Below are 126,240 nucleotides of genomic sequence, written 5' to 3' on the forward strand. Positions count from 1 at the left end.
TATCCAGCCACCCTGTAACATGAGTCTAGATGGACAACGACATCAGCAGATTTTCCTTAAGGAGTTCATTTAAAAAAAAAATAATGTCCTCCTATGTCTCCTAGCCAATGACGGCACTGCAGGAGAAGTGGAGGACCAGTTGGATTTCAGCGATCCATTCCACTGTCGTCAGGTTGCCGTCTGCAGAAACAAGCAGAACGCAAGCGCTTGCAGAACTCCAACTCTTCCTATAAAGAGGAGACCAGAGGAAGGAAATAAGACAGGATGCAGCCCAGTAACAATATATACCTGGCAAAACACTGTGGGGAATCAATACATTATTCCATGTTATTAGCCATGCACCTTGAGAGGGGAAAGACCGGTGGGAAGAGTAAGAGGGACAGAACGAAAAGGTGCTTTTAGAGAGATGGAGAGGAGACACATGGGGAGTGACAGAGGGACAGTATTAGAGATGAGAGGAGACACACGGGGGGGGAGTGACAGAGGGGCGGTATTAGAGATGGAGAGGAGACACATGGGGAGTGACAGAGGGACAAGGACAGTATTAGAGATGGAGAGGAAACACATGGGGAGTGACAGAGGGGCGGTATTAGAGATGGAGAGGAGACACATGGAGAGTGACAGAGGGACAAGGACAGTATTAGAGATGGAGAGGAGACACATGGGGAGTGACAGAGGGGTGGTATTAGAGATGGAGAGGAGACAGTATTAGAGATGGAGAGAAGACACATGGGGAGTGACAGAGGGACAAGGACAGTATTAGAGGTGGAGAGAAGACACATGGGGAGTGACAGAGGGACAAGGACAGTATTAGAGATGGAGAGGAGACACATGGGGAGTGACAGAGGGACAGTATTAGAGATGGAGAGGAGACACATGGGGAGTGACAGAGGGACAAGGACAGTATTAGAGATGGAGAGGAGACACATGGGGAGTGACAGAGGGACAGTATTAGAGATGGAGAGGAGACGCATGGGGAGTGACAGAGGGGCGGTATTAGAGATGGAGAGGAGACACATGGGGAGTGACAGAGGGACGGTATTAGAGATGGAAAGGAGACACATGGGGAGTGACAGAGGGGCGGTATTAGAGATGGAGAGGAGACACATGGGGAGTGACAGAGGGGCGGTATTAGAGATGGAGAGGAGACACATGGGGAGTGACAGTATTAGAGATGGAGAGAAGACACATGGGGAGTGACAGAGGGACAAGGACAGTATTAGAGATGGAGAGGAGACACATGGGGAGTGACAGAGGGACAGTATTAGAGATGGAGAGGAGACACATGGGGAGTGACAGAGGGACAAGGACAGTATTAGAGGTGGAGAGGAGACACATGGGGAGTGACAGAGGGGTGGTATTAAGGCTTCGGATGGCGTCTAGCCAAACCACAGTGCTGCCTCCTCCCTTCAAAGACGGTTGCTTGAAAAACGAGAAAGAAAAGCACCAACAGTCCCGTTTGTCCATCTTGAGATGCTGTAGTCAGTTTACACTTCCTCAAAATAGTCTGAATTCATCTACGATAACTTAAGAAATGTTATTACTTTTGACGTTTAGTCGCGCAATTTTACATCTAGCTAAGGTGTTTGGTGCAGTATTTAAAAAAGAAAAAAAATGTGCATGTGAACGAGACTGTCTGTCGTTGAATGATAAACACTTCATTTAAGACTGACGAAGGGGCGTAGACTTCAGCTACCGAAATTCACTTTGCCTCGAGAAAAAAGTGCATGAACAGCCGAACCCTCGCCGAAGACCAAAAACATAACAAAACCTCATAATATAGACAAACTGTTCCAAACTGTTCCGGATGGGAAGCAATCGGACGCCTTTAGAGAGATGGAGAGGTTCATGGGTCACATGGGAAGTGAAAGATAGTGAAGTGTGTAGGGTTACCAACCTGACACTCCTCTCTCCCCTGCAGATCTTCAGCCCGCTGGTTGAGCATCTCCTCCAGCCCCAAGGTAGGGCTCTGACAGTCCCTCAGACCCAGAGGACTCTCCTCCACCAGGCTACAGACAAGAGACTTTTTGTTTTATTGAAGCTCCATTGAGAAGACATTGCAAGTTTCAAGACATTTTCTCTGTGTGTTCACATGTATTACCAGCAGAGGGCGCCGAGCACATGCTCGTGGAAGGAGGAGTGAGGCGTGCGTAGAACAGACACCAGCTGTTGCACCATACCCATGGAGAGAACTGTATCTGAGAGAGGGAGAGATGGTACATTGTCACACAAGGACACATTTATTTAGTTATGATCCAAATAACCCAGTTCAAATCATTTCTTACATCAGGGACACAAAGCAGGATCGTCTCTAGTCTCCACCAATAACAACACACAGCTGCAAACAGAGACAGTCTAGTCTCCACCAGTAACAACACACAGCTGCAAAGATACAGTCCCTAGTCTCCACCAGTAACAACACACAGCTGCAAACAGAGACAGTCTCTAGTCTCCACCAATAACAACACACAGCTGCAAACAGAGACAGTCTCTAGTCTCCAAATGAGTCTCGCAGTCAGACAGAGAGGACCTGTTAGTCACACACCTTTATGCTCTGGGTGGACTGTGAGCAGGTTGAGGAGTAAGAAAGACGACTTGGTCCTCAGTTTCTCGTTGTCAGACTGCATGCCTCTCATCAGCACAGAGAAGCCATCGTGAGAGAGGAAGGCCCGGAGACCTACTTCCTGCTCCCGCACCAGACCTGATGGAGAGAGAAAGAGTTACTGTGTGGTACTTCACTACTGCTCAGATCTAAATTAACTCCTATCAGCAACACCCAGGCCAGCAGAACTTCACTTAGATCTGAGAGAAACTGGAGATATTAGCAATATTTTAACCTTGCCTTTTGATAGGCTAGAGTTCTCTCTCATGATTCAGGATTTGCCCAATGGTGGAATGTGCTCCCCATATTGTTTGTATCTATCCAAGGGGCAACACTTACAGGAGACAGCGTAGAGGGCCTTCACTCGAACGGTGGGGTGGGGATCTGAGTCGGTCAGCTGTAGCAGTTTGGGTAGCGCCCCCTTGCTGAGTAAGTGGCACTGCACTTGGGGCATGTTCTGGGCACAGGAGGCGATGAGCTGGGCACCACGCCACCTCACGCTGCCCTGAGGATGGTTCAAGCACTGCGACATACACAGGTCCAACCCACCCAGGGTCATCAGGTCTGACATGCAGACAGACCAGAGACAATACACACAGTATTATTATTAATGAATAGAACTTGTCATTCATGTCCATGTAGATCTGTCTTTACTATAATATACAGTGCATTAGGAAGGTATTCAGACCACTCAACTTTTACACATTTTGTTACATTACAGCCTTACTCAAATTTATTAAAAATGTTTTTCATCACACACTATACCTCATAATGATAGAATAAACAGGTTTTTAGAAATGTTTGCAAATGTATTAAAAAGAATAAACAGAAATACCTTATTTACATAAGTATTCAGACCCCTTGCTATGAGACTCGAAATTGAGCTCATGTCCATCCTATTTCCATTGATATTCCTTGAGATGTTTCTACAACTTTGAGTCCACCTGTGGTAAATTAAATTGATTGGACATGATTTAGAAAGGTACACACCTGTCTATATAAAGGTCCCGCAGTTGACAGTGCGTGTCAGAGCAAAAACCAAGCCATGAGAATGAAGGGAAATTCCATAGAGCTCCGAGACAGGATTGTGTCGAAGCACAGATCTGGGGAAGGGCACCAAAAAATGTCTGCAGCATTGAAGGTCCCCAAGAACAGTGGCCTCCATCATTCTTAAAATGGAAGAAGTTTGGAACCACCAAGACTCTTCCTAGAGCTGGCTGCCCGGCCAAACTGAGTAATTAGGGTAGAAGGGCCTTGGTCAGGGAGGTGACCAAGACCCAGATGGTCACTCTGACAAAGCTCCAGTTCCTCTGTGAAGATGGGAGAACCTTCCAGAAGGACAACCATCTCTGAAGTACTCCACCAATCAGGCCTTTATGGTAGAGTGGCCAGACAGAAGCGACACCACAGTAAAAGGAGTGAAGGCCCGCTTGGCGTTTGAAAAAAGGCACCTAAAGACTCTCAGACCATGAGAAGTAAGATTATCTAGTCTGATGAAACCAATATTGAACTCCTTGGCCTGAATGCCAAGCATCACATCTGGAGGAAACCTGGCACCATCCCAACAGTGAAGCATGGTGCTGGCAGCATCATGCTGTGGGGATGTTTTTCAGCAGCAGGGACTGGGAGATCAGTCAGGACCAAGGGAAAGATGAACGGAGCAAAGTAGAGAGGTCATTGATGAAAACCTCCTCCAGAGCACCCTGGACCTCAGACTGGGGCGAAGGTTCAACTTCACAACGACCCTTAGCACACAGCCAAGACAACGCAGGAGTGGCTTCGGGAGAAGTCTAGAGCCCAGACTTAAACCTGATTGAACATCTCTGGAGACCTGAAAATAGCAGTGCAGCAATGCTCCCCATCCAACCTGACAGAGCTTGAGAAGATCTGCAGAGAAGAATGGGAGAAACTCCCCAAATACACATGTACCATGCTTGTAGCGTCATACCCAAGAAGATGAGGTACTAATCGCTGTGAAAGGTGATTGAACAAAGTACTGAGTAAAGTGTCTGAATATTTATGCAAATGTGATATTTCATTTTTTTTTGCTTTGTCATTATGGGGTATTGTACGTAGTTTAATCCATTTTAGAATAAGGTAACAAAATGTGAAAAAAGGTCAAGGGGTCTGAATGCTTTCTGAATGTAAAGTATAAAACTACAGCAACTTACATTTTAATTTGATATTGTTTTAACTCGGGTCCATCAAAGACAGTGGAATCTTTCATTTGGGTCACAAGCTGAAGTGTAATTCCTTTACATAAGCACCTGTTTCTTGGCATGTCTCACCTCTGGCATTGTCTAGGTTCTCACACAGCTCTGAGAGAAACTCCAGTGCCCCTTCTGTCTCCCCCTCTTCATCCTCTCCTTCCTCCTGTCCCTCTCTCCCCCTCTCACACCCTCCATCTCTCAGCAGAACACGCATACACTCCTTCATCTGTTCCACCTCGCTGTTCTGTCCTTTGGCCACTTCCGCAAGAGCTCCTTTCAACCATTCTTTCCTCTGTAACAAAAGTGACATTACGGTCAATGTCAAATTGGTTGTCAACGTAACAAGATGTTGTGAGATCTGCTAATCTACACAGTCATCTGTAATGAAGACGACCTGGGAGGTGACTAAGAAAGACCATTACCTCCTCTGACATGGGTTCAGGGAGGGCGGGTCCATCTGCAGCAGAGCCAGCCTCCACAGCCAATCGAAGGACACCCTGGAGGTTTTGGGGATGTCTCCTGTTGCGTTGGTCTTCTGCCATGATGCTCTTTGCTGATGACAAAAATGGGTGAAATTATTCCAGAACCTGTTTGTCAATGTATTATTCCCCAAATTTGGCACTGAATTGTGGTCAGAAAGCAAAATCAACCTATGCACTTAGTAACGTTCAATTAATTGCAATTAGGGTTACAAACGGCTCTACAAGTTCTGACATACCATCAGTATTATTCTATAGTCTATTGATAACTTGAATGACTCATTTTAGCCAGATCTCCAGGAAGCAGCTACAGGACATTAAGAGCCGCAGGTTCCTGACCACTGACACATTCCATTCTCAAATAAATCACCTAACCATAGCCCGAGTTGGTATTAAAGTGGTTGTAACTAACGTTAGATAGGTAAGTGACGAAAAAATATGACATTTTTTTATCCCTGATACTAGGCCTAGCTAACAGCGAGCAAGTTGCTGGCTATGAAAGTTGTCACATAAATATCAAGCACATACAGAATAACGTTAGCTGAGTTAGGTTTAGCTATTTTGAGAGCTACGGCAAAGCTGTCGTACTGGCTACTGTTAGCACAGTAAACAACATGTCAGGCAGTTTTAACGTAGCTGGGCTGCTCTTTTTACTCGCCTGTTTGTTGAAAACGCCCAGTGTCACAATGTTAACGTTGGTTCTTATTTCGCTGCCCTTTAATACTGTACACGAATGTAACGGTTCTAGAACATTCTAGTTGAGTCCGAAGCTATTTGCTGTGCGTAGAATCATCATGCGTTTCAGAGGAAGCCATTCTTCTTCTTCGATGGGTTTCATGGCGGACTTACAACCCCAAAAAGGTGTATTGCCGCCACCAACTGGATAGGATCAAATCAAATGTTATTTGTCACATGCGCCGAGTACAACAGGTGTAGAGTGAAATGCTTACTTACAAGCCAACAATGCAGTGTTAAGAAAATAAATAAATAAATAAATAACAGATAAGAATAACAAATAATTAAAGAGCAGCAGTAAATAACAATAGTGGAGCTATATACAGTGGGACCCGGAACAGAGTCAATGTGTCAATGTGCGGGCGCACCGGTGTCGAGGTAATTGAGGTACGTATGTACATATAGGTAGAGTTATTAAAGTGGCTATGCATAGATAATAACAGAGTAGCAGCAGCATAGTGGGGGGGGTGGGGGGGGGGTGATGCAACCCGTCAGGATGCTCTTGATGGTGCAGCGGTAAAACCTTTAGAGGATCTGAGGACCCATGCCAAATCTAGTCCACAATCATCTCCAACGTCTTGATTGCGTTGAGGGAGAGGTTTTTGTCCTTGCACCACACGGTCAGGTCTCTGACGTCTCATCGTTGTCGGTGATCAAGCCTACCACTGTTGTGTCGTCAGCAAACATAATGATGGTGTTAGAGTTGTGCCTGGCTGTGCAGTCATAAGTGAATAGGCAGTACAGAAGGGGACTGTGGACTCACTCCCCCCCCCCCCATGTTGAGGATCAGCGTGGCGGATGTGTTGCTACCTACCTTTACCACCTGGGTGTGACCCGTCAGGAAGCTCAGGATCCAGTTGCAGAGGGAGGTGTTTAGTCCCAGGGTCATTAACTGCGGTATGCAGTGATGAGCTTTGCACTATGGTGTTGAAATCTGAGCTGTAGTCAATGAATAGAATTCTCACATAGGTGTTTCTTTTGTCCAGGTGGGAAAGGGCAGTGTGGAGTGCAATAGAGATTGCCTCATCTTTGGATCTGTTGATGCAGCATGCAGATTGGAGTGGGTCTAGGGTTTCTGGGATAATGGTGTTGATGTGAGCCATGATCAGCCTTTCACAGCATTTCATGGCTACAGACGTGAGTGCTATGGGTTGGTAGTCATTTAGGCAGGTGACCTTAGTTCTTGGGCACAGGGACTATGGTGGCCTACTTGAAACATGTTGGTATTACAGACTCCGACAGGGAGAGGTCGAAAATGTCAGTGAAGACACTTGCCAGTTGGTGAGTGCATGCTCGGAGTACACGTCCTGCAATCTGACCAGCGGCCTTGTGAATGTTAGCCTGTTATAAGGTCTTAATCACATCGACTGCGGAGAGCATGATCACACAGTCGTCCAGAACAGCTGATGCACTCATGCATGTTTCAGTGTTACTTGCCTCGAAGCTGGTAGGCTCGAGTCACTGGGCAGCTCGTGGATGTGCTTCCCTTTGTAGCCTGTAATAGTTTGCAAGCCCTGTCACATTCGACGGGCGTCAGAGCCGGTGTATTACAATTCAATCTTATTCCTGTATTGACACTTTGCCTGTTTGATGGTTCGTTGGAGGGCATAGAGGGATTTCTTATAAGCTGGGTTAGAGCAGCTCCTTGAAAGCGGCAGTTCTACCCTTTAGCTCAGTGAAAATATTGCCTGTAATCCATGGCTTCTAGTTGGGGTATGTACGTACAGTCACTGTGGGGACGACGTCCTCAATGGGCTTATTGATAAAGCCAGTGACTGATGTGGTCCTCAATGCCATCGGAAGAATCCCAGAACATATTCCAGTCTGTGCAGGCAAAACAGTCCTGTAGTTTAGCATCTGCTTAATCTGACCACTTTTTTATAGACAGAGCCACTGGTGCTTCCTGCTTTAATTTTTGCTTAGAAGCAGGAGGAGTTATGGTCAGACTTACCAAATGGAGGGTGTAACGGTTTTGACTTGAGGTTATTATTTATAGGGGTGCCAGGTAGGTTGTGCCTACCAGAGAAAACATTGGTTTCTCCTTTTAGTTTGGGTGGGAATGAGTCCCATCTGGTCCGTCAAGTCTACACCAATACAAAGGACTTATGTAAAAGTCAGGATGGAAATAAACTTTTCATAAACCGTTAAAACATTGGAAAGAACTTCAAAAACAACTATACTCTTTTGCGTGGGTTGTATTAACAACATCAATGATTACACACACATATAATAATATAACACAATGAGTTCTGGTTCCTCCAGAAATGTCCTGTACCTCGGGCCTAAAGAGTCCAGCCCGGTAAAGGAGTTCAGTGAACTCAAGTGACTTTTGTCACGCAATGTTTGTCCATTCATTCAGTGTAGCGTAAACCCAGTATTAATCATACCATCAATAGAACAATAAGTTTACCACAGAACTTTAAAGCGTATCACTCTTAAGTCCTCAACTACAACTAACTACATAAATCACAGTATACATCACACCAAAACAAATGAAATACCGTATACAAAAAGGTGGTAGTCAGTCGGTCAGTCAGACAATCCAATCCGCCAATAGATCTCCCGCGGAGAAAGGCCACGAAGAACGGAGAGGTGTAGTCCAGGGACGCAAAGAGTGGATCCGATCCTGGGTAAACTCTATTAGGCAACAAAACACACGTTTAACGGCAACATAACAACGGAATAGAGAAGCTTCGGGAACTGAGGGTTGATCACATCCTCAGTCACGTCTCCATCACAACCCCCCTTTCGCGCAGCTGATGCTGGCTATTTAATTGGGAATTAAAGGGAAAGCGCCCTATTGGAAGGAGCTGCACTGAGACGGTTCAGAAAAATTCAGGGCCGTCACAAGGGCGAGGGAGAGCTTTGTACGCATCTCTGTGTGTGTTGTAAAGGTGGTCTAGAATTTTTGTCACTCTTGTTGCACATTTAACATGCTGATAGAAATGAGGTGAAACTGATTTAAGATTCCCTGCATTAAAGTCCCCAGGCACTAGGAGCTCCACCTCTGCATGAGCATTTTCCTGTTTTCTCACGGTGGAATACATCTCATTGAGTTCAGTTTTAGTGCCAGCCTTGGTCTGGTGGTATGTAGACAGCTACAAAAAATACAGATGAAAACTCTCTAGGTAGATAGTGTGGTCTACACCGCCCCAACCCTACTTGTCTACTTGAGACTTCCTTTGAAGTTAAGTAATTCTACTGTAAAAATGTACTCCAAAGTGTAACTAGGATAATGAAGGTATGGTCAGTCTCGTCCAACACTGAGTTTTGTAAGTCAGTTCGCTACGACGTACTGGAAGGATGGGTATGTGTTACCTTCATGCCCACTTGCCCAGTAACAGGAGAGAAGCACTGGACTTAAGATGGTGGACTTTGTGGCCTTTTTAGCTATGGTAATTAATGGCACTGCCAAGGTGGAGAGAAGGTCCAGGAAGATATAAATCATTGTGGATGCAGCAGAGCGGTTCCTGGGGCTGAAACATTTCTTATCAAATGAGTTAAATGGAATATTGTCACCCTCTCAGGCCCTAGTGGGAGTTTTGTTTTGTCAATGTACTATTTTTATTTGGGTGGATTAAATTAGTTTCCCTACCACGTATGGATTTTCTGTTTTACCTTGTTTTGGTTTCAACCCATCCAGTTGGTGGCGGCAACACACCTTTTTGGGTTGTAGTCCGCCATATAACCCGCAGACGAAGAAGAAAAAGAAACGGTCACCATGTAATGACGTCACTTTCATCCGCTTGTCAGTCCAAGATGGCGGCGCTCGTTGGGCTTCGTGCATGTTTCTCTGGTTAGTTAAAGTTATACAACACATTCACAACCACACACCCAATATTGTAATTTACTGTGTTCAATTATTAATAATCTTTATTTACCATGATAATGTTTTGATTTTTAATCGCGACGAAACGTATGTGGGGTTTGAATGAACCCTAGTGAGCAAGGATGCTGTAGCAGGCTAGCCGCTCGACTCGTTCCGCAGGCAGAGCAAGGTCACGTTAAATAATATTAGTTAAACAAGCGATCTCTTGCGTTGTGAAAACGTTAGGCCTATCAGAAACGTGTCAGATACAGTTAAAAACGAAATTAGTTTTCTAACGATGTAGCTAGCGTCAGAAACATTTGCAGTTTGAAAGAATAACATACAGGGAACAGTAATGTGTTTTGAGGTAGCCTAGGTTATAACAGATAACTAGCCTATACACATTATGCATGGCCTAGCTTCGTCCCGCAATATAGCTAGTTGTGTATAATAAACCCAATGTCAACATAATCTCTTATGTTGCAGGACGAAGCTAGATGGCCCTAAGCCATGTATGTACACCTTGTGATATTTAGCTAGCGACTTCTCTTGACACAGTCGACGGTCTCGGGAGTCCTCCACCTGATTATTAAATACATGTTGTCGTTCTAGCCCTTCAGCTTTCCTCACCGGGTCTTCTGCACAGCTCCTATAAACTGGTGAGTACCTAGATGGTGTTTTGAGTATGCATTCATTCACACATCCTATGGCTAACCAATCAGGGATATACAATTACAGTCCTAGGGGGTAGTAATGTTTGCTGGTTTTAGTAATGCTTTGGGTGGCAAAAACTGGGTTGCCTTTTTTGACTGATCTCCTGCCCATATGCGTCTTCTGGCCCTGCTTTCCATCAAACACTCTTCTTCATCCTTTTTCTCTCTCAGTGTGCAGTGCCATTTACTCTGCGGAACTTTGCAGCAGAGGTTAAGGCCAAGAAAACATATGCAAGAGACAAGCCCCATGTGAACATTGGCACGATTGGCCATGTTGACCATGGCAAGACAACTCTAACGGCTGCCATCACCAAAGGTAACTGATGTCACCTTTTATTTTTCTCATTTTACATCTATTATTGAATTCAAACTAAGCAGATAACAAGCGTGCTTGAAACCCATTGAGTTACTGTGGACTGTTGACCAATCAAAGCATCTGCTGGCAAAATAACAATGTTCTGTCAGATGCTGTGTGTTCTCTATATATGATGCTATTGTATGTTTTTAATTGAGCCTTTGTGGTTCTAGTGCTGGCTGAGGCTGGAGGCGCCCGCTATAAGAAGTATGAGGACATTGACAATGCCCCTGAGGAGAAGGCCAGGGGCATCACCATCAATGCATCCCATGTAGAGTACACCACAGCCAACAGACACTATGCACACACAGACTGCCCGGGCCATGCTGACTACGTCAAGGTAACACAAGCACCTGAACACACATGTTATTCCCATTCTAAAATCCACCCTAAACCCATACCTCTCTGTTGCCTGGCTAATCTAACTCTTTGCTCCAGCCAAATGCCACGCTACGTCCACAGACTAGAGTTTTTTTTCCCCACAATGAGTCTGGATCTGCGTACCTACCTGACGATTTCTAGAACACAAACACAATGTAATCATTCTGATGGGTCCCAGAAACTGATGGGTTAGGCCAGAGCTAGCACACAGGGGTAAAGGGGTGTTTTGAAATTTTGCCATTGGCTTTGATACTCTGATTGGTGAAAGACGATCCAATCACTGACGACTTTTGTTTTGTACAACACTCCTCATTTTGAAGTCACTACAAACCACTTCAATGATGGTAGTCTCAGACTGAACTATGTAGCGAACATAGAGCAGTGGAAGAATTCAGTTTGAGTCGTCAGGTAAACCCCTCTGGGTTTGAGAAGATCTGATTGGATGGTTATACGGCACAGGGATGTTCGGCATGTTGCTTAGCCATAACCCTGAGGCCCTTTTCAGAGTCTCAGTAGGAGTACTGATCTAGGATCAGTTCCTTCTTCTTATTCACTATAATTTCAGACCTGCCAACCTGCACGCAATTTGAGATCAAAATACTCCAGTTAAAAAAACGACTCTAAAATATACAGAACACATTATTGTTTTTGACTCAACCATTTGATGTTGGAGCTGAGCCAATCAGAGGTCCGGGGCGAGGAGAGAAAATCTCTCGCCCTCTGCTCTTTCCCGCCCCCTTGAGTATTTTTTTCTCTCTCCAGCTGGATGGCAGCTCTCCACTTCGTCTGTTGATACCACTGATGTGTGAGGAATACGGGTTGGGTAATGGATGTGTTAGTCAAGCACATAACCACTATTATTTGGTAGTTGGCTCCTTAGCTCAGGCATCATTACAAAGGAAGTAGTTAGCTACAGCGTTTAGTCAACGAAGTGAGAACACTTTTTTGCCCACAGATGCTTTGATCTCCGCCACCGTAGTAGGTGCGAGCGCATTGACGAGCAAGGAAACGTGCAGTGCATCGGTAGTTCAGTGCACGTCGCTGTGTGGATGGAAACAGACATGGCCGTGAGAGCTGTTCCACTAATAGTCTTTCACTGTTAAAGATTAGTAGTCCCTTGTTAATGAATCAGTTGATCTGTCCTCTTCATATAGCTGGAGGTCAACAGTAGGCTGCTAATGATGTGATAAGTCAGGTCAGCAATGACAACAAGGCATGTTGAATGAATGGCAGCCTGGTAGTCAGACCTAACTGGATGGATGAGGTCAGGGATGACAACAAGGCATGTTGAATGAATGGCAGCCTGGTAGTCAAACCTAACTGGATGGATGAGGTCAGGGATGACAACAAGGCATGTTGAATGAATGGCAGCCTGGTAGTCAAACCTAACTGGATGGATGAGGTCAGGGATGACAACAAGGCATGTTGAATGAATGGCAGCCTGGTAGTCAGACCTAACTGGATGGATGAGGTCAGGGATGACAACAAGGCATGTTGAATGAATGGTAGCCTGGTAGTCAAACCTAACTGGATGGATGGGGTCAGGGATGACAACAAGGCATGTTGAATGAATGGCAGCCTGGTAGTCCGACCTAACTGGATGGATGAGGTCAGGGATGGAGATCTGGAACATCAGCAGGACCGCTACAGTCAGCAGGACCGCTACAGTCAGCAGGACTACTAGTCAGCAGGACTACTACAGTCAGTTGGGACCGCTACAGTCGGCAGGACCGCTACAGTCAGCAGGACTACTAGTCAGCAGGACTACTACAGTCAGTTGGGACCGCTACAGTCAGCAGGACCGCTACAGTCAGCAGGACTACTAGTCAGCAGGACTACTACAGTCAGTTGGGACCGCTACAGTCAGCAGGACCGCTACAGTCAGCAGGACTACTAGTCAGCAGGACTACTACAGTCAGTTGGGACCGCTACAGTCAGCAGGACTACTAGTCAGCAGGACTGCTACAGTCAGTTGGGACCGCTACAGTCAGCAGGACCGCTACAGTCAGCAGGACTACTAGTCAGCAGGACTACTACAGTCAGTTGGGACCTATACAGTCGGCTGGGCCTATACAGTCGGCTGGGCCTATACAGTCGGCTGGGCCTATACAGTCGGCAGGGACCTATACAGTCGGCTGGGACCTATACAGTCGGCTGGGCCTATACAGTCGGCTGGGACCTATACAGTCGGCTGGGACCTATACAGTCGGCTGGGACCTATACAGTCGGCTGGGCCTATACAGTCGGCTGGGCCTATACAGTCGGCTGGGCCTCTACAGTCGGCAGGGACCTCTACAGTCGGCAGGGACCTCTACAGTCGGCAGGGACCTCTACAGTCGGCAGGGACCTCTACAGTCGGCAGGGACCTCTACAGTCGGCAGGGACCTCTACAGTCGGCAGGGACCTCTACAGTCGGCAGGGACCTCTACAGTCGGCAGGGACCTCTACAGTCAGCTGGACCTATACAGTCGGCAGGGAGGCAGGGACCTATACAGTCAGCTGGACCTATACAGTCGGCAGGGACCTCTACAGTCGGCAGGGACCTCTACAGTCGGCAGGGACCTCTACAGTCGGCAGGGACCTCTACAGTCGGCAGGGACCTCTACAGTCGGCAGGGACCTCTACAGTCGGCAGGGACCTCTACAGTCGGCAGGGACCTCTACAGTCGGCTGGGCCTATACAGTCGGCTGGGCCTATACAGTCGGCTGGGCCTATACAGTCGGCTGGGCCTATACAGTCGGCTGGGACCTATACAGTCGGCAGGGACCTCTACAGTCGGCAGGGACCTCTACAGTCGGCAGGGACCTCTACAGTCGGCAGGGACCTCTACAGTCGGCAGGGACCTCTACAGTCGGCAGGGACCTCTACAGTCGGCAGGGACCTCTACAGTCGGCAGGGACCTCTACAGTCGGCAGGGACCTCTACAGTCGGCAGGGACCTCTACAGTCAGCTGGACCTATACAGTCGGCAGGGAGGCAGGGACCTATACAGTCAGCTGGACCTATACAGTCGGCAGGGAGGCAGGGACCTATACAGTCAGCTGGACCTATACAGTCGGCAGGGACCTATACAGTCGGCAGGGACCTCTACAGTCGGCAGGGACCTCTACAGTCGGCAGGGACCTCTACAGTCGGCAGGGACCTCTACAGTCGGCAGGGACCTCTACAGTCGGCAGGGACCTCTACAGTCGGCAGGGACCTCTACAGTCGGCAGGGACCTCTACAGTCGGCTGGGCCTATACAGTCGGCTGGGCCTATACAGTCGGCTGGGCCTATACAGTCGGCAGGGACCTCTACAGTCGGCAGGGACCTCTACAGTCGGCAGGGACCTCTACAGTCAGCTGGACCTATACAGTCGGCAGGGAGGCAGGGACCTATACAGTCAGCTGGACCTATACAGTCGGCAGGGACCTATACAGTCGGCAGGGACCTCTACAGTCAGCTGGGCCTATACGGTCAGCTGGGCCTATACAGTCAGCTGGGCCTATACAGTCAGCTGGGCTGCCACATTGCATCCAGTTATTTAATTATTCTGAATTTTCTCCCCAAACAAAATCAAGACAGTTTATATTTTCACTAGACTATCCACATAAAGACAACTATTAATTAGAATAATCATTACCCCTAAATTGAACCTAGAATAATGCTGATAGCTTCTTTGAGACCACTTCAGTTTTATTTAGGCTCATACAAGACTTCTGTGTTGGCTACATTGTTTGATATAATTTAAGACTCTAGGTTTCAGGAAATGGCAGTTACAGGTTTTTCAAAATTGCTAAATGCTCCAACTTCCTGAGGGGGAAGTTGTCTAAACCACTCCGGACCTCCCCTACCCAACCTTCGGCCAACATCAGCACCACTTTGTCAGAAAATCCTAGGACGAGCCCTGATTGGACATTTAAACGTATTTCTAGTTAACTAGGGCGGCAGGTAGCCTACTGGTTAGAGCGTTGGACTAGTAACCAAAAGGTTGCAAGATAGAATTCACGAGCTGACAAGGTAAAAATCTATTGTTCTGCCCCTGAACAAGGCAGTTAACCCACTGTTCCTAGGCCGCCGTTGAAAATAAGAATTTGTTCTTACCTGGCAAGCTGACTTGCCTGGTAAAACTAAAAACCTACTGAAGAGCAGCCAATGACCAAGTACCTTTAACAGTCTATAACATACCATTCCTGCTGAATCTTCTGCCAACATCATTATTAGGTAAAGAAACTCAAATGTGTATTTGCCTATGATTTGAGCAGTGTGGGTATCGCGTGGGGTGGCAGGTAGCCTACGGGTTAAGAACGTTAGGCCAGTAGCCAAAAGTTAGCTGGTTCAAATCCCTGAGCTGACTAGGTAATACATCTGTCTCTGTGCCCTTGAGCAAGGCACTTGACCATAATTGCTCCTGTAAGTTGCTCTGGATAACAGTGGCTGCTAAAGGACAAACACATGTAAAACCATTATGGTATCGGGGGTGTTTGGCAGGTCTGTCATTTAAAAGGCAAAACCGATCCTACATCTCTACTCTACTGAGACACTTTGTGATTACGGGACCAGAATTTTAATGGGGGTTTGAGGCTCGGGGCATTGTCTCAAGTTCACGTTGATTTGTCACAGCAGGTATAAACAGAACAGAGAGATGGTGACTAGCAGGCTCTTCCTCAACAATGCAGTATTCAGTATGAAAGGTAAAGAAATAGAGAATGACAGTTAGATTGTCACACGAGGTGACATGTTGACCTTTCTCCTGTAGAACATGATCACAGGCACGGCTCAGCTGGACGGCTGCATCCTGGTGGTGGCGGCCACGGACGGACAGATGCCCCAGACCAGGGAGCACCTCCTGCTGGCCCGGCAGATCGGCGTGGAGCACGTGGTGGTGTTTGTGAACAAGGCGGATGCGGTGGAGGACAAGGAGATGCTGGAGCTGGTTGAGCTGGAGATCAGAGAGCTGCTCACAGAGTTTGGCTACGACGGTGAGAACACGCCCGTCGTCATCGGCTCGGCCCTCTGTGCCCTGGAGGTGAGTGCCTGGTACGAGGTAGGGTTGTGGTGGTGACAGAATAACCTCACGACTTCAGATAGGCTATCAGCTCGCTAGGAAGGTTGATCCATTGTATTTTATTTGACCGTTTTAAAATACATACTGTTGCTTCAGCCACGTTCGTACAATAATACATACATGCAACATAGTTGATGTTTATAAACACAAAGTCAACTGACTTATTTCAATGTGGTCCTTTTATGTAGCCTCACAAATCCTCCTGACCCCCGAGCTTACATTAAACAGGAGCTTACATTGAACAGGAGCTTACATTGAACAGGAGCTTACATTGAACAGGAGCTTACATTAAACAGGAGCTTACATTAAACAGGAGCTTACATTAAACACCAGCTTACATTAAACAGGAGCTTACATTAAACACGAGCTTACATGAAACACGAGCTTACATTAAAAACACATTAAACAGCTTACATTAAAAACACCAGCTTACATTAAACACGAGCTTACATTAAACACGAGCTTACATTAAACACCAGCTTACATTAAAAAGCTTACATTAAACAGGAGCTTACATTAAACAGAAGCTTACATTAAAAACACATTAAACAGAAGCTTACATTAAAAAGCTTACATTAAACAGGAGCTTACATTAAACAGGAGCTTACATTAAAAACACATTAAACAGCTTACATTAAACAAGCTTACATTAAACACGAGCTTACATTAAACACGAGCTTACATTAAACACGAGCTTACATTAAACACGAGCTTACATTAAACACGAGCTTACATTAAACAGAAGCTTACATTAAACAGAAGCTTACATTAAACAGAAGCTTACATTAAACAGGAGCTTACATTAAACAGGAGCAGCTTACATTAAACACGAGCTTACATTAAACAGGAGCTTACATTAAACAGCTTACATTAAACACTGCAGGGGTATCAGTCTGGCAGGGTATGTGACAGCATGAGACAGCATGAGCCCCGTCTTTTCTATCACCATTGCTTCAGACCAATCAGCATCCTCTGAACTATGGGATTGGTTTAGTTGATGACAGGACACGTAGCACCGTTGCTGACAGACCAATCAGCATCCTCTGAACTATGGGATTGGTTTAGTTGATGACGGACACGTAGCACCGTTGCTGACAGACCAATCAGCATCCTCTGAACTATGGGATTGGTTTAGTTGATGACGGACACGTAGCACCGTTGCTGACAGTGGACAGACAGTAGACAGACAGTGGACAGACAGTGGACAGACAGTAGACAGACAGTAGACGACGCATGTAACGTCATACTTACAAGGTGATGGCTAAATATAAAGCTTTACATGACAGTCTGAACTCTGCTAAATAAACTCTGCTGCCTATCAGAGCTGCTCTGTTCTGTGTGAAAGCATCTCATCTAAATTAGAGAACTGAAGGCTATCTGAGGTTACTGTATCAAGACTTTCTCTGTATTGATCCTGATGCAGTACACTCATCTCTACAGTTTGGCAAAAATATTAGGTGCAAATTCGTTAGATATACCCCTAGCTGATGTTGGGCTACAATATTTATTTTATTCTCACGTAGACATATTCTCACTTTGATAATATTTATCTGCCTTTTTTGGCTCATTTAGCCGATTTGTCCTGCTGTTCGACATGCCTTTCTCTTGAAAAATGGCAAGTGCTTGTCTTACTCCTGAAAAATGCAGCACTGTGGCCTCTCTTCTGATTGGTTTGAAGGTGATTCAATCAATTTTGAATTTGTTTTGTGCAACGCCTCTTGGCCCAAACGGCGTCCCTTCCAGACAGACAGTGCAGCGGTAATCAGTCTGGTAATTGAGGCTAACTGTTAGGTGAAACCTTACCTGTTGTCTCATCTCGTCTAACCTCCCCAGAACAAACAGCCTGACCTGGGGGTGAACGCAGTGCTGAAGCTCCTAGCAGTAGTGGATGAATATGTCCCTCTGCCCAAGAGAGAGCTGGAGAAACCCTTCCTGCTGCCCATTGAGGGAGTCTACTCCATCCCAGGTGACTGACAACTAGCTCAAATTGTAAAGAAACCCAGATTTGTCATTTAGTTAAAAAGCTGTTGCCACTACATGGTTTCTTCTCCTCTCTGTCATTGATCTGACTCATTGTTAATTAAAATGACATCATTCAGAAGTACTGCAGGGATAAATTCAAGCTCTTCCACTGTGCACTTCAGATAGGTGTTTCCTAATGAAAACATGACAATAGATAAAACACTGCGATGGGATCCCACTGTCCCGTGCATACAGAGCCTGCCCCTTGCCCCTACAGAGCCTGCTCCCCATACAGAGCCTGCCCCCTTGCTCCCCATACAGAGCCTGCCCCCTTGCTCCCCATACAGAGCCTGCCCCCTTGCTCCCCATACAGAGCCTGCCCCCTTGCTCCCCATACAGAGCCTGCCCCCTTGCTCCCCATACAGAGCCTGCCCCCTTGCTCCCCATACAGAGCCTGCCCCCTTGCTCCCCATACAGAGCTCCCCTGCCCCCCTTGCTCCCCATACAGAGCCTGCCCCCTTGCTCCCCATACAGAGCTCCCCTACAGAGCCTGCCCCCTTGCTCCCCATACAGAGCCTGCCCTCTTGCTCCCCATACAGAGCCTGCCCCCTTGCTCCCCATACAGAGCCTGCCCCCTTGCTCCCCATACAGAGCCTGCCCCCTTGCTCCCCATACAGAGCCTGCCCCCTTGCTCCCCATACAGAGCCTGCCCCCTTGCTCCCCATACAGAGCCTGCCCCCTTGCTCCCCATACAGAGCCTGCCCCCTTGCTCCCCATACAGAGCCTGCCCCTTGCTCCCCATACAGAGCCTGCCCCCTTGCTCCCCATACAGAGCCTGCCCCCTTGCTCCCCATACAGAGCCTGCCCCCTTGCTCCCCATGCAGAGCCTGTCCCCTTGCTCCCCAAAACAACTTTGAAATGATTGTTCTGTCTGTGCAGCATGTGTTTTGTGATGGGAACAACGTGCCTGTTTCCTGTACATCTCTGTGTAGGAATAGTCAGTGGTATCTATAACATTTTTTATTTTATTTCACCTTTATTTAACCAGGTAGGCTAGTTGAGAACAAGTTCTCATTTACAACTGCGACCTGGCCAAGATAAAGCATAGCAGTGTGAACAGACAACACAGAGTTACACATGGAGTAAACAATTAACGTTGTGATTTAGTGACAGTAACTGTTTGGAAGCACCTGTATCAGTTTCCTTTGTACCTTTCTGTTTCACTGTTTATTTGATTGATGCACGTGTGATGGACTTGTCCCATCAGCTGTCAGTACTTCTGTCTCTGTTCTGATCTTTCTGCTGTTGTCTGACCACGTCTCTCTCTGTTCTGATCTGTCTGCTGTTGTCTAACCACGTCTCTCTCTGGGTATCAACACCATTTATTAAACGTCTCTCTCTGTATCAACACCATTTATTCATTCATCCCTCTTTCAGGCAGGGGTACGGTGGTGACTGGAACTTTGGAGAGGGGTGTCATTAAGAAGGGCGACGACTGTGAGTTTGTGGGGCACAACCGTGCCTTTAAGTCTGTGGTCACTGGTAAGTGAATGGGGAGCCACACCACTATAGAAAGATTGATTTCAATTTTAGAGCTGTAGCACACAGGGTAACATATGCTGTAAAACTGTGTTCATATTACTAGAATTATTCCTGTAAGTACAGTTCAACACTAATTGCTGTTCATTGTCACAGTGTACTGATAGAACTAGCCCTAACCCCTAGTACAGTGTAGTGACAGAACTAGCTCTAACCCCTAGTACAGTGTGGTGACAACTAGCTCTAAACCCTAGTACAGTGTAGTGACAGAACTAGCTCTAACCCCTAGTACAGTGTAGTGACAGAACAGTAGTAGTGACAGAACTAGCTCTAACCCCAGTACAGAGTTGACAGAACTACAACTAGTTTCTGACAGAACTAGTTCTAACCCCTAGCACTTCTAGCCCTAACCCCTAGTACAAGTACTGACAGAACTAGCTCTAACCCCTAGTACAGAGTACTGACAGAACTAGCTCTAACCCCTAGTACAGAGTACTGATAGAACTAGCTCTAACCCCTAGTACAGAGTACTGATAGAACTAGCTCTAACCCCTAGTACAGAGTGGTGATAGAACTAGCCCTAACCTCTAGTACAGTGTAGTGACAGAACTAGCTCTCCCTAGTACAGTGTAGTGACAGAACTAGCCCTAACCCCTAGTACAGTGTAGTGACAGAACTAGCCCTAACCCCTACAGTGTAGTGACCTCAAAGTACAGTGTAGTGACACTAGCCCTAACCTCTAGTACAGTGTAGTGACAGTTAGCTCTAACCCCTAGTACACCTAGCCCTAACCCCTAGTACAGAGTGGTGACAGAACTAGCCCTAACCCTAGTACAGTTTCTTAACCCATAGTACAGTGTAGTGACAGAACTAGCCTAACCCCTAGTACAGTGTAGTGACAGAACTAACCCTCCCCAGTACAGAGTGGTGACAGAACTAGCCCTAACCCCTAGTACAGTGTAGTGACAGAACTAGCCCTAACCCCTAGTACAGTGTAGTGACAGAACTAGCCCTAACCCCTAGTACAGTGTAGTGACAGAACTAGCCCTAACCCCTAGTACAGAGTGGTGACAGAACTAGCCCTAACCCCTAGTACGGTGTAGTGACAGAACTAGCCCTAACCCCTAGTACGGTGTAGTGACAGAACTAGCCCTAACCCCTAGTACGGTGTAGTGACAGAACTAGCTCTAACCCCTAGTACAGTGTAGTGACAGAACTAGCCCTAACCCCTAGTACAGTGTAGTGACAGAACAGCCCTAACCCCTAGTACAGTGTAGTGACAGAACTAAGTACCAGTGACAGAACTAGCCCTAACCCCTAGTACAGTGTAGTGACAGAACTAGCCCTAACCCCTAGTACGGTGTAGTGACAGAACTAGCCCTAACCCCTAGTACGGTGTAGTGACAGAACTAGCCCTAACCCCTAGTACAGTGTAGTGACAGAACTAGCTCTAACACCAAGTTACAACTACAACAGTTTCTCCACTGCACTTCTGGCACCAAATACCCACTAATAAGACTACTGGACAGTTACCCAAAATATCCCTCTGGTAACCCATCAACTCCATCCTAAACCTCAAAACATAGCACCGTTCTCAATTGTTCTTCCTTCACCTCCCTTCTCCATCTCTTTCTTTCCCTCGCTCCCCCTCGCTCCTCCCCAGGCATTGAGATGTTCCACCAGTCTCTGGACAGAGCAGAGGCAGGAGATAACCTGGGGGCTCTGGTCCGAGGGCTGAAGAGGGAGGACATTAGGAGAGGGATGGTTATGAGCAAACCAGGCTCCATCCAGCCCCACCAGAAAGTCCAGGCCCAGGTCTGTATCATATCATAAAGTCCAGGCCCAGGTCTGTATCATATCATAAAGTCCAGGCCCGGGTCTGTATCATATCATAAAGTCCAGGTCTGTATCATATCATAAAGTCCAGGCCCGGGTCTGTATCATATCATAAAGTCCAGGCCCGGGTCTGTATCATATCATAAAGTCCAGGTCTGTATCATATCATAAAGTCCAGGCCCGGGTCTGTATCATATCATAAAGTCCAGGCCCAGGTCTGTATCATATCATAAAGTCCAGGTCTGTATCATATCATAAAGTCCAGGCCCAGGTCTGTATCATATCATAAAGTCCAGGCCCGGGTCTGTATCATATCATAAAGTCCAGGCCCGGGTCTGTATCATATCATAAAGTCCAGGCCCAGGTCTGTATCGTATCATAAAGTCCAGGCCCAGTTCTGTATCATATCATAAAGTCCAGGCCCAGGTCTGTATCATATCATAAAGTCCAGGCCCAGGTCTGTATCGTATCATAAAGTCCAGGCCCAGGTCTGTATCGTATCATAAAGTCCAGGCCCAGGTCTGTATCATATCATAAAGTCCAGGCCCAGGTCTGTATCATATCATAAAGTCCAGGCCCAGGTCTGTATCATATCATAAAGTCCAGGTCTGTATCATATCATAAAGTCCAGGTCTGTATCATCATAAAGTCCAGGTCTGTATCATATCATAAAGTCCAGGTCTGTATCATATCATAAAGTCCAGGCCCAGGTCTGTATCATATCATAAAGTCCAGGCCCAGGTCTGTATCATATCATAAAGTCCAGGCCCAGGTCTGTATCATATCATAAAGTCCAGGTCTGTATCATATTATAAAGTCCAGGCCCAGGTCTGTATCATATCATAAAGTCCAGGTCTGTATCATATTATAAAGTCCAGGCCCAGGTCTGTATCATAACATAAAGTCCAGGTCTGTATCATATCATAAAGTCCAGGCCCAGGTCTGTATCGTATCATAAAGTCCAGGTCCAGGTCTGTATCGTATCATAAAGTCCAGGCCCAGGTCTGTATCATATCATAAAGTCCAGGTCTGTATCATATTATAAAGTCCAGGTCCAGGTCTGTATCGTATCATAAAGTCCAGGCCCGGGTCTGTATCATCATAAATAAAGTCCGGGTCTGTATCTTCAGCTAGCAGCCCTAGAGGAGTGTGAACTCTAGGTGTACTGTATGCGTAGTGTTGCAGTCTAGTATTCTCAGTATATCGTCTTCTGAAATAATTTCCCTTTATTCAGCGTTTTAAATTTGACCCTCAACGATTTGATCAAATGAAATGTCTGTCTAGAGCTATGGTATATAGTATTTGTGGTATATTTGTAAATTGTGTTTATGTACTAGTGTATTATTCTCATAGTCCAAGGTTAGGATACGTGTTCTTTAATGGAATGGATGTAGAATGTGTCATTAAAACATCTCTTCATCTCAGGTCTATGTTCTGAGTAAGGAGGAGGGAGGCAGACACAAGCCCTTTGTCAGTAACTTCATGCCAGTCATGTTCTCCCTCACCTGGGACATGGCCTGCAGGGTCTACCTGGCAGGAGACAAGGTGGGTGTCCATCTGTCAGTCTTTTTCCCCAATGTGATTTGTGTATTCTGAAATAAAGTGTGTAGCATAGTTCCAGGGCTGTGCTTGACCTTCTTCTCCTCTCTAACAGGACATGGTGATGCCAGGTGAAGACACATCTCTGACCCTCACGCTGCGCCAGCCTATGATTCTGGAGAAAGGTCAACGGTTCACTCTCAGAGATGGCAACAAAACTATTGGCACCGGCCTGGTTACTGACATACTGACCACCACAGAGGAAGACCAACACAACTGGGGCTGAGGAGAGAGAAGAAAATATGGGAGGGAAGGGAGGGGGACTAATGGTGGGGGAGGGAGGGGGCTAATGGTGGGGGAGGAAGTATCTAGCTGTCCAATATATTGGTCTTTAGACACACACACAGAGCAGTAATGAGCTGCTGAGACTGCATGTCTCTCTGCTTTACTGACCAACCAGAAGACCCACAATGAGATGTTCATAGTTGTCTTTCTGTGAAAAGGCCAGACTGTCATTGTCCGCTTGTGTAATACAATGTATTTAATAGTAAAACATCCTGCCTGTTTTCACATCTACTTCATTGTTTGGTGACTTTATATAATAAAAGGTTTTCTAGGTTCTTTAGATGCAGGTTTGGGCAGCAATAGTCACCTGAACTAGCTGCTTCATATCATTTAGAAACTATTACAATATGGTTTAGTAGTGAAATGTGTTTGTTCCATGTCAAATCAATCTTAGTTGGACCAACAGAACACCTTAAATGCCTTGGCCCACATACTGTACACAGTACACATACTGTACACATCCATGTCTGAAGGCTTAACAATCCTTCTCCCCTTCATCTACACTGAAGTGGATTTAACAGGTGACATCAATAAGGAATCATAGCTTTCACCACACAGGTTGACCTATTTATTACTGTAGGAACATTCATAGCTGGAATTCAATCACAGATGGACACAATGTCACACGGCAATATGAATAACAGCTTTACTTGGTATAAAGAATGTGAAACACAGTTGACCATAGATTAACACACAGGGTCACATAGATTGTCAGAAATGCTACAAATGCTACATTTTCAAAAAGCCAAGCTGCTACAATAAAAACAAAGCAGTGTACAACACAAGACAATCCTGAGACATATAATACACTGAACTACAGTCTGGTAAGATGTACAGTCACTAGGAAGACTAAGGTTGTTGAGATGAAGAAGCTGACTATAGTAACACTGAACTACAGTCAATATGTATATAACATGTCATTATAAAAGGAGGGCTTTTTACTAAGCTAACAGAACACTGGTACAATATTCAAACAAGAAGTGGGTCTCAACCTCTCATTCCGTTTCTTCAGCCACACCCATCCAACCACCCACCCCTCCCCCCTAATTAACAGTCTGATGGCCTGGAGATAAAAGCTGTCCTGTTTCTCTGTCCCGGTTTTGATGCACCTGTACTGTCTCCGCCTTCTACATGGTAGCGAGGTGAACAGGTCGTGGCTCGGGTGGCTGAGATCCTTGCACACTGATATAGTGATCAGTAAGCCATTGTAGACATCCAGACACTGAGTCATATTCAACACATGCTAGTTTCTTATTGGATAAGTTCAGGTAGTTCCTGCCCGTTTTGTTCAGTGTTCTTCTCTTTGGTGTCTAGTGAATATGACCCCTATATGTCCATGCTGCTGTATGAGGACTTAGATCCACTTCCCTTCTTTCCTTCCCAGGTTAAATGATTGACAGCTCACAGATTAAGTGAAGGAATGGCCTCAACTCAAAATCCTTGGTTGTGGTAGTGCCCCGCAGTTAAATGTTTTTCCAACAGTTACTAAATTAATTTCAAAGTGCATGAATGTAAATATTTAATGCTTCGAATCAATGATAATAGCTCCTTGAATCTCTCAATCAATCAGAGAGGTCTGGCGAAGTGGTGCGAGGAAAATAACCTCAACAAACACATCACCGGGGGCAAACTAACTGCCCTCCAGGACACCTACAGCACCCGATGTCACGGAAAGGCCAAGAAGATCATTGAGGACAACAACCACCCGAGCCACTGCCTGTTCACCCCGCTATCATCCAGGCGAGGTCAGTACAGGTGCATCAAAGCTGGGACCGAGAGACTGAAAAACAGCTTCTATCTCAAGGCCATCAGACTGTTAAACAGCCATCACTAATATAGAGAGGCTGCTGCCAACATACAGACTCAAATCTCTGGCCACTTAAATACATTTAATAAAAGGTATCACTAGTCACTTTAAATAACCCCACTTTGATAATGTATACATATCCTACATTACTCATCTCATATGTACAGTTGAAGTTGGAAGTTTACATACACCATAGCCAAATACATTTAAACTCAGTTTTTCACAATTCCTGACATTTAATCCTAATAAAAATTCCCTTTTTAGGTCAGTTGGAATCACCACTTTATTGTAGGAATTTGAAATGTCAGAATAATAGTGGAGAGAATGATTTATTTCAGCTTTTATTTCTTTCATCACATACCCAGTGGGTCGGAAGTTTACATACACTCAATTAGTATTTGGTAGCATTGCCTTTCAATTGTTTAACTTGGGTCAAACGTTTCAGGTAACCTTCCTCAAGCTTCCCACAATAAGTTGGGTGAATTTTGTCCCATTCCTCCTGACAGAGCTGGTGTAACTGTCAGGTTTGTAGGCCTCCTTGCTTGCACACGCTTTTTCAGTTCTGTCCACAAATGTTATATAGGATTGAGGTCAGGGCTTTGTGATGGTCACTCCAATACCTTGACTTTGTTGTCCTTAAGCCATTTTGCCACAACATTGGAAGCATGCTTGGGGTCATTGTCCATTTGGAAGACCCATTTGCAGCCAAGCTTTAACTTTAACTGATGTCTTGAGATGTTTCTTCAATATATAAACATAATTTTCCTAACTCATTGATGCCATCTATTTTGTGAAGTGCACCAGTACATCCTGCAGCAAAGCACCCCCACAACATGATGCTGCCACCACCGTGCTTCGCGGCTGGGATGGTGTTCTTCGGCATGCAAGCCTCCCCCTTTTTCCTCCAAACATAACGATGATCATTACGGCCAAACAGTTCTATTTTTGTTTCATCAGACCAGAGGACATTTCTACAAAAAGTACGATCTTTGTCCCCGTGTGCAGTTGCAAACCGTTGTCTGGCTTTTTTATGGCAGTTTTGGAGCAGTGGCTTCTTCCTTGCTGAGTGGCCTTTCAGGTTATGTTGATATGGACTTGTTTTACTGTGGATATAGATCATTTTGTACCCATTTCCTCCAGCATCTTCACAAGGTCCTTTGCTGTTGTTCTGGGATTTATTGGCACTTTTCGCACCAATGTACGTTCATCTCTAGGAGACAGAATGCGTCTCCTTCCTGAGCGGTACGGAGGCTGCGTGGTCCTGTGGTGTTTATACTTGCTTACTATTGTTTGTACAGATGAACGTGGCACCTTCAGGCGTTTGGAAATTGCTCCCAATGAACCAGACTTGTGAAGGTCTACCATTTTTGGGGTCTTGGCTGATTTCTTTTGATTTTCTGTTAGTATAATTTAATTATGCCGATGTGCTTTCATCAATTAAAAGCCCTTTGTCTATTTTATGAGAATTTTGTAAGATTTCTTGTTTGCATAAAATAGACGCAGACCAGTCTTTAAATAATAGGTAACATCATTTATTCTCGGAGGCGCGCTACCACTCAAAACAAATGCATCAGTTTAAATACAGATCATGACGTCATTTCACTGTCTTAAACGAACCCCCTCCCTCTCGACAGGACAAAGTAAGGTGAAGAGTTCATTCTATCTTACTAACACACTCCCAGATAACTTTTGACCCCTCAACTTTTGACCCCTCAACATTATCGATCACCACTGAACTGACAGGTTTAATTAACAGAAACCCTAGGAATGCATTCACTGCCTAATCTAAAAACCCCAGAGCTAAGTTTCAGGTTGGGTCAACCATAGGCTAACGACCTTATGTGTTTACACAGTCCACAACCCATTTGTTCCTGCCCAGTTGGAATGGTTTTATTACTCCTTTCTCCTGTCACACAATTTCTTCTTATGAACTCATATTGTCTATTTAAACATACAGAGTATAAGTTTAGCTAGACACAATTCTATTTAAAATGGGGATATTGTTTATTCATTTATCCATAATAAATCCATAATAAATTCAACATTTTCCCATGATGTCAAGCAAAGGGGAACTGAGTTTGAAGGTAGTCCTTGAAATACATCCATAGGTAAACCTCCAATTGACTCAAATGATGTCAATTAGCCTATCGGAAGCTTCTAAAGACATGACATAATTTTCTGGAATTTTCCATGCTGTTTAAAGGCACAGTCAACTTACTGTATTTAAACTTCTGACCCACTGGAATTGTGATACAGTGAATAATAAGTGAAATAATCTGTCTGTAAACAATTGTTGAAAAAATTACTTGTATCATGCACAAAGTAGATGTCCTAACCGACTTGCCAAAACTGTAGTTTGTTAACTTTGTTAAGAAATGTGTGGAGTGGTTGAAAAACGAGTTTTAATGACTCCAACCTTAATGTACGTAAACTTCTGACTTCTGACAACTTCTGACAACTGTATATACTGTATTCTATACATTCTACTGCATCTTGCCTATGCCGCACGGCCATTGCTCATCCATATATTTATATGTACATATTCTTATTCATCCCTTTCCATTTGTGTGTATAAGGTAGTTGTTGTGAATTTGTTTGATTATTTGTTAGATATTACTGCATAGTGGGGAACTAGAAGCACAAGCATTTCACTACATTCGCATTAACATCTGCTAACCATGTGCATGTGACCAATACAATTTGATTTGACATACTGTCCATAACGTCTATACATCCCATCACATATACCAGTGGAGGCTGCTGAGGGGAGGAGGGCTCATAATAACATCTATACATCCCATCATATATACCAGTGGAGGCTGCTGAGGGGAGGAGGGCTCATAATAACGTCTATTCATCCCATCACATATACCAGTGGAGGCTGCTGAGGGGAGGAGGGCTCATAATAACATCTATTCATCCCATCATATATACCAGTGGAGGCTGCTGAGGGGAGGAGGGCTCATAATAACGTCTATTCATCCCATCATATATACCAGTGGAGGCTGCTGAGGGGAGGAGGGCTCATAATAACGTCTATTCATCCCATCATATATACCAGTGGAGGCTGCTGAGGGGAGGATGGCTCATAATAACGTCTGAAATGGAGCAGATAGAATGGCACAAGACACCTGGAAACCATGGAAACCATGTGTTTGATACCATTCCACCGAGGGCTTAATAACATCCAGTCATTACCAGTGAGGCCCGTGGCTCATAATAACATCTATTCATCCCATCATAAACCAGGGACATAATAACATCTATTCATCCCATCTACCAGTGGAGGCTGCTGAGGGAGGAGGGCTCATAATAACTATTCATCCCATCATACCAGGCTGCTGAGGGGATTTATATCTGAAATGGAGCAGATAGAATGGCACAAGACACCTGGAAACCATGGAAACCATGTGTTTGATACCATTCCACCGATTGCGCACCAGTCATTACCATGAGCCCGTCCTCCCCAATAAAGGGGACACCAACCTCCTGTGACATATACACATACATGCATTTATATTATTTAGTCTCAAAAGTCCAACATTGCTCGTACTAATATTTATATATTTCTTGATTCTATTTTTTTTTCTTTTAGGTGTGTGTGTGTATTGTTGTGAATTTTTAGATATTACTGCACTGTAAGAGGACCTGTCACGTCCTGACCATAAAGAACTCTTATTTTCTATGGTCGAGTAGGTCAGGGGGTGACTGTTTTTTTTCTAGTTATTATTTTCTATGTGGGGTTCTAGTTAAGTTTTTCTATGTTTGGGTGTTTGGTATGATTCTCAATTCGAGGCAGCTGGCTATCGTTGTCTCTAATTGGGGATCATATTAAGTAGTATTTTTCCACCTGTGTTTTATGGGATATTGTTTTGAGATGTGTGTATTTTGAGTTAGTGCACGTAGCATCTCTGTAGTCACGGTTAGTTGTTAGTTTTATTGTTTATTTGTTTGCCGACCGACCAGCCAGCCCGAGCCACCTGCACGCCTGACCCCCACCGGTCTAGTCAATAACTCAACTCTCCCAAAACAATTGCCTTCCCAGTTCACACCTTACATTTCTTTAATTCCCAAGGGAAAGGTTTGGAAACAAAAAACTCAAAAAAAAATCCCACATACACCTCAAATATACATTAACACACAGAAACAGCCAATCCTTCATATAATTAATGGCATAGGACTAATAGTACTGTAGAGCTATTTTTACTTGCACACAATATAGCTGGGTCACCCCGACCTGTCCCTAGGGGTCCACCACCCTGCAGCTTCCCAACCCAACACATCCCACTCAGCTTTAGGATCTAAGTGAAACATTCATTATTGGTTTTCGGGTGTGTTAGGCCAGAGTGACAACCCACAGGACGGCAGACACCCAGGGCCAGGACTGAGCAGCCCAGCAGCTAGGGATTACCTGAATGCGTATTTCCCCTCATGTGGCATGTTTTCACTACAGACCCCTTTAGTCGTACTGTATTCCATATAAGGCATCCAGATCTTATGAAAGTTGCCCAGTATACCCTTAACTGGTAATAAATTAAATCTAGTGATACATAACTTGACATTGTGGGAGGATAACAAACCTTCCAATTAATGGCAATGCATTTATAAATGCTTGGTTACACAGTTTCTCCAGATAACAGTCTCCGGTATTAACATTTCCAAGCAGGGATAAGGGAGAATCTGTAGACATGCTGAGATAAAAGAACATGCGCTTTGCCAGAATTCATCCAGCCTTCACAAGACTATAACATATGCAAATATGTCCACTGTTGTGATTTACACCTCCAGCAGAGGAATTCCACTGTCATATAGTACATTCTATGGATGGTCTGAAACTACACTAATGTATGTCTGAGATGATATGAACCTGACGGGGCATTCACACATATCTGTATCCAGTCTTCATCATCAATAGCATCTCCCAGGTCTTCCTCACATGTTTGTTTAACATGTTTTGTCTGTATCCAGTCTTCATCATCAATAGCATCTCCCAGGTCTTCCTCACATGTTTTGTCTGTCTTCATCATCAATACATGTTTGTTTAACATGTTTTGTCTGTATCCAGTCTTCATCATTCTTCATCATCATCAAATAGCATCAGTCTTCATCATCAATAGCATCTCCCAGGTCTTCCTCACATGTTTGTTAACATGTTTTGTGTCATCCGGAAAAGCCTCTATCAACCCTTGATACAGTTTGGAAATCAACTTGAGGTTTGTCAGACTGCCTTAAAATATAATATGGCTTGTCCAGTGTTTGCTGCACAGAGAGAACAAAGTGTTGTATCTGCACTAATTCACTTCACCTTTGTCACCAACTAGTCTTCCCTGGCTGCCTGACACTGCTGAGACCCCTGTCACTGTCTGATCTGTGGTGGCATATTTCAGCTTTACCAAATGAGGAGCGTTACAAACTACACACCAGTCAGAGTTATACTTAAACTACATCTTTAATAATAATAAGTTTTACAATAGCATTTGACTTTCAACAATTCCCTATTTCTAATGAACCATTGAGAAGTACCACCAGAAAATTACAAAGATCTTTTATAGCCAAGATACACCCCTCTCAACTTACACTGACGAACCACAGATCTGAGGAACAAGCACAGAGCAGTTCTCTTTCCAAGGAAATGAACTTCCTGAATAGGCCTGTGATTAGAGAACATGGTTTTGTTCTTTCTGGATTCCATTAGAATGACATCAGTGAATATAATATATGTACAAAAACATACATAGATTGCTGCAGCACCCCTACTTCCTGTCGCTATGTCTACCTATCTTCTGTCTAATGCAAATCATTTTCCAAACTACAATGGGGTGAAGTTTGTCTGTTGTGCGCATTTCTACCTGATGTCCCTAAATGACTCCATTTTGAAATTAACACTTTTTAGGTGCTCCTTCCCACGAAAACACCGGTGATCAGGTTCAACAAGTCTGTCAACCTCCAACTTCTCACAGTTATTGTTTTCAACCGTCCAAGACGGGGGGAGAGGAAGGTGCTTCCCAAACTGTTCACTAAGCACTACTGCTACAGGACAACACCCATGAAAACATTTGGCAGCAAAGACTCAAGTTACTGCCAACCATCAACATTAAAACTGCTTTCAGAGGGCATAACCTTTCTAACCTTTCTATCAAAATAAACAATTTGCAACGGAAATTAACATCAGTTCTTGTAGGGCAAGTTTAGGCAGGTATATCCAGGCTACTTCCCCATTTTCCCATTACTCCATTACAAGACATTGTCCACTTACTGAACTACGCTATGGAAATGTACACCGGTGTACACACACACACACACACACACACACACACACACACACACACACACACACACACACACACACACACACACACACACACACACACACACACACACACACACACACACACACACACACACACACACACACACACACACACACACACACCATTCAAATTATTTTAAAAGTGCCATCTATTCTCCCTTCATTTAAGTAGCCTAATCACTGATTGTAGAAGTGAATGGAGCCTTTTTGTTCACCTGTCCAATTATGTCAAATCAGTGATTCTGTGAAGGAATAAGAACAAGGCTGAAATACCCAGTCGTAGTCTTCTACTACCAAGTCTCATTTTCACTTGGCTTTTGGAACAAACCATTAACAAACATGAGAAATTCAGAAAATGTAGATTTGGCAAATCCATATGAAAATGCAATGTGAGAGGCAGGACACTTTATAACAAGGCAACAGTAAGCAGGTTGCCCCCCCCCCCCCCCCACACACACACACACAGAGCAGTAAGGAGCTGCTGAGACTGCATGTCTCTCTGCTTTACTGACCAACCAGAAGACCCACAATGAGATGTTCATTGTCTTTCTGTGAAAAGGTCAGACTGTCATTGTCCTTATAAAATGAGGTCTTTTTACTAAGCTAACAGAACACACTGAACTACAGTCAATATGTACAGACATGATGGATATAACATGTCATTATAAAAGGAGGGCTTTTTACTAAGCTAACGGAACACACACTACACTGACACGCAACAGAAACAGCACACATCAACGAACATCAGACCACATTTACATTTTAATCAAATCAAGGACTTGGATCTGAGGCCAGTGCTCCATAGCGTAACAGTGAGCTGTCAATAACGAAGCCTGGGAAGGAACGAAGTCGTCGCTCTAAGTCCTCATACAGCAGCATGGACATATAGGGGTCGTATTCACTAGACATCAAAGAGAAGAACACTGAACAAAACGGGCAGGAACTACCTGAACTTATCCAATAAGAAACTAGCATGTGTTGAATATGACCCCGTGTCTGGATGTCTACAATGGCTTACTGATCACTATATCAGTGTGCTCATGAACCTGATCAGTAAAACTCACCGCAGTGTCTCCAGTGTATAGAGGGGATCCTCTTGTACAGAAGAGAGCAGCTTTACTCCAGAGGCTCCTGGAGTATTTCCACTCAGGTCCAGCTCCTTCAGGTGGGAGGGGTTTGACCTCAGAGCTGAAGCCAGAGAAGTACAGCCTTCCTCTGTGATGCTGCAGCCTGCCAGCCTGTGGAAAGTGAGGGAGAAAATATACACAATATAAAAACTTCCAGAAAATATGTCCGTTTTGCATCTAAAGACAATACAATCAATGGTAAAAACTGAAATTTCCTTCAATTATGATATTAGAGACCAAGGCCCAATTATGATATTAGAGACCAAGGCCCAATTATGATATTAGAGACCAAGGCCCAATTATGATATTAGAGACCAAGGCCCAATTATGATATTAGAGACCAAGGCCCTATTATGATATTAGAGACCAAGGCCCTATTATGACATCAGAGACCAAGGCCCTATTATGACATCAGAGACCAAGGCCCTATTATGATATTAGAGACCAAGGCCCTATTATGATATTAGAGACCAAGGCCCAATTATGATATTAGAGACCAATGCCCTATTATGACATCAGAGACCAAGGCCCTATTATGACATCAGAGACCAAGGCCCTATTATGATATTAGAGACCAATGCCCTATTATGACATCAGAGACCAATGCCCTATTATGATATTAGAGACCAAGGCCCTATTATGACATCAGAGACCAAGGCCCTATTATGATATTAGAGACCAATGCCCTATTATGACATCAGAGACCAAGGCCCTATTATGATATTAGAGACCAAGGCCCTATTATGATATTAGAGACCAAGGCCCTATTATGACATCAGAGACCAAGGCCCTATTATGATATTAGAGACCAATGCCCTATTATGACATCAGAGACCAAGGCCCTATTATGACATTAGAGACCAATGCCCTATTATGATATTAGAGACCAATGCCCTATTATGACATCAGAGACCAATGCCCTATTATGACATCAGAGACCAATGCCCTATTATGACATCAGAGACCAAGGCCCTATTATGATATTAGAGACCAAGGCCCTATTATGATATTAGAGACCAATGCCCTATTATGACATCAGAGACCAAGGCCCTATTATGATATTAGAGACCAAGGCCCTATTATGACATCAGAGACCAAGGCCCTATTATGATATTAGAGACCAATGCCCTATTATGATATTAGAGACCAATGCCCTATTATGACATCAGAGACCAAGGCCCTATTATGATATTAGAGACCAAGGCCCTATTATGACATCAGAGACCAAGGCCCTATTATGATATTAGAGACCAAGGCCCTATTATGACATCAGAGACCAAGGCCCAATTATGATATTAGAGACCAATGCCCTATTATGACATCAGAGACCAAGGCCCTATTATGATATTAGAGACCAAGGCCCTATTATGACATCAGAGACCAAGGCAAGAATTGAATCCAAGTTATAGAGCAGTGGACTGGAAACCTGACAATGCTGACAATATGTTTCCATTGTTTGTGGAAATCTCACTCAATCTAAATGTAGCGCATCTTGACTCAAGCATTACCTTTGAAAGTTGCATTGTCAGCTGTCCAGTGCACTGCCTTGGATTAAATCCAGGACCAAGTGAAATGTAAGTTAAACTCCATAAGGGTTGCCTTACCTCAGTGTCTCCAATTTACACTGTGGATTCTCAAGTCCAGCACAGATGAATCTCACTCCTGAATCCTGGAGTTCATTTCCTCCCAGGTCAAGCTCTCTCAAACTTGAGTGTCACACCCTGACCATAGTTTTCTTTGTATGTTTCTATGTTTTGTTTGTTCAGGGTGTGATCTGAGTGGGCATTCTATGTTGTGTGTCTAGTTTGTCTGTTTCTGTGTTTGGCCTGATATGGTTCTCAATCAGAGGCAGGTGTTAGTCATTGTCTCTGATTGGGAACCATATTTAGGTAGCCTGTTTGGTGTTGGGTTTTGTGGGTGATTGTCTCCTGTGTCAGTGTTTGTTCCACACGGGACTGGTTTGGGTTTTACACGGTTGTTGTCTTTGTAGTTTATTCATGTATAGTTTTCTTATTAAAAACAAACATGAATTTCAACCACGCTGCTTTTTGGTCCTTCTCTCCTTCGATGGAAGAATCCCGTTACATTGAGGTGTTTGAGCTGAGAGTTGAAGCGGTCTAAGCCACTGCATCGCAGTGCTAGAGGAGTGACTACAGATCCGGGTTCGATCCGGTTGTAGACCAATGAGACGGCGCACAATTGGCACAGCGTCGTCCGGGTTAGGGAAGGGTTTGGCCTGCTGGGATGTCCTTGTCCCATCGCGCTCTACTGACTATTTGTGACGGCCAGGCACATGAACGCTGACTTCGGTCACTGAGCTGTACGGTGTTTCCTCCGACACATTCAAATCAAATGAAGTCACCTTACAGTGAAATGCTTACAAGCCCTTAACTAACAATGCAGTTGTAAGAAAAATGTGTGTTAAGGAAAGAAATTAGTAAGTAAAAAATAAATAAAGTTACAAATAAGGAATGAGCAGCAGTAAAATAACAGTAGTGAGGCTATATGACAGGGTTACTATACTATATACAGGGTACAGAGTCAATCAATGTGTGGGGGCGAGGTAATTGAGGTAATATAGATAATAAACAGAGAAGAGCAGCAGAGTAGCAGCATCGTAAAAGAGGGGTGGGGGCAATGCAAATAGTCCGTGAGGCCATTTGATTAGCTGTTCAGGAGTCTTATGGCCTGGGGGTAGAAGTTGTTAAGAAGCCTTTTGAACCTAGACTTGGTGCTCTGGTAGTACTAGCTGTGCAAGTAGCAGAGAGCGCAGTCTATGACTAGGATGGCTGGAGTCTTTGACAATTTTTATGGCCTTCCTTTGACACCGCCTGGTATAGAGGTCCTGGATGGCAGGAATCTTGGCCTTAGTGATGTACTGGGCCTTACGCACTAACCTCTGTAGTGCATTGCGGTCGAGGAATGAGCAGTTGCCATACCAGGCAGTGATGCAACCAGTCAGGATGCTCTCGATGGTGCAGCTGTAGAACTTTTTGAGGATTTGAGGACCCATGCCGAATCATTTCAGTCTCCTGAGGGGGAATAGGCTTTGTCGTGCCCTCTTCACGACTGTCTTGGTGTGTTTGGACCATGACAGTTTGTTGTTGATGTGGAATGAGGGCGTGCTCAGACCTCCTTTTCCTGTAGTCCACAATCATCATTTGTCTTGATCACATTGAGGGAGTTGTTAACCTGCCACCACATGTTCTGTTTTTCTACTGTATTATTGACTGTATGTTTTGTGTATTCCATGTGTGCTTTATCTTTTGCTGCTGGTGATTCTCTGATCCACCTTCTCTGATTCTCTGATCCACGCAAACGACACCATTCTGTTCTACTTCTGGCCCCTCCTTGGACACTGTGTTAACTAACCTCTAACCTCGAGATGAGCCTCAATGCCATACAACTCTCCTTCCGTGGCCTCCAACTGCTCTTAAACACAAGTAAAACTAAATGCATGCTCTTCAATCGATCACTGCCTGCACCTGCTCGCCTGTCCAGCATCACTACTCTGGACGGCTCTGACTTAGAATACGTGTACAACTACAAATACCTAGGTGTCTGGTTAGACACCTAGTGGTTAGAGTGTTAGACTAGTAACCGGAAGGTTGCAAATTCAAAACCCCCGAGCTGACAAGGTACAAATCTGTCGTTCTGCCCCTGAACAGGCAGTTAACCCACTGTTCCTAGGCCGTCATTGAAAATAATAATTTGTTCTTAACTGACTTGCCTTTTTAAATAAAGGTCAAATAAAAAAAATAAAAAGACTAAACTCTCCTTCCAGACTCACATTAAGCATCTCCAATCCAAAATGAAATCTAGAATCGGCTTCCGAAATCGCAACAAAGCATCCTTCACTCATGCTGCCAAACATACTCTCATAAAACTGACCATCCTACCGATCCTCGACTTCGGTGATGTCATCTATAAAATAGCCTCCAACCCTCTACTTACCAAACTGGGTGCAGTCTATCACAGTGCCACCCGTTTTGTCACCAAAGCCCCATACACTACCCCCCCATTGCAACCTGTATGCTCTCGTTGGTTGGCCTTCACTTCATACTCATCGCCAAACCCACTGGCTACAGGTTACCTACAAGTCTCTGCTAAGTAAAGCCCCGCCTTACCTCAGCTCACTGGTCACCATAGCAGCACCCACTTGTAGCACGCGCTCCAGCAGATATATCTCACTGGTCACCCCCAAAGCCAATTCCTTCTTTGGTCATCTTTCCTTCCAGTTCTCTGCTGCCCATGACTGGAACGAATTGCAAAAATCTCTGAAGCTGGAGACTCACATCTCCCTCACTAGCTTTAAGCACCAGCTGTCAGAGCAGCTTACAGATCATTGCACCTGTACATAGCCCATCTGTAAACAGCCCATCTATCTACCTACCTCATCCCCATACTGGGATTTATTCATTTATTTTGCTCCTTTGCACCCCAGTATCTCTACCTGCACATTCATCTTCTGCCGATCTACCATTCCAGTGTTTAATTGCTATATTGTAATTACTTTGCCACCATGGCCTATTTATTTCCTTAACTTACCTCATTTGCACTCACTGTATATAGACTTTTTGTTTAATTTTGTTCTACTGTATTATTGCCTGTATGTTTTGTTTATCCATGTGTAACTCTGTGTTGTTGTATGTGTCGAATTACTACGCTTTATCTTGGCCAGGTCGCAGTTGCAAATGAGAACTTGTTCTCAACTAGCCTACCTGGTTAAATAAAGGTGAAATTTAAAAAATATATATCTTTCATACGAAACCTAACCTTGTGACCCATTCCACACATCTGTTGTTTGTCATGTAGATTAAGGGGGTGTATATTTGCTATAAAAGTTATTTGTATCGTTTGTCTAGAGGCTCTCGATGAATCATCTAAGTGTGGTTTGTCGACCAGCAATCGTTATTGCAAAGCACTCACATCATTAACTTGTGTGTGGTGTGACATGCTTTCCTTATTAATAAGTGAATAAAGATGTAGTTTAAGTATAACTCTGACTTGTGTGATAAGTTTGTCTCTCCTCATTTGATAGTAAAGAAATGAACAACCACAATAGTGGTCTCCCGAGTGGCACAGCGGTCTAAGGCACTGCATCAATGAACTCTCAATTTAATTTAGCAAATAAAGTCAACATGTTGAGAATAAAGTTTACATTTTGAGAATAAAGTTTACATTTTGAGAATAAAGTTGCAGTTATATTTAAAGATTAAAATAGGGGATTTTGTTAATTGCATTGATAAAATCATTGATTTGATTTGATTTACCTTGTTGCCTGTTGCTGTGTGTGCGACACTGTTGAAATACCTGAGTTAGATGATCTGGTGAAACTATACTTTAGAATTGGCTTCAGTAACAAGGAAATCCTTGCTATTTTAGCACATAATAACCATCATATTATAAGTATTAGGACCAGGAAGAGGTTGTACCACTGATTATTTTCAGAAGGAGAATCCATGGTTACATATAGTATTAGGTAGAGATGGACAGGCTGTGTGTGTATGCAGGTGTGTGTGTGTGTATGCAGGTGTGTATGTCTGGGTGGTAAATTGTAGGGGCAAAACAAAACCAATGAGCATCAATCTAACGATCTAACACAATTGTTTAAACAGGCATCACTGCGCACACACACGTTTATTAATCTACTGATCTAAAAACTTGCACACGCACACACACACCCCAAGTTTCCCCCTGGTAATTTCATACTATCATACTAATGCCCATAGTGCGGTATGAGCACAAACAAAAATCATTCTCGTCTCTGAATGTGAAGAGAACTGGGGTTGAGTCCCTGTCAGTCTGCTGTCCCAATTTCGATACAACGTTCTGCTGCGTAGTTTAGGACAAAACTTCTGTGCATAATAGCAACTATTAATGACCTTATCCATGGTGCTTTACTAAGAGTAGTATTTATTTCCCCCATATGGCAACTATCCTTCTAACGACTATAGGCTAGTAGGCTATGTGAGCACAGCTATTAAAACACATGATCTTAGGATCCTGGAGACCGGAGGCTGTGTGTGTGTGTGTGTCCCATGTCAAGCTGCTCTCCAAATTCGCTACAACACCACACTGCTATTCTACAGCCCATTATAAACCTATAGTGACCACTGGCGTAATGCAGTTTCTCTGGACCTCCCGCAAGGTTGGTTTGGTTTGTCGAGATCGGTGTGAAAAATCTTGATTGGCCTGCACAGAGCCCTGACCTCAACCCCATCGAACACCTTTGAGATGAATTGGAACATCGACTGCGAGCCAGGCCTAATCACCCAACATCAGTGCCGAACCTCACTAATGTTCTTGTGGCAGAATGGAAGCAAGTCCCTGCAGCAATGTTCCAACATCTAGTGGAAAGCCTTCCCAGAAGAGTGGAGGCTGTCATACCAGCAAAGGGGAGACCAACTCCATATTAATGCCCATGATTTTGGAATGAGATGTTTGACGAGCAGGCGTCCACATACTTTTGATCACGTAGAGTATATAACTTTCTCACACATTATTCAAGATTCATTCAGGATTATCCGTATTAATGGATCATAATAATGCATCCACATTAATGTAGAAGGGTTTAGAAACATATTACTCTTCTGAAGTCAACTCTCATACAACCAAGTAATTCTCTTCAGCCAACCTGGTTTCAGAACATTTCATATTATTCTGTACGTAAACATGAGACAGTAATTAGTGTGATATGCTACGTTGCGTACGGTATGTATTATTTTATTTTTTATTATTTTTGCTTAATGTTCCTACATTGCCAAAGATCGAGTCCCTGGCTGGGATGTGTTCAGTATAGGCACACTAAAACAAAACGTAGGCATATCTAGGCTACTTTCCCATTTCACATTACTAAACATTTTCCAGCAACTGAACTGCATTTTTGAAATGCACACAGCTGTACACACACACAATGTTCAAATTATTTTACATGTGCCATCATCAATTCTCCCTTAATTTAAGTAACCTAGTGCCGTGTAGCTCAGTTGGCCAGTTAGTAGAGAATATGGTGCTTGCAACAAACACCAGGGTTGTGAATACCATTCCCATGGAGGACCAGTACTAAGAAAATGTAAGCACTCACTACTGTAAGTCACTTTGGAAAAGAGCGTCTGCTAAATGACAAAAATGAAGGTTAATTTTGTAAATGTCGGATCGCTATGGCAAGACACATCATTCACCCAAGTTTCGTAAACAAATTGGATCAGTGGTGTCTGTGACTAATATACAAACGGGGACAGCTCCATAGTCCCCCCTCCTGATTTCATTGTGGGGGACAATAAGTCAATGTTATGCAGGTGAATGAGGACCCAAAAGCGACTTGGCGAAAACAGAGTCTTTAATCCAGTAAAGTAAAAATACAATCAAATAAAACAATTTCCACTCGTAATGACGAGAACCGACTGGAGACTTGATCAAGAACTGCAGGTTGCCTCGGGAAGGCACTTGAACGTAGCAGACTCAGACACCTGCTCACCACGCAGCATCTGAGGGAAACACGACACGACAGGGCAATACATAGACACAGCACGGTGAACAATAGGCAAGGATCCGACAGGACAGGAACGGAAAACAAGGGAAGAAATAGGGACTCTAATCAGGGGAAAAGATAAGGAACAGGTGTGGGAAGACTAAATGATGATTAGGGGAATAGGAACAGCTGGGAGCAGGAACGGAACGATAGAGAGAGGAGAGAGAGGAAGGGAGAGAGAAAAAGGGGAACGAACCTAAAAAGACCAGCAGGGGGAAAACGAACAGAAGGAAAAGCAAAATGACAAGATGATATAAGACAAAACATGACAGTCAATGTGCCACTAGAATAAATGGTATATACAGTATACCACATAGCAGTGGTAATATACATCATGTGAGCATAAACAGAATATAACAGAATCAGTTGACTTGGTGTACAGAGAGAACAAGAGAGGACCTAGTACAGAGCCCTGGGGGACAACAGTATTCTTCAAGAATATAATTTAAATGACTCATGAGATTAATTCAACTGTCATACATAATCATAACCCAAAATATAAGCTGGTTTTACTTCTGTTTGTTAACAATGTAATTGTAAACAAACACTGTATTGCCTCAAACATGGTTACATTTTAATATCAGGTATTGCATCCATAACTCTGAATATGAGTTTGATACTGGTTACATTTCTCCAGCCCCATCCCTACAAATGTTCACTAAAACAGTGGGAGCGTGACCACTTTGTTATAGTTTAAACCGCCGATTGCCCCCTTTAAAGACATTGAGTTCACACAGTTAGGCCTGATATGTAGTTATATGTGAGTATGAACCTTCATAGCTGTGGAAACCAAGTCATTCAATTAATCACAGATTGACACAATGTCACACGGCAACAGGACAGTTTTACTTCATATATTTAAGGAACATGAAATACAGGTTACCATAGATTAACACACAGGGTCACATAGAATGTAAGAAATGCTACTTGTTTTAAACCCCAAGGTGCTACAATAAAAACACATCCAAGCAATGAGTATTCAATAGTAGAAAGACTACAGAGGCCTATAATACACTGTATAATAATAATAATGTATCTATAATACACTGAAATAAAAAGATAGGTAAGACGTACAGCACAGTTACTTGTAAGGACATAAACTATTCAAATGTTTTTTTGGGGGGTAAATTCTGAATATGTCGGCTCAGTTGGAAATGACCTTTACATTTCTATAGTGCAATCTGTACCGCTTCAGTTATATACAGATTGAATAGCGCCCCAAGTCATACACGGCAATAGGAATAACTAACTACTATTATTCATTTTACTGTTAAAATTAAATACTACTTATATTCAATCAATTGGACTATTATTAAATTTGTATTATTAATTTTGAATATACAGTATATCAAATATTAAAACAGGGTTACATACAATTTGAATAATTCTACATTACTATAATAAAAAATATATATATTTGTAACACGCTTTTCAAAAACCCAAGATGCTACAATAAAAATCTAAGCAATTAGTACAACTCACATGACAATCCAGACATCAAATACACTGAAATAAAGCTATCAGTCTGGTAAGATGTACAACAGAGTTACTAGGAAGACAATAAGGTTGTTGAGAACATGTGACACTGGGTGCTGTAGTTGTCCTGGAGGGCAGGCAGTGTGCCCCCAGTGATGCATTGGTTGAGGGAGAGGTATTTTCCTGGCACCACTTCACCGGGGCTCTCTGATTGATTGGGCGATTAAAAAGGAGCTATCATTGTTGATTCGAAGCATTGAATATTTAAATACACGCACTTTGAAATTTATTTTGTAACTGTCCCAGAAGCATTTAACTGCAGCACACTCCCACAACCAAGGATTTTGAGTTGAGGCCATTCCTTCACTGAATCTGTGAGCTGTCAATCATTTAACCTGGGAAGGAAAGAAGGGAAGTGGATCTAAGTCCTCATACAGCAGCTTAGACATATAGGGTTCGTATTCACTAGACACCAAAGAGAAGAACACTGAACAAAACGGGCAGGAACTACCTGAACTTGTCCAATAAGAAACTAACATGTGTTGCAAAATGTTTCTCTACAGTTTGCACAAATGAATATGATCCGGGTGTCTGGATGTCTACAATGGCTAATGACTAATTGTTCACTATATTACTGTGTTCATAAAACTGTGATCTTAAAAAAACTCACCGCAGTGTCTTCAGTGTATAGAGGGGATCCTCTTGTACAGAAGAGAGCAGCTTTACTCCAGAGGCTCCTGGAGTATTTCCACTCAGGTCCAGCTCCTTCAGGTGGGAGGCGTTTGACCTCAGAGCTGAAGCCAGAGAAGTACAGCCTTCCTCTGTGATGCTGCAGCCTGACAGCCTGTGGAAAGTGAGGGGGAAAAGTTACACAGTATAAAATATTACAGAAAATGTCAGTTTAGCATCTAAAGATGATACAATTAATGATAAAAAACTGACAAATTGTCATTGATTATGACATCAGAGACCAATCCCAATTATGACATCAGAGACCAAGTCCCAATTATGACATCAGAGACAAAGGTTGGAATTTAATCCACGTTTTGAGCAGAGACTGGACAGCCGACAATGCTGACAACATTATCCCAATGTTTGTGGAAATCGCATTCACTCTAAATGTAGCGCATGTTGATTGAACATAAATGGGCTTTGAAAGTCACACTGTCAGCTGTCCAGTGCACTGCCTTGGATTAAATCCAGGACCAAGTGAAATGTAAGTTAAACTCTGTGAGGGTTGCCTTACCTCAGTGTCTCCAATTTACATTGAGGATTCTCAAGTCCAGCACAGATGAATGTCACTCCTGAATCCTGGAGTTCATTTCCTCCCAGGTCAAGCTCTCTCAAACTTGAGGTGTTTGAGCTGAGAGTTAAAGCCAGCACCTCACAGGATTTGTCAGTTAGGTTGCAATCATTCAACCTGGAGAGATAATGCGGTTTAGTATCGCACACAAATCTATAACTACATTTACAACATGACGAATGTACATCTTCATATTTACAACATCCATTTCACTTTGCAGTGGAGACAGTCACAAAGTGTTAAGGGAATTTGTATCTATAATGACTGATTATGTATACATTTAAATCAGGATGTACTAATCAGAATACTAAATGTTACTGTATATGTATGAATTGTCTTATCTGATCCCAGTACCGAATATAATGTGTGAATGTGGTCAAGAGTTTAGAACAATGACTATCTGTTCCTTGGTACAAATGAATCAGACTGGCTAGAATGCTTATCTACACGAGAAAACCTTGACTCGTAAATTATATTAAATTGGTAGGGAGACGGATGTGGGAAGGCTCAAGATACAGCCTTTGTACTGGAACGTAGATGGCGCGGGGTGGTATTGGAACTAATGATGTCATTTTCAGTTTATAACCTGTGGTAACCTGTATTGCGGGAGTACTCTCTTGAATAAAGGCTGCTATTTGACTTTAAGATCTGGCTCTGTCCATTCCTATAAAATAAGGGTCTTACAAATTCTTATGAATTGACAGAGTGTTTAATTTTAATTGGGAATTAAAACAGAGGAATAAAATTCCTTCAATACAAAGTCACTCACTTCAATGTCTCCAGTTTACAGTGTGGATCCTCCAGTCCAGCAGAGAGCAGCTTCACTCCTGAATCCTGGAGTTTATTACCACTCATATCCAGCACTCTCAGACAGCATGAGTTTGATTTGAGAACAGAAGCCAGTGCCTCAAAACTTTTCTTGGTGAGTTTACATTCGTTCAGCCTGTGGAAAACATAGCTGCATCTTAAGATACCCAGGTGCCCACAAATAAATGCCCCGTTTGGGACTGAATTGTCAGCCTAACTATTCATTCAAACTGATGTTCATTATTATGTTACATTAGCATGCTGTTTGGAAATCAATTTGACTAAGCACTTACAGGGCTGTTCTAGAGGATCTGACAACTGGGAGAAGTTTGAGAAGAGCCGCATCTGATCTGATGTATTTCTTCAGGTCAAACACATCCAGCTTCTCGGAGGTCAGCAACATGAAGACCAGAGCTGACCACTGTCCAGGTGAGAGTTTAGATTTTGAGAGACTTCCTGATCTCAGGTAGCTTTGGATTTCCTCCTCTAGAGAATGATCATTCAGTTCATTCAGACAGTGGAACAGATTGATGCACCTCTCCAGGGGGAGGTTCTTCCTGATCTTCTCCTTGATGTACTTGACTGTTTCCTTGTTGTTCTGTGAGCTGTTTCCTGTTGGTGTCAGTAGGCCTTGTAGGAGATGCTGATTGGACTGCAGTGAAAGGCCAAGAAGGAAGCGGAGGAAAAGGTCCAGATGGCCATTTTCAAACTGCAAGGCCTTGTCCACTGCATCTTCATATAGACTGTTTTTGTTGCGGAGGCATTTCTCTTGAGCCATCAGATTGTTGTTGTTGTTAGTGAACATGAGGAACACATATAGTGCAGCCAGAAACTCCTGGATACTCAGATGTACAAAGCAGTACACCTTCATCTGGTTAAGGCCAGACTCTTCTCTGAAGATCTGAGTGCACACTCCAGAGTACACAGACGCATCCTTGATGTCAATGCCACACTCTCTCAGGTCTTCCTCATAGAATATCAGATGGCCTTTTTCTAGCTGTTGAAAAGCCAGTTTTCCCAGTGCGTGAATCATCTCTTTATCCCAGTGAGAATCGTTGGCATGCTCTACAGGATATTTCTGAGTCCTCAGTTTTGACAGGAAGATCATGAGGTGAGCGTACATTTGAGTTAGATTCTTGGGGATCTCTCGACTCTCTGCTTCAACCAATAGTCTCTCTAGGACAGTGGCTGAAATCCAACAGAACACTGGAATGTGGCACATGATGTGGAGGCTCCTTGATGTCTTTATGTGTGAGATGATTCTGCTGGCCAGGTCCTCCTCACCAATTCTCTTCCTGAAGTACTCCTCCTTCTGTGGGTCATTGAATCCTCGTACCTCTGTCACCTGGTCAACACACTCAGGAGGGATCTGATTGGCTGCTGCAGGTCGGGATGTTATCCAAATGTGAGCAGAGGGAAGCAGATTCCCTTTGATGAGGTTTGTCAGAAGAACATCCACTGAAGTTGACTCTGTGACATCACAGCAGATCTTATTATTCTGGAAGTCTAGAGGAAGGCGACATTCATCCAGACCATCAAAAACAAACACAATATTTTTGTTTTCTGAGATTTCTGATACTTTTGTTTCTATAAAGGAGTGATGAAGTAGTTCTATCAGACTTAGATTTTTATCTCTCATCAAGTTCAGATCCCGAAAAGGAAGTGGAAAGATGATCTGGATGTCTTGATTTGCTTTTTCTTCAGCCCAGTCCAACATGAACTTCAGCACAGACACTGTTTTTCCAATGCCAGCAACTCCCCTTGTCAGCACTGTTCTGATAGGCTTGTCTTGTCCAGGTAAGGGTTTGAAGATGTCATTGAGTTGGATTGATGTCTCGTGTTGTACTGTAAACCTGCATGCTGTCTCAATCTGTCTTACCTCATGTTCATAATTAACCTCTCCACTTCCACCTTGTGTGATGTAGAGATCTGTGTAGATGTTGTTAAGAGGTGTTTTTTTAGCTTGATCCTCAATGCCTTCAAATAAAGAATATGTCCTATTCCTCAAGTAGGATTTCATTTTCTCCTGGATTTCTGTCTTAGTGGAAACAGTGTTGTACCTATGTGTGGAAAAAAAGATGTTCATTGTTGAATTGAATTATATTTGTTTGTGTAAAAAAAATGTAAAATATGAACTCTAACCTGAATGTGATTAATGATGAAACAGTACATGGTTTGACATCCTAGAGTTAGCTCGGCTAAGTGAAAATTAAGCCACAAAATATGGTGCAATTGCTGAGAGACAATGCACTCTGCATCTCCTGATAGTTACACTTAACATTGGGTCCAGTCTCACTATTATAGTCATCATATTATTATTTTATCTACATTTCTAGTATAAAGTCAGACTGAATGATGTCCTGTAGACAATTAAAATCCTATGAGAAGCTAAATGGGGCGTCCTGAATGATGAACTGGATGCTATTATCTGGAAATGCACAGAGTAAAGGTACTAGATGTCATCAGACACAAGTATGGTGAAATAAACTAGAAAACAGGTAGGAAGCAGTGTAAACTGCAATCACTTACACTTTGTCATCAGTAGGGACTCTGGGTTGGTGATCCATTGACTGGTCATTCTCCTCAGAGATACTGCTGGGTAGAAATGAGCACAGAGAACAATAACATCAGTCTTCATCTATACAGAAGATGGTAAATAAAAGGAAATGCCATAATCAAACACCATGTTATGTCTCAGTTCACCTTTTCCCAGCGGATACTTCTCCATCACTGAAGAAAATAGGAAGTCCCATCGACAGGTCACTCTTCATGGAGACACAGCTTGGTGCAGGTGAGACTGGTCTGTCTGTCTTGATCCTATTTAAGTGTTTAAATCCAAAACAGAACAGTTTTCACACACTTAAGATTTGTTTTACTTTTGTATTTCCCATGATTGCAGATTTGAAAGAATAGTCTCAGATCTCACCTTTGCTCAGTGGAAAGTTCTGCTTTCCTAAAGAGAATAGGAAGTCCCATTGACTGGTCACTCTTCATGGAGACACCACTAGGTGCAGGCGAGACTGGTCTGTCTGTCTTGATCCTGTTTAGAGCAGGATATTAATATACAACATGGAGTGCGTGCACTTATAAAAATGTTAACTGTTTTTTTCTATGGTTACTTTATAATTGTCATCAGTCTTAATTCATATAACAGCTAGGAATAGATTTGTGATATAGTAAATGTATCCAACAAAATGTCTGATTCACTTGATCTATTGTATGAAATAAAGACAAATCACAACAATACTGGCTTGTTCGATAGTTGTTACAAACTCTCAACTCCTTCACAATGACCTATTTGATGATCTTACCTCTTAAGTTCCCTGTCAGTGTCCTGTTCTGTAGGAAAACTCCTTTTAAGGGACATTTCTCCCTCACTCCCGGAGGGACTCATTCTAGAAGCAGTGGCTTCCTCGTCAAACGATTCTTTCTCCCCAGAGAGACTCATTTTGACCCCTTGTACACTGGACTTTTAAAAAACAACACCTTTTACAACACTTGCAGCCTAATGGTAGATCACTTTTAAGCTAAACAGAAATACAACTTCTGAGACTGGTGTAACCCAGCTTGCATCCTTTCTCAAGTAAAACACAACTAAACTGAAAGCAGGAAATGGAGAAAAAAGTCCCTATTTTAACATTGAGGTCATAGAGTTCTGAAAGGTTCAGATTATATACAGGGTAGATTCCACTATCAATGAATATAACAAAAACATGATGTGCTAGAAGTGTGTGGTTGATTTGAGAGTTGTGAGCATTGAAAACCAGAGATACATAGCATGTGGATAGTTGGGGAATTTTTTCCTCCCGAGCATAAAACCATGAAGTATATTCCAAGTTTAATAAAGCAATGTTAGGAGACAAACATAATCCACCAATCACAAGTGGGATTCTGATCTGCTCTGAAAATAGTCTTAACGTCTTAAGATCTGAAAAGGATACTGTGGCTAGCACTGCAGGAGTGGTAGCAGCCTAATGTAATCTCAATTAAGAATGTCATGTAATGTTTATTAACAATGTTGGTTGATGATGACAATAACACAGGTGAGTCAAATTATCCTTTCAAATGAACTGTGTTCAAGGGGTCCTACAATGTGCCTCTCCTCGGGGGAACCTATGGCAGACCTCTGATCAGGATGTGCTGATCTGTGAACACACCAAGCACTTTATTTGACACACACTGAAGAAATGGTTAAAGTAACTGTCCAGTGAAAATCTCACTTTTAAAAGTTCATATTCTGCTAACTCACACCCAAATAATGTTGTTGACTCATACCCAAGTAATGTTGTTGACTCGTCCTATACTCGAAAAAAACACTTAAAACCCCCAACAACAAACCATCTCAAACAGACCGTATCAAATATGCTTGCTATAAATGTCAATGATGTGAATATTTTTAATGAGGGTTTATGCTCGCACCATTCTGTTGTTAGGGTACGCTCGCACCATTCTGTTGTTAGGGTACGCTCGCACCATTCTGTTGTTAGGGTACGCTCGCACCATTCTGTTGTTAGGGTACGCTCGCACCATTCTGTTGTTAGGGTACGCTCGCACCATTCTGTTGTTAGGGTACGCTCGCACCATTCTGTTGTTAGGGTACGCTCGCACCATTCTGTTGTTAGGGTACGCTCGCACCATTCTGTTGTTAGGGTACGCTCGCACCATTCTGTTGTTAGGGTACGCTCGCACCATTCTGTTGTTAGGGTACGCTCACACCATTCTGTTGTTAGGGTACGCTCACACCATTCTGTTGTTAGGGTACGCTCACACCATTCTGTTGTTAGGGTACGCTCACACCATTCTGTTAGGGTACGCTCACACCATTCTGTTAGGGTACGCTCACACCATTCTGTTGTTAGGGTACGCTCACACCATTCTGTTGTTAGGGTATGCTCACACCATTCTGTTGTTAGGGTACGCTCACACCATTCTGTTGTTAGGGTACGCTCACACCATTCAAAAACAGAAAATGGAATGTTAAAATCCTCCAAGCACTTGGCAGTATGGTCTCCGGTGGCATTTGGGCATGGCATTCTGGAAAAAATATACGTCTTGAAAAATTCAGTACTTGGGCACATCTTCCCATTATAAACCAACTAATATGGCTTTAAATGATATTGTACCACTATGATAACATTGTGCAACCAGTGGGAGTATAAAACCAATGATTCTATGGGTAACACCCATAGAAATATAATTAGTTATATTTACAGTGGGGCAAAAAAGTATTTAGTCAGCCACCAATTGTGCAAGTTCTTCCACTTAAAAAGATGAGAGAGGCCTGTAATTTTCATCATAGGTACACTTCAACTATGACAGACAAAATTAGAAAAAAAAAGAAAATCACATTGTAGGATTTTTAATGAATTTATTTGCAAATTATGGTGGAAAATAAGTATTTGGTCACCTACAAACAAGCAAGATTTCTGGCTCTTACAGACCTGTAACTTCTTCTTTAAGAGGCTCCTCTGTCCTCCACTCGTTACCTGTATTAATGGCACCTGTTTGAACTTGTTATCAGTATAAAAGACACCTGTCCACAACCTCAAACAGTCACACTCCAAACTCCACTATGGCCAAGACCAAAGAGCTGTCTAAGGACACAAGAAACAAAATTGTAGACCAGCACCAGGCTGGGAAGACTGAATCTGCAATTGGTAAGCAGCTTGGTTTGAAGAAATCAACTGTGGGAGCAATTATTAGGAAATGGAAGACATACAAGACCACTGATAATCTCCCTCGATCTGGAGCTCCACGCAAGATCTCACCCCGTGGGGTCAAAATTATCACGAGCACGGTGAGCAAAAATCCCAGAACCACACGGGGGGACCTAGTGAATGACCCGCACAGAGCTGGGACCAAAGTAACAAAGCCTACCATCAGTAACACACTACGCCGCCAGGGACTCAAATCCTGCAGTGCCAGACGTGTCCCCCTACTTAAGCCAGTACATGTCCAGGCCCGTCTGAAGTTTGATAGAGAGCATTTGGATGATCCAGAAGAAGATTGGGAGAATGTCATATGGTCAGATGAAACCAAAATAGAAGTTTTTGGTAAAAACTCGTCATGTTTGGAGGACAAAGAATGGTGAGTTGCATCCAAAGAACACCATACCTACTGTGAAGCATGGGGGTGGAAACATCATGCTTTGGGGCTGTTTTTCCGCAAAGGGACCAGGACGACTGATCCGTGTAAAGGAAAGAATTAATCGGGCCATGTATCGTGAGATTTTGAGTGAAAACCTCCTTCCATCAGCAAGGGCATTGAAGATTAAACGTGGCTGGGTCTTTCAGCGTGACAATGATCCCAAACACACCGCCCGGGCAACGAAGGAGTGGCTTCGTAAGAAGCATTTCAAGGTCTTGGAGTGGCCTAGCCAGTCTCCAGATCTCAACCCCTTAGAAAATCTTTGGAGGGAGTTGAAAGTCCGTGTTGCCCAGCAACAGCCCCAAAACATCACTGCTCTAGAGGAGATCTGCATGGAGGAATGGGCCAAAATACCAGCAACAGTGTGTGAAAACCTTGTGAAGACTTACAGAAAACGTTTGACCTGTCATTGCCAAAGGGTATATAACAAAGTATTGAGGTAAACTTTTGTTATTGACCAAATACTTATTTTCAACCATAATTTGCGTTTAGATGTTACAATTGTAATAACACATATTTTTGCAAAGGTGTTGTGTCTGGTCCTTGCATTGCTCAGAACTGTTGACCCAACTCAATAGGTGGCCTGTCACAAACCTGTGTGTCTTATGTCCTGGTTGAGGCCTTCCCCTTATCAAACAGTAGGCATGGTCTGGTTGTTGTGCCATTTTAGCTAACCCTAGTCGACAGGTGTTACTACAATATACTAGTCATGTCCGCAAAAACACTACAGTATACTACAGTCATGTCCACAAAAACACTACAGTATATACACATTTATTTAGACTATAATATTTTTCATTGGGGCGGCAGGGTAGCCTAGAAGTTAGAGCGTTGGACTAGTAACCGAAAGGTTGCAAGTTCGAATCCCCCAAGCTGACAAGGTACAAATCTGTCGTTCTGCCCCTGAACAGGCAGTTAACCCACTGTTCCTAGGCCATCATTGAAAATAAGAATTTGTTCTTAACTGACTTGCCTAGTAAAATAAAGGTAAAAAAAAGATACATATATTTTTCATGTGTGTATTTTCAATGTGGGTTAGCTGATTGAACTAACTTGTGTTATTCTCAACACATTTATAAATGCATTGTATCCACATGTGGTTGTATTGTGTTTTTAAATCAATCAAGGGATTCTACAGTATACTACACAATTCTATATTGCTCGAAATCAGGAGAGTCCCGTCATCCCGAGGACGATAACAAAATATGTCTGGGATTGTTCAAAACAGACGTTAGGACAGTTGCGGGACGATAGGCCAGAAAAATATGAAATGCATACAACAGTGATTCCATACTAAAATGTTTAAACACAAAGACGAGGCTGATGAAACATACCACAACATTTAGCTTAAAAGTTGATAAACTATGAATAATTCACATTAGCGCAGCAATGTTTTCACTTGTCTCGGCCATGAGTGAATGTTCCAGAATGCTACTACGGGAGAACACCATTCTCAAACGTGCAGCTGATGCGAGTGGTTTTTATAATGCCATAGAGATGGATATAAAGCCTAATGGTAAAAACGTAGAAAGAGGGAGTATCAGAAGATGCAACAATAGGATTGCACCTTACGGCATTTGGACAGTTGAAGAAATGGTTTCAATGACATATCAGGAAATCTTTGCTTTTTTTCTATGGTTCGGATTTTGGCGGTAGGCTATTAAAAGCAAGGTCAAATAGTTTATGTCCAGGTTTCAAACAATGATATGGCTATCTATGCATCGCATATGTAATTATTTAGGTTATGGAAATGTATAACATTAGAATATCATTCCAATGTTGGGGAAATAGACCTATTAGAATGTACATTTGACTCTCTCCCAGCCGCCGGCCTGGAGCGGAGGTTGTGTGTGCCGGGAGTTGCTGTGGCTTTGCTGGCATATGCATATCACTTTTTGTTGTTGTTGCCACACCAAGATTGACATGCTAAAATCGCCACTGTAAACAATATACCACATTACTTCTTACTAGTAACACATTTGTTGTTTTAGATAAATTACAAAGCATGCTCATCAATTGTTTTGTGTTTTGTTGGTGTAATTTTAGCAGAAAAAACATTTTGGTTGGTTAAAAAAAAACTTAAATGGCTGGTAGATTGCTTGTTATCTACACTGGCCACACTGGCATGTGTACCAAAAAGTAGATTTTAGTCCCTGTCCGTTAAGCACGTGGTGGTGTTCAAAAAGACCAAGGCGACCATTCTTCAGTCACTAAAGAGGCATTACTATTTTCCTTTTTTTATTTCGCTAATTTTTATAAATATTTTTTTTCAACTCTGCATTGTAGGGAAAGGGCTCGTAAGTAAGCATTTCACAGTCAAGTCTACAGCTATTGTATTCGGGGCATGTGACAAATACAATTAGATTTGATTTTAGCGTGACCTGAACCAGTCACACAAAGGATCTCATGATGTAGGCCTACGTTTTGATAGTGTTTCTACTTAAGCCTTTGTGTGTTTACATTTTTTAAATAATTGTAGGTTACTACCTTTAGCACTTCAAGTTAATAAAGTATTTTAATCTTATAATCTTTTGTTTTTTAAGCAAGACCTCACTGCTTTAGGCCACAGTCACGTGTTCACAATTATTTTAGAGATGGGTGGGTCTAAGGCTGAAGAGGGTGTGAACGAAGCTAAATGGACGTAAACAAAGAGCAGCACTCCAGGTGTACTTTTATCCAATTTAAAATGTTTGAACATAAGACCGAAAAGAGGTCGTCGATCACGTTGTTTTGGAGGGGGACTATGTAGCAATTTTCACTCCACCCCTTCCATAGCCCCCAATGTAATGTTTAACAAAAACCTGTTTTCATCAATTACGTATTACATTTTCTTGTTGGCAGAATAAGTGGCCATTGATTTAAATTAAATATCACTTGAATGACGTATGTACACAGCAATGTTTTGAAATGTGAGGATTCCTAATTACCATACAAGTGATCGTTAGTGCTGCTGGCAGAACTCTGGTTTTGTTTATGGACGTGACGCAGATACTTTTGTAACTTCCCTAAAATCGGATATAAGGAGAAACTTTGCCTACCCCATATATCATTACTATTTGACAATGCATCCGAAATTAATTGTGCATTCCAACGGAATATCAAGACAAGAAATGTGTTTTCCGCAAAGGGAGCAAGTCTTTGCAATACGTAATGGAATATATTTTAATTACAAGCCTGGCTTGTAAACCATTTTTAGTTTCACTTCCTTACCAGGACGAACTACGCAAATTTATAACATTTTTGTTCTTCCAGTATAGGATACAGGTCCTGTAAATTCATGGATTTGAACAGTATGGTAGGCCTAGCCTACTTTGTTAATGGCTACATGTATATTAAGACATTCAGAAAAAGTTGCCTGCCTTTGTATCCCGAAAACAGATTTCATTTTCCAGATCTCTTCTTCGTGTAGCTTCCATTGCTGTTTTTCACAGTTTTCTGTCATCTTCTTCTGTGGAGTTTATCAGCAGTTTGCATCCAATATCATGCTGCATTACCGCCACCTACTGTACTAGAGTACGGCCAGAGACAGGGAGGAACTTTAACAGTTTGCATTTCACATTTGTTAATTAAACTATTTATGAAATTGCACTGTCATCTAACCCTATATACACCACATGACCAAAAGTATGTGGAGATGTTGAACATCTCATTCCAAAATCATGGGAATTAATGGGGAGTTGGAAAGCCTTCCCACTCTCTGGGAATGTTTTCCACTAGATGTTGGAACATAGCTGTGGAGACTTCCATTCAGCCACAAGAGCATTAGTGAGGTTGGGCACTAATGTTGGCCGATTAGGCCTGACTCGCAGTCGGCGTTCCAATTCATCCCAAAGGATTTTGATGGAGTTGAGGTCAGGGCTCTGTGCAGGCCAGTCAAGTTCCTCCACACCGATCTTTAAAACCAACTTTTCTGTCTGGACCTTGCTTTGTGAATGCATTGTCGTGCTGAAACAGGAAGGGCCTTCCCCAAACTGTTGCCACACAGTTGGAAGAAAAAAATGGTCTACAATGTCATTGTATGCTGTAGCATTAAGATTTCCTGTTCACTGGAACTAAGGGGCCTAGCCCGAACCATGAAAAACAGCCCCAGACCATTATTCCTCCTCCACCAAATTTTACAGTTGGCACTATGCATTGGTGCAGGTAGCGTTCTCCAGGAATCTGCCAAACCCATATTAGTCCGTCGGACTGCCAGATGGTGAAGTGTGATTCATAACTCAGGAGAACACGTTTCCACTGCTCCAGAGTCCAATGGCGACAAGCTTTACATGACTCCAGCCGACGCTTGGCATTGCGCATGGTGATCTTAGGCTTGTGTGCGGCTGCTCGGCCATGGAGACCTATTTTAGTAAGCTCCCGACGAACAGTTATTGTGCTGACGTTGCTTCCAGAGGCAGTTTGGAACTCAATAGTGAGTGTTGCAACCGTAAAGCACTCTGTTCTGTGAGCTTGTGTGGCCAAGGGATGTGTCGTTGTAGCTCCTAGATGTTTCCACTTCACAATAGCAGCACTTACAGTTGACTGAGGCAGCTCTAGCAGGGCAGAAATTTGATGAACTGACTTGTTGGAAAGGTGGCATCCTATGATGGTGCCACATTGAAAATCACTGAGAACATCAGTAAGGCCTGTCTACGGACAATGTTTGTCTATGGAGATTGCATGACTGTGTGCTCAATTGCATACACCTGTCAGCAACAGGAAATGGCAGAATTCACTCATTTGAAGGAGTGTCCACATACTTTTGTATATATAGTGTATTTGGTGGAGCTAATGCAATATAATGTGGATGTCAATCACCATTAAACCTCAACGAAGAAGAATATTCACGCCTCCAGTTGTCTGATGACAACGCCTTGGTTGTTTTAGTTGTCAGTGGCAACAAAGAACCAGCATCATAACACAGGTTTCTGAGGGCATAACTGCATCACAACCTTTTGTTTCACAATGATGGGTATAAATATTTATCTTTATTTGTTTATGTTCCTGCTGAAGATCTAATCTCTTGCTGGGATGTGTTCAATATGGGCACACTAAAGCAAAACATTTTGCAATGGAAAATTGACATCTAGTTCAGGCATATTGACTTCCCTATTTCACATTCACATAAAACATATTTTTCAACTACTGAACATGGCTATGGAACTGCAAACAGGCGTACAGACAAATGCCCCTTTTAAAACTATCAACAATCCTCCCGTCATTTAAGTAGGCTCTGAATGGAACTGACTGTACAGGTGAAAGCCCCTTTGTTCACTTTTAAAGATGAAAATCTGCAGTTGAGGAAATAGTGCCACTGTCCCCCCACAGATGTTGTTATTGTTTTAGTATTATTGACAAAGCATAGCTGGGGAGTGTTGTGCATCATGGTATTGTTTTAGTTTTATTGACAAAGCATAGCTGGGGAGTGTTGTGCATCATGGTATTGTTTTAGTTTTATTGACAAAGCAGAGCTGGAGAGTGTTGTGCCTCATGGTATTGTTTTAGTTTTATTGACAAAGCAGAGCTGGCGAGTGTTGTGCCTCATGGTATTGTTTTAGTTTTATTGACCAAACAGAGCTGGGGAGTGTTGTGCATCATGGTATTGTTTTAGTTTTATTGACAAAGCAGAGCTGGGGAGTGTTGTGCATCTTGGTATTGTTTTAGTTTTATTGACAAAGCAGAGCTGGGGAGTATTGTGCCTCATGGTATTGTTTTGGGGACATTACATATGTTGCTATTCTATCACTGGTACAATGATGCCCAAGGGGAAAAATAACAGTGTTTGTTGTTTGCAGTAATTTCTTTGTTGTTGTAATATCCCACAAGGGCAGTTTCACCAATAAGGATTCCAGCTTTAAGGAATAAGAACGGGTCTGAAATGTGTCAACCCAATCATAGTCTTGCACTACCAAGTCTCCTTTTCACTGGCTTTTGGAACAAATGTAAAACGGTATTTCTTGAGGGGAGGACAGCTCATAATAATGGCTGGAGTGGCGTATAATGGCTGGAATGGAGTGAATGGAATGGTGTCTAGCTCATGTTTGAAACCATTCCATTCACTCCATTTCAGCCATTATTATGAGCCGTCCTCCCTTCAGTAGCCTCCACTGGTATATACAGTATACTGTACATAGAATCGGAGTTGTCAACTGTGATTGAGAGGTCTTGGAGTGGGTAGGCCTTCCTCGGGAGGAAGAGCAGCTCTCTCCTCGCCTTGTCAAGACTGAGCTTGAAGTGGTAGGTAGGCCAGAAACCCAGCTGAGATACGTGTCACCACATGGGTGTCAGAGGGGAGGAAGGGGGGAAAAAGAGTTGAGTGTCATCCACATAACAACGTTAAGACACCATGTGAGCATATGCAACAGAGTTAAAAAGGTGCCGTAAGCCAACTCCACAGCTACCTCAAAATGTCGCCAACTCCACAGCTAGCTCGAAATGTCGCCAACTCCACAGCTAGCTCGAAATGTCGCCAACTCCACAGCTAGCTCGAAATGTCGCCAACTCCACAGCTAGCTCGAAATGTCGCCAACTCCACAGCTAGCTCGAAATGTCGCCAACTCCACAGCTAGCTCGAAATGTCGCCAACTCCACAGCTAGCTTGAAATGTCGCCAATGGACATATCAAATTAGATATTTGTTCTATAGTTCAATCGGTTCGTACGTTGTCAAGGAGGACGGTCACATGTGTTTAAGAGCAGAGGATCACTATTTCTAGCCCAGTATGTTACAGGGACAGTGGAGGAAGCTATACTGTAGACAGCACACTGACAACACAGTTGCAGGTGCCTTGGTGGAAGAGTTGGGCAACGCCTCACAGCAAGAACTGGCTAATCAGGTGCACTCCATGATGAGATCGCACTGCAGTAGTTAGTGCAGCTGGTGGCCACATCAGATACTGACTGTTACTTTTGGTTTTGACCCCCCCTTTGTTCAAGGACACATTATTCTGTTTGTTAGTCACATGTCTGTGAAACTTGTTCAGTTTATGTCTCAGATGTTGAATCTTGTTATGTTCATACAAATATTTACACATGTTCAGTTTGCTGGAAATATATGCAGTTGACAGTGAGAGGACATTTCTTTTTTTGCTGAGTTTACATGTATTCATCAAAAGGTGAACTGTGGTATACAAACAGAAATATACTATACCAAGCAAACGTTATACCTGGCTATTTTTGTATATAATTCTGCCAAAATAAATATAGTCAAAGTCTGTGAAGACAATTAGAAAGAGTTGTGGAGAAAATGTATGCCCTTTCATCAGTTGAAATTTGAAAACAAAAATACAAATTAAATGTACCCTATTAAAGGTATTACATTTGTGCAATTCAAATGGTCATTGCTGGAAGGGATGCAGCTAATGTCAAAATGTGCATGTTACAGTGGCGTCAGGGAGAATGCTAGCAAACCCTGGCCCATTTCCTAACCTCAACCTAATTCTCCTTACCTGGGACATTAATGACCTAATCTGCTGTAAATTCTCCTAACATGCTACGAAAGATCACTTCGGACATTAGCTGCATCCCGTCTAGCCAAAAACAATACAAATTGTACTTCTTGTAGATCCCTCCATAGACAGCTCGTTGGTCAAATGTGATTGGTCCATATGAACACTACAATTCAGGAAGAAGGAAATCAATAGCCAATGGGCATTGGCACAACCGGCAGGAGCAATCTAAAGCCTTTCTATTAGAAATACGTAACGTCATAAAGGTATACGGACATGAGGCGTACTTGCGAAGCACTGTAAAGCTATTTCCATATGGAATATAAACTCGGAATACAAGTGTTTCTCCTATTGTTTTGGAGATCGGCTTTAGATGCACTGGTGTCGGAGAATGACGGAGGCTGGTGAGTGGTTATTTTAGGATAAGTTACGTCTTTGACCATCTATAAATGACGGCTAATTCTATTCTTATTTTTTTCCACAGATTTGAACTTTTAATCTAACTAACTCTTACATGCATTCAATAATACTAGTATTCGTAGCCCAAAAAGCATTTTCCACTTTCATGCAGGTCGTCAAATTCAGAATACAGTTTGACTGATGAGGGTCCTTGCAACATTGACATCTGGGACAAAGCTTCGTTATCACATCGCCAGTTTATCCAACAGTACGTACTGTAGTCTATTTCATGTGTTCAGCCTGGGTGTGTTTGTAGTCTGTAAATCATTACACTGCGTGTTCTGCACCCATACATTGGAAACACCTCTTTTCTACCTCGTTTTATTCCCAGATATGCATACTCCAAACCAGTCATCCTTAAAGGTTTCTCTGACAATACGGTACGTGTGAATCAAAAAGGCAATTACAAAAATCAACTTGTCTCATAGGCCTTACTATCAGTATAGCAATGGGCTCTGGTGAATGTAATTGCTTTGTTTTCAGAAATTCCAGTTCTTGTGCTCCAAGTCGAGCCTGCTGCAGCAGTATGGAGAGAGGATGGTGAGGCTCAGTACTGCCAACACCTACTCTTACAGGAAAGGTACACACACAATGTAGTCATCCTAGAAGGTATTCAGTGTTCTCTATTTGTAGTACCTTACTTTGCCTCTTACCATTCAGTGGATGTCCGGTTTGAGGAGTTTGTGGATTTGCTGCTGAGGCCTCAGTCTGTGGACACACTGGGCAGTGGTGAGTTTGCTGTCTGGAACACCTCATGGTCGTTGTACAGTACATGAGCTCAACAGGCAAACCATGATCCGTAATATAATACAACATGTTATGTGATCACGCTGAAAAGTCAAAGCATTAACAGAAACAATGAAAAGTTCCCACAGCCAGACATCCTGTATCTCACCCGGTCTCTCTTTGACAGACACTCTGTATTTCTTTGGGGACAACAACTTCACGGAGTGGCACTCTCTGTTTGAGAACTACAAGGCACCACGCTACATGCTGCCTCACACCACAGGGGCCTACAGCTTCGGGATTGCAGGTCAGTGGATCTGTATGGCTGTTAGTACAGCTTCCCACTGTTGTGTCAAGTTGGCTGGATGTCCTTTGAGTGGTGGACCATTCTTGATACACACCGGAGACCGTTGAGCGTGAAAAACCCAGCAGTGTTACAGCTCTTGACACAAACCGGTGCACCTGGCATCTACTACCATACCCCATTCAAAGGCACTTAAATATCCTCTGAATGGCACACATACACAATCCACGTCTCAAGGCTTAAAAATCCTTCTTTAACCTGTCTCCTTCCCTTCATCTACACAGATTTGAAGTGGATTTACCAAGTGACATCAATAAGGGATCATAGCTTTCACCTGGTCAGTTCGTCATGGAAAGAGCAGGTGTTCCTCATGTTTGTACACAGTGTATAATATTATTAATATATTGTGGATTGCACTATACCAGGGTCAAGGGTTGGATATCATGTCGTACAGCTGCATATGGCGTTACCATCAGTAGCAGAGCGACTTGTACCGGACACAGAGTATGAGGCAAGAGGCTAAACTCTGATGCATTAACTGCCACCTGCAGCTATCAGTTTGGCAGAGAGCTGAACAAACCTCCATACACACTGATGCATCTGTGAGAAGAGGACATCTTAATAGTGTGTGTGATACATACAGCCAGTTACTGTGGTGACTGTAAAGAACAGGCTGTCATCCTCTGTTGAAGCTTACCTCCTGTGCCTTTATCTACCCACCCAACCAGGCCCGGGAACCGGTGTGCCCTTCCATTGGCATGGACCTGGCTACTCTGAGGTCATCTATGGCAGGAAGGTAAACAACACATTAACTGACAACTATCAAATCATGGTCCACCTAATGCTTCATCTTTTCTCCTAAGAATATCTTAAAATCAAGTCAGATTTATTTAAAGTGCATTTCACATGAGTCACAACACACTTTACATCAATAAAACAACAATAGGGCCTTGAATAATGGGGAAACGACAAACAAAATGAACATGTTTCAAATACAGCTGTCCCAGCCTCCCTAATGACACCAGGTTACAGCCTCCCTAATGACACCAGGTTACAGCCTCCCTAATGACACCTGGTTACAGCCTCCCTAATGACACCTGGTTACAGCCTCCCTAATGACACCTGGTTACAGCCTCCCTAATGACACCTGGTTACAGCCTCCCTAATGACACCTGGTTACAGCTGTCCCAGCCTCCCTAATGCCACCAGGTTACAGCTGTCCCTAATGACACCTGGTTACAGCTGTCCCTAATGACACCTGGTTACAGCTGTCCCTAATGACACCTGGTTACAGCTGTCCCTAATGCCACCAGGTTACAGCCTCCCTAATGACACCTGGTTACAGCTGTCCCTAATGACACCTGGTTACAGCTGTCCCTAATGACACCAGGCTACAGCTGTCCCAGCCTCCCTAATGACACCAGGCTACAGCTGTCCCAGCCTCCCTAATGACACCAGGCTACAGCTGTCCCAGCCTCCCTAATGACACCAGGCTACAGCTGTCCCAGCCTCCCTAATGACACCAGGCTACAGCTGTCCCTAATGACACCAGGTTACAGCCTCCCCAATGACACCAGGTTACAGCTGTCCCAGCCTCCCTAATGACTCCTGGTTAATGTTAACATTGGTCCAGCACCAGTAGGTAGGCTGGTGTAAGCCTGAATCCAGGGTCAGCCTCAACATCTACACTACCTTGTAATTGATGCTGTTAACCTTAGCACGCTACACTACCTTGTCATTGATGCTGTTAGCCTTAGCACGCTACACTACCTTGTCATTGATGCTGTTAGCCTTAGCACGCTACACTACCTTGTTGTAATTGATGCACGTCTGTTAAACACAACCGTACGAGATACATTTTCATTCTCCAACCACCACAGCGCTGGTTCCTGTACCCCCCGGACAAGGCGCCCCATTTCCACCCCAACTACACCACCCTGTCCTGGGTCAAAGACACATACCCTTACCTGCTTGAGGAGAAGCCCATAGAGTGCACCATCCGGCCAGGAGAGGTCAGAAAACTACCATTAAGGCTGTGTTCACAGCCCAATTCAGATCTCCCCTTCCTTCTACTAATTAATCTTTTGACCAATCAGATCAGCTTTTTACAATAATTGGTCAAAAGATCAGAATTGGTCTGCCTGTGCCAACGCAGCCATAATAGATTAGACTGTGGTTGTGGTTGAATATCGGAATACTTTTAACTGTCACCCTCCATCTACACAGGTCACTAACATCAGCTAAAATAATGTTGAATGCATTTTCCAACAGAACGAGGATAACAATCAGAGGGGTCATCATTTGGAGGAATTTCCACCATGAAATGTTAAACACATTTATCAACCATGGGTCACTAACATGAGCTAAATTTACTTTTGAGGCCATATTTCTTTTTGAAATTTCAACTATGGAATATTTTAAACACTTAACAACCATGGGGTCACTACGTTTGAGGCAAACATGACTTTTGAGCCATTGTTTTCACTGAATTGGAATGATAGGCTGCATTCAGATTATTTCTTGCCTTACCAAGGCACAGCAGGAAGATAATAATAAGTATTAATGACTTGTCACTCCAATGTCACTGACTTTGTGTTGTTGCTGATAGGTGCTGTATTTCCCTGACCGCTGGTGGCACGCCACGCTCAATCTGGACACCAGTGTCTTCATATCCACCTTCCTGGGCTGACCCCTGACCAAAGCCCTGTTTAGAATACTTTCAACATTCATCATTCCTTTTTCCCCTGAGGAAATCATAGATTTATTGCACAGTTCACACACACACAGTGGTTCCTGATTAGTGAGGGGGAGCAGGAAGGATGCACTTTTAAAAAGTATCATGTCAACTGAAATGGCACCACACCACTCCTGTCAATTGAAAACTGCCCAAAAAGTTATCAAAAGCTGTATTTCTGTTGTCGTCATAACTACTATGTAGATCAGTGTTCCATCTGTTCAGAGACAAAGAAACAAAGTGGTCAAAGACTATTGGAACGTCTGCTGACCAATAGGAGATGAGTGTGGCTTGTTCTGACTGTATTCCCTGGAAGTCACACACTGGTTTTCCAGCCGTTTCCACTTCTGGGACTTTTCCCATCGGTTCCATGGTACCGGGCCAACTAGGTCAAATGCAGCTAATATATTTGACATTTATTTAAATAAAGTACTTGAAAATAAGATGGACATTTGTATCTTGATTATCAATGTAAACACTGCAGCCTCTAAGTTGTAGCCTTTATTGGAACACTTGTAGACAACAGCACAACAGTGAAATAAAGAACATTCACAGTCCCAATGAGGCTCCAGAGAAACTGGACTGTACCCAAGTTCCCACCCCCCTCTTAGGAGGAATCGGGGCCTAGGGGGAGAGGAGTATGTCCACACCCCTATCCCACATAAACACACCCCTACATGTACACATAATATTGATACTCACGAATGACTAACACAACATAACTGCATCCTCATATCCAGCAGAGGGTAGGAATATACAGGTTCATTTCACATTCAATTCTTTTCAGTTGGTAAGTCAAACGGTCATATGATTTCTGAAATGAGAAGAGGAAACTGTTTGCAGCAGGGTTGAGGGGTCGAATTGAAAATGACTTTTATTTTTTAAATCAGGATATTTTAATTTATGAATTTGCATTCTAAAATCGAGAATTGAAAAATGTAATCGACCCCAACCATGCTTTGCAGCCATTGGACTAAGGCTCTAAGCGTGGAATCATTAAAACAAAAGAGACCACGAGCAGTAAGTTATACTGAGGAGAAGACAGCCCTTCTCAAAGCCAATCAGATGACTGACTTCCATATTCAACGTCAAACTCCACTTGAGGCACAGACAGGACACCACCTGCAAACATTCAGCGACATGTAAACCAGAGAAAACACATTAAACACAGCCGTCAAAAACACACCTGTGACTCACACAATTTTAAACCAATCTTTTTAAAGAACATATGGAATTGAAATAGAATTGACCCCAACCCTGACCTCTACTGCTACGCACTTCCCCATTCATTAACGCTCAGCTCTGTATGAGCCAGATAAGAGGCAACAAAATGGTGGAAACTCAGCTCGCCAAAATTAGAGACGTCCTTGGTCAAAAAACAACCCTTTGTGCAAAGCCTTGAATGCTCTTCCCGGACCCTTCCATCATATTGATTACACATACTGCTTCCCTACATACTGCAGAACACTGAAGGTGAGGGCTTGGGTTTCTCTCTATATTATACAACTCATGCTTATACAGTCTTTTCAACCCTCCAAGAGGATATAGAGAAGTGCTGCATTGTGGTGGTAAGAGATCAGGTTGGGTTTAAAATTGGCCCATCACTCAAGAGGACTACATTGGACCATCTACACGCCACTCAAGAGGACTACATTGGGCCATCTACACGCCACTCAAGAGGACTACATTGGAGAGTGGCGAAAACATGGTGGTGCCTCAGACAGTCCTCTTCCCCGTAGAAAAGGAGATTTAAAATAGAAGACAAGTTGTGGAGCATCACCACAAGTAGAGTACATTTAGCCCTGATTGGTCAATCGCTGCACTTGTAGACTCGAGGTCTAGGATGTGATTGGGTTTAGGAGTCTGCAATATGATTGGTTGTTCTGAGAGTAACGTTCAAGCGATTGGCCCAAGGTGTTGTGTAGTATATTCTGATTGGGTCCTGTTGTTGGATGATGTGCTCTGATTCGGTGCAATGTTTGCTAGCGTGTCCTGATTGTTGGGTCTGACTAGTATGAGCAGCTGAGAGACACAATAAAATAAATGGGGGGACAAGGATGGAAACAGAAAGAGATGTATAGATCAACAGGAGATTTAATGGCAGTCCTAGTATCAGTCTGTGGTGTAGTCTCAGTCCTAGTGAAGGTATGTCAGTCTGTAGTGTAGTCTCAGTCCTAGTATCAGTCTGTGGTGTAGTCTCAGTCCTAGTGAAGGTATGTCAGTATGTGGTGTAGTCTCAGTCCTAGTGAAGGTATGTAAGTCTGTAGTGTAGTCTCAGTCCTAGTATCAGTCTGTGGTGTAGTCTCAGTCCTAGTGAAGGTATGTAAGTCTGTGGTGTAGTCTCAGTCCTAGTGAAGGTATGTAAGTCTGTAGTGTAGTCTCAGTCCTAGTATCAGTCTGTGGTGTAGTCTCAGTCCTAGTGAAGGTATGTCAGTATGTGGTGTAGTCTCAGTCCTAGTGAAGGTATGTAAGTCTGTAGTGTAGTCTCAGTCCTAGTATCAGTCTGTGGTGTAGTCTCAGTCCTAGTGAAGGTATGTAAGTATGTGGTGTAGTCTCAGTCCTAGTGAAGGTATGTAAGTCTGTGGTGTAGTCTCAGTCCTAGTGAAGGTATGTAAGTCTGTGGTGTAGTCTCAGTCCTAGTGAAGGTATGTAGTCTGTGGTGTAGTCTGTCCTAGTGAAGGTATGTAGGTCTGTCCTGGTGTAGTCTCAGTCCTAGTGAAGGTATGTAAGTCTGTGGTGTAGTCTCAGTCCTAGTGAAGGTATGTAAGTCTGTGGTGTAGTCTCAGTCTCAGTTCTAGTGAAGGTATGTAAGTCTGTGGTGTAGTCTCAGTCCTAGTGAAGGTATGTAGGTCTGTGGTGTAGTCTCAGTCCTAGTGAAGGTATGTAAGTCTGTGGTGTAGTCTCAGTCCTAGTGAAGGTATGTAAGTCTGTGGTGTAGTCTCAGTCCTAGTGAAGGTATGTAAGTCTGTGGTGTAGTCTCAGTCCTAGTGAAGGTATGTAAGTCTGTGGTGTAGTCTCAGTCCTAGTGAAGGTATGTAGGTCTGTGGTGTAGTCTCAGTCCTAGTGAAGGTATGTAAGTCTGTGGTGTAGTCTCAGTCCTAGTGAAGGTATGTAAGTCTGTGGTGTAGTCTCAGTCCTAGTGAAGGTATGTAAGTCTGTGGTGTAGTCTCAGTCCTAGTGAAGGTATGTAAGTCTGTGGTGTAGTCTCAGTCCTAGTGAAGATATGTAGGTCTGTGGTGTAGTCTCAGTCCTAGTGAAGGTATGTAAGTCTGTGGTGTGGCCTCAGTCCTAGTGAAGGTATGTAAGTCTGTGGTGTAGTCTCAGTCCTAGTGAAGGTATGTAGGTCTGTGGTGTAGTCTCAGTCCTAGTGAAGGTATGTAAGTCTGTGGTGTAGTCTCAGTCCTAGTGAAGGTATGTAGGTCTGTGGTGTAGTCTCAGTCCTAGTGAAGGTATGTAAGTCTGTGGTGTAGTCTCAGTCCTAGTGAAGGTATGTAAGTCTGTGGTGTAGTCTCAGTCCTAGTGAAGGTATGTAGGTCTGTGGTGTAGTCTCAGTCCTAGTGAAGGTATGTACGTCTGTGGTGTAGTCTCAGTCCTAGTGAAGGTATGTAAGTCTGTGGTGTGGCCTCAGTCCTAGTGAAGGTATGTATGTCTGTGGTGTAGTCTCAGTCCTAGTGAAGGTATGTAAGTCTGTGGTGTAGTCTCAGTCCTAGTGAAGGTATGTAGGTCTGTGGTGTAGTCTCAGTCCTAGTGAAGGTATGTAGGTCTGTGGTGTAGTCTCAGTCCTAGTGAAGGTATGTAAGTCTGTGGTGTAGTCTCAGTCCTAGTGAAGGTATGTAAGTCTGTGGTGTAGTCTCAGTCCTAGTGAAGATATGTAAGTCTGTGGTGTAGTCTCAGTCCTAGTGAAGGTATGTAGGTCTGTGGTGTAGTCTCAGTCCTAGTGAAGGTATGTAAGTCTGTAGTGTAGTCTCAGTCCTAGTATCAGTCTGTGGTGTAGTCTCAGTCCTAGTGAAGGTATGTAGGTCTGTGGTGTAGTCTCAGTCCTAGTGAAGGTATGTAAGTCTGTGGTGTGGTCTCAGTCCTAGTATCAGTCTGTGGTGTAGTCTCAGTCCTAGTGAAGGTATATAGGTCTGTGGTGTAGTCTCAGTCCTAGTGAAGGTATGTAAGTCTGTGGTGTAGTCTCAGTCCTAGTGAAGGTATGTAAGTCTGTGGTGTAGTCTCAGTCCTAGTGAAGGTATGCAAGTCTGTGGTGTAGTCTCAGTCCTAGTGAAGGTATATAGGTCTGTGGTGTAGTCTCAGTCCTAGTGAAGGTATATAAGTCTGTGGTGTGGCCTCAGTCCTAGTGAAGGTATGTAAGTCTGTGGTGTGGCCTCAGTCCTAGTGAAGGTATGTAGGTCTGTGGTGTGGCCTCAGTCCTAGTATCAGTCTGTGGTGTAGTCTCAGTCCTAGTGAAGGTATGTAAGTCTGTGGTGTGGCCTCAGTCCTAGTGAAGGTATGTAGGTCTGTGGTGTGGCCTCAGTCCTAGTATCAGTCTGTGGTGTAGTCTCAGTCCTAGTGAAGGTATGTAAGTCTGTGGTGTAGTCTCAGTCCTAGTGAAGGTATGTAAGTCTGTGGTGTGGCCTCAGTCCTAGTGAAGGTATGCAAGTCTGTGGTGTAGTCTCAGTCCTAGTGAAGGTATGTAAGTCTGTGGTGTGGCCTCAGTCCTAGTGAAGGTATGTAGGTCTGTGGTGTGGCCTCAGTCCTAGTATCAGTCTGTGGTGTAGTCTCAGTCCTAGTGAAGGTATGTAAGTCTGTGGCCTCAGTGTGAAGTCTCAGTCAGTCCTGAAGGTATGAAGGTGTAAGTCTGTGGTGTGGCCTCAGTCCTAGTGAAGGTATGTAAGTCTGTGGTGTAGTCTCAGTCCTAGTGAAGGTATGTAAGTCTGTGGTGTAGTCTCAGTCCTAGTGAAGGTATGTAAGTCTGTGGTGTAGTCTCAGTCCTAGTGAAGGTATGTAAGTCTGTGGTGTAGTCTCAGTCCTAGTGAAGGTATGTAAGTCTGTGGTGTAGTCTCAGTCCTAGTGAAGGTATGTAAGTCTGTGGTGTAGTCTCAGTCCTAGTGAAAGTATGTAGGTCTGTGGTGTAGTCTCAGTCCTAGTGAAGGTATGTAAGTCTGTGGTGTGGCCTCAGTCCTAGTGAAGGTATGTAAGTCTGTGGTGTAGTCTCAGTCCTAGTGAAGGTATGTAAGTCTGTGGTGTAGTCTCAGTCCTAGTGAAGGTATGTAAGTCTGTGGTGTAGTCTCAGTCCTAGTGAAGGTATGTAAGTCTGTGGTGTGGCCTCAGCTTTAAAGTGCAGATCATACTTGTTTGGTTTGTTGTCGTCTTTTTATGTCTGGTTCTTCTTTTGGAATGAGTCCAACTCCCCCTCTCTCTCCCCCTCCTTCAGTAGTCCTCCACCCATCCATTCTCCATGATGAAAGCATCGATGACCTCTTTCATGGCCAGATTAGGGATCAGCTGGTCTTGAGTCAGAGGGCTGCGTGTCACCGGGTCAAAATGGCCCACTCGCTGCAAACATAAGAACAAAGACAGTTAGGATCCTATGGGAGACATAACACCTTAATAGCAGGGCTGAAAGTATTTCATTTCTTCCTGGTACAGAACCTCCTGACCAACAGAATGTATGAGTCTGATCAGAGAATTACACTCCTCCTGTCTTCTACGCTGCTGCTACTCTGTTATTATCTATGCATCATCACTTTAATAACTCTACTGACATGTACATATTACCTCAATTACCTCGACACCGGTGCCCCCGCACATTGACTCTGTACCGGTACCCCCTGTATATAGCCCCACTATTCCATGTGTAACTCTGTGTTGTTGTCTGTTCACACTGCTATGCTTTATCTTGGCCAGGTCGCAGTTGTAAATGAGAACTTGTTCTCAACTAGCCTACCTGGTTAAATAAAGGTGAAATAAAAAATAAATTGTCATTTACTGCTGCTCTTCAATTATTTGTTATTCTTATCTCTTACTTTTTTGTGTGGTATTTTCTTAGAACTGCATTGATTGTTAAGGCCTTGTAAGTAAGCATTTCACTGTAAGGTCTACATCTGTTGTTTTGGTGGCAAATGTGATTTGATTTGAATCCCTATTAATTCAATAGCATATCTGTTGGCCTAGTCGTAAAGATTTGTCATTTAACATGTATGACCTTTTATTGTGGCATAAACACAAACAGTTATGATGTTTTCATCTGATTGTCAAGCCATCACTTGAAAAGGGCTGCTTTACTAATAGGCTACCAGCCTGCGTTCCTCCACTCACAGTATATTTCAGTTCCAGCCTGCGTTCCTCCACTCACAGTATATTTCAGTTCCAGCCTGCGTTCCTCCACTCACAGTATATTTCAGTTCCAGCCTGCGTTCCTCCACTCACAGTATATTTCAGTTCCAGCCTGCATTCCTCCACTCACAGTATATTTCAGTTCCAGCCTGCGTTCATCCACTCACAGTATATTTCAGTTCCAGCCTGCGTTCCTCCACTCACAGTATATTTCAGTTCCAGCCTGCGTTCCTCCACTCACAGTATATTTCACTTCCAGCCTGCGTTCCTCCACTCACAGTATATTTCAGTTCCAGCCTGCGTTCCTCCACTCACAGTATATTTCAGTTCCAGCCTGCGTTCCTCCACTCACAGTATATTTCAGTTCCAGCCTGCGTTCCTCCACTCACAGTATATTTCAGTTCCAGCCTGCGTTCCTCCACTCACAGTATATTTCAGTTTCAGCCTGCGTTCCTCCACTCACAGTATATTTCAGTTCCAGCCTGCGTTCATCCACTCACAGTATATTTCAGTTCCAGCCTCCAAACAGTGGTGAATGGAAAGAAGCATCTGTGCCATAAAGCCTCAGAAAGTCTGATGACATTCTCTCTTTGTCATTAGGGACAGAATGTATGTGTCCACTGCTGACCGCGCGTGTCTCAGTGTCGGCCACTCATCTCTACTTTGGCACAATGTCTGTGTTTTCGTCCAACCACATCGCATTTTGGGAGCCATTTTCATGTCTCATGCCTCTGACATGCTGTAATGATAGTGGTGTAATAACATACAGTTCTTGACCTGTTTTAATCATGGTTGAGATAGGGTCATGTTTTACCGGTACAACGTTCCCCCACTATAGATTTTGCAGGGACACCGTACCGGACCATACCACCTTACATTCACCCCTGCTTAATACTTAATAATACTACCACCAAAATGATGTGTAACTATTCTTTTACATGAGTTGTGGGAGGCAACATCCAGGTTGTTCCAGTTGAACATGTCTGTACGTAACAGAACGTCAGTTTGGCATAGAGGAACTACTTCACTGCCTACATCAATACCTGATCACTCCTTTATCCGCTTGAATACAATACTAAATAGTAGCTAGCAAGATGGCAATCACTGAGCTTATTTTTAATGAGTGCATTTCGCAAGTGTCTAGTTTGCATCAACTACCTCCACTAAAACCATTGCAAAGGTTTTGCCTTCAAATTTTGGTTTCAAATCATGACGTTCTGGCATGTCTGCCTTGTGATTTGCTGGGAGAGTTGTCTGTCTGAAGAGGACCCACCCCAGAATTTTTTTCTCCACCTTATCAAGTATGCCGTAAGAGCCCATCTTTCAAACCTGACCCAGTCACTGCTGTTGCCTAGGGTCAGGTTTGATGAGGTCAGGGTCAGGTTTGATGAGGTCAGGGTCAGGTTTGATGAGGTCAGGGTCAGGTTTGATGAGGTCAGATTTGATGAGGTCAGTGTCAGGTTTGATGAGGTCAGGGTCAGGTTTGATGAGACTAATCCTTACCTGTAGGTGCTCCTCGATGTCTTTGCGGTCGTAAGTGATCCCACTGGGTGTAATGCAGGGCTCCCTCATCAACTCAAAGCTGATCTTTCCACACAGGTAGTCTGGGATCTCCCTCTTCTGTTAAACAAACAGAGGTTATCACTAAATAGCCATGTTAGAACAGATGTATACTGTAGTAACATATTTTAGTGTCTTGTACATTCGGACCTGGTATTTGTTATTAATGAAGGGTTTGGGTTCAGATTGTTTAAGGGTTTAGGAATAGAGAGTTGTTTCTAGTATGGCCAGAGTGATAGCCATCAAACACAAACCATTGATTATGTATGGGCTAATGATGAGTTCCAAACCCCTAGCCCCTACTCCACAGCAGACTAGCCGCTCCTCTAGATCTGAGAGGATTGGACAGGTGGAAGCAATTTGGAATCATTTTCACCCAGCCAATCAGAAGACAAGATGAAACTTGTATTTTTATCTCTTATATCTACTCGCCTCCTTTTCAAAAAACATTGGATGGGAAGGTTAGAGGGGAGGGACCTCTGACCTTCTCATCCAATGGGTGTTCAGACAGAGGTGAGGAAAGGGGAGAGGAAGAATCAAGGAAAGGAAACAGAGATTCTTCCAATGATCCTGTATCCAGCAGGAGGCAGTAGAACACTCACCTTCCTCTTCTCATCGAGCTGAGAGAAGAGCTCCTCCATGTCTGACAGGTGCTTGTCCTGTAGAGAAATGTGACACCTAAATTAACATCACTTTATTCATCAATTGTACACAAGGTCCAACCAAAATATAATTTGACATAGAATTAAGCACAACTGCTAAATTCTCCTCAACCCCCCTCCAGACCACCCCTTGCCATCCTCACATACTTTGTGCCCACTAAGAGTTTTTGGGAGCGTAACACCCCTGTTCTGTTGCATATCCTTATGAGGGAAAAAAACAGATCTTGATTAGTAAGGTTGTGTTAACATGTCTTTGGTTTAGCCAATGAAAACCCTTTAGTTGTTTAACCATTTCTCGTAACCTAGGCTACGAGAGCATTCTAAACAGAATGTGGGTAAGTCCTTATTTTCCCATTGTTATTTGTTTATACCCTACGTCTTTGGACGTTGGCTGGATGTTAGTACACTTGGTTTAGGACTCACGTGTTTGGAGGGGAACTTAGTGAGGTCGTGTCGGCTTCTGCATTCCTCCGACTTGGCGTCTTGTTCCTCTCTGCTGTCATCCAGTTCCCTGAGGATAGGACCAAAGTCATCAGCCAACCAACCACTTCAGCCAACCAAGGCTTAACTTATTGCAATATAAATGGATAGGATGGATTGTAGGCCTATAAATGGATGGACTAACTGGTTTTACACACCAACTACAGTTGGTGATTTTTTTAAACATTTTTTATTTAAAAAAAACTTTCCCAGAGTGACGCCAAACAACATCAGGATAGTGGGTTTTATTCCCGGGACCACCGGGCATGAAAAGTATATGCCTGCATGAGTGCTTTGGTTGAAAGCATCTGCCAAATGGCATATATTATTATTATATTAATGCCCCCTACTGTAAGAGACGTTCTACCAACAAGGCTGGGAGAATGCAGTGGTTTCCCACTGACTAATGGGAATTGATTGCACAACACGTTTATGGTTGTTTCATTTCAACTAAATCAAACTAAATCAAAATGGCTATTCTCTGATTCACAAAGTGAATTCATGCTCTGTAAATCCCCCTCCCAAACCCTACAGTGTTCCCATCATGTGGCTGGAACAGATTCAGATGAGTCTCTATTGTCCTACAAGAGGAGAACCTTAACACACACATTATATACACACACAACAGTGGAGGCTGCTGAGGGGAGGACGGGTCATAATAATAGCTGGAACGGTGTGATTGGAATGGCATCAAACATGCTGGATACCATTCCATTAGACTCCATTCCAGCCACTAGACTCCACTCCAGCCACTACTATGAGCCGTCCACTGATACACAACATATATATAGAACACACAGCCGGAAACAAACTATAGGTGAGCACAGAAAGAATCTCTCACCTCTCCTTCTCTGCCAGGATGAGTTTGGTGAGATAGGCGTGCAGCTCGTTCTCCTGGTTAATGCGCTTCTCCTCGATGCTGTTCCAGCGCTTCTTCTTGGCTATCCGGAGGGCACTGGGAATGTCGTCACCAAAGTTCAACCGCTGCTCTTTCGCCAGGTTATATGCTGAGGGCCAAATGAAGGACAACTATTATTATTAATGGTGAAAATTAAGCTTTGCATTAGCTGGTAGAGCTGACTTAATCCAATGTCCTGTCAATACTTTCTTATTAGGACTTAGGCAAGTAACTTATAAATATATTTTGATGTGTGTATCTAGACTCCTGAATGGGAGTGTGTCCGGGATGGGTGCATCTTGATAGTCTTCCTCTCCTCACCTCAATAGTCTAGTAGCTACCTCTCCTCAATAGTCTAGTAGCTTCCTCTCCTCACCTCAATAGTCTAGTAGCTTCCTCATCTTAATAGTCTAGTAGCTTCCTCTCCTCATCTCAATAGTCTAGTAGCTTCCTCTCCTCAATTGTCTAGTAGCTTCCTCATCTCAAGTCTAGTAGTTTCCTCTCCTCGTCTCAATAGTCTAGTAGCGGCATCCCGGGTGGCGCAGTGGTTAAGGGCGCTGTACAGCAGCGCCAGCTGTGCCACCAGAGACTCTGGGTTCGCGCCTAGGCTCTGTCGTAACCATCCGCGACCAGGAGGTCCGTGGGGCGACGCACAATTGGCCTAGCGTCGTCCGGGTTAGGGAGGGTTTGGCCGGTAGGGAAATCCTTGTCTCATCGCGCACCAGCGACTACTGTGGCGGGCCGGGCGCAGGGCGAGCTAACCAAGGTTGCCAGGTGCACGGTGTTTCCTCCGACACATTGGTGCGGCTGGCTTCCATGGGAATTGATGGGAAATGATGTAAATATATCACTAGCCACTTTAAACAATGCTACCTTATATAATGTTACTTACCCTACATTATTCATCTCATATGCATATGTATATACTGTACTCTACATCATCGACTGCATCCACATGTATCACTAGCCACTTTAACTATGCCACTTTGTTTACTTTGTCTACACACTCATCTCATATGTATATACTGTACTCGATACCATCTACTGTATGCTGCTCTGTACCATCACTCATTCATATATCCTTATGTACATGTTCCTTATCCCCTTACACTGTGTATAAGACAGTAGTTTTGGAATTGTTAGTTAGATTACTTGTTGGTTATCACTGCATTGTCTGAACTAGAAGCACAAGCATTTCGCTACACTCGCATTAACATCTGCTAACCATGTGTATGTGACAAATAAAATTTGATTTGATTTGATTTGATTTGTTGGATGGCGCTGTGTTAAGAAGCAGTGCGGCTTGGTTGGTTTGTGTATCGGAGAACGCATGACTTTCAACCTTCGTCTCTCCCGAGCCTGTACGTGAGTTGTAGCGATGAGACAATATAGTAGCTACTAAACAAATGGATACCACGAAATTGGGGGGAAAAAGGGGTACAGTTCAAAACAAAAAATATATAGTCTAGTATCTTCCTCATCTCAATAGTCTAGTAGCTTCCTCTCCACATCTCAATAGTCTAGTAGCTTCCTCTCCTCATCTCAATAGTCTAGTAGCTTCCTCTCCTCATCTCAATAGTCTAGTAGCTTCCTCTCCTCATCTCAATAGTCTAGTAGCTACCTCTCCTCATCTCAATAGTCTAGTAGCTTCCTCTCCTCATCTCAATAGTCTAGTAGCTTCCTCTCCTCATCTCAATAGTCTAGTAGCTACCTCTCCTCATCTCAATAGTCTAGTAGCTTCCTCTCCTCATCTCAATAGTCTAGTAGCTACCTCTCCTCATCTCAATAGTCTAGTAACTTCCTCTCCTCATCTCAATAGTCTAGTAGCTTCCTCTCCTCATCTCAATAGTCTAGTAGCTACCTCTCCTCATCTCAATAGTCTAGTAGCTACCTCTCCTCATCTCAATAGTCTAGTAGCTACCTCTCCTCATCTCAATAGTCTAGTTAGCTTCCTCTCCACATCTCAATAGTCTAGTAGCTACCTCTCCTCATGTCAATAGTCTAGTAGCTCCTCTCCTCATCTCAATAGTCTAGTAGCTACCTCTCCTCATCTCAATAGTCTAGTAGCTACCTCTCCTCATCTCAATAGTCTAGTAGCTACCTCTCCTCATCTCAATAGTCTAGTAGCTACCTCTCCACATCTCAATAGTCTAGTAGCTTCCTCTCCTCATCTCAATAGTCTAGTAGCTACCTCTCCTCATGTCAATAGTCTAGTAGCTTCCTCTCCTCATCTCAATAGTCTAGTAGCTACCTCTCCTCATCTCAATAGTCTAGTAGCTACCTCTCCTCATCTCAATAGTCTAGTAGCTACCTCTCCTCATCTCAATAGTCTAGTAGCTACCTCTCCTCATCTCAATAGTCTAGTAGCTACCTCTCCACATCTCAATAGTCTAGTAGCTTCCTCTCCTCATCTCAATAGTTTAGTAGCTTCCTCTCCTCATCTCAATAGTCTAGTAGCTTCCTCTCCTCATCTCAATAGTCTAGTAGCTACCTCTCCTCATCTCAATAGTCTAGTAGCTACCTCTTAATTTCCTCTCCTTAATCTACACCGATCTGAAATCCAAAGACTGGTTAACACTACCTGGTAGATGTATATTGGGAATTTCTTTTGACACTTGTCCAGTTCTTTAAAATGAGTACAGATGAAGGAGAGAAGACATGAGGCCTATGGGACAGGGGGACTACGGGATAGGAAGCCTATTTCGACTAGTGAGATGCACCCTCTGTGTCTGGACCCTTGATTGCCACCTTGGTCCCCAGCCCACCTCTCTGCAGGTTGCCGATGGCTTCGTCGTAGTTCTCCATCTCCAGGTGACACTGACCCAGGAAGAAGAGGGCCTTGACTGACTGGGGGTCCAGCTCCAGCGCCTGCTTGCAGTCGGCCAGGGCCTTGTCGTGTTGCTGCAGCTTCACGTGGCACAGTGCCCGGTTGGTGTAGTACACAGACACTGAGGGGTTTCGCTTCTGGGGACAAACACATTATTCACTATTGCTATCCCCCTTCCTCACACCCTTATCCCATTCCTAAGTATGCCATGCTTGCGCACACACACTCTTCGCTACAACCGATAGCTGACTTTCTATGTCTCGGAGTGAGGTTACTCATCATGCAAAGTTACAATTTGGGACACTACCTCAGTTCCACCCACACACACTCCACACTCTCTCCCCTTCTCCCGAGGCCTTGTCCTTACGATGGCTTTGCTGTAGCAGGCGGCCGACTCCTGGTACTTGCGGCTGAGGAAGAGGCGGTTGCCCTGCTCCTTCCACTCCTGCGCTGAGACACTCTTCTCAGGGCTGCCCGCCATCTTGTCCGCCGGCCCCGCTGTGGCGGCGGCCTCTCCGCTCTGCTTCCCTATCCTGCTACCCGTGTCTCAGGCCGGGCTGCGGCTGGCTGGGGGGAGAATGCACAAGTTCCAAGACATCAATAGTATGGGTGAGGGAAGCAGATGGAGGAGTTTCATTTGAGGGGTGTTGCTGGTCTACTACTATAAATAGTGATCAAATCAAATTAAAGTTTATTTGCCACATGTGCCGAATACAACAGGTGTAGGTAGACCTTACAGCGAAATGCTTACTTATAGGCTCTAACCAATAGTGCGAAAAAAAGGTGTGTGTGTAGGTAAATAAAGAAATATAGACACCAGTTAGTCAGGCTTATTGAGGTAGTATGTACATGTAGGTATGGTTAAAGTGACTATGCATATATGATGAACAGAGAGTAGCAGTAGCGTAAAAAGAGGGGTTGGCGGGTGGTGGGACACAATGCAGATAGCCCGGTTAGCCAATGAGCGAGAGCACTGGTTGGTCAGGCCAATTGAGGTAGTATGTACATGAACTGTATAGTTAAAGTGACTATGCACATATGATCAACAGAGAGTAGCAGCAGCGTAAAAGAGGGGTTGGGAGGGGGACACGATGCAAATAGTCCGGGTAACCATTTGATTACCTGTTTAGGAGTTTTATGGCTTGGGGGTGAAAACTGTTGAGAAGCCTTTTTGTCTTAGACTTGGCACTCCGGTACCGCTTGCCATGCGGTAGTAGAGAGAGCAGTCTATGACTGGGGTGGCTGGGGTCTTTGACAATTTTTAGGGCCCTCCTCTGACACCTCCTGGTATAGAGGTCCTGGATGGCAGGCAGCTTTGCCCCAGTGATGCACTGGGCCGTATGCACTACCCTCTGTAGTGCCTTGCGGTCGTAGGCCGAGCAATTGCCATACCAGGCAGTGATGCAACCGGTCAGGATGCTCTCGATGTTGCAGCTGTAGAACCTTTTGAGGATCTCAGGACCCATGCCAAATCTTTTCAGTTTGCTGAGGGGGAATAGGCTTTGTCGTACCCTCTTCACGACTGTCTTGGTGTGTTTGGACCATTCTAGTTTGTTGTTGATGTGGACACCAAGGAACTTGAAGCTCTCAACCTGCTCCACTACAGCCCTGTCGATGAGAATGGGGACGTGCTCAGTGCTCCTTTTCCTGTAGTCCACAATCATCTCCTTAGTCTTGGTTACGTTGAGGGATAGGTTGTTATTCTGGCACCACCCGGCCAGGTCTCTGACCTCCTCCCTATAGGCTGTCTTGTCGTTGTCGGTGATCAGGCCTACCACTGTTGTCATCAGCAAACTTAAGGATGGTGTTGGAGTCGTGCCTGGCCATGCAGTCGTGGGTGATCAGGGAGTACAGGAGGGGAATGAGCACGCACCCCTGGGCAGCTCCAGCGTGGTAGATGTGTTGCTACCTACCCTCACCGCCCGGGTCGCCCCGTCAGGAAGTCCATGATCCAGTTGCAGGGGGAGGTGTTTAGTCTCAGATTCCTTAGCTTAATGATGAGCTTTGAGGGGACTATGGTGTTGAGCACTGAGCTGTAGTCAATGAACAGCATTCTCACATAATTGTTCCTTTTGTCCAGGTGGGAAAGGACAGTGTGGAGTGCAATAGAGATTTCATCATCTGTGGATCTGTTTGGGCGGTATGCAAATTGGAGTGGGTCTAGGGTTTCTGGGATAATGGTGATAAATGGTGTTGATGTGAGCCATTACCAGCCTTTCAAAGCACTTGATGGCTATGGACGTGAGAGCTACGGGTCTGTAGTCATTTAGGGGTGTAGTCATTCAGGGGTGTTGCCAGTCTACTAGTACAAAAAGTGATTGAGGGGTGTTGCCGGTCTACTCTACTGTAAACAGTGATTGAGGGGTGTTGCCGGTCTACTCTACTGTAAACAGTGATTGAGGGGTGTTGCCAGTCTACTCTACTGTAAACAGTGATTGAGGGGTGTTGCCTGTCTACTCTACTGTAAACAGTGATTGAGGGGTGTTGCCGGTCTACTCTACTGTAAACAGTGATTGAGAGGTGTTGCCGGTCTACTACTACAAACAGTGACTGTAGCTAATTTGTAGTTAACTAGCACAATGTTTGGATAAAACAGGGGCTAGCTTGCTACATCGTTTGATTTGACAGTTGCACTGAAGTAAAGATACAGGAAAAATAGTCAACTCTGGCTAACTGGCAAGCTTCCAAATAGCTGCAAGCATAACGCTAGCTAGTCTGTTACCGTTTCGATGCCCTCCCCTCGGGTGTCAAGCGGCCTCTCCGACTTCGCTCTCGTCCTGGTTATGGCCTCCTCCCACACAGCTCGTCTGTCTACCTCTTCCAACGCAGACAATTTAATATTTTTGGAATATAACGTTAGCTAGCTAGCGAACTGCCTAACTATAACGAAAAGCACAGGTATCCAAACATGTGTATAATCAATGTATATTATTTGACCGAGTAGTCTGTAGTATTATTTTAGGTGGGAGGACACGCTAGTGCGTAACCAGCTAACTAGCTAATGTTTTGATACATTTCTGGTAGTCATCGATGATGACGCATTTGTAAACGGAAGTGTTTTCAGTTAAACTTACGTCATCAAGTCGCGCCTCATTGTTTTGGAAAGCAAGCATGGCTGGTTCAGTAACTGGCGTAGCTGTGCCTAAACATTCTTTATCAAAACTACAATCTTTAAATGGACTTTTTGCCATTTATAAAAAGGAAGGACCTACGTCTGCTGATGTTTTAAACTCATTAAAAGAGACACTCCTCAAAGAGGCCGGTGTGAAAGATCCTAATCCCAGAAAAAGGAAGAAGCAAGCTCTGAAAATGGGGCATGGCGGGACTCTGGACAGCGCAGCCTCTGGTGTGCTCGTTGTTGGGATTGGAAATGGAACAAAGATGCTTAGTACTATGCTTGCTGGTTCAAAGAAATACATGGCTGTTGGAGAGTTGGGAAAAGCAACAGACACCCTTGACGCCACAGGCAAGGTGGTTCATGAGAAGCTCTATGATCACATTACCAGGGAAGCCTTTGAGGAGAAGTTGAAGCAGTTCACTGGGGACATCATGCAGGTTCCTCCACTGTACTCTGCACTGAAGAAGGATGGCAAGCGTCTTTCTGTCCTGCTGAAGCAAGGCCACGAGGTGGAAGCCAAACCTGCACGGCCGGTCACAGTGTATAACCTGTCGCTGCAGGACTTCACTCCCCCCCTCTTCACTCTTGATGTTGAATGCGGTGGTGGATTTTATATCAGAAGCTTGGTGGACGACCTGGGAAAAGCGCTCTCGTCGTGTGCCCACGTGAGGAAGCTGATCCGGACCAAACAGGGTCAGTTTACCCTTGACGACCACACGCTGCAGGAGGAACACTGGACACTACAACACATCGTTCAGTCCATGCAGCCCTGTCCCGGGTCAGAGGTCACCAAGGAGGATGGCACAAAACCAAGCCCAAACCTGGGGGTTAAACGGGCCCTGAATGCCCAGGTGAAGGGGGATAAGAATGGCAAAGATGAAACGGGGGAGTTATAACCCCCCCTCAAAGTCACAATGTCCCCTCTATATGAGAGTTTAAGGTGGTGTTTTGGTTCCTGGAGGTGTGCACTTGTTCACTCCCTCTCTTGCATGTTAAAGCATTGGTTTGGTGCAAGCATGGCTGGTGGGAATTTCCAACATATTCCTCATGCCGGTCGATTCTTTGGCGGAAGCCAGTTGAACCAGTCCCTGCACTGTTACATGCATCATTTTTGTTGATGTGTGTATTACTAGAATATGATATTGTCATTGGAATTGGCCGAAGACAATGTATGTTTTTTGTTTTGTTTATAGATTAAATCATTTAGCATTTTTAAATATTGGTTTTATTTTCATTAATTGTCTTATTTTGTCATGCATTTTGAGGTTTTGTTTTGAATACTGTTCCAATCAAAGATCTCTACACCATCTAGTGTTGGCACAAGATAAGACATGGAAGCAACTTGAAATGTAACTCCCATTCCTTTGTAATTGACATGCCAGAATTAATAAACAACAAAAGTCTCCACATATTTCTGTTAATTTTTTTGCAGATGTTTTGTTGTAAACACAGAGATGGTGTTTCTCGTATTTAGGTCATTATAACCTAGTCATTTTTGGTTTTCTTAGTATGTTCATTGGGCCCCCCAGAAGCCTTGCACATATGAAGTTGCTAGAGAGCATGTTCAAATCCTCAATAAGACATTGGTTAAGTTCAATCCACCGTACATTTATTTGAGGAGACTACACTGAACAAAAATAAAAACAGTGCTGGTCCCATGTTTCATGAGCTGAAATAAAAGATAGACATTTTCCAGATGCACAAAAAGCTTATTTCTCTGAAAGGTTGTGCACACATTTGTTTACATCCCTGTTAGTCAACATTTCTCCTTTGCCACGATAATCCATCCACCTGACAGGTGTGGCATATCAAGAATCTGATTAAACAACATGATCATTACACAGGTGCACCTTGTGCTGGGGACACTAAAAGGCCACTAACATGTGCAGTTTTGTCACACAACACAATGCCACAGCTTACTTAAGTTTTGAGGGAGTGCGCAATTGACATGCTGACTGCAGGAATGTCCACCAGAGAACTTAATGTTAATTTCTCTACCCTACGCTGCCTCCAATGTCGATTTAGAGAATTTGCCGGTCTGTCCAACCGGCCTCACAACCGCAGACCACTTCTAACCACACCAGACAAGGAACACCACATCCGGCTTCTTAACCTGAGGAATCATCTGAGACCAGCCACCCGGACAGCTGATGAAACTGGGTTTGCACAACTGAAGAATTTTTGCACAAACTGTCAGAAACCGTCTCAGGGAAGCTCATCTGCGTGCTTTTCTTCCTCACCAGGGTCATGACCTGACTGTAGTTTGACGTCGTGACCGACTTCAGTGGGCAAATGCTCACCTTCGATTGCAACTGGAGAAGTGTGCTCTTCATGGATAAATCCCGTTTTCAACTGTACTGGGCAGATGGCACAGTGTGTATGGCGTTGTTTGGGGCGAGCAGGCTGCTTATGTCAATGTTGTGAACAGAGTGCCCCATGGTGGCGGTAGGGTTATGGTATGGGCAGGCATAAACTATGGAAAATGAACACATTTGCATTTTATCAATGGTAATTTCAATGCAGAAATACAGTGATGAGATCCTGAGGCCCATTATCATGCCATTCATCCGCCGCCATCACCTCATGTTTCAGCATGATAATGTATGGCCCCATGTCGCAAGGATCTATCTACACAATTCCTGGAAGCTGAAAATGTCCTAATTTTTCCATGGCTTACATACTCACCAGCAATGTCACCCATTGAGCATGTTTGGGATGCCCTGGATCGACAAGTATGACAGCGTGTTCCAGTTCCCGCCAATATCCAGCAATTTCGCACAGCCATTGAAGAGGAGAGGTGGCAACGAGTGGGAACATGGACAAAAATGCACTTGCTGAATTGAGACTCTTAATGAAATGAGACTCTTAATACACTGAACTAAAATCTAAATGCAAAATGCAACAATTTAAAAGATTTCACTGAGTTACAGTTCATATAAGGAAATCAGAGAATTGAAATGAATGAATTAGGCTCTACATGACTGGGAAGACTGATATTTACATTTCCATTTAAGTAATTTAGCAGACGCTCTTATCCAGAGCGATATGTGTCTGTTGGTCACAGCTTATAGAAAATGTCAGGGAGTGGATCAGAAAACCAGTCAGTATCTGGTGGGACCATTTGCCTCATGCAGCATAACACATCTCCTTTGCGTAGAGTTGATCAGGCTGTTGATTGTAGCCTGCGGAATGCAACTATTTATTAAATCCATGTGGAGGAGTCTCATTTCAGCAAATGCATTTTCGTCCATGTTCCCACTCGTTGCCGCCTCTCCTCAAGAAATTTGTGGAGTGATTGAAAAACGAGGTTTTAATGACTCCAACCTACGTGTATGTAAACATCCGACTTCAACTGTAGAAACTACTACTGTAGATACTTCTACCCCCAAGCCATAAGACTGCTGAACAATTCATAAAATCGCCACCGGACAACTTACATTACCCCCCCAGCCTGAATTAAACATTGTATTACAGCCGGATTAAATTGAGATTGTGTGTTACTGACCTACACACAATACCCCATAGTGTCAAAGTGGAATTTCGTTTTTAGACATTTTGCCAAATTAATAAAATATGAAATGCTGAAATGTCAAGAGTCAAAAAGTGTTCAACTCCTTTGTTATGGCAAGCCTAAATTAGTTCAGGAGTAAAAATGTACTTAACAAATCACATAATAAGTTGCATGGACTCATTCTGTGTTCAATAATAGTGGTTAACATGATTTTTGAATGACTCTCCCATCTCGGTATCCCACAGCATATTGGTATGCTTGTCACCTGTAAGGTCCCTCAATCGAGCACAGATTCAACCACAAAAACCAGGAAGATGTTTCAATGCCTCACAAAGAAGGGCACAGATTGGTAGATGTGTAAAATGTTTGTTTTTTAAAGCAGAAGCTGAATCTCCCTTTGGGCATGGTGAAGTTATTAGGCTTTGGATGTTTTATAAATACACCTAGTCACTACAATGATACAGTTGTCCTTCCAAACTCAGTTGCCAGAGAGGAAGGAAACTGCTCAGGGATTTCACAATGAGGCCTATGGAAATTTTAAAACAGTTAAAGAGTTTAATGGTTTGATAGGCGAGAACTGAGGATGGATCAACGACATTGTAGTTACTCCACAACACTAACCTAAATGACAGAGTGGAGAGGAAGCCTGTACAGAAATAAAATATTCCAAAACATGCATCCTGTCTGCAACAAGGCACTTACGTAATACTGCAAAGAACTGAACTGCTTGTCCTGAATACAAAGCACCATGTTTGGGGAAAATCCAACACCGCACATCACTGAGTACCTCTCTCCATATTTTCAAGCATGGTCGTGGCTGCATCATATTGGTATGCTTGTCGTCGGCAAGGACTAGGGATGTTTTTTAGGATGAAAACCACTGCAATACAGCTAAACACAGGCAAATTCTTAAGAGGAAAACCTGGTTCAGTCTGCTTTCCAAACAGACAGTGGGAGACGAATTCACCTTTCAGCAGGACAATAACCTAAAACATTAAATGTTCCTGAGTGTACTAGTAACAGTTTTGACTTAAATCTTTAAAGATATATGGCAAGACTTGAAAATGGCGGTCTAGAAATGATCAACATCCAACTTGACAGAGCTTGAAGAATAAATGGGCAAATATTGTACAATTCAGCTGTGTAAATCTCTTCCACTTACCCAGAAAGGCTCACAGCTGTAAAGGCTCACAGCTGTAAAGGCTCACAGCTGTAAAGGCTCACAGCTGTAAAGGCTCACAGCTGTAAAGGCTCACAGCTGTAAAGGCTCACAGCTGTAAAGGCTCACAGCTGTAAAGGCTCACAGCTGTAAAGGCTCACAGCTGTAAAGGCTCACAGCTGTAAAGGCTCACAGCTGTAATCGCTGCCAAAGGTGTTTCTAACATGTATTGACTCAGGGGTGTGAATACTTATATAGTCAAGATATATTCGTGTTTTATTTTTCATTTGTAATAAATGGTCTGAATTTCTACCACCTTGGTATTAGTTTTATTTGATTATCATTGACCAAAAATTACAATTAAATCCAGTTTAATCCTACTTTTTAACACAACAAAAAGTGGAAAACGTCAAGGGGTGTGAACACTTTCTGAAGGCACAGACAAAGTTTTGTTCCATTGTTTGAGCATTAGCCAGCTTTTGACATTCTTTTAAAATGAAGTTATGGTCAGTATGGCTATACAGTATATAGGACATTATTTTACATTCCTTGTTCACAAAATATAACAAGAGGAATAAAGTGGAGATACAACATAACAGTATTGCAAACCCATGATCCATTATGTTCTCAAGTATACTACAGTATCACCTAAGTATGACCACACTTTTCTATAACGCCTCTCCCTCCCCACCCAGTGGCACATATACTTTCTGAAAGACAATGCTTAGATGTACTGTAGGCTACTTAACTATGAGAGAAATGGTTGTTGTTGGGGATTGAAGTCTAAGCCCAAGATAAAGGGGCTCAGTGAATGTGGTGTGGAATGCGTACAGGTGGGTCAGTTTGTCAGACTCCGAGGAGATGTTGTAGAAGGACAGGATGCCGGCCGGCCAGTCCAGGAACACCCCTATTCTATAGGACTCATTTGATTTGATTTCAGGGAGCCGTAAATTGTGAATAATTTTTTGATGCTGGGCATGGAACTTATCCTTTGAGGCGTACAAAGTCCAAGAAACAGCATTCTGTCCCAGCGTTACATTTTCACCAGATCCTTTCCTCTCTAATCTCTTGTAGGCCATGCCTATATGTACGTCGTGTAGACACTCAACCTCCAGGTAATGACGCCCGCAGAGGCCCTCCTTGCACAGCACCTGGTTGCAGTTATCAAACCTCTCTTCGGTGAAGGGATAGTCCTGCTTCTTCCTCTCGTGGGTCACCTTCCTGTTTCCCTCAGACAGGGACAGGAAATCGTTTACTGTGTTGAGGTCTAGTGTGACCTCAATGGCATCTGAAATTTGAAGATTAGAAGTTTCAGTTACCTGCTACACAAGCGTTGCTGTCACACTTGACACTATTATAAATTGGTACATAGTCCTCCTATATGCCAAATATTCTACAGAGATCAATGTGAATCACTGTGTTCATAAAGGTGAGAATGATAAATGGACATTTACTCACATTTCTGCAGACCCGGTTTATTCCTGCTCTCTCCTCCGTGGTCCATGCTGGAAAACACACAAAATAAAGAGGTATTAATGAATGCCTGGAAATGCTCATACCACTCAGGGGATGCAGTATAATAACACTAGAATGTAACAAGGATCATATCTACAAGGTTGAATTAGTTTAAATAGTTTAATTGTTAAAGTTCTAATCTCTCAATGTTTAGCTCTACTCATTAATATTTTATTCAGACACGTATTTCTCCTCAATCTAACCCACTTCAGCTGAAGCGGGAAATCCAATTCAACGGTTCTGAGGGGATTGTAGCTCAGATCCAGCTCTTTCATCTGGAAGCATGCTGACCTCAACGCATTGGCCAGGACAGAGGACACATCCTCAGGTAATGTGAACAAACAGCCAGATAGCCTATAAATGAGAATAGGAAAAATAATTATGGAAAGCATACAAATTTGTTTCACCATTAAAACTAGAAACATTGAACATTGAAGAACCATCTATATCCATAGGTCAGCACAGTGATCAGCACAGAGATGAACCCCTTCAAAATGTGTCATTATCTTATTTGGTACTGATTTACATACCTCAGTGCTTGCAGCTTGTAACACTTGTGGAGGGCAAAAGCAAGCAACTCTGCCCCCGGGTCCCCAAGGTCATTGCAGCTGAGGTCCAAGTTCACGAGTTTTGAGGTGGGACAAGTCAGCACTTCGCAGATTGCCATGACACCGCCAACTCCCACATGATTGTGGCTGAGGTTCAGAGTTTCCACCTTGCAGTTGGGGTTCCGCAGCCCACAGCAGAGTCGGATCACCCCTTCATCTCCCAGGTTGTTGTGTCCCAGGTCCAAGACTGTCATGTGGGAATTCTCAGACTGAAGAACTGAGGCTACAGTTTTACACTCCAGTGCTGTGATGTCACAAAAGTTGAGTCTGTGAAAAAAATGGAGTTCTTAATTGCCATTCAACTTATACTGTACGTTAAAAAAACAAAAACTGTACTCGTGCGATGTAAACATGCTACACAAATAGTGAGTGATACTTACAACGCTCTGGGGCAAGACAGCAAAGCAGGAGTCAGTCTCCGAAAAGCTTCCTCAGAAGTTTTGTGATTCCTGAAGTCAAACTCTTCAGGCTTCTCTGACATAATGAACATATAAGCCAGGAGAGAACACTGAAATGGAGTTGGCTGTGTGTCGGAAGGCGAGACTTGGTTGTTGTTGTCATTCTGTAGAATGGTGCGGTCCTTCAGCTGAAGCAGACAGTGGATCAAGTTGATGCATCTCTCTGGAGAGAGGTCCTTCCTTTTCAACATCTTGATATATCCAATTAACTTTTTGTTGCATTCTGAACCAGTGGTTGTTTTTCCCAGAATGTCTTGAAGGATTGCCCGGCTGGAGTCGAGAGAGATCCCAAAAAGGAAACGCACGAAAAGGTCCAGGTGTCCATTTTTACTATCTAATGCCCTGTCCAGAGCACCTTTGAGAAAATCTAACAAAGTGCCCCCTTTCCTCTTTTTGATTAAGGCTTCCACTGAGTCAAATCTACCATTTACAAATTCATGAAATGCGTACAGCGCAGCAAAGAACTCCTGAACACTTAAGTGTACAAAACAATACACTTTCCTTGGATACAGTCCATGCTCTAACTCAACAAGTTCTGTACACAGGCCAGGGCATGTCGCAGCTTCCGTGACACTAATGCCACAGTTTGTCAAGTCCTGTTCTGTAAAGAGCACGTTTTGACTATCCAGGTTCTGATACGCTAGCTTTCCCAATTTCAAAATGATGTCATTGTTTGACATGAAAGAAAGTTGTTTCCCCTGTGTTGGTCCGTGCTTCTCGAAACTGATACTTGTTTGGATCTTAATGTAATGCATGTACATTTCAGAGAGGGTTGTGGGCAAAGATCGCGGCTTTGGCCCACTCTTGCTGTCTCTACTCAGTATATCCTGAAGCACAGTTACTGCCATCCAGCAAAACACCGGTACATGGCACATGATGTAGAGGCTCCGGGTTGCTTTTATGTCTGAGATGATGCAGCTGGTCATCTCTGGATCTCTCATGTGTTTCCTGAAGTACTCGTCCTTTTGAGCATCATTGAACCCTCTGATCTCTGTAACTCGATGACAATACTCTCTGGGGATCTGATTGGCCGCTACTGGACGGGAGGTTATCCAGAGGAGAGCCCCAGGGAGAAGACGGCCAGCGATGAGGTTTGTAAGCAAAACGTCCAGTGAAGCAGACTCAGACACATCAGATATCAGCCTGTTTTCAATTTCAATCAAACTCTAGTGGCAGTTGGCTCTCATCCAGGCCGTCAAGGATGAACAAAACCTTATGTTCATCATACATCTTCCTAACGTTTATGTCTTTAAGTTCAGGGTAGAAGAGCTGAAGAAGTCCATGCAGACTGTACCGGCCTTCTAACAAATTCAGCTTCCGGAAAGATAGTAGGAATAGAAAATCTAGATCTTGATTTTCTTTTCCATCTGCCCAGTCCAAGTTGAGCTTCTGAGCTGCCACAGTTTTCCCAATGCCAGCGATTCCCTTTGTCATCACACATCTGATAGTTTCGTCTTCGGCAGGCTTGAAGAGATCTTGGCATTTTATGACAGAGGCCTCAGAGTAGTCTTTGAGGTGTGCCGTCTCGGCCTGCCACACCTCGTGTTCCTTATTGATGCTGGTAGAATCACAGGTGACAATGTACAACTCTGTGTAGACCTTGTTAAGGACTGATGTGCTTTGGGTTTCAATACCCTCTAGTATGGTTTCAGACTTAATCTTCTGGTGTTTTTTGATCTCGTCTCTGATGTGAAGGATGTCTTCAAAAAGAGCAAAATAAATAAATATGAAAGTGTTATTTTGGGTGAAATTAGTCTGCTTTCTGCTCTGGAATAACAACTGAATTTGACTTACTCCGTTTCTCCTTGCTCTGGTCATACACTGTCACCTACAGGAATTAGCAAAACAGTCATTTAGATTTCAAATACCCTTTCAAATACAGTGTTTCAATAACAGAGTTAATGCTGGCAACAGTCCATAATCTTCTAAAGATTGTCTATAAGAAATCCCTTTCATTACCTGCTGGTCAATCATCTCCCCTCCAGGCACATGGTCTAGAGAGAAAATACACTTCATAAACATCGCAATAAACTAGGATAGAAGAGCAACTTACAAAGATGTATACAATTTATAAAACAGTGATCCACCCAGGTTTTGCCCCAAAAGTCCTGACACCTTCTCTCACCATAAATATGTGTGGTAAAACTTAAATGCAAGTCCTTTCCAACTGAACACCCTGATAGCATTGGTGCATTAACGTTGCTTCCATTAGTTGCGGTGTTTGAACACCGAGCGCCACTTGGCATCGCACCGAGTGGTCCTCCAGCGTGGTTGGCCTTAGACAGAGATGACGCATCCATCACAGGGAAAGAAACAATAACATATTAGCCTCGTCACCCCATACCATAGAGATGTACTAGACAGCTCATCTTCCATCTTCAGCAATGGACACTTCTGTGACAACAAGGCCAGAGCCATTGTGGGTTCTCTTTACTTCTATGAGTGTAGTGACACTTCATAAATAAACCGAATAGGATCATACCACCACCTACTGTGCTAGAGTGTAGCTGCATACTGTGCTGCAGTGTGTTTGGTCGAAACAGGAACAGAGACCAGGTTGGTGATTTATGTTCACACAGCAGAATAATTCATTGGCTGATTCCTCCTGCTGACCTGAATGGAATTCTATGATCCCTCCCAACACATACCAAGCCCCACCCAGTTGACTACTCAAAATGGTGAAAGCATCAATGGCAGTGTCAATGAAAGAAAAACACTATGTCCCAAACACATCTTTAGGAACATTCAGAATCCCTGTATCTGGAAAGAACACACAAAAAAAGCCCAATTACCTGTTGGTCATCCATTGAGATTGTCTGGTTCTCTTTGTTCTCAAAGCCTATGGAGGAAAGACAGATGGATCTCTTTGGTGAATCATTTAACATTGATTAGAGAGAGAGATTAAGGGCCTTTTTTGGACCAAAATTAAGCCTACCCATGGACTGAAAAGAATTAAACAGATTGTTTTATGAATTCTCCATTGAAAACACTGTTTTAAGTAGGCTCAATCAAAATCCAGGAAACAAGCCCATAAGATCGCTGCCTGCACCTGCCCGCCCATCCAACATCACTACTCTGGACAGTTCTGACTTAGAATATGTGGACAACTACAAATACCTAGGTGTCTGGTTAGACTGTAAACTCTCCTTCCAGACTCACATCAAACATCTCCAATCCAAAGTTAAATAGGAAGCAAATTCTAGATTTCGCAACAAAGCATCCTTCACTCATGCTGCCAAACATACCCTTGTAAAACTGACCATCCTACCGATCCTCGACGACTTCATTTACAAAACAGCCTCCAATACCCTACTCAATAAATAGGATGCAGTCTATCACAGTGCCATCCGTTGTCACCAAAGCCCCATATATTACCCACCACTGCGATCTGTACGCTCTCGTTGGCTGGCCCTCGCTTCATACTCGTCGCCAAACCCACTGGCTCCAGGTCATCTACAAGACCCTGCTAGGTAAAGTCCCCCCTTATCTCAGCATGCTGGTCACCATAGCAGCACCCACCAGTAGCACGCACTCCAGCAGGTATATCTCTCTGGTCACCCATAAAACCAATTCTTACTTTGGCCGCCTCTCCTTCCAGTTCTCTGCTGCCAATGACTGGAACGAACTGCAAACATCTCTGAAACTGGAAACACTTATCTCCCTCACCAGCTTTAAGCACCAGCTGTCAGAGCAGCTCACAGCTTACTGCACCTGTACATAGCCCACCTATAATTTAGCCAAAACAACTACCTCTTTCCCTACTGTATTTATTTATTTTGCTCCTCTGCACCCCCATTATTTCTCTCTACTTTGCACATTCTTCCACTGCAAATCTACCATTCCAGTGTTTTACTTGCTATATTGTATTTACTTTGCCACCATGGCCTTTTTTGCCTTTACCTCCCTTCTCACCTCATTTGATCACATTGTATATAGACTTATTTTTCTACTGTATTATTGACTGTATGTTTGTTTTACTCCATGTGTAACTCTGTGTTGTTGTATGTGTCGAATTGCTTTGCTTTATCTTGGCCAGGTCGCAATTGTAAATGAGAACTTGTTCTCAACTTGCCTACCTGGTTAAATAAAGGTGAAATAAAAATGTAAAAAGATACAGAAAACATTGCATATAGGTCATAAAATACATGGTTGTTTTACAATATAGGTCATAAAATTCACTGTTGTAATACAATTCCCACACCGATATTTTATTCTGAGGGGAGTTTACCGGATATGTGGTACGCTAAACAATTATGCTTACAACTTTATTAGAAGAAAATCAAATGCTACTGGGTAAATACTATAATCAAGACTAAGCCCAAAATCCCTCCTTTACTCCTGTGTGAACTCATACATTTCAGTTATTGAGTATTAATGCCGAAACTCACCTTGTTGACTTCGTCTCCGTCTCCGTTTACTCCGATCTTTTAGAAGTGAGGACACAATGCGACAGGCCTTTTCTCCATATTTCTTCATCAGTACTGACACAATGTCTTCCACTTCCATCATCTCAACACTCTTATCATTCATCTTCCTACACAGATGGTGTTGAAATCGTCTGAACTTCTTCGACTTCAACATGTTCAGTTTGGCCCGGACCTCTGCTTTGACCCGTTTGTAGATATCCTTTCCTGCTGACATCTGAAGACAAACACAATAAATACAAATCATTTAGAGTGCAGTCTGGTTCACAGGACCTTTCAATCCCCCATGAACATAAACATATTACTGTCAGTGGTCGACTACAGTAAAGCCCGACAACTATTAAAGCACTCCTCCACAATGAGAGTATTAGTCGGGTCGGTGGTGACGGACGGTATTAGTCGGGTCGGTGATGACGGTATTAGTCGGGTCGGTGGTGACGGACGGTATTAGTCGGGTCGGTGGTGACGGTATTAGTCGGGTCGGTGGTGACGGACGGTTTTAGTCGGGTCGGTGGTGACGGACGGTATTAGTCGGGTCGGTGGTGACGGACGGTATTAGTCGGGTCGGTGGTGACGGTCGGTATTAGTCGGGTCGGTGGTGACGGACGGTATTAGTCGGGTCGGTGGTGACGGTCGGTATTAGTCGGGTCGGTGGTGACGGTCGGTATTAGTCGGGTCGGTGGTGACGGACGGTATTAGTCGGGTCGGTGGTGACGGACGGTATTAGTCGGGTCGGTGGTGACGGACGGTATTAGTCGGGTCGGTGGTGACGGACGGTATTAGTCGGGTCGGTGGTGACGGTATTAGTTGGGTTGGTGATCATAACACAGACTGATGTCCACATTTTAGTTTTTTTTGACAGATCAAAGCATTATTTGTTCCGATGTCATTTTAACTGAAAAATGTAAGGTCGTAACACTGACGTGAGATGTATGCATAACTGTCTTGATTAACTAGCACTTGTATTTCGCCTTGCCAGCCTCGCACTAATGTGGATGCTAGCAAGCATGCTAGGTATGGCTAGTTATCAATAGCCAATCCAGTAGCTGCTGGATGCTAAAGTGAGGTTCAATTGGTCAATAGCGCCACGATATCGCAAAGTATTTGCAGAGAGTTCAGACGAAACAACATAAAGCGTCCACATATTCAGAGTCTACAGACTGAGACCACCATCAGAAGGCGATGCAATGCCAGAACACGCACTTCAACAAAATTCCCAACAAACTCTGCGTACAAGTCCTTTATTCTATTGAAATGGGTTGACAGTTGGAGAAATGGTTTGAGAATCGTAAAAAAGACGACCTATGAAAGCCAACGGTCTGATATTCTAGAACACTGCTGTGCATAAGGTACATGTTTAAAAGGCTCTGCATGGTCAAGCCGACCTCTGCATTGGCAGTGCAGCATCCATACATCTTGCTCTTCCCGGAGCAGCAGAGCTGTTGTGAATGAAGTTGTGATGGAAGTGTGTTTGTGTTTATACAGGATCTCCCGCCCCCACCTACTGTCAACCAATCATGTCAATGCTGAGCTATACGGAGCCCTCTGCATTGTTACAACATTTGGGAGGCACACAGCAATGCGGTACAGAGCACAATTTGGCCTCTACGTGCCTTTGGAGGCTCCACAATTGTGTCATCCGCCATAAGGAGCCTCCGATCACATTATCAGACCAATCTGATGTCTGCATTGGACTTGCAGCATTTACAGTGATATGGCCTCTGCAGAACTTAGGGAATTCATACTTCTTGTGCTTCACCTTGCAGAGCTGTTGTGAAGGAAGTTGTCAAGGAAGTGAGTTTGTGTTTATAGAGGTCCTCACGCCCCTCACCTGGCATCAACCAATAATGTCATTGTGGAGCTATACATTGTTACAAAATTTGAGTGGCACCTGCACAGCGATACTATGCTCAAATTGGCCCCTGCGTGCCTCTGGAAGCTACAAAATTGCATCACACCATCGAATCACATTAAAGATAAAGCATAAATTGGATTACTCATGCCATTTATCTGGATAGGCAGAGACGTATGAATTACTTCTGTGATTTAATGGGATGTAAACATTTTAATGTAATTACAGCAACTATTTAAAACCTAATATGAAGTGTAATTTCATATCAGTTGTTCATTGAAGAGCCACTTTTATTATTCCCCCCTCCTACCAGAAATGGGTGTGTCGACGGAAGTGAAGATTTGAGAGCCTGAGGACTTTTGAAATGTCGGCAAACTCTGATCGGTTGCTGAATCTCAATGTCTTGGAGTGCACTGGAGAATGTGGCCTGCAGCCGCCTCATACTCTGAACCAAATCAACTATGCTTTCAGGACTACTCTAATGGACAGTTCAAGCGAGTCTCAGAAACCCTGTACACGTTTTAATGTCGACTAATGGAACTAAAGGATTCACTTCAATGAAGAGTTGTTCAATTTGCCCCCCTCCCCCACTTCAGTGTTCAGGCGATAGCAACAATAATCCATTGATGAGTCAAGTATTAACTCGAATCCAAACTCAATCCTCACACTAGCGCACATAAAATACCACAAACAAGACTACATAAACAAATAGTATAGTATTATTGTAGCTTGTAGGCTACTAACATTAGTGCACCATTCGCGTCAAATGCAAGGATAGTGGTAGCCTAAATTAACGACAAAAAGTCATTTTATTGTCATACATAAAAGGGTTAGCAACCTACCTTCAGATTTGATGATTTCTCAAATCGTTTGTCTCTGCTGCTGTTTCACTCAACGAAAAAATGTCCATTCACATGATTGTCTGTCTGCGTTGTTTTCTCTTCAACTATCTTGACTAAATACCAAATCAATTGGCTTAAAGTAATAAAAACGTACTGTGGCTACATAATTCTACGGATAAGGACATGCGTTTTATGGTTTCTTTCTGCAGAAAACAATGGTAACGTGTCGCCTTCGGTTTCAATAGAAATGCCTCCTCGTTGTGGGTGGAGTGTGAAAGTCAGTCCCTCCCTTCCCTCATGCTCAGAAATGTGCCAGTAATACATTTGTTCCCCGTACACCAGCTCTGTCAGAAGGATTTTTCCAAAAGTTTCCAAATTTATTGTGGGAAGCTTGTGAAAGGCTACACGAAACGTTTGACCCAAATTAAACAATTTAAAGGCAATGCTACCAAATACTAATTGAGTGTATGTAAACTTCTGACCCACTGGGAATGTGATGAAAGAAAGAAATGCTGAAATAAACCACTCTACTATTATTCTGACATTTCACATTCTTAAAATGAAGTGGTGATCCTAACTGATCTAAGACAGGGAATTTTTACTAGGATTAAATGTCAGTAATTGTGAAAAACGTCTAAATGTTTAAATGTATTTGGCTATGGTATATGTAAACTTCCAACTGTATATATAAGACTAGGTCTTAACCAAATAGGCCTATCTTTTATTATGCTACCCCTACCTTCTACCCCGTCACAACACAACTGATTGTCTCGAATGCATTAAGAAGGAAAGAAATTCCACAAATTAACAAGGCACACCTGTTAATTGAAATGCATCCCAGGTGACTACCTCATGAAGCTGGTTAAGAGAATGCCAAGAGTGTGCAAAGCTTTCATCAAGGAAAAGGGTGGCTACTTTGAAGAATCTACTATATACAATTAGTTGAACACTTTTTTTGTTTACTACATGATTCCATATGTGTTATTTCATAGTTTTGATGTCTTCACTATTATTCTACAATGTAGAAAATAGTCAAAATAAAGAAAAACCCTTGAATGAGTAGGTGTGTCCAAACCTTTGACTGATCCTGTAGATATATATATATATATATATATATATATGTAGACATGGATATATATATATATATATATATATATATATATATATATATATATATATATATATATATATATACCAATGCAATCAGTACTAGGCTACATCACAAGAAACATGCACAGTTAAACAGAATTGAAAAATTAAATACATCTACATTTTTAATCAACCTAAAACAATTACTCAGATTACACAAAAATACATGATTTAACCCCATTTATTAGCTGTGCCCAAATTACACACACGCTTTAATTACATTCTCTCCTTCAATTCCAGTTCTCAACAGTCACTGAAACAGGTACAATGGCCAGGGATTTCAAGATTATTATTTTATTGGTCTTTAGTCAGTTTTACAGAATGTTTTTCAATGTTCACTCAAAATCAAAGTCAATAGTCTGGTTCAAAAGGAAGGTTCAAATAAATCAATAATTGTTAAAAGTTCAATTAAGTCAAAAAATAAACCTGAAATAAAATCAACACATTAACCCACCTTAACAAACCATCAAAACCAAAGAGACTGTCATTAATGAAGCATTAAGGCCCGAGGGGGTTTGGTATACGGCCAATATAACATGGCTAAGGGCTGTTCTTATGCACCACGCAACAGGGAGTGTCTGGATACAGCCCTTAGCCGTGGTATATTGGCCATGTACCACACACCCTCAAGGTGTCTTATTGCTACTATAAACTGGATACCAACGTAATTAGAAGAGTTAAAAGTAATATTTTTTCATACCCGTGGTTTATTGTCTGACAGACTACGGCTTTCAGCCAATCAGCATTCAGGGCTTGAATCACCCAGTTTATAATAATCAATATATCACACAAATAATAGAATGATACACATCTATCAAATCACCATACAATTTTTAAAAAACTGCTTCAAAGCAATGATCCAAATTTAAGGCTGTGGTTTTAAAGTACCAATGCAGCCGTTTTCATATTTTATATCAATATCAAATCATTTATAGGTAACAATTCAGCAACTTACTATAATAGCCCCATTCAAATGGGCAAAAAACAGCTTTAAGCAAAAAACTATCTTAAGCAAGAATTTTGCTCGGACTGTCTGGGAGTGGTCTGAGTGGAGATGGGAAAACTTCAAACTAACTTATTGACAGAGAGGTTTGGAATTCTCTTTGTTATTTGTCTATTAACCAATTTACCGCACTGTGATGTCATCATGGAGAGCTGAAACTGTTAGTTTCATACAATGTGATACAAAAATGAGGAACAACAATTTTACCCCCTTTTCATGTATCCAATTGTTAGTAGTTACTATCTTGTCTCATCGCTACAACTCCTGTATGGGCTCGGGAGAGATGAAGGTCGACAGCGATGCGTCCTCCAAAACACAACCCAACCAAGCCGCACTGCTTCTTAACACAGCGCTCATCCAACCCGGAAGCCAGCCGCAGCCGTGTCGGAGGAAACACTCTGCACTTGGCGACCTGGTTAGCATGCATTGCGCCCGGCCCACCACAGGAGTCGCTAGTGCGCGATGAGACAAGGACGTCCCTACCGGCCAAACCTTCCCTAATCCGGACGACGCAAGGCCAATTGTGCGTCGCCCCACGGACCTCGCAGTCACGGCCAGCTGCGACAGAGCCTGGGCGCAAACCCAGAGTCTCTGGTGGCACAGCCAGCACTGTGATGCAGTGCCCTAGACCACTGCACCACCCGGGAGTCCGGAACAACAGAGTTTTGACTGCACTGGGCCTTTAAGGCTGCAGAAAAAGGTCAACACCTCTAAGACAGCTGAATGTCTGGGTATGGATACTTACTGCAACAATGAAACACAAAGACAATATTCAATAGTCACAAAACACAACCAGAGAGATATGTGAAAAAATACATTCAAAAGTATAAGGACAATGAAACAGATACGGCTCACTGCAGCACCTCCCAAGGCTCAGTCCAGACTCCAAGTCCCTGGAAGACAAACAGAGAGAAACTGTTACCTTTATGTGTGTGTGTGTCCTATAGCATCATCAGCACTGTCCGTGTGATTGGCAGAGGCATAATACGCACAGCTGATTGGACCGATGGTGACGGGATTAAGGGGGACGGAACTGGAGATGGAACGGGATCTCCTTCGTCTGGAACACAACTGTGGGGAAAAAAATGTTTTAGAAGGGTAAGAGAGTACTGTACCAGTAGACTAGAGAGAGAGAGAGAGGGACTAGAGAGAGAGAGAGAGAGAGAGACACTAGAGAGAGACTAGAGTGAGAGAGACTAGAGAGAGAGACACTAGAGAGAGAGAGAGAGCGAGAGAGAGAGACACTAGAGAGAGAGAGAGAGAGAGAGAGAGAGAGAGAGAGAGAGAGAGAGAGAGAGAGAGAGAGAGAGAGAGAGAGAGAGAGAGAGAGAGAGAGAGAGAGAGAGAGAGAGAGAGAGACACTAGAGAGAGAGAGAGAGGTAGAGAGAGACACTAGAGAGAGAGACACTAGAGAGAGATAGAGAGAGACACTAGAGAGAGAGAGAGAGAGAGAGAGAGAGAGAGACACTAGAGAGAGAGAGAGAGAGAGAGACACTAGAGAGAGAGAGAGAGAGAGACTAGAGAGAGAGAGAGAGAGAGAGAGAGAGAGAGAGAGAGAGAGAGAGAGAGAGAGAGAGAGAGAGAGAGAGAGAGAGAGAGAGAGAGAGAGAGAAAGTGGAAGACAGAGGCTGATGAAGAGTCCATGGCCAGTATTCACAAAGGATCTGACGAGTGCTGATCAAGGATCAGGTTACACCTCTAATTCACCACAATCTAAAAGGCCAAACTGATCCGAAATCAGCTCTCCTACTCTGCGATGCTTTGTGAATGTGGGCCCACGACTCACTGGAGTGCAGGAGGAGCTCCTCTGGTCACACAGGCTGAGGCTGCAGTGCAGGAAAACGTCCCGGTAGTCCCCCTGGAACAGAAACAGCAGTACAGAGAAACGAGCCTCGAGTGATGAGCCACTCTCCTCCACCCTCACCTGGGTACGATCACTAGGACATCTGGGGAACAGAGAGGGAGGACCAGGGTTTAACTTGTACACTGCTACAAAAATACACAAACATAAAAAATGGGACCTGATGCCTGTCTGCTTTGCATTCATATCAGCAGTATTATTATTTTTGGGATGTAAGGCCCATGGGGTGTACTTGTACATTAAGTTGCCTCATGCTACAGAAACAGGAAGTAGGCTCCTGTCCTATGGGCCGTTCTGGCTCGAACAAGTCACTTACAAATATAAACAGATATATAGCCAAGAACAAACACACACACTTACAGGCCGTCATTGTAAATAATAATTTATTCTTAACTTACTTTCTGAATGGATTTGCCTTTTTCAGTCTATAAACTATAAAGAAGCATAAATACTTGTTCTGAATGATGAAATATCTCATAGGGTCATCAGGGTTGGGGGAGTGAGTTGCGTAGCAGTTGTCCAGGACAACCACAAATCGCTCCGTCTCCGTCTCGTTGACGGACACACCCACATGCAGAACAGAGCCCAGTGGCAGAGTGACCCTCTGACCCGCAGGGTAAGGCTCTGTGTAGTTGGAGTTGTGGTACAGAGACATGGAGGCTGACGCCTTGGAGCCAATACCTGAAACTCCACCTTCCACCCTGGTGCCAAGAGAACAAACCAAGACAAATGTATTTTATTTATTTATTTATTTTACTTCACCTTTATTTAACCAGGTAGGCTAGTTGAGAACAAGTTCTCATTTACAACTGAGACCTGGCCAAGATAAAGCAAAGCAGTGCGATACAAACAACAACACAGAGTTACACATGGAATAAACAAACATGCAGTCAATTTATGACAAAGTTACAAAGCTGTAGCTTGTTATGTGCACATTTGTCTGCCAAGACTGGATGTATAAAATTCCACTAAAAAAACATTCTACGGTAAATATTTCCAGATATCTGACTGACTGTTGTTATAATCCTGGACCAATCAGGGAGTGACACAGATGGGGCGGGACTACAATGGTGTGTTGTGGTGTGTTTTGATGTGGTGTGGCGTTCGTATTGTTTCCTGTAATGTGGCGTCTCCACTCACGGTAGGTAGGGTGCGACGGCCACATCTAGGCTGCTCTCTGTGTCTAGCGGATAGGCACAGGAGAAAGGTATGCTCACGGGTTGGGTGAAGGAGACATTGTGCACCTGGTAGATGAATAAACTGTTGGAGTAGATGGCATGGCTGCTGTTGGTCTGGAAAATAGAAGAAGAGAGGATGACAGTTGGGATGACATGAACAAAATTACCTCTTGACGTAATAGAGTAAAGACCGCTGTCATGTCTCCCTGATGTGTAGAAGTTGTTATTCACATGACACAGTATTCATGTGTAGAAGTTAGTATTCACATGACACAGTATTCATGTGTAGAAGTTGTTATTCACATGACACAGTATTCATGTGTAGAAGTTAGTATTCACATGACACGGTATTCATGTGTAGAAGTTAGTATTCACATGACACAGTATTCATGTGTAGAAGTTGTTATTCACATGACACAGTATTCATGTGTAGAGCCAGTAGTTATTATTCACATGACACAGTATTCATGTGTAGAGCCAGTAGTTATTATTCACATTACACAGTATTCATGTGTAGAGCCAGTAGTTATTATTCACATGACACAGTATTCATGTGTAGAGCCAGTAGTTATTATTCACATTGTACAGTATTCATGTGTAGAGCCAGTAGTTATTATTGACATGACACATTGTTCATGTGTAGAGCCAGTAGTTATTATTGACATGACACATTGTTCATGTGTAGAGCCAGTAGTTATTATTCACATTGTACAGTATTCATGTGTAGAGCCAGTAGTTATTATTCACATTGTACAGTATTCATGTGTAGAGCCAGTAGTTATTATTGACATGACACATTGTTCATGTGTAGAGCCAGTAGTTAATATTGACATGACACATTGTTCATGTGTAGAGCCAGTAGTTATTATTCACATGACACAGTATTCATGTCCGGAGCCAGGAGTTTGTCCAGACCACATGGCCAGTTTCAGAGAGGCAGGCAGCAAGGTTTAGACAAACTCCAACAGTTGCAAACAAAATGCTAGGCCAGAAGCATGGGAAATAATGTCTCAACGCTTTTCTCCAGTGGAGATTAAGTTTATGAATTGCCTAGCCGGGCTGTGGGACAGTGGATGCTCATTGATAATTCAAATGGAACTGTTAACAGGATTTCCCCCCAGGATTTACAGGAATAACTAACAGCTATCAACCATTCAGCATCCCAGATCTGAATGAAGCGTTTTATAAATATGAATGAACAACTGACAGATACAGTATGAGCTGCCCTTCAGTTGAAGTGAATTGACTGTAAGAAGTTATTGAAAAGAGCCAGAAGTCAGTGTCCTCACCATCATGGTGTTTCCACAGCTGCCCTCCCTGCGCTCCACCTGGAACCACACTGTGCCGTTAGCTTCCTGGTGGGAGGAGCAGCGGGGGTCGGCCAGGTGAGCAGAGAACGCGTTCAGACCTGCAGTCTCCAGACCAGCCCGGCTGAGACCCACCTCTAGGAGGCGCCGACCACACACCAGCTCTGGGCCTGAGTTGGAAGGACGCTCTGATTCTGAGAAAAAAATGGGAGGAGGGTAAGAAAAATGGGGATGAGAGATTGGAGAAAAAAGGTATTCATACAGGGCCCAGAGTCTAAAAATAAGACCAGAATGGTGATCTAACTATATCCATAAAGCCTTCACTGAAGATGTTGATTGAATTATAAAAAATGATGAATAAGGATCATTAAAGAATGATACTCCTACCCGAACAGACGACACCAGCGTCTTCACCATGATTACAGTTGTGTCTCCCAAACCCATTGTGACTGCACCTCGTGAGATTAGACTCGCTGCCTGTACATCCAACATCATCCATCCATATTGTCCCGTTCCCCTGTCCAAAGTGGGCTTGGTGTGGTGCAGACAGAGCTCTCCCACAGCCCAGCTGTCTACACACCACCTGGGCGTCACTTAAGTCCCACGAGTCGTCACACACCGTCCCCCAGCTACCACTGTGGTAGACCTCCACTCTCCCAGAGCAGGAGTTAGGACCGTTGATCAATCTGATCGGGGCATCTGACAAAGAAATCCAAATCAAAACAAATGACTTGTAACAGCTAGACGTCACAGTTAACACAGGCCTGCAGTGTTCAATTCATTACCAAGTACAGCTCGCCATCTGTTGCTGTGGCCACTATTTTATCCATCACTGTGCCTGAATACCAAACTGTGAGTGCAGTACTTGTTTCTCAATGTTTAACTGACAAAGTTGTCAATAGTTAAACAATATTTTCGTAGTTATTACAGCATTTCTATATCTGGTTTTCATGCTAGCTCTGTAACAATGTTAGCTACATTTAGCCTATCATTGTTAGGTGGGTAGTCCTGTAGCTACCTGTATTTTCCTTTCAGTCATCGTATTATTGTCACAGATGAGAGCAGTATCTTGTTTTGTTATTGCTAAATGAATATGTGCCTTATCCTAATATTGATGCCATTGTATTCATGTTTATTATTTCCAGACCACATGCTGTATGGATAGTTGGATAGTTCATTGGATAATCATAGCTGGGTGATAATGGCATAGAAGTGTGAACCCGTGTTGATCTAAAATCAACATTAAAGAACCCTAAAGGAACTGTCTCTCTCACCATCTCTCTAATAGGAAGGAGTGTAATCTCCATATCTCTGCCTACTCAAACCAGGGTCATATTCCCAGAGACTTCAGCCCCTTTCAACACTTATCCAAGCTACAATGGGATTGTAAGTGCATTTTACACAACAATGAGACGGCACACTTTCTTAACACTCACCTTGCCACGCTGTCACTGGTGTAATTGTTGTGATGTTCCAGTAGAAAGGTGGTGATGTTGACAGAGCTAAAGACAGGAGTTTAGTACACATGTACTTTATATGGTTCTGAAATGTTTAGTTTAACCCGGTCACGTCATTTGATCAGGAAAACATCTGTGCCCTAATCTATGGTTGCGATGCATTAACAAGAACACCATCGATCTGACAATGCCACTTATAATAGCAATTAATCTGCATCAGACAATGTTTTAACCTTCAGAGGCAGTGGGATACGGGAAGGTGAGACACGAGAGCACTTACACACAGTGAAAGAGACAGATTTAGAGCAGAACACAACAGCACACAACAGAACACAACAGCACACAACATAACACAACATAACACAACAGAACACAACAGAACACAACAGCACACAACAGAACACAACAGAACACAACAGAACACAACAGCACACAACAGAACACAACAGAACACAACAGAACACAACAGCACACAACAGAACACAACAGAACACAACAGCACACAACAGAACACAACAGAACACAACAGAACACAACAGCACACAACAGAACACAACAGAACACAACAGAACACAACAGAACACAACAGAACACAACAGCACACAACAGAACACAACAGAACACAACAGCACACAACAGCACACAACAGAACACAACAGAACACAACAGAACACAACAGCACACAACAGAACACAACAGCACACAACAGAACACAACAGAACACAACAGAACACAACAGAACACAACAGCACACAACAGCACACAACAGCACACAACAGCACACAACAGAACACAACAGAACACAACAGCACACAACAGAACACAACAGAACACAACAGAACACAACAGAACACAACAGCACACAACAGAACACAACAGCACACAACAGCACACAACAGAACACAACAGCACACAACAGAACACAACAGAACACAACAGCACACAACAGAACACAACAGAACACAACAGAACACAACAGCACACAACAGAACACAACAGCACACAACAGCACACAACAGAACACAACAGCACACAACAGCACACAACAGAACACAACAGAACACAACAGAACACAACAGAACACAACAGAACACGAGCGATACACACGTCCTAAACATACACAAGATACCTACACATCCCAGGGAAACCCCTACTACACAATTGGACAGAAACCAACACACACACAACAACAGACTAAACATTAGACACATTGTTTTGATTTGATTTAGTAGATGCTCACATCCTAAAAAACAGGGGTACACACGCACACACCGTACCTAGTATAACGAGGGAGGTGATGCCCTGTTCTTTGCCGCTGGGGTAGGTGGCGTATTCACAGATGTATCTCCCTTCATCAGTCATCCTGATGTCAGAGATCTGGATGGAAGGGTTGCTGAGGGAGGGCGTGGGGAAGCTAACTCGTCCCTTCAGGGGTGACATGGGGTACATTACCCCAAAATTGGGGTGGTACGTGGCTATGTTGAGCCTCTCGCCCTTCCTGGACTCAAAAACCCAGGACACCTGTATAGTATTTATTAATAACACACAGCAAGGAGAAATGGAGGGGACAAGTAAACGTCCATATACAGTACCAGTCAAATGTTTGGACACAGCTACTCATTCAGTGGTTGTTCTTTATTTTTACTCATTTATACATTGTAGAATAATAGTGAAGACATCAAAACTATGAAATAACGCACATGGAATCATTATATGTGTTATTGGTTTTACCATGGAGGACCACTTTGGAAACACGTTTTAATGAATACTTTCAAGTGATATCCTCTGGGTCCACATTGTACATTTAGTTGTGTATGTCTGTTACCCCAAATACATTCAATTCAATGTAGTAACCAAAAAAAGTGTTCAACAAATCAAAATATATTTTATATTTGAGATTCTTCAAAATAGCCACCCTTGATGACTGCCTTGCACACTCTTGGCATTCTCTCAACCAGCTTCACGAGGTAGTCACTTGGAATGCATTTCATTTAACAGGTGTGCCTTGTTAAAAGCTCATTTGTGGAATTTCTTTCCTTGTGTTGTGACAAGGTAGGGTTGGTATACAGAAGATAGCCCTATTTGGTAAAAGAACAAGTCAAACCCAGAAGAACACCGGCCAAACCCAGATGACGTTTGGCATTGTCCCAATCACGGCCGGATGAGATACAGCCTGGAATTGAACCAGGGACTGTATTGATGCCTCTTGCACTGAGATGCAGTGCCTTAGACCGCTGCGCCACTCGGTGAGCCCAATAGAATTACCAGCCTCAGAAATTGCAGCCCAAATAAATGCTTCACAGAGTTGAAGTAACAGACACATCTCAACATCAACTGTTCAGAGGAGACTGTGTGAATCAGGCCTTCATGGTCAAATTGCTGCAAAGAAACCACTACTAAAGGATGAGAAGAGGACAAGAAGAAGAGATGTGCTTAGGACGAGAAGAAGAGATGTGCTTGGGCCAAGAAACACGAGCAATAGACATTAGACCGGTGGAAATCTGCCCTTTGGTCTGATGAAAATCAATGTAAGATTTTTGGTTCCAACCGCTGTGTCTTTGTGAGACACAGAGTAGGTGACCACATAATCTTCACATGTGTGGTTCCCACCGTGGAGCATGGAGGCGGTGGTGTGATGATGTAGGGGAGCTTTGCTAGTGACAGTGTCTGGGATTTATTTAGAATTTAAGGCAAACTTAACCAGTATGGCTACCACAGCATTCTGCAGCGATACGCCATACCATCTGGTTTGCACTTAGTGAGACTATAATTTATTTTTCAGCAGGACAATGACCTAACACACCTCCAGGCTGTGTAAGGGCTATTTGACCAAGAAGGAGAGTGATGGAGTGCTGCATCAGATGACCTGGCCTCATCTGACCTCAACCCAATTGAGATGGTTTGGGATGAGTTGGACCACAGAGTGAAGGAAAAGGAGTTCCCATATCTGCTTAAAAGAGTTCCCATATATGCTATATACTCCTTCAAGACTGTTGGAAAAGCATTCCAGGTGAAGCTGGTTGAGAGAATGCCAAGAGTGTGCAAAACTACCATCAAGGCAAAGGATGGCTACTTTGAAGAATCTAAAATCTAAAATATATTTTGGTTTGTTTAACACTTTTTTGGTTACTACATGATTCCATATGTGTTATTTCATAGTTTTGATGTCTTCACTATTATTCTACAATGTAGAAAATAGTACAAATAAAGAAAAACCCTGGAAGGAGTAGGTGTGTCTAAACTGTTGACTGGTACTCTATGTATGACTACTCTTACTTTCTGTTTTTTTTGTGCATTTACTACTACCTGAACTATTATAGGTTAAACATTTACTACTACCTAAACTATTATAGGTTAAACATTTACTACTACCTGAACTATTATAGGTTAAACATTTACTACTACCTGAACTATTATAGGTTAAACATTTACTACTACCTGAACTATTATACTGTAGGTAAAAACCTTTTTTAGTCAAATACTATCTGACTTCATCCATGTTGGAATTTGGATGATCAAGGACAAAGTATCTTTTTCTCAGCATATTGTAACAATATACATATTAGTCCACGCAACTTCCTGTGTGACTGACCTGTGTGAGCTGTATGACCTGCGTTCCTATGAAGGCACACCGCAGGTTAACCGTCTGGCCAGGATATGATATCACTTCTGGTTCCACCTCCACCCACTGTGACCTAGCCCCTGGGAGGAAGAAGAAAAGAAGAGGAACTTATCCCTCCTTTCACTACAGCTTCCTGTTCTTTCCCAGACAACAGGAACCATAACGTTAAGGAGACGAGGAGAGAAAGCTTCTTGAGACTTTTAGGGCCAGGCCTCAGCTCCTGATGACAAATGACAGTACTCCCTGTTGTTTTGCTTAACTAGATAACATTATGTAGCTATTTTCTGAACTGCAGAAACTGAATAATAGATTATCTATGTAAGGGATTTTCTGGCCCAGGGACATCTGCCCAGGCAAACCGGTGACACCTGCCCAGGCAAACTGGTGACACCTGCCCAGGCAAACCGGGGACCCAGGGACACCTGCCCAGGCAAACCGGTGACCCAGGGACACCTGCCCAGGCAAACCGACGACCCAGGGCCACCTGCCCAGGCAAACTGGTGACCCAAGGACCCCCATCATTTGTTTGAAGAATAAACTGGCCCATGAGGCACAACGACCCAAACTGCAAACTACTGGCACATGTTTTGCTTTACACTCAGATTGCAATTCTAAAAGAAACATTTGTCAAAACACAACACACAATTCTCTACCTTTGGAACAACCTTCACAACTAAGATGTAAATGTAAATGTAAGATCTCTTGTGTGCAAATGGAAAGCAACACTCTTCAACAAGCTAAGCTCAATTACCAATTGATCACTGTCCCTTTTCACATGTGCAAACACTAATTGCGTAAATGTTCACTTTGCAATCAGACTTTTGGTATGGATAAAAAGGCTACAGGTGAGTACTCAGTATTTTTGATTATTTATCCCACCTTTCACCGCAGCTTCCTGTTGTTTCCCAGACAACAGGAACCATAATGTTAAGGAGACGAGGAGAGAAAGCTTCTTGAGACGTTTGGGACCAGGCCTCAGCTCCTGATGGAGCTACACTTTTGTAACATGTTTATCTTGTATACTGTATTAATGTAGTGTTTACTGTACTGTTTATCTTGTATACTGTATTAATGTAGTGTTTACTGTACTGTTTATCTTGTATACTGTATTAATGTAGTGTTTACTGTACTGGATGCTATTTTGTGTTTGTAGAACTGAAAGACAACCACCACGTGGTGGTAGAATGTGTTTATTTACAGAAGAATAGCAGGCTGCCATTGTGCAAATGGTGGTTGAAAAAGAATGCCAAAAGACTGCGGGAAATCCTACAACAGATTATTAAAAACCCGGCCATCTTCCATAACATCATAGTAAGCTTATCAATCATAGCCCGAATACTTAAGAAACACCATTTCCGGATTAAGAAAATCTACAGTCTCATACAGTGGGGCAAAAAAGTATTTAGTCAGCCACCAATTGTGCAAGTTCTCCCACTTAAAAAGATGAGAGAGGCCTGTAATTTTCATCATAGGTACACTTCAACTATGACAGACAAAATGAGAATAAAAATCCAGAAAATCACCTATTGCAGATTCAGTATTCCCAGCCTGGTGCAGGTCTACAATTTTGTTTCTGGTGTCCTTTGACAGCTCTTTGGTCTGGGCCATAGTGGAGTTTGGAGTGTGACTGTTTGAGGTTGTGGACAGGTGTATTTTATACTGATAACAAGTTCAAACAGGTGCCATTAATACAGGTAACAAGTGGAGGACAGAGGAGCCTCTTAAAGAAGAAGTAACAGGTCTGTGAGAGCCAGAAACCTTGCTTGTTTGTAGGTGACCAAACACTTATTTTCCACCATAATTTGCAAATAAATTCATTAAAAATCCTACAATGTGATTTTCTGGATTTCTTTCTCATTTTGTCTGTCATAGTTGAAGTGTACCTATGATGAAAATTACAGGCCTCTCTCATATTTTTAAGTGGGAGAACTTGCACAATTGGTGGCTGACTTAATACTTTTTGCCCCACTGTATATGGGCTATGGTATTGGTCGAATGTGATAGTCTGCCTATAACCAGCCTGAGTAGGCCTATAACTCCATTCCTGTTCTATTCTGAGTTTAGAGAAATGAATCCAATTGGAAAGGAGGTATTATCATGCTGGTTAATGCGATACATGTCTGTTGAATTTGGAAAAATTCACCTGCACTCAGCCCTGCCCCATTTATGGAGCCAATCAGGAGCCTCTACTGCTTTGCGGCCGTGGCATACTGCATACTTCTTACTAAACGGTACATGCTAAATAGTATGCAACGATGAGTTCATAGTATGCAGTTTAAGTATGTAGTGCACTATTATAGGTATTCGGACAGGGTAAGAGTCTGGGTGTACTTTACAATGATCTTGCCACCTTGTTATTGGTTCTGTGGAGTTACCTGCCAATTGTGGTTGTTTGGTTGGTTGGTCGGGCTGTTCCTGTTGTGGTGTTCCAGGAGATCGGTGGTGCTGCTGTGGTGTTGCTGCCACCTGACAGAGATAAAGACAGGATTTCAGTTCAAACTTACTTTACACTATTTTTAAATACTAAAGTCCATAGTGGAGATTGGGTTTTAAAGGGATGGAGAGAAGTGGAGGTTGGGTTTTAAAGGGATGGGGAGAAAGGTTGGAGGGTTGGGTTGTAAGGGTTGGGGAGAAGTTGGTTATAAAGGGATAGGGAGAAGTGGGTTTTAAAGGGATGGGGAAAGGGAGTTTGGGGGGATGGGGAAGGTTGGGAGGTTGGGTTTTTATAAAGGGATGGGGAGAAGTGGAGTTTGGGTTATAAAGGGATGGGGAGAAGTGGGTTTGGGTTATAAAGGGATGGGGAGAAGTGGAGTTTGGGTTATAAAGGGATTGGGTTTTATAAAGGGATGGGGAGAAGTGGAGGGATGGGGAGAGTGGGGTTGGGTTATAAGGGATGGGGAGGTTGGGTTATAAAGGGTGGAGGTTGGGTTATAAAGGGATGGGGAGAAAGTTTGGGTTGGGGAGAAGTGGAGGGATTGGTTGTGTTATAAAGGGATGGGGAGAAGTGGAGGTTGGAGTTTGTAAAGGGAAAGGGTTTTGGGGATGGGGAGAAGTGGAGGTTGGGTTATAAAGGGATGGTGGAGAAGGGATGGAGGTTGGGTTATAAAGGGATGGGAGAAGTTTGGAGGGATTGGAGTTTGGGTTATAAAGGGATGGGGAGAAGATGGGGAGGTGGAGTTTGGGTTATAAAGGGATGGGGAGAAGTGGAGGTTGTGTTATAAAGGGATAGGGAGAAGGTTGGGTTATAAAGGGATAGGGAGAAGGTTTGGGTTATAAAGGGATGGGGAGAAGGTTGGGTTTATAAAGGGATGGGGAGAAGTTTGGGTTATAAAGGGGTTGTTTGGTTATAAGGGATGGTGGAGAAGGGATGGAGTGGAGTTTTGGGTTATAAAGGGATAGGGAGTTTGGGTTAAGGGATGTGGAGGTTGGGTTTGGGATTAGGTTGGGTTAAAGGGATGGTGGAGGTTGGGTTATAAGGGATAGGGAGAGTTTGGGTTATAAAGGGATGGGGAGAAGTGGAGTTTGGGTTATAGGGGATGGGGAAGTGGAGGTTGGGTTATAAAGGGATGGGGAGAAGTGGAGTTTGTGTTATAAAGGGATGGGGAGAAGTGGGTTGGGTTTAAAGGGATAAGTGGAGTTTGGAGTTATAAAGGGATGGGGAGAAGTGGAGTTGGGTTTAAAGGGATGGGGAGAAGTGGAGTTTGGGTTATAAAGGGATGGGGAGAAGTGGAGTTTGGGTTATAAAGGGATGGGGAGAAGTGGAGGTTGTGTTATGGGTTAGGTTGGGTTAAAGGGATGGGGGAGAAGTGGAGGTTGGGTTATAAAGGGATGGGGAGAAGTGGAGGTTGGGTTGAGGGATAAAGAGTTGGGTTATAAAGGGATGGGGAGAAGTGGAGGTTGGGTTATAAAGGGGATAGGGAGTTATAAAGGGATGTGGAGGTTGGGTTATAAGGGATGGGGGAGAAGGGTTGGAGTTTGGGTTATAAGGGATGGGGAGTTTATAAAGGGATGGAGGTTTGGGTTTAAAGGGATAAGGTTGGGTTATAAAGGGATGGGGAGAAGTGGAGGTTGTGTTTATAGGGATGGGGAGATGGGGATGGGGAAAGTGGAGGTTGGGTTATAAAGGGATGGGGAGAAGTGGAGTTTGGGTTATAAAGGGATGGTGGAGGTTGGGAAGGGATGGGGAGGAGTTTGGGTTTTAAAGGGATAAAGTTGTGATAAAGGGATGGGGAGAAGTGGAGGTTGGGTTATAAAGGGATGGGGAGAAGTGGAGGTTGGGTTTAAAGGGTTGGGGAGAAAGGTTGGGTTATAAGGGATGGGGAGAAAGTTTGGGTTATAGGGATTGGGTTGGGTTATAAAGGGATGGGGGAGAAGTGGAGTTTGGGATTATAAAGGGATGGGGGAGGTTGGGTTATAAGGGTGGAGTTTGGGTTATAAAGGGATGGGAAGTGGGAGGTTGGGTTATAGGGATAGGGAGAATGTTTGGGTTATAAAGGGATGGGGAAAGTGGAGTTTGGGTTATAAAGGGATGGGGAGAGTGGAGATTTGTGTTATAAAGGATGGGGAGAAGTGGAGGTTGTGTTATAAAGGGATAGGGAGGTTATAAAGGGATGTAGGTTGGGTTATAAAGGGATGGGGAGAAGTGGAGGTTGGGTTATAAAGGGATAAAGGGATGGGTTTTAAAGGGATAAAGTCCATAGTGGAGATTGGGTTTTAAAGGGATGGAGAGAAGTGGAGGTTGGGTTTTAAAGGGATGGGGAGAAGTGGAGGTTGGGTTTTAAAGGGATGGAGAGAAGTGGAGGTTGGGTTTTAAAGGGATGGAGAGAAGTGGAGGTTGGGTTTTAAAGGGATGGGGAGAAGTGGAGGTTGGGTTATAAAGGGATGGGGAGAAGTGGAGGTAGGGTTATAAAGGGATAGGGAGAAGTGGAGGTTGGGTTATAAAGGGATGGGGAGAAGTGGAGGTTGGGTTATAAAGGGATGGGGAGAAGTGGAGGTTGGGTTATAAAGGGATGGGGAGAAGTGGAGGTTGGGTTATAAAGGGATGGGGAGAAGTGGAGGTTGTGTTATAAAGGGATGGGGAGAAGTGGAGGTTGGGTTATAAAGGGATGGGGAGAAGTGGAGGTTGGGTTATAAAGGGATGGGGAGAAGTGGAGGTTGGGTTATAAAGGGATGGGGAGAAGTGGAGGTTGGGTTATAAAGGGATGGGGAGAAGTGGAGTTTGGGTTATAAAGGGATGGGGAGAAGTGGAGGTTGGGTTATAAAGGGATGGGGAGAAGTGGAGGTTGGGTTATAAAGGGATGGGGAGAAGTGGAGGTTGGGTTTTAAAGGGATGGGGAGAAGTGGAGTTTAAAGGGGTTAGGTTGGGTTTATAAAGGGATGGGGAGAAGTGGAGTTTGGGTTATAAAGGGATGGGGAGAAGTGGAGGTTTTTTAAAGGGATGGGGAGAAGTGGAGGTTGGGTTATAATAAAACAGACATAAATAATGAGGAAAATGAATACATCAACAAGAAACATGTGTGCTTGTCTTGAAGTATTTATGGCTGTGAAATAAGTTGTTGTGGGGTTTAAACCATAATACACCAGGATGGTGATCTAACTGTATCCATAAAGCCTTTACTAAGGTTGTTGATTACAAAAAAAGAGTAAGTTGATAAAGAAGCTTAAAAAACGATACTCCTACCTGAGCAGATAACACCAGCGTCTTCGTGATGTCCACAGTTGTGTAATCCAAACCCATTGTGACTGCACCTTGTGAGATTAGACTCGCTGCCTGTACATCTAACGTCATCCAGCCAGATTGTCCCGTTCCCCTGTCCGAAGTGGGCTTCACGTGGTGCAGACAGAGCTCTCTCACAGCCCAGCTGTCTACACACCACCTGGGCGTCACTCAAGTCCCACAAGTCATCACACACCGTCCCCCAGCTACCACTGTGGTAGACCTCCACTCTCCCAGAGCAGGAGTTAGGACCGTTGATCAATCTGACTTGACTATTGGCTAATGCTGATGTTGTTGTATCGGACGTCATTGTTGATAACATACTGTCTGTGACGCCGGGTGGGGGGGTGAGCGGTGGTGTCGACATCTGTGTTGGAGAGGTGGCATTGACATCTGACCGGACTGAAAGAATTGAGTTTCTGATGAAGCATTGGCTACTAGCCACAGTGTCATGTACCATAATTATGTATGACGTACAACACCTTCAGGAAAAATGTCAACTACTATGATGAAAATGTAACTCTGCCCAGATCTTAAACACAAGGATCTGAAACACATAATGACCAAGACCATCAACCCTGTTACCTGAGCTATGACCAGTGGTGTCCTGTATGAACAGGAACAGCAGCAGAGCCCCTGAGGACATCGTTAAGAACACCATCATTCAGATCCAAAACACACCTGAGAAGAGGTTTAGAGTTAGTAGTGGGTCGTTAGTGGACAATGGAGTGATACTGTATATAGTTAAACATCTAGAAACCAATTCACATAAAGTGTTACTAGGAATTACAAATAAAATAAAGCATAATTGAACCATCCAACAATGTAGTTTTAGTCTGCTAGAATGGTCAAGTCTTCCAGGACCTCCATCGTTGACTTACCACTCAGAGGACGTGGGTTCTGGATTCACCTGGGAGCTCCATTTATACCATTTCCTAGGACACATCATGTGACCATAAAGAGCATTTATATTGTGATTACCGGCATTGAGTTACTTATTCATCACTTTCATCACACAAACAGAAACTAACCTGACAGATGAATAAAACCACTCTTTGTCAGAAATCCTTGTATCAATATACTTAGTCATAGGACTTGTCAATAATATGGACACAACCTCCCTATATAATAGAACAACCTTGGGGGTTATGAACACAAAGACCGTTTGTACATTCCAGTAAAACCACAGCCAACCCCTTTTAGCCAAACATACCTTTAGCCAACAGCCATTTCTATCAAATGTATTTAATGTGTTACCATCAAGAAGTCCTTTGAAGTCATTTGAGTCCATTGCAAAACTGTGAACAGAATAGAAACATACAAACCAAACTTTAACAGCTCAATTGTAAATCTGATCTATTTGTTTGATTGGGGTTTTAACCGTTTCTTTGAATGTTTGATACTCCTTTGATATATTTCTGTCTGCAAAATGAGTAAAGTTTCCTTTTGCACAAAGTAAACTGACCCTAACCTTCACCAGACATTTGCCATGGATTCAAAGTGTGCAAGAATGCAGAGAGGCTTTATCTGTTGTGTAGTGAACCATAAAAAACAATCCTGTAGTGCATTTCCACTATCTAAATCAAACACACTAACCCTGGTGGTCAGATAACCTACATTCCCAAGTTGTCATGTCATGTTTGCATCAAGTGTTGCTGGGGAATATCTGGTATGCATCACAAAAGGCACCCTATCCCCTATATAGTGCACTACTTTTGACCAGAGCTCATGGGGTTCTATATAGGGGAAAAAGTTGCCATTTGGGATGCAAGCCCAATGTCATTTCTTACTAATACTATAATTTGTCATACGTGTGAGATTTGCTTTACTCTAAGTGTTGCTGCGCCATGCCTCTCGTTGTATAGCTCCCGAAGTCCTCACTGTGCTTGTACACTCTCAAATAAAGATGCATCGAATTGCATTACAAACTAATTACAGTTTTCTGAACAAAAATATGAAGGCAACATGCAAAAATTTCAAACATTTTTAACATGAGTTACAATTCATATAAGGAAATCAGTCAATTGAAATGAATTCATTAGGCCCTAATCTATGGATTTCACATGACTGAGCATGGGGGCAGCCATGGGCAGGCGGGCATAGGCTCACCCACTTGGCAGCCAGGCCCATCCAATCAGAATAATTTTTTTCCCCACAAAGGGGCTTTATTAAAGTGTAATTTTATTGTCCCCAGCACAAGGTACACCTTTGTAATGATCATGCTGTTTGATCAGCTTCTTGATATTCCACACCTGTCAGGTGGATGGATTATCTTGGCAAAGGAAAAGTGCTCACTAACATACTTGAAAACAAATTTGTGCACAAAATTTGAGAGAAATAAGCTTTTTGTGTATATGGAAAATGTATAGGATTTTTTTTATTTCAGCTCATGAACATGGGACCAACACTTTACACATCAACACCATTATCCCAGAAACCCTAGATCCACCTCAATTTGCATACCGCCCAAACAGATCCACAGATGATGCCATCTCTATTGCACTCCACACTGCCCTTTCCCACCTGGACAAAAGGGACACTTATGTGAGAATGCTATTCATTGACTACAGCTCAGCGTTCAACACCATAGTGCAAAGCTCATCACTGCATACCGCAGTTAATGACCCTGGGACTAAACACCTCCCTCTGCAACTGGATCCTGGACTTCCTGACGGGCCGCCCCCAGGTGGTGAGGGTAGGTAGCAACACATTTGCCACGCTGATCCTAAACACTGGAGCTCCCCAGTGGTGCATGCTCAGTCCTCTCCTGCACTCCCTGTTCACCCACGTCTGCCTGGCCAGGCACAACTCCAAAACAGTCATTAAGTTTGCAGACAACACAACAGTGTTGGCCTGATCACCGACAATGACGAGACAGCCTATAGGGAGGTCAGAGACCTGGCCGGGTGGTGCCAGAATAACAACCTATCCCTCAACGTAACCAAGACTAAGAAGATGATTGTAGACTACAGGAAAAGGAGGACCGAGCATGCCCCCATTCTCATCGACGAGGCTGTAGTGGAGCAGGTTGAGACCTTCAAGTTCCTTGGTGTCCACATCACCATCAAATTAGAATGGTCCAAAACCACCAAGACAGTCGTGAAGAGGGCACGACAAAGCCTATTCCCCCTCAGGAAACTAAAAAGATTTGGCATCGGTCCTGAGATCCTCAAAAGGCTCTACACCTGCAACATTGAGAGCATCCTGACTGTTTGCATCACTGCCTGGTATGGCAATTACTCGGCCTCCGACCGCAAGGCACTACAGAGGGTAATGCGTAAGGCCCAGTAAATCACTGGGGCTAAGCTGCCTGCCATCCAGGACCTCTATACCAGGAGGTGTCAGAGGAAGGCCCTAAAAAGACCCCAGCCACCCAAGTCATAGACTGTTCTCTCTACCAATGCATGGCAAGTGGTACCGGAGTGTCAAGTCTAGGACAAAAAGGCTTCTCAACAGTTTTCACCCCCAAGCCATAAGACTCCTGAACAGGTAATCAAATGGCTACCCAGACTATTTGCACTGTGTGCCCCCACAACCCCTCTTTTACGCTGCTGCTACTCTCTGTTTATCATATGTGCATAGTCACTTTAAGTGTACATTCATGTACATACTACCTCAATTGGCCCGACCAACCAGTGTTCCCGCACCTTAGCTAACCGGGCTATCTGCTACAGCTAAAAAAACGCAATGATGATTGCACCTTATATTCAAAATATTGTGTATAGAAATGTACCATTATACTAGATTATCTGCACATGTACCCTAAAAGGTATTGAACAGTACAGTATGTTTACCTCTGAAGATACTTTGTGTACTTTCGACCTTTTTGTACCCAAGGGAACAATACCGAACCCTAACCGTACCCATATTTTTGAGATTGTACTAGTATAATAAGTGCATAAAATATTTTCCTTTATTTCTTTCCACTGGCGATTGGACCCCGAGCTGGAGGGGATGGGGGTGTGAACATCTCTTATGATGCTGTTATGGCAGGGTTCTCCAACCCTGTTCCTGGAGAGGTTTTCACTCAGCTAATTATCTGAGAAGCTGAATCTGGTTAGTTTCAACTGGGGTTGGAGCGAATACCTTCTTGTAGGTTTCTCTCCAGCAACAGGGTTGGAGTTAAAACCTACAGGAGGTTATCTCTCCAGCAACAGGCTTGGTTAAAACCTACAGGAGGTTATCTCTCCAGCAACAGGCTTGGTTAAAACCTACAGGAGGTTATCTCTCCAGCAACAGGCTTGGTTAAAACCTACAGGAGGTTATCTCTCCAGTAACAGGGTTGGAGTTAAAACCTACAGGAGGTTATCTCTCCAGCAACAGGCTTGGTTAAAACCTACATGAGGTTATCTCTCCAGTAACAGGGTTGGAGTTAAAACCTACAGGAGGGTATCTCTCCAGGAACAGGGATGGAGTTAAAACCTACAGGAGGGTATCTCTCCAGGAACAGGGTTGGAGAGCCTTGTGTTATGGAATAGTAGCGTATCACCCCTAACAAAGGAACCAACCAAACGTAGTTGGTCCTGTAGAGCCATCTGGTGGGGGATGTCGATACAGGATAATGAAGCAAGACTTGGCAATATGCCAGGACCTTCATCAGATTGATTATCACATCATCTATGTTATTTCAATGATAAGACCTCATGTAGCCCTTTTTATCACTGTAATACAACACATCTCTTCAGATCTCTTTTTTTTTGTGACTGACTGTATTCAAAACCGGATTTCAAGCGCACAACACAGCTATGTTACTCTGAGCTGAAGCCTGCCAGCGCACCACACAGCTATGTTACTCTGAGCTGAAGCCTGCCAGCGCACCACACAGCTATGTTACTCTGAGCTGAAGCCTGCCAGCGCACCACACAGCTATGTTACTCTGAGCTGAAGCCTGCCAGCGCACCACACAGCTATGTTACTCTGAGCTGAAGCCTGCCAGCGCACCACACAGCTATGTTACTCTGAGCTGAAGCCTGCCAGCGCACCACACAGCTATGTTACTCTGAGCTGAAGCCTGCCAGCGCACCACACAGCTATGTTACTCTGAGCTGAAGCCTGCCAGCGCACCACACAGCTATGTTACTCTGAGCTGAAGCCTGCCAGTGCAACACACAGCTATGTTACTCTGAGCTGAAGCCTTCTAGCGCACCACACAGCTATGTTACCCTGAGCTGAAGCCTTCCAGTGCACCACACAGCTATGTTACCCTGAGCTGAAGCCTTCCAGCAGGGACATTCTCTTGGGCAGCTAACAGAAGTCTTCAGGTCTCAGGCAAGGTTACACGCCACGTCAGTGTAGTACAAACCACCTCTGTTACATCTGGCTACATGTCCTAGATTGAATATTGAGAGCATTTTGAACACTGCCCAATGTTTTACTGACTCAATTGAATCAAATAGCATTGTCAAACAGATGGACTCAGTTAGTTATCGATCTGCTATAAAGGCTAAGTCAATTAGAAACCATTTGATAGGAAAGCTATCGAGTCACTGCCATTGATTTGGAGCGTTTTCAACCTTTCTTCTGGTCTCTGTGTGTTTAAGTTGTATCAGTAGCTTCGTATTCTGTGGAAAAGTTCCATCTTTATTAACAGACATGCTGGAATGAGACATACTCCAGCACCCTGTAGTGTTGTTGCTTAATGATGATTCCAAATTGGCCTGGTGGACAAACAACATCAAATCATTGTTGGCTGTCCTAGCTGTGAATTCCTCCACATTAGCTTTTTGTGCTACACTGACTCAGACAGTTTCAGGACATTGTGATGTTAGAGTTGTCCACCGCTAGGATGAACAAGGCCAAAGCCTCCACACTGCTGACATGGACAGATGGAAGTTCTAAGACATCAGAACTCATTGCTCTGAGGTCCACTGAGGTCCACCGAGGTCCACCGAGGTCTACTGAGGGCCACTGAGGTCTACTGAGGTCTACTGAGGTCTACTGAGGTCTACTGAGGGCCACTGAGGTCTACTGAGGGCCACTGAGGTCTACTGAGGGCCACTGAGGTCTACTGATGTCCACTGAGGGCCACTGAGGTCCACTGAGGTCTACTGAGGTCTACTGAGGGCCACTGAGGTCTACTGAGGTCTACTGAGGGCCACTGGGGTCTACTGAGGGCCACTGAGGTCGACTGCAGTCCAGTGAGGTCTACTGAGGTCTACTGAGGTCCACCGAGGTCTACCGAGGTCTACTGAGGTCTACTGAGGTCCACTGCGATCAAATGGGGTCTACTGAGGTCTACTGAGGTCCACTGAGGTCTACCGAGGTCTACTGAGGTCTACTGAGGTCCACCGAGGTCTACTGAGGTCCACCGAGGTCTACTGAGGTCCACTGAGGTCTACTGAGGTCCATCGAGGTCTACTGAGGACCACTGATGTCTACTGAGGTCTACTGAGGTCTACTGAGGGCCACTGAGGTCTACTGAGGTCCACTGCGATCAAATGGGGTCTACTGAGGTCTACTGAGGTCTACTGAGGTCCACTGCGATCAAATGGGGTCTACTGAGGTCTACTGAGGTCCACTGTCCTAATATCTTGTTTCTGACTTTTCTGTGATCACTGTTGCAGTTGTTTGGCATGTGTTACTATTTTATGTGTATTTAAGCATTATTTATTGGTCCATTCTTGCCAATTTTCATATTTCTGTTTTAAAACTATGCTGTTTTCATTTAACCTATGCAATGATATGCAAACTGGGACCTTTAGGGGAGGAGGTTAGTGGGTGGTGGATGGGGTGTTATTTTAGGGTTTGATGTTGTTATGTCTGAACATGTTCTAAAACTAAATGTAACACAAAAAAGTTGTATCAGTGACTCCTGAGGACTCACAGACAGGCATGACCTTTAACACAGGTGATTTGCATCACATAGCATTGATAGTAAAACACACATGCCTTATTTTGGGGGTTCTGGTCCAAAAAGCTAATAGTAATGAAGTAGATGATCCAACACATTAGTTCACTCTTCCAGGTAGAACCTTTTCACCAAAGGTTTCCTAAAGGGATCTTTGAGGGTTCTTTGTTGGGTAAAAAGGTTCTACCTGGAATAAAAAGTAGTCCTGGAAACTGGACAGCCGGAGAACCCTTTATGAACCCTTTCAAAGACAAAGTGTTTCCATCCCTGAAGGGATGTTGGTCAGGTCCATGTCCTACTTCATTAGTGTTTTGCATCACAACAATAGAAACAGAATGGGAACATTATGACACTGAAAATAGAAACAGAATGGGAACATTATGACACTGAAAATAGAAACAGAATGAGAACATTATGACACTGATAATAGAAACAGAATGGGAACATTATGACACTGAAAATAGAAACAGAATGGGAACATTATGAGACTCAAAATAGAAACAGAATGGGAACATTATGAGACTCAAAATAGAAACAGAATGGGAACATTATGACACTGATAATAGAAACAGAATGGGAACATTATGACACTGATAATAGAAACAGAATGGGAACATTATGAGACTCAAAATAGAAACAGAATGGGAACATTATGAGACTCAAAATAGAAACAGAATGGGAACATTATGAGACTCAAAATAGAAACAGAATGGGAACATTATGAGACTCAAAATAGAAACAGAATGGGAACATTATGACACTGATAATAGAAACAGAATGGGAACATTATGAGACTGATAATAGAAATAGAATGAGAACATTATGACACTGATAATAGAAACAGAATGGGAACATTATGACACTGATAATAGAAACAGAATGAGAACATTATGACACTGATAATAGAAACAGAATGGGAACATTATGACACTGATAATAGAAACAGAATGGGAACATTATGAGACTCAAAATAGAAACAGAATGGGAACATTATGAGACTCAAAATAGAAACAGAATGGGAACATTATGACACTGAAAATAGAAACAGAATGAGAACATTATGACACTGATAATAGAAACAGAATGAGAACATTATGACACTGATAATAGAAACAGAATGGGAACATTATGACACTGATAATAGAAACAGAATGGGAACATTGAGACTGATAATAGAAACAGAATAGGAACATTATGAGACTGATAATAGAAACAGAATGGGAACATTATGAGACTGATAATAGAAACAGAATAGGAACATTATGAGACTGATAATAGAAACAGAATAGGAACATTATGACACTGATAATAGAAACAGAATGAGAACATTATGACACTGATAATAGAAACAGAATAGGAACATTATGAGACTGATAATAGAAACAGAATGGGAACATTATGAGACTGATAATAGAAACAGAATGGGAACATTATGATACTGAAAATAGAAACAGAATGGGAACATTATGATACTGAATATAGAAACAGAATGAGAACATTATGATACTGAAAATAGAAACAGAATGGGAACATTATGATACTGAATATAGAAACAGAATGGGAACATACCTATACGTACGCTACGGTCACAAGACGCAGGCCTCCTAATTGTCCCTAGAATTTCTAAGCAAACAGCTGGAGGCAGGGCTTTCTCCTATAGAGCTCCATTTTTATGGAACGGTCTGCCTACCCATGTCAGAGACGCAAACTCGGTCTCAACCTTTAAGTCTTTACTGAAGACTCATCTCTTCAGTGGGTCATATGATTGAGTGTAGTCTGGCCCAGGAGTGGGAAGGTGAACGGAAAGGCTCTGGAGCAACGAACCGCCCTTGCTGTCTCTGCCTGGCCGGTTCCCCGTTTTCCACTGGGATTCTCTGCCTCTAACCCTGTTACGGGGGCTGAGTCACTGGCTTGCTGGGGCTCTCTCGTGCCGTCCCTGGGGGGGATGCGTCACCTGGGTGGGTTGATTCACTGTTGTGGTCGGCCTGTCTGGGTTCCCCCCACCCCTTGGGTTGTACCGTGTCGGAGATCTTTGTGGGCTATACTCGGCCTTGTCTCAGGATGGTAAGTTGGTGGTTGAAGATTTCCCTCTAGTGGTGTGGGGGCTGTGCTTTGGCAAAGTGGGTGGGGTTATATCCTTCCTGTTTGGCCCTGTCCGGGGTGTCCTCGGATGGGGCCACAGTGTCTCCTGACCCCTCCTGTCTCAGCCTCCAGTATTTATGCTGCAGTAGTTTATGTGTCGGGGGCTAGGGTCAGTTTGTTTATCTGGAGTACTTCTCCTGTCCTATTCGGTGTCCTGTGTAAATCTAAGTGTGCGTTCTCTAATTCTCTCCTTCTCTCTTTCTTTCTCTCTCTCGGAGGACCTGAGCCCTAGAACCATGCCCCAGGACTACCTGACATGATGACTCCTTGCTGTCCCCAGTCCACCTGGCCATGCTGCTGCTCCAGTTTCAACTGGCCTGGGCCCTAGGACCATGTCCCAGGACTACCTGACATGAGGACTCCTTGCTGTCCCCAGTCCACCTGGCCATGCTCCTGCTCCAGTTTCAACTGTTCTGCCTTACTATTATTCAACCATGCTGGTCATTTATGAACATTTGAACATCTTGGCCACGTTCTGTTATAATCTCCACCTGGCACAGCCAGAAGAGGACTGGCCACCCCACATATGCTCTCTCTAATTCTCTCTTTCTTTCTCTCTCTCGGAGGACCTGAGCCCTAGGACCGTGCCCCAGGACTACCTGACATGATGGCTCCTTGCTGTCCCCAGTCCATCTGACTGTGCTGCTGCTCCAGTTTCAACTGTTCTGCCTTATTATTATTTGACCATGCTGGTCATTTATGAACATTTGAACATCTTGGTCATGTTCTGTTATAATCTCTACCCGGCACAGCCAGAAGAGGACTGGCCACCCCACATAGCCCGGTTCCTCTCTAGGTTTCTTCCTAGGTTTTGGCCTTTCTAGGGAGTTTTTCCTAGCCACCGTGCTTTTACACCTGCATTGTTTGCTGTTTGGGGTTTTAGGCTGGGTTTCTGTACAGCACTTTGAGATATCAGCTGATGTACGAAGGGCTATATAAATAAATTTGATTTGATTTGATTTGATATGACACTGATAATAGAAACAGAATGGGAACATTATGATACTGAAAATAGAAACAGAATGAGAACATTATGACACTGAAAATAGAAACAGAATGAGAACATTATGACACTGAAAATAGAAACAGAATGGGAACATTATGATACTGAATATAGAAACAGAATGGGAACATTATGACACTGATAATAGAAACAGAATGAGAACATTATGACACTGAAAATAGAAACAGAATGAGAACATTATGATACTGATAATAGAAACAGAATGAGAACATTATGACACTGATAATAGAAACAGAATGGGAACATTATGATACTGATAATAGAAACAGAATGAGAACATTATGACACTGATAATAGAAACAGAATGAGAACATTATGACACTGATAATAGAAACAGAATGGGAACATTATGACACTGATAATAGAAACAGAATGAGAACATTATGACACTGATAATAGAAACAGAATGGGAACATTATGACACTGATAATAGAAACAGAATGAGAACATTATGACACTGATAATAGAAACAGAATGGGAACATTATGACACTGATAATAGAAACAGAATGAGAACATTATGACACTGATAATAGAAACAGAATGGGAACATTATGACACTGATAATAGAAACAGAATGAGAACATTATGACACTGATAATAGAAACAGAATGGGAACATTATGACACTGAATATAGAAACAGAATGGGAACATTATGACACTGATAATAGAAACAGAATGGGAACATTATGACACTGATAATAGAAACAGAATGGGAACATTATGACACTGAATATAGAAACAGAATGGGAACATTATGACACTGATAATAGAAACAGAATGAGAACATTATGACACTGATAATAGAAACAGAATGGGAACATTATGACACTGATAATAGAAACAGAATGGGAACATTATGACACTGATAATAGAAACAGAATGGGAACATTATGAGACTGATAATAGAAACAGAAGGAGAACATTATGACACTGATAATAGAAACAGAATGAGAACATTATGACACTGATAATAGAAACAGAATGAGAACATTATGACACTGATAATAGAAACAGAATGAGAACATTATGATACTGATAATAGAAACAGAATGGGAACATTATGACACTGATAATAGAAACAGAATGGGAACATTATGACACTGATAATAGAAACAGAATGAGAACATTATGACACTGATAATAGAAACAGAATGGGAACATTATGATACTGATAATAGAAACAGAATGGGAACATTATGACACTGAAAAGGAAAGAACATGAGCTGTATGTTTCATTGATATCACACAATGTGCTTTTCAGATCAATGGATCCCGTCCATTTTAATGTTGGCCAGTGGACAGACTGTTTGATCTTCTCTCTCTTATTACTCCTTGTAAGAGAAAATAAAAGATTATGCAGATCTTTTTAAAGTGCACCAAATGTGTCATTTGCTTGTCCTCTAAAAGAACACCATAATATTTTAGATCACTGAATGTACCGACTGTATTTTAGATCTGTAACGGTTCTCCTCGTCATCTGAGGAAGAGTAGTCAAGATCGGACCAATGCGCAGCGTGGTATGTGTCCTAGTTAATATTTAATAAATCAACTGAACACTGAATAACAAAACAACAAAGAGAGTGAATGTAACAGTCCTGTAAGGTGCAAACACACAAAACACAAAACAACTACCCACAAATCAAATGGGAAAAACAGGCTACCTAAGTATGGTTCTCAATCAGAGACAACGATTGACAGCTGCCTCTGATTGAGAACCATACCAGGCCAAACACATAGAAAACCAAAACTAGAACAACGCATAGAATGCCCACCCCAACTCACGCCCTGACCAACGTAAACAAGAAACATAACAAAGGAACTAAGGTCAGGACGTGACAAGATCTCTGAATGCACCGCCTGTATTTTAGATCACTGAATGCACCGCCTGTATTTTAGATCACTGAATGCACCGCCTGTATTTTAGATCACTGAATGCACCGCCCGTATTTTAGATCACTGAATGCACCGCCTGTATTTTAGATCACTGAATGCACCACCTGTATTTTAGATCACTGAATGCACCGCCTGTATTTTAGATCACTGAATGCACCGCCTGTATTTTAGATCACTGAATGCACCGCCTGTATTTTAGATCACTGAATGCACCGCCTGTATTTTAGATCACAGAGGAACATGCAGGTCGTGCTTTCAGTTAAGTACAGTATTGAGTGTTTAAATTGGCATGAAGTTTTCGAGGTCTCCAAGGGAGCCAATCAACTGGTTGATACCCTGTGGTCCCAACACACAACGTGAGGTCACTCAGGACACATTTCTGGTGTTAGCACTGCCATTTACCACTCGTTAAACTAAGGTGTTTAACAGGGCTGCAATCGGGCCAGGCAAGGCCCCCCGTGGTCTCATTGATCCTACCATTCAGTCCTCCCCAGGGGTGCTTTTAGAGATTTGGCAGGGTGTCAATTGGATTCTGAACTTTGTGACCACTGTCCTGTCACTACATTCTTGTTAGAACTGGTCTTGGTGAAGAGATTACCTTGGTAAGGCTCTGGAAGTCACCCAGAGTTCTAATTCTAAGTTGCAACCAAGATAATGATTTGTTGCATTTCGGCTCAGTTTCTCAGTTTTACAGTTTTACAGTGTAGGATTGATCTACTCACCGCCAGAGGATGAGAAGACGAACAAAAGACAAAGAACAGAGTAGATATTGGTCATCCTTGGCGCATGTTCCTTAAAAGTGGAAATCAATGTGAACTTAGTTTGTAAGCTCTGATGCCTTGGGTGCACGTGTGGCCGGTGGCACCTTAATTGGGTAGGACAGCTCATCGTAATGGCTGGAACGGAATAATGGAATAGTATCAAACCCATTAAACACATGCTTTCCATTCGCTGTCCTCCCCTCGGTAGCCTCCTGTGCTTTGGGTGATAAGTCCAAAAGATGATTCAAGGAAAATAACTTCTCAGACGCCACATTTTAAGGCACAGAGAATAAATAGTCTCATTTTCTCCTGTCAAACACATCTGAATCTAAGGATGCTCAGGAACGTCCCAATATAAAGGGGAGTGTTGGACATTGCTCAATAAACCCTGTCTAATCCAATATTATGTATATCAAAGCAGATGTCTTTCACAACAGAGAAGCAAGACATTTTGCTGGTATTTGAATGTTTCGATACAAAAGCTACATTGGTCTAAAAGACACTGCTTCTGTCAGACTTTGACACCCTGGTCGAGAAAGTGCTTAAACATTTCCAGAAGAAAAGATGCCAGTTTGGCAGAAAATGTATTGGGTACCCTCAGGCGATTCAGAATTATTAAGGAGAGAGGAGAGACGACACGTTTAGATCAGGTAGTGAAATATTCCTTTTGAATCTCACTGTGCCTGAAAAAGCCGCCTGAATTAAACCTGTTGGATGGGATTGGTCCGTGTCTGTAATTGACTGTACGTAGAGTGATGGCTTTGCATCATGTATCACCATCTCAAACACAGCCTCTCTTTGTTTCTTCATTGTCATTCCATGACAACTATAGTTGGTTACAGCCTGTCAGGTAAGAGGGTCAGGTACCATTTTAGGTTTTTTAAATCAAATGTAAAACCCCACCTTTTTAGCATGTCTTTTAGTCAGGAATTGTTTTAAACATCCTCCGTGTTGTGTTATTTTATTAATCCTTCATACTACCTGTTCGCTTTAACTTTATTCATTTGATTGTTTTAATGTAAAGTGTGTTGCGATTTTTAATGCACTTTAAATCAAGTTTGATTTGATTTAATTTACAACACATTTACATAAGACCAGGGCAAGCTATCACTTCTTCTCAAGGAGATGCGGTGTCTCCTGTCCCCTGTCCTCCAGTAGCCATTCCAATTCCTTCCTTCCTGTCTCAGACCTCATTAGAGAGTACCTCTGCCCAGCTCTCCTCAGAGAACATGTCATGCTATTCATAGCACACAGGCTAGGTATGGATCTCCTAGGACATCTGTAGGCAACTACATAGATGCATTCTTACTAGCAACCCAATTCTGTCTGAAACAAAGTTTTATGCTATCCTTGGTGGACTACGTAGGATACCATAATGAACAAAACCCATATTCTTTCTACAGATGTATTTATCTGTCTTATGTGGAGGTTATTCAACAGAGATGATTTGACTCAACTGAAAGGTAATCTCATTTAACACAGAACTAAAATCTTGCGTAATTTGTTCAGATGCTTCGATAGACGTCTGTCAACGAGAGATTAGACTGAAGACTAATTAGTGCAGGTTAGGGTTTTTTGGCATGAGTCTTGCTCTAGAGGCAGCTCTGCAGAGCAGTCACTAGCTGGCACAGTCACAAAGTCATGCCATCTGATTTTTAACATAACCTTAACCCTGACCACACTGCTGACCATAATGCCTGACCTTAAATTAAGACCAAAAAGCTAATTTTTTGTTTTCAATAATGTTTACAATATAGCCAATGCTGTCTTTGCAGCTGGTCCTTCTAGCCATAATCGCTCAGTTCTGCCTCAAGTATAAGACTCATCTCAATAAACATCAACCGGCTTAATTAGTCTGAGAGGCTCCTTCATTTGCTTTCATCTCAGTCAACGGTCCAACACACTTTGAGAACATCTCTTCATCTTTCCCTGAAGAAGAGATCATCAAAACTATTCGGGTATTGACTCCCAATTACCCCAGAGACAGGAAATTGATATCGAAACTGAGAAAGGGTCAATTAAACACCTTCTTCATTGGTCAATTACTTTAACATTCCTTTGACCTTTTAGATCATCACCACATTCTCATGTGCCAATGTCACGGGTGGCTTCTCTCTGCCGGGGGACCACAATGCACCAGGCAGTAACCTTCATGCTCGTCAATAAGGCTGAGTAAGAGTTTTTAGGATGTAGCTTGATACCACTCACCAGAGTGGATAGTATGCGCGGTATTGATTTCATGGTTCCCGTAAGAGCAATTAGCATGTTCCCTGCCTGCAGCAGCAACCTGTGAACTCTTTGACCAGCTGTTTCTTTTGTCGCTGAGGATCACGCACATTCGTTTTACACTCTGCAACATAACACAGTGGAACAGAACACAGAACACAGTGGAACAGAACACAGAACACAGTGGAACAGAACACAGTGAAACAGAACACAGAACACAGTGGAACAGAACACAGAACACAGTGACACAGAACACAGAACACACAGTCACTCTGCATGCACTGACTCAGGTATCACTTGTTAGTGTGGTTTGTCTCTTCACCACATTTCAATCCTTTCCAACACAATAAGTAAACATTAAAGGGACAGTTCACCCAAATGACTAAGTGACATATTGGTCTCCTTACCCTGTAAGCAGTCTATGAACAAGGTATGATGACAGCATCCATTTACATTTTTTAGAATGTTTTATTATTTGGTGTTTTTATCAATGTCAATCAATAAGATATAGCAATTACATGATTACCACAGCATGAAAACATGAGCAAGAACAGGGGGGGGGGTTGATACAGCAGTTCAAGATACAGCAGTTGAGAGATAATATTACATAAGGGGTACCTGACCAAGGACTGTGATGGTGGAAGTGGCGACCAGCCCACTAGAATCTTTGCAGCGGTGCCTTGCTTTGGTTTTATTTACTTGGCCACTGTTTCCAAATGCTAACTTTGTTTTTCATTCGTGGCACAAATCCAATGCAAGACAATAGTACTCAAATGTGTCACACTTCATGTCCAAACCTTCTATTGAGCTACACAATCAATGTTAGATATTTTAGGATGATTTGGACTTGAAGCATTGTCCATACTGAATTCATATCAAGCCATTAGAAGTCAAGCCACAAGAAGATAGGCGTGTACATCAGTGGAGGCTGCTGAGGGGAGGACGGCTCATAATAATGGTTGGAACGGAGCGAATGGAATGGCATCAATCACATGGAAACCATGGAAACCATGTGTTTAATGTATTTGATACCATTCCACTGATTCCGCTCCTGCCATTACCACAAGCTCGTCCTCCCCAATTAAGGTGCTACCAACCTCCTGTGGTGTACATCCATGTGAATGTATTTTATTTTCAAAGACTACAAACAGATGAGTGAAGTAGACGAAGTCCCAGATGTCCCTAGCAGGATATGTTCACTAACCCAATCAGAGAGCAGTGCACTGAAATTGTCACATTAAAATTTGGAGAGTGACCATCGCTCTAATGCAAGGCTCTCCAACCCTGTTCCTGGAGAGCTACCCTGCTGTAGGTTTTAACTCCAACCCTGTTCCTGAAGAGCTACCCTGCTGTAGGTTTTAACTCCAACCCAGTTCCTGAAGAGCTACCCTGCTGTAGGTTTTAACTCCAACCCTGTTCCTGGAGAGCTACCCTGCTGTAGGTTTTAACTCCAACCCTGTTCCTGGAGAGCTACCCTGCTGTAGGTTTTAACTCCAACCCTGTTCCTGGAGAGCTACTGTCCTATAGGTTTTAACTCTAACCCTGTTCCTGGAGCGATATCATCCTGTAGGGTTTAACTCCAACCCTGTTCCTGGAGAGCTACTGTCCTATAGGTTTTAACTCTAACCCTGTTCCTGGAGCGATATCATCCTGTAGGGTTTAACTCCAACCCTGTTCCTGAAGAGCTACCCTGCTGTAGGTTTTAACTCCAACCCTGTTCCTGGAGAGATACCGTCCTATAAGTTCTGACTACATGATGCTAGCTCTCCAGGAAAAGGCTTGGAGTTAAAACCTACAGCAGGGTAGCTCTTCAGGAACAGGGTTGGAGTTAAACCCTACAGGATGATATCGCTCCAGGAACAGGGTTAGAGTTAAAACCTACAGGACAGTAGCTCTCCAGGAAGATATCACCTCACTAATTAACTCTGTGGTTAATTACTTAATCATGCCATTGTTACACATTTCATATATTGGTCTCATTACTTCTAATTAACATAAATAAAACCCTCACATACAATACCCTAATTATATTATAACAGTGCACTTTATCATAAAATAGTTGATTCATATTGACTCCATAATATAGTGTTTAATAACCCTTTCTCATCC

At 43.3% G+C, this 126,240-nt stretch overlaps 7 protein-coding genes, 1 long non-coding RNA gene and 1 pseudogene across 15 annotated transcripts; 3 read left to right on the plus strand and 6 right to left on the minus strand.

Moving 5' to 3' along the window:
* Positions 1-78: 78 nt before the first annotated feature.
* On the minus strand, positions 79-6,146 carry hspbp1 (HSPA (heat shock 70kDa) binding protein, cytoplasmic cochaperone 1). Its single transcript, XM_046335868.1, has 8 exons — positions 5,950-6,146; positions 5,235-5,365; positions 4,891-5,104; positions 2,942-3,166; positions 2,546-2,701; positions 2,102-2,198; positions 1,898-2,009; positions 79-227 (listed from the first exon to the last, which is right to left on the minus strand). Exons 2-8 carry the CDS (start codon positions 5,352-5,354, stop codon positions 147-149), a joined length of 1,005 nt encoding a protein of 334 aa, XP_046191824.1. The 5' UTR covers positions 5,355-5,365; positions 5,950-6,146; the 3' UTR covers positions 79-146.
* Positions 6,147-9,712: 3,566 nt separating this feature from the next.
* tufm (Tu translation elongation factor, mitochondrial) lies at positions 9,713-23,781 on the plus strand. The gene is made up of 10 exons (XM_046335873.1): positions 9,713-9,822; positions 10,447-10,493; positions 10,719-10,863; positions 11,076-11,242; positions 16,021-16,290; positions 18,163-18,295; positions 19,729-19,833; positions 21,494-21,645; positions 23,092-23,211; positions 23,321-23,781. Exons 1-10 carry the CDS (start codon positions 9,753-9,755, stop codon positions 23,489-23,491), a joined length of 1,380 nt encoding a protein of 459 aa, XP_046191829.1. The 5' UTR covers positions 9,713-9,752; the 3' UTR covers positions 23,492-23,781.
* Positions 23,782-32,486: 8,705 nt separating this feature from the next.
* Positions 32,487-34,532, minus strand: LOC124020635. Its single transcript, XR_006836110.1, has 3 exons — positions 34,399-34,532; positions 32,732-32,905; positions 32,487-32,568 (listed from the first exon to the last, which is right to left on the minus strand). It is a non-coding gene; the product is annotated as an uncharacterized LOC124020635 (long non-coding RNA).
* A 6,620-nt stretch (positions 34,533-41,152) lies between these two features.
* LOC124020634 (NLR family CARD domain-containing protein 3-like) lies at positions 41,153-53,553 on the minus strand. Of its 4 annotated transcripts, none has more exons than XM_046335875.1 (11): positions 53,421-53,518; positions 48,005-48,059; positions 47,226-47,383; positions 46,841-46,954; positions 46,618-46,731; positions 46,444-46,506; positions 44,208-45,974; positions 43,877-44,050; positions 43,051-43,224; positions 42,475-42,648; positions 41,153-42,199 (listed from the first exon to the last, which is right to left on the minus strand). In XM_046335875.1, the coding sequence occupies exons 1-11, from the start codon at positions 53,501-53,503 to the stop codon at positions 42,187-42,189; spliced, it is 2,889 nt and encodes a 962-aa protein (XP_046191831.1). In that variant the 5' UTR covers positions 53,504-53,518; the 3' UTR covers positions 41,153-42,186. The 4 variants fall into 4 exon arrangements, with proteins under 4 accessions (XP_046191831.1, XP_046191830.1, XP_046191832.1 ...); XM_046335874.1 differs by having other exon boundaries at positions 46,444-46,509; XM_046335876.1 differs by lacking the exon at positions 48,005-48,059 and having other exon boundaries at positions 46,444-46,509; positions 47,226-47,378; positions 53,421-53,553.
* Positions 53,554-57,121: 3,568 nt separating this feature from the next.
* jmjd8 (jumonji domain containing 8) lies at positions 57,122-62,153 on the plus strand. The gene is made up of 9 exons (XM_046335881.1): positions 57,122-57,891; positions 58,059-58,154; positions 58,278-58,326; positions 58,430-58,526; positions 58,607-58,675; positions 58,860-58,979; positions 59,705-59,772; positions 60,857-60,988; positions 61,585-62,153. Exons 1-9 carry the CDS (start codon positions 57,803-57,805, stop codon positions 61,663-61,665), a joined length of 801 nt encoding a protein of 266 aa, XP_046191837.1. The 5' UTR covers positions 57,122-57,802; the 3' UTR covers positions 61,666-62,153.
* A 45-nt stretch (positions 62,154-62,198) lies between these two features.
* On the minus strand, positions 62,199-77,500 carry LOC124020637 (E3 ubiquitin-protein ligase CHIP-like). 3 transcript variants are annotated; one of them, XR_006836111.1, is made up of 9 exons: positions 77,178-77,497; positions 74,823-75,022; positions 74,394-74,592; positions 71,572-71,737; positions 70,674-70,761; positions 70,191-70,247; positions 69,532-69,648; positions 67,044-67,248; positions 62,199-62,832 (listed from the first exon to the last, which is right to left on the minus strand). XR_006836111.1 is itself a non-coding variant. In XM_046335880.1 (8 exons), exons 2-8 carry the CDS (start codon positions 74,934-74,936, stop codon positions 67,123-67,125), a joined length of 864 nt encoding a protein of 287 aa, XP_046191836.1. In that variant the 5' UTR covers positions 74,937-75,022; positions 77,178-77,500; the 3' UTR covers positions 66,563-67,122. The 3 variants fall into 3 exon arrangements, 2 of the variants coding, with proteins under 2 accessions (XP_046191836.1, XP_046191835.1); XM_046335880.1 differs by lacking the exon at positions 62,199-62,832 and having other exon boundaries at positions 66,563-67,248; positions 74,394-74,589; positions 77,178-77,500; XM_046335879.1 differs by lacking the exon at positions 62,199-62,832 and having other exon boundaries at positions 66,563-67,248.
* trub1 (TruB pseudouridine (psi) synthase family member 1) lies at positions 77,279-78,982 on the plus strand. The gene has a single exon (XM_046335878.1). It carries the CDS (start codon positions 77,567-77,569, stop codon positions 78,467-78,469), a length of 903 nt encoding a protein of 300 aa, XP_046191834.1. The 5' UTR covers positions 77,279-77,566; the 3' UTR covers positions 78,470-78,982.
* A 3,567-nt stretch (positions 78,983-82,549) lies between these two features.
* Positions 82,550-92,243, minus strand: LOC124020631 (annotated as a pseudogene).
* Positions 92,244-94,654: 2,411 nt separating this feature from the next.
* LOC124020621 (deleted in malignant brain tumors 1 protein-like) lies at positions 94,655-110,159 on the minus strand. 3 transcript variants are annotated; one of them, XM_046335856.1, is made up of 14 exons: positions 110,117-110,159; positions 109,821-109,916; positions 109,200-109,637; positions 105,899-105,985; positions 103,490-103,602; positions 101,175-101,418; positions 99,877-99,942; positions 98,828-99,139; positions 98,423-98,634; positions 97,096-97,247; positions 96,354-96,656; positions 95,881-96,040; positions 95,087-95,165; positions 94,655-94,987 (listed from the first exon to the last, which is right to left on the minus strand). In XM_046335856.1, the coding sequence occupies exons 2-14, from the start codon at positions 109,897-109,899 to the stop codon at positions 94,968-94,970; spliced, it is 2,265 nt and encodes a 754-aa protein (XP_046191812.1). In that variant the 5' UTR covers positions 109,900-109,916; positions 110,117-110,159; the 3' UTR covers positions 94,655-94,967. The 3 variants fall into 3 exon arrangements, with proteins under 3 accessions (XP_046191812.1, XP_046191813.1, XP_046191814.1); XM_046335857.1 differs by having other exon boundaries at positions 96,408-96,656; positions 110,117-110,157; XM_046335858.1 differs by lacking the exons at positions 109,821-109,916; positions 110,117-110,159 and having other exon boundaries at positions 103,490-103,599; positions 105,895-105,985; positions 109,200-109,257.
* Positions 110,160-126,240: the final 16,081 nt, after the last annotated feature.

Source organism: Oncorhynchus gorbuscha, unplaced genomic scaffold (genome assembly GCF_021184085.1).
Source record: "Oncorhynchus gorbuscha isolate QuinsamMale2020 ecotype Even-year unplaced genomic scaffold, OgorEven_v1.0 Un_scaffold_867, whole genome shotgun sequence".
Taxonomy (NCBI): Eukaryota; Metazoa; Chordata; class Actinopteri; order Salmoniformes; family Salmonidae; genus Oncorhynchus; species Oncorhynchus gorbuscha.

Bases quoted from the DNA above. Each gene is read 5' to 3' on its own strand.
- hspbp1 (XM_046335868.1), bottom strand. From the start codon at position 5,354: ATGGCAGAAGACCAACGCAACAGGAGACATCCCCAAAACCTCCAGGGT. The intron at 2,010-2,101 runs GTAATACATGTG...TCTTGTCTGTAG, and splicing joins GTGCTCGGCGCCCTCTGCTG to CCTGGTGGAGGAGAGTCCTC. The intron at 228-1,897 runs GTTGGTAACCCT...TCCTCTTTATAG, and splicing joins AGGGGAGAGAGGAGTGTCAG to GAAGAGTTGGAGTTCTGCAA.
- tufm (XM_046335873.1), top strand. From the start codon at position 9,753: ATGACGTCACTTTCATCCGCTTGTCAGTCCAAGATGGCGGCGCTCGTT. The intron at 11,243-16,020 runs GTAACACAAGCA...TTTCTCCTGTAG, and splicing joins GCCATGCTGACTACGTCAAG to AACATGATCACAGGCACGGC. The intron at 16,291-18,162 runs GTGAGTGCCTGG...TAACCTCCCCAG, and splicing joins CGGCCCTCTGTGCCCTGGAG to AACAAACAGCCTGACCTGGG.
- LOC124020634 (XM_046335874.1), bottom strand. From the start codon at position 53,503: ATGACAGAAAACTGTGAAAAACAGCAATGGAAGCTACACGAAGAAGAG. The intron at 46,955-47,225 runs GTAAGATCATCA...TGCTCTAAACAG, and splicing joins ACTGACAGGGAACTTAAGAG to GATCAAGACAGACAGACCAG. The intron at 46,510-46,617 runs GTGAACTGAGAC...ATTTCTACCCAG, and splicing joins GAAGTATCCGCTGGGAAAAG to CAGTATCTCTGAGGAGAATG.
- jmjd8 (XM_046335881.1), top strand. From the start codon at position 57,803: ATGGAATATAAACTCGGAATACAAGTGTTTCTCCTATTGTTTTGGAGA. The intron at 58,676-58,859 runs GTGAGTTTGCTG...TCTCTTTGACAG, and splicing joins TGTGGACACACTGGGCAGTG to ACACTCTGTATTTCTTTGGG. The intron at 60,989-61,584 runs GTCAGAAAACTA...TGTTGCTGATAG, and splicing joins GCACCATCCGGCCAGGAGAG to GTGCTGTATTTCCCTGACCG.
- LOC124020637 (XM_046335879.1), bottom strand. From the start codon at position 74,936: ATGGCGGGCAGCCCTGAGAAGAGTGTCTCAGCGCAGGAGTGGAAGGAG. The intron at 70,762-71,571 runs GTGAGAGATTCT...TCCTATCCTCAG, and splicing joins ATCCTGGCAGAGAAGGAGAG to GGAACTGGATGACAGCAGAG. The intron at 70,248-70,673 runs GTGAGTCCTAAA...ATTTCTCTACAG, and splicing joins CTAAGTTCCCCTCCAAACAC to GACAAGCACCTGTCAGACAT.
- trub1 (XM_046335878.1), top strand. From the start codon at position 77,567: ATGGCTGGTTCAGTAACTGGCGTAGCTGTGCCTAAACATTCTTTATCA.
- LOC124020621 (XM_046335856.1), bottom strand. From the start codon at position 109,899: ATGATGGTGTTCTTAACGATGTCCTCAGGGGCTCTGCTGCTGTTCCTG. The intron at 101,419-103,489 runs GTCAGTCACACA...AATACTATACAG, and splicing joins AGGTCATACAGCTCACACAG to GTGTCCTGGGTTTTTGAGTC. The intron at 96,657-97,095 runs GTGAGTGGAGAC...TCTTGGCACCAG, and splicing joins GCCGTCGCACCCTACCTACC to GGTGGAAGGTGGAGTTTCAG.